The sequence below is a fragment of the Hesperophylax consimilis genome, chromosome 31 (assembly GCF_061612785.1).
Source record: "Hesperophylax consimilis isolate HC1 chromosome 31, BYU_Hcon_1.0, whole genome shotgun sequence".
In the NCBI taxonomy this organism is placed as follows: domain Eukaryota; kingdom Metazoa; phylum Arthropoda; class Insecta; order Trichoptera; family Limnephilidae; genus Hesperophylax; species Hesperophylax consimilis.
In genome coordinates, this window is record NC_142866.1 from 9836901 (window position 1) to 9981079 (window position 144179).

At 33.5% G+C, this 144179-nt stretch overlaps 2 protein-coding genes across 3 annotated transcripts; both read left to right on the top strand.

Moving 5' to 3' along the window:
* The first annotated feature begins 5842 nt into the window (after nt 1-5842).
* LOC149409430 (protein SCAI) lies at nt 5843-80933 on the top strand. Its single transcript, XM_089649759.1, has 9 exons — nt 5843-5958; nt 6152-6332; nt 12491-12673; nt 22673-23026; nt 29145-29383; nt 48050-48241; nt 74535-74777; nt 78502-78672; nt 80035-80933. Exons 2-9 carry the CDS (start codon nt 6235-6237, stop codon nt 80274-80276), a joined length of 1722 nt encoding a protein of 573 aa, XP_089505885.1. The 5' UTR covers nt 5843-5958; nt 6152-6234; the 3' UTR covers nt 80277-80933.
* An 18475-nt stretch (nt 80934-99408) lies between these two features.
* LOC149409431 (uncharacterized) lies at nt 99409-108974 on the top strand. Of its 2 annotated transcripts, XM_089649934.1 has the most exons (4): nt 99409-99562; nt 99885-101460; nt 103635-105762; nt 105931-108974. In XM_089649934.1, exons 2-4 carry the CDS (start codon nt 100070-100072, stop codon nt 108529-108531), a joined length of 6120 nt encoding a protein of 2039 aa, XP_089506060.1. In that variant the 5' UTR covers nt 99409-99562; nt 99885-100069; the 3' UTR covers nt 108532-108974. The 2 variants fall into 2 exon arrangements, with proteins under 2 accessions (XP_089506060.1, XP_089506058.1); XM_089649932.1 differs by having other exon boundaries at nt 99536-101460.
* Nucleotides 108975-144179: the final 35205 nt, after the last annotated feature.

The following is a 144179-nucleotide window of genomic DNA, read 5'->3' on the forward strand; positions in this document are numbered from 1 at the left end:
CTCTCTTCATAATTTGAAATGATGGCCTGTGAAAAATGTGAAAGCCAGAAACATTTGAAAAAAGAGATAAGTTTAAGATACATGTAATATAAAACAAAGATATAGAATATTTTATCAGTCCTCATCACCAGGATATCCTGTGCAGAAGCGAACCAGCTTTTGGATAGAAGGTTTTCAACGACTTTTATAATTCAACTTTAAAGTTTAGGTATCTTCTATGTCGATGTTTATAAAAATACTATTCAGTTAGTAATCGATACAGTGTTGATTACCATCAAATCACTAAGCAGCCCCATTTTTAATTTTCGATATGTGAATGATTCCCGTTAAAAGACGATTCTTGGTATTATAACAACTTAACTGTTTTGCTAGACGACTGATTTGATTTGATCAAAAACCTGAAACCGGTCAAGAATTGGTGTTTAATGTGGGGTCCGGTCAAATTTCAAGGATTTTCAATGGCGTTGGTACCCTTAGAACATTTCTTGGTATATCTAGAAAATTATAGAAAAAATAATATTTTTTGAATTGTGTTTCTTTTTATCCAAATGTAACAAAATGAAATTCACCGATTTTGAACGTTATAGTAGTTATTTTCTTATAAAATTTCTTGGTAACATTTAATTATAAAAGTTCAAAGAAGGACCATTTTGAATTTTATGAATTGGGAAGTGGAAAACATCAAGTTTTATTACATAATTTAATACATATATTTGAATTTATTTTAGTGAATTAATGAATGCAAATCTTGGAAGTGAAAATTAATTCACTTCCCGACATCCGATCGAGCTGAAAATCGACAGATGGACTCGTCAAAATGCATTCTATCAGGGGCAATGCATATATGGCTACAAATAATTCCGTCAACACCAGTTAGAAAACGAAGGTACATTTTCATGAACAGTTAGAAGTCCGATCTATTTAGCATATATTATTATCCACCCAAAAATTAATCTATTTATTTTCGAGTTGATACATATACAGATAATAATTAAAAAAATTGTTATTTAGAAATCTTAGTTACTCCTAAGTTTTTGATGTATACATAAATGTGTTAGTTGATGAAAGTTTTTTTGTGTACATAAATGTGTTAGTTTATGAAAGTTTTTGATGTATACATAAATGTGTTAGTCTATGATAGTTTTTGATGTATACACACAAGTGTTAGTATATGAAAGATTTTGTGTTAATGTGATAGTTTATTAATGTTTTTGATATAAACAGAATGTGTTTTTTTATGAAAGTTTTGTTGTATACATAAATGCAATAATTACCTATTTCATGATGATATACTGATATACATATACTTTATACTATTTTTTTTTTTATTAATCACCTCTCATTGTAATATTTTGTCTATAGATACTTATTTATCTATACTTGTTTGTCTATTGTTAAATTTGTAAATTTTCATTATGAGTTTATCCTGGCGAAGAAACCATTGGTTTATTTATTTATTACACACCCTAGTGGGCTTTTCTTAAAAAAAATACAAGCATTTTATATCAGAGTAAACACTTTAAAATTAATACAATAAAGAATAATGTAAACATAATGGCAAAAATGAATCCTCACGCATATAATTGAATTTAAAAGATTCAACAAAACAAAATAGTAGAAGCGGAGAAGTTATATGGGTACATAGGTCTATTTGTGTCTAGAAGAATAAAAGTGATAGAATATACCTACAACATTTATAATGATTAGTTTCAAAATGAAATATATTACCCAGATCAGAATACTTGTTTCCGAGATTGTGAAGTCTCGGAATCGGAGAATTTAATTTAACAGTCCTGGTGTTATTGAAGTAAAAAGGTAAGAAATGTCGGCATGATTTTTTGGGAACATGGATATTGATACATTGAAGTAATTCGGGACAGTCAATTTTAAAATGTAGTATTCTTTGTAACAGTATTAAATCTGTGCTTATTCTTCTTTCTGAAAGTTTCAATAGAGACATTTTATCCAAGAGGTAATTGTAATTTATGTTTTGTATAGGAATATGCAATTTATAATTTACAAACCTTAGAAACTTCCGTTGAATCTTTTCAATGTTATCTGAATGAATATTGAAAAATGGAGACCATAACGTAGAGTTATACTCAAGTTGGCATCTGAAAGGGGTTTTATATAACATAATAAATGTTCCTAAATTATTGAAATCTTTTGCAGCTCTCAAAACAAAGCCAAGAGTCTTTAGGGCCTTGTTGATAATATTATTAATATGACATACAAAGGTGAGTTTACTGTCGAACATAATACCTAGATCAATATTTTATTAACACAAATTAAATTTTCATCATTTACTGAATATTGAAAAAAAATAGGATTACTTATTGTGGAAAAATGAATGAACTGGGATTTATTTATGTTGCTAATTTGTTGATTGAGCACCATTCAAAAGATATCTCAAGTTAGTTTGAAGTGTAATATAATCATTAATGTGGTTAATCTCTTTATAAAGTTTCATGCCATCGGCAAACAGTAGAACGTTTATATCAGTAAATACATCAACAATGTCGTTTATGAATATTATAAACAAAATGGGCAATTCATTGTAATCACTTGACAATCTGGATCGCTTGTAATTATTATGAGCAATTTTTATATTGTATGTTAAAGTGATCAATTCAGGACTAAACCAGTGGGAAAATTAAAATTTTATACTATCGGAGGGGCATAAAATTTGCAATAGCATCCTTTAGAATATCATAAAATTTATTTACATTGTTATTATGATCTGCGTTTTCCAAAAAGCACCAATCATTTGAATTTGAGTAATCAGAAATTTTAGAAAAATTTGCTTTAAAGAAGTTTTAACATGGTTTAATGAAACATGTCGATCTTTTTTGATTAAATTGTGGTTGTTCACAATATGATTAATTTTATTTAAATCAAATAGTTATATTTAAAATGGAGAAATACATAATTATTGAATGCAAAAAAGACATCTAAATAATTTTTTGAACATCACACCATATTTATGTCGACGATAAAAAAATATCTTATTCAATTCGTGGTTAGGTTAGGTTAGGTTTTGATATTATTTGCTGATCAATCTTTTGCTGACCACAACAGTGCACGAAGAAAAATGTGTATTGCTGATTTATTAAAATCCTGTTAAAAACGGGATTCCCAGCCGTTTCCTATTAACTTTTAGTACATTCATAATATATCGGAAGAGGTATTAGACGTATAAAATTACGAATTGCGAAAACATTAGATTTTTAAAAAACATTCGAGTTTTACTGAAAGTTTATTAGAAAACCTATCAATTCTTTAATTTTATACAAGTAATATTTTTCTGTGTGTCTGTTGAAATGATTATATTTTACGCCTGAAAAAAAAATCCAGTAAGTAAAAAGCCATTTTGTAACCTTAAAAAAACATAAAAATCATTCAAACACCACCACCGAAAAGGCCAGTCAAACGGATTGCAAGATCTTTTGAGCACAGGAGTCAGGTGTTGCTGCTGTTCTTGTACTACTGGTACTTACATTGAAAATGCTCTGATGAACTAATGTTGATAAAATCCCTTCGTCACCGGTGCACAGTCGAGAAACGAACGTGCGACCAACATTTTTACACATGGATCGTTTCCAGGTTCACTCCTTACTTTCCTCAAAAAGACCCTGGACACAGCATCCTCAAAGATGAATAAAAATTATCCTCATAACCTCCTGTGTGGAGTTGGCGTAAAGAAATCAATACCCAGACCTGGCAGCTCTCATACATTAAATGAAAAATCAATCAAATCCGCGACCTCCGGACACAAAGTCTTATTGGTAGAACATAACGTTAAAGCATTTTTTTGTAACACCTGTTGTGTACTTTTGTTAAATCAAATAAACCTATTACAATTCATAACATAATGAAAAGTAATAACAAGTAAGAAAATGTAATACTACCCCACGGAGAAAAATGAGTATGACTTTTTTAAGACTTTTTTTATTATTCATTCTTTTTTTTATTAATTTATTTAACGCCCAGAGGGCTTTTACATGTAGGTGGTAAATTTTAATGACAGTTTTGAAACATGAGAAAGAAATATTAAAAAACAAAAGAACATAAATTAAAAAAATACAGCGATTTGAATGGCTTAGAAAGATATAACTTCTATTTAGGAATAGTGTTTAAATGAGTCTTTTACGTAATCCACAAAATTCGCAAAGTTAATATTAAATATATCGACATCACCTAAGTATTGGTTTCCCATAGTGTGAAACCGTTGTATTGGGGAGTTTGCAATGTAATTGCGCTTATGTGTGTTGCAGTGGAATAGTGTATTTTTTCGTGTTGTTATTGTAGGTATTCGTAAGTTTATGAGTTGCAGAAGTTCGCAACAGTCGAATTTAGAGTAATCAATAATTATATAATAATTACTTATCAAGATACTGTTAAAAATGTGACAGCATGATCATTTAATAATAAAATATTAGTCATTCAGAATATATCTGAACACGTTTTCGACGTAGGTAGCCTTGTTCGACTAAATATAATGGATGAAATGCGAAAATATTGTTATTTTGAAGAACACGTGTTCCGACTTTCTCATAACGTATTCGTGCTTTACTAATAGTTTGTTCTGAAAATGTCAAATTATTCGTTATAAGCGTCTAGTCACGTTCTTAACGGGATAATTAATATTTTAATAAATTAACAATATTTCATATCAATAAGTTTTTTTCGTGAAGATCATTAAATGAAAACAATTCTTTGGAAAAATCGCCATCGCAAACTTTGAGTATCTACATAGATTTATAAACTGAAATAAATTTTTAACTTGCTGAATTCCCGGGAGTTACCCGGGCTTTACACTGAGTTTTTCAAAATTTTATGAAAAACACTTGTGTTTTCACAAGTGTGAAACATTTCATCAAAACTGTAAATTTTATACAAATTTGTAGCCCGCCACGAACTCTATATCACTCTCTCTCTCTCCTTTATAATATATATTAGTAGATGAATTAAAAAAAATTAACTTCACATTCTGTTTCAAGGTTTATTGAAATTTTGAATATCGTATTATTCTCCAATGATTCAATAAATAATTATTTGTATTGCATCACTGTTTATACCACTAAAGCCTACTGGTTTCGCTTATATCTAAGCTTCATTAGAACAGTACATTAAAACGGTTCCATGGCAATTCAGAGCAGTGGCAATAAAACAAGCAACATTTTCCGCTTATTGTGGTGGTAGTAGGAAATTTCCAGATATTGTCAGGTTATTCGTAACTCAGGAATGTTTATCTTTCCTTATAAAAAATTTAGTACAGATAGTGTTTATCAATTTAAGGTTTATTGACGAACTTCTGTAAGTTATTCTTACTTCACAATACTCAGTAAGTTAGTGTTCTCAATACTATCTAAACAATTTTATCTAAAAAACACATACAACAAATCGATTAAATAATCCCCTCTCCCCTCTCGTCTTCCAATCGATTATCTTTCTTTTTAGTTTAAAAATAGTTTTTAAATTACTAAAATTAACATTTATCGTTATCTAAGATGAAACTTAATTTTGGTTATTTCTGTATTTATTCATTATATGGTTGGTCTGTAGCGGCCGGTCTGACGAATAAAATAAAGTAAAAATCTTTGATAAAAAAACAATTAAGTAGATATTGTTCGCAGCGAGAATGAATTAAAGTTGCCACCCTCGGAAAATCGTAGGCATAGACGAAATGTAGCGTAGTACGCTCGGATTGCGGGTAAAAGTGTGTTGGAGGGTGCGTACAGGCGCCGCGCGCCGTAGTGGGGCAGCGGCCGACGCGCGTACAAGGTGGCGCGTGACGTCACCCATTGAACAGCTGCCAGGCGCCGCATCGCTCGGCGAGCATGCGCGCCGCCATGTTGGACGCGTTCTAGCCGAGTCGAGTCGCTGCGCCCCGGAGCGCCCAGAGCCCCTGCAGCCCGCGCCCCGCTGCTGATGGCCCGCCGGGGGAACCTCCGTGCGGTGAGTGCCCCGCCCCGGTCAACTAGCCCATCGACATAACTACCCATCAACATAACAACCATTCGACACCCATACACCCGCTCGCACCCAATCATTCCACTCCCAACCGTCGCCCGACTCGCTCACCACGGCACGGCTGACACCAAACATCGTGACAATCATCTGTCAACTCTAACTGGCGTCCTCTTTTCAGAAGCCTTCGTTGCGGTTCCACTGCAGACCCTCGTCTCGCCGCTGTCGATGACTATGGATGTCACGCGGAGGACGTTTTGCTAAATGATTGATATGGCGGGAATGGAAGAACACGAACGGAAAGTGGTTATCGAATTCTGCCACTTGCTGGAAAAGTCGAAGCAGCTATTTAATGGATTAAGGTAGGACATTTATTATTCCCTAATTAAACAAGAAAATGTCTCATCATTCACTTGAAAAGAACTCAAAATTCTCAATCAAATTTCAAAACTAATATTACTGTTTTTAAAATAAACATCCCTTAAATTATGATTCTTTTAAACGTCAAACGATTGCTTTACTCCCACTATAACGTATCATGTACAAACGACAAAGTACCTGCCAAATGTCAATAATTTCTAAACCGCACTAAGTTTAACACAAGTCTGTAACAATAAAAACTGTAACAACTTAATATTTAACATAATTATAAATTCCTTGTAAAAAGCGTTATCTTATTATTCCAAACAAGTATCCAGTCATACATAAAGGGGTTGAATGTAAATAAACTTGCTAGTTCGGAGGGGGAGTGGAATGATAGCGAGCCTGAGGGTTTATCTGGGTTAATCCGTTCAAACAATGTTATATTGCGCATGGGGTGGGAATAACTCACATAAAAATATATTGTATTTTGTTAATCAGTTATTATCTTTGAAATAGCAACGTTTAAAGTCTTGGTGTATTGTAATATTTGTTGTCACCCTGCTTTAAATTAGTTTCAACACAATTCTTTTTCGAATATATTTTCTTTTAGAAAAATGAATACTCGAGTAAAACTATTTAGGACGGGTTGTTTCGGAGAATTTGAACAATTCATCGAATTTCAACGTTCATTTTCAAGTTCTGTGAAAGATGTTTTCAAGTTCTGTTTTTATTTCAGTTCTGTCAAGCAACTAGCCTATAATGATATTATAACAGAACTTCGATAGAACTTTCACAGAACCCGAAAACGAACCTTGAAATTTGATGAATTGTTCAAATTCTCCGAAACAACCCGTCCTTAGTCTTTTTCGGGCAATCTAACAACGAATTTGTCAAATTATTTTTCGTAGAATAGTTCTTCTAAAGATAGATTTTTACTTTGGGATGAGTAATAAATGAATTAAAGTCAAATTACTTTGTTTACTCTACTTTATTAGATTCTAAATCTACATGTTTCGAGAACAGAGTTCTCTTCAGAATGAGTCATATACTTTCAAAGCTGTATATCTTACGATAAAAAGTGTTAACCAGTTTCCTCGAAATCTCAATGTGTGTGTCAATTTCATAACGCCAAAACTTGATGTTAGAGAGTTTTTAGTAGGATCTTCAAGTTGTACAGATTTGTAGCTTTTTGCATCAAAAGCTATTTCAAATAGAACAATGAAATAATATGGAAGAGAAAATTTAATACGCTCTTTATGTTAATTCAATGTTAGAAAATTTTAATGATGCCAGAGATAATTATTCAAGTGTTAATGCGTTATATATCAGATTTAATTAAATAATAAGACTTTCAGTGGAATTAAGAATATTTATTAATAATGATAATAATACTTGAAGCGAGTAAACAGATTTTCAAATTTGTGTGAGTAGTATTTAGGCAGATTCTAGGCTGAACGTTTCAAATTTCTCCCTTTCTCATACTTTCAGTAACCTCATAAAACAGAACAGTGACAAAAAAATAGATAAAATAATTGATTAGGTTAGGTTAGGTAAAATTAGTTTTCTTTATGTCACTTTTCTTAAATGTTTTGGTATGTTACTGTTCGGTCTTGTTACTATTGTGTTTTGTTATTTTTCTGTTTTGTCATGGAACTCTTTTGAACGGTTCCATGATAACTCAACACAGTGATAATTCAACACACTTTTAAAAAGTGATATAAAGTCATTAGAAGTGATAATTTTTTTTTTAACCTAATCTACTTAAACCAGTCGATAAATTTTTTGTTTCATCATTTTCCATGACTTTATATAACTTTTTAAAGATGTGATGAATTATCATTGTGATGATTTATTCGGTCACCCTTTTGAACAGACGTAATATATATTTATAATGGTATTAGTTTATCATAAGCGCTAAGTAATTTGAGTATCCTCATTCCCAATGAATATATACCCGGTCAGCCTCTTACGCTCGGTTAGCCCCCGGGGATGATACTGTAAAATAGATCCTTAGCGGCCCGCTCAGCCGTGAAATTGTTTTGATGTCACCAAGCGAGCTGATGAGCGGCGCAACACACTCCGCTGCCCTGCAGGCCCAGTGAACCCCGTCTCACGGCTCAGAGACAGACGCCTATTTTTGTTCAACCATCACTAATTTAACGATCGAACACGTGTTCGTTACCACTTCACTGCCACTTTAACGGAGAGATCGAGTTTTGATTCAAAGGAAATTAAGGAAATTTTAAGAGGCAAGGTACGACTACATCACCGCTACGCTACGCCTTCGTAGAACTTTAACTCAATGACAAAAATAATACACAAAAAACAGTGTATTTAGTGATCTTTTAAATCCATTTAATTTTGTTGTTTCCTCAAATACTTTTATTATAATTTGAGAATGCATATTATTATGATTTTTTTGTGTTGAATTATTTAGTTATTTATTCGTCAGCAAAACTTTTTTCAGCTCACAATGTCATATTTGCTAAATCAGACAAAGCTTCATTTAGTTTTTTTTTCCATTTGTCCAAAAAGAAAACTTGTCAAAAAGGAGTGAAAAATTAAAATATTGAGATATATATAGTAGCCCGGAGTGAAAGAGGTCGAAAAAAATTGTCTTCGAATTTCAAAAACCCTATATCATTTAATGTTGCTGTAGATAAATAGCTGTTGAAAAATATTTTTTAATTTTTTTTGACATGATCTTCAGGTGGCGCAGAGGAATTGAAATTTAAAAAAAATGATCGATTCTAGAAATTTTTTAAAAATTTAAAACAAATTTATTATCATATTTAATTTTATTATTTGCATTAAAATATAAGGAACATTAAGAATATATATATATTTTTTAATCATTTCAGCCTTCAGTCGTGTCATATGCGTATGGGGTAGCTCCCTGAATTCCAGAGGAAAAGTGTAATTTTGTTTCGAATTTCGGCATTTCTTTTCTCGATTTTATTCTTGCTCGAATATATCCATCGCGTGCTGTACTTCCGCAAACAGCCAAGCTAGCTTCAGTGACCAGCTTCAAACCTCTCTCCACAGCCTGTGTGTGACGGAAAATTTTCAATCCGGATATTTATATCTTCGCTCATAATTTTGTCCCATAATTCACTGTCACTGTATTTTTTTGTGAATGGTGGCTCGAATATTTTTTCTGTCTTCCAGTTTATCAAATCATAATAATCGTTGGCTTCGAAGTTTAGTTTTGGAGTCAAGAATGTCCTTAATTTTTTCTCCTTTGCATTTTGTCGGGCTTTAAGAATTCTTCTTACTGCTAATTCTTTTATATGCTGCCTTTCGTCTTGTAGCATCGCTAATAAAATATTTTCAGAATGAGCGAAGAAAGAGTTCCGCTCGATTATTCGAAAAACAATTGTTTTCAGCTCTTATTTTAAATAGGAGCATCTTTTTATCATACTAAGGACATGTTTCGGACCATCTTTACATGAAGGTTTTGCTTTTATCGTGAACCATATTGGCGCATAGACTTTTATCACAAACGTAGCAATCTCAACCAGACTATGAGTTGGAAACTTTGTTGATACATATAGTCTCAATATTCTATTTGCACAGGTTAGCCAACGAGAGTGTGCCAGCTTTCCTGGTTGCTTATTAGCCAAATCAGTTTTTACGCTGCCTTATTTTTATTTTTGATCATTGCTTAGAATTTTCACGTCGATATCGGGTAAGACTGTCGTAATTTTATCAAAATAAAACCACAGGGGGGTCTTCACAGTGCTGTAACATCTTGCTTACTCCTGCGAACGTATTGGGACCTGAAGTACTGCCATCCAAAGTATTAAAAAGATGACGCAGTGGTAATTCGTTGGCGTGCAACAAACATATAAACCAGTGTAATGGTCTATTTAAATGTCTTTCAATCAATGCGATTGCTCCATTCTTGAAGCCCGTGTTTACAGCCGTTCCATCGCATCCAATGGCTACAATGGTTGATAAATCTCCGAAGTGCAAATTTAAAAATTCTAAAATTGAATCCTTAATAGAATTAGCGGTTCCAGAAGGAGGCGCGACGTAGCCAATGTACTGAGAATCTGGCTCGGAGAGCAAAACAATATGTTCTTCAGTAATGGTCTCCTGTGGTACTTGTTATCATGTTTTTCCTGCACAATGGTCTTGTCTTTCCGACCATCAAAATATAACTCACTTATTTTACCGTCAGAACTCCCGAAGCTCGAAATCTCCCTTCTTTGCAACTCTTCTCGAACTTTTCGGCACTCGCGTCGTAATTTACTTCTATCTATTACTTTTGAGAAATCTTGTTTAGAAATAAAACCAATATCTTGAAGAACTGCACTGGCGATGGTTGATGCTGATCTGTCGGAGACACCAGTCCTGTCACAGGCAGTGGCAAGATTTTTTAATCGATGCCTCATCTGATTTGTTTGTGATTTTGATGTGGATGACGTGGAGTATGCCGGAAAAAGTGTATAAAAGTCTGGATCTTGATTGCCGTTTGATAATCTTACACTATCATCCGAGGTCTCTGAAGTCTCTGGTGAGGGGCTCAGAGGTTTCTCAACAGTCTGTTTTTGAAGTAATTTATTTTGCCTCATCAGTTGTAATTGCCTACGCTCCAAAGCCTTGGTTTCCACTATATCTTTTGAGCCGATATACATTTTGCGGCTACTTCTCTGATCTTGAAGGAATTCTAGCTCCTTCTTGGGTATTTTCACTAAACATTTACAAAAATCGACACAAATGCACTTGCAAACAGCAATATCAAAGAGTTTTTTTGTTGCATCTTCATAAAATTCAGTTTTCTTTTTAGGTACTCGACATTTCTTTAAGCATTTGTACTTGTGATAATACCGGGTTAGTTTAGTTACAATTTGACGTTCAGTTACAATAGGAATATACGCTTTATTCCACGACGTAATTAGATCAATTGCAATTATTTCACATATATCTTGCACAGAAGGATCTTTTCCATTTGATAACCACTGCAAGTCATTTCTAATCCACAAATAATACTTTATTACATCCGAATAAGTTGGCAACACGTTATCTTTTAATTTTTTCGGGCCACCAAACATAGAACACATTGAATTTTTTCTTGTTTTAGGCATATTACAAAGAAATCACAATCAAGTTTTCGCAGCTGTTCCAACGAACGTGCTAATGTCTGTCAATTACTGATTGACTGCAGCTGTTGTTACGCAAAATAGTGTCAAAGGGTGGGGGGAAGAGGGGTATGTTAGATGGCTAAAACTAAAATACATTTTGTGACGTTTAAGCTGGATTAGATGATGTGCTTGTTTACTAACAAAATCTGAAAAAACACATTTTTTTGTAGAACTTTAGGGTCAGTGCGCCACCTGAAGATGAAGTTGGAATTTGATGATATTTTGTGTACTTTATAGGGTACTACCAAGGCACCCATTGGTAATATAGTAAACACGAAATTTGAAAAAAAGTTTTTTCACTCCGCCCTAATATATAGCCCATATAAAACTTATTGATTTTGTTTCAATTTTTTTTTCAATTGTCCTTACTGTTTTGTGTTGATTTTAAACTAAACTAAGATTTTGTAAATAATTTTATAATTTAAATTTGCTAAGAAGAATTATCCAAATAAAATAGATAGGTAATACAAATGAAGATGGTATGATACGCCACTTTCACAAGTATTCGAAAAATTTCTTAAAATGATAAAATATATTTTTTTAATTAATTCATGAAAAAACTAACTAACTAACTAACCATCACGCCGTTTCCTCGCAGGGGTAGACAGAGAGGACGGACCGCCAAACAACTAGGTCTTGGCACACACTCCTTGCCTCATTCACATTCCTACATCGTCTCATACATTCTCTTCTATTATTCTGACTCTTGACATGGCCCGACTCGAGTATCTGATTCACTTGATCGTGCCATGTCTTCCTCGGGCGTCCTCGACTTCTGCTACCATTCGCATTTGCATCATATATCCTCCTATATTCCTGAATTACCTGCATTTACCCTTCTTTCAATATCTCTGTCAGCCTTCCTATCTCGCGTAAACATACTTCCTAAATACACAAACTCATCCACCTGCTTCAAGTATTCCTCATTCTCAATTATATTGCACACTGTTTTAATTTAATTTTTTTTAAATTCATGATTGTTTATATAAAACCCTATTGTTTGTCTACAGAGACCTGCCCCAGTATGGCCACAAACAATGGCAGGCGTACTTCGGACGGACGTTCGACATCTACACCAAACTGTGGAAGTTTCAGCAGCAGCACCGCGTCGTGCTGGACACCAAGTACGGGCTCAAGCGCTGGCAGATCGGCGAGATCGCCTCCAAGATCGGCCAGCTCTACTATCACTACTAGTGAGTACTAACATTTGCACTGCGATTCACCCTCATCATTGTCCACTTCAAAAACAATTCCCCTTTTTACATTAAAAAATAATATTTTCATCGGGCTCAAACTCAAGGCGAGATCGCCTCCAAGATCGCACACTTTGACTACCAATACTAGTGGGTACTGACATCTGCACTGCGATTCACGCCCACCTTTTCCGTCTTTTGTTCATATCTAAACTACTATCCTATTCACCTAATGAGGTCTTATTTTCATCGGGCTCAAGCGATGGCCGATCACGGAGATGGCCTCCAAGATCGGCCAGTTCCACTACCTCATTTCCCTTCTTTCCCCAAATTTGTCCACTACAAAAACAACTGTTCTATTCACATTGGAACATATTATTTTCTTCTAGTTTAAGGGCTGACAGATCGAGGAAATCGACTCCAAGATACAACTACCTATACTATCACTGCTAGTGTCAAATAACAAGCCTTTGCATTGCGATTCACACCCATATTTTGTACGGCTCCATGACAAAGGAGATCATAAAAGAAAACTGATAGAAAATATTCAAAAGAAAGCATAGGCTAACAAACTTACCTATTAGTATATTGTGTTCTGTTTAGTTTCTGTTCCTTTTAATCCGATTATTCTTATGTACACCTCAAAAACTGCCCTATTCTTATTTAATCATAAGAATATCAGATAATGAGCAAAGATGCATAACGCAAGTTGCGGTACCATTACTTGCAAGCATACACATTTATGCCGGTGTGTTCTGCGAACGACATTCATTCAACAATTTTTTTGAATGGATATAGCTGAAAAGACACCTGTTAAAAATATAAATCATTACGACATTACAAAGTTTAAAAAATCTAAATTATTTATTCCTTCTCTTTTACATTTTTAATTTGACAACATTATAATTTGTCTATAAAGCAACTTTATTGTCTATTATTTGTGGTGTAATATCTAATTCATTTTATCACACCCACTTGCAGTATTATTATTTAGTAGCGTCATAATTATATAATTTCACCAAAAATTGAAAACGTTTATTTGAAGATATTCGTTTACACCTGCCTTTATCCCAATTTATACTATGGCCATTTTCCCCAAAGAAAGTATATTCCACAATCTGAACTGTCAAAAAGAAGTGAACCTGGAACCCTTTGGTATTACAAGAACAAGGTTAACCCAATAAATTCTTAAAAGATTTGCAATATATAGATAGTTATATATTTTTTATTATTATTTTCAGAATTATACTCTATATATCATATGCTTAGGGTTTAAAGGATGAGCACAACTCGGCCAAACTTCCCAAAACACCTTACCTCAGTCAACCACCATAGTAATCATCAATCAAATATACTAATTTGAATGAACTCAAATTTGCTTCAAATTTAAGTTTTCAAAATTGGAACTGATTGGTGGAAGAATAATTCAGACAAGCGATAATATAAGTACCTACCTATAGTATAATATTTTTACAGGAAAATTATTATATTTTTTTATTTAAATTGGTATTATAATATAACATGATATTTCACGGGTCTGCCCCAGAAAAAATAAAAATTGCTTATAATTATTATTAGCAGTTTGCAATGTACATCTCAAATTATTTAAGCAACTGTTGTAGGTATTTACTAATAATAGTAGATATTTGCGTGTTATTACGTCGATGGAGATATTGAAAAAGAAATAAAGTTAGAACAATTGCGAATTAAGTTCTCAGATAAAACTTTTATAAATTCCCTCTTGCCTCCTTCAACCAGGACCCCATGGTCAAATTCCCAACGACATTTTTGGTTAACTTCATTAAAAGGAATGGGTGAATCAGGAGAATACGGAAAACATGAAAGATTGCACAATGAGCCATGTACTGGGTTCTCTATGGTTTCCTAGTCGGCCATGGCGAAATTACACAGTATACCATAGCCAGAATGGAGACAATTACACCTATAAAAAAATTCAACGTCAAATTTTTTTTTATAGTTTCAAATTTTGTATGTTTAAGTATGCGCTAAATAAATTTCATATTTGAATAAAAAAGTTTAGGTTCGGTTATATAAACAAGTTAGGTTAGGTAATATAAAAAGGTAAGGTTAGGTAATATATATAAAGGTTAGGTTAGGTAATATAAAAAATGTTAGGTCGGTTTATATAAAAAAAAATTACGTTAGGTTACATTAAGAACGGTTAGGTTATATAAAAAAGGTTAGGCTAGGTAATATAAAAAAAGAATCAATTAAAAAAATATTCAAAATTATAAAATATAAAAAAGCTTAAATACAAGTAATGCACAATAATTATGTTTACAAACGGACGAAAAATATTTTAATCGTCTTCCCGAAGAAGTAAAATACTTTTAAAAAATATACAATTATCTCTATAAATAGTATAAAATAAAGTTGTTATCCGCGTCTGTCTGTTTGTGCGTTCTTCTAAACTACGGTACGGATTTTGATAGGGTTTTCAATGTCATTTAAAGAGTTTCTTCCGGAAGGTTTATATATTTAATACATGAATATTATATTTTTAGAAAGTAGAGAAAAGTCGATGTTTTATAATCAAGTCGTAAAAACACATTTTCGGGCATTACATTGTTAACGCTGGTTTAACCTTATTAGATACTTCATTGAAATAATGTACTACAGAATTGCATATTTCAAAACTTTACCCCAAACTATTTATGTCCCCGAAATCGTTTTCAAATAATTGAACGCGAATAACATTATTCACAAAATTCAATAAATAACGTCATTAATTCTAATTTTATTTGTATTATATATATTGTACTATCAAATATACCATTATATTTTTTATTATTGAAACAAAATTATAATAAAAAAAAAATAAAAAATTCGCATAGTATTAAGTATACATAAATATGTCCTGGTAATACAAAGTTTAAGGTTCGATTGCCAGTTTACTTTTTTTTTTTCTGTGTCTTGTTCTGTTTCATATTTGGTTTAGATTTATTATACATATTTCTTCTTTAATGATTAAAATAAAAAAATAGTTTTTCGACATGTGTAATTCCAGTAGGTTGATGTAATTCGTCTATGTGTAATTCTGGTAGTGTAATATTGGTACGTGTAATTCTGGTCTGTGTTATTTCGTCGTTTAACTCTCCTAATCAATATTAATATAGCAGTTCCGATGAGGCTTGGTCGCATCCCGGTATATATTTTTCTATTATTTATTTTATTAATGTATTACCTAATTAAAGAATATTTTAAATATATTAATTAAAATATTATCGCTATTTATTTTTATCATTATAATTTTTATAATTTATACCTATCTCCCTTCCAGTGTTTATGGAGTGGGTAAGCTTTTGAGTTATATAATTTGGAGATCATTATCATGAACATTCAAATACAAAACAGATACCCATATACTAATTGCAAATAAAAAAACCAACAAAGAGTAATAAAATGATTAATAAAATGATTAATAAAATGATGATTAATTAACCTAAAATTAATTTGCGTAAAGCGTATTATAAGTTTCATAATATTTTAAAATTTTATGACCATGTGATTAGTATTTAACGCGTGGTTCTCGGACCGGTAATCACTTAGTCCAAATTTGACTTATCTTTGTGGATTAGAAGTAACGCATTTTTTCATAGATTATATTTAATTTCAAAACTAAAAGTTTAATTAATTTCTCAAAATCATGTTTAAACCATACAGATGAATCTCCTTCAACTGAATACATAGATGAGATGAGCAACAGTCTCTAGAGTCTATGGTACTAATAAATATAAATGCGTTGCTTAAAAGTTACATTATAAACATTTTAAGTTTATTTAAAGTGGACAGTGTCTCCCCAAATAATATAATAACATGGTTCTAGTGTCATAAGAATAATTTGCACGGTAATTACTACAACTAGGTAACTCCAAAATCAGCTTCCTTACACAAAGTGATAATTGTGGGCCATATGTACATGGGCGAGGAAATAATGTAAAGAAGTTGATTTCGAAGTTACCTAGATGTGGTAATTACCACAGAAATTGATCATAGTTTAAATATTTTAGTAACAAAGGTAACAAAAATTGCAGTAATATTTTTAAGATTTTTTTTTTCATTCACCATATGTATTATATTGTAAGTATGCGATTATTTCACTTCCACTGAGAGCTCCGTTGCTACCTCTCTTTCAGATACTTGCCTTGATTTTATGAGAGGAAGATGTAACAACGGAGTTTTAAGCGAGATGCTCCTAATAACAAAACATTGTTGCGAAATTAAAAGAAAATTTGCAATTATACAAAAAATGGCGATACACAGATTTATTAAGCGCTGTGTTCGGCGTTAAGAAATGGCGAAAAATCTCATTAATTATCATAAAACTGCGATCGGGGTAATCTCGATCAGTTTACGCCGATTAGTTTACGCCATGCAATCGCAGTTTTATGATAGTTAAAAATCTCATTAATTATCATAAAACTGCAATTGCATGGCGTAAACTAATCGGGGTAATCTCCGTTAGTTTACGCCGATTAGTTTACGCCATGCAATCGCAGTTTTATGATAATTTATGAGATTTTTAATTATCATAAAACTACGAAAGCATGGCGTAAATTAATCGGGGTAATCTTCATTGATTGGGACATATTACAACTGCCGAAAATTATACAATATTGCGTGTTAATGAATTTCACGATTAATATGTGCGTAGGTAAACATATGTCTGCTTTCATTTATTTATGTATCTCACTTTGTAATAAGATAATTTCGAAGGGAAAAATAGCTATCGTTTTAAATAAACAATTTTGTTTTCCGTTAATTAGGAAAAATGATTTCATACTTTAAGTTGTCTAGTCTGATCCAACTCTTTCATTGGTGCTTATGTAACATTCTCTACAAAAGTTATGCGAAACAATGTAATTGTTCATATTAGTTTTCCTTGATGATTCCCCTCCACGCTAATAATATAATGATTCAGTATGCTCACTGCCCCGAGTCATTGAATGGTCTGCCGGATGATGTGGAAAAGTGAAGTTGCGCAGCTAATGTGGTACATGGTGCAGTTCAATCAAATTATAAGGGATGCTTTAAAGTTTAGAGAACCTGAGTTTTGAATTTGTGAAACTCGAATAATTTTTTTCCAAAAAAGGGATGTTTTAAATAAAATAAGTTAAAAGACATATTTTACATTGTAATGAAGAATTCTAATCACGTTTTCATCAATATACACTATCAAATATGAAAAACCATAATTAAAAAAAAAAGTTTTCGTAATACGACATATTAAATTAGATTTATTTTTCAACTTACTAAAACTGCCTTTTTTATTAGGGTCAGTTATTTCATAGGATTTGAATAATTCATAAAATTTTAGTTCTGTGAATGTTCTATTCAGGTACTGTTTTATTTTCGGTGCATCAATTGGACCATATTTATATAGTATTTATACAGTATTGTCGCGACAGAAGACCGTATCGCATCGCTATGTCGTGTAACTCATGTAATATAATTATAAACGAGTGTCTTACGTTCATTCAAAACAAGGCAGACACTCTGGATGAGATTGCAATTACACAATTATGCATCTCTACTTACTCCGAAGAGGAAATAAAGGAGGCGAAAACTATCCTGTTTGAAAAGCTTCCGGATAAACGTACTTTGCGGAAAGGAGATGGCAGAATCAGCCGAGACCTCCAGGACATCCTGAGAGCATTGAAGGAGACCGATACTGATAAGCTACCAGTGTTCGCTGCTAAACAATTGCATAAATTGCCTCCCATCAACTTCGACAGCATAGATGTGTCCAAACTCCTTAAGGAACTCAATGCACTGAAAACGGAAATAACGCATATAAAAACCGAACTAAAAGATTCATCGACCACAAAAAATGAAGACATAAAACAAGAACTGGCACTAATAAGAGAACAAATTGCAAATATTCAGGTACCAAACAAACAAAGTGACTTAACTGGGAATTCGGAAGTAATTATTAACCACTCAATTGTGGGTAAGTCACGATTTTCAGATAGTAAACAAATACCGACGGGCGGCGCATCCTGCTTATCGACTGGTTCTAGTAATACAGTGTCAACCACACACACAAAGACAATGAACGAACACACTACAAATAGTTCAGTGCAGCCGGGAATGAACTTCGCACACGCTTTAAAACAAAATAATAAACAGGTATCGCGTGACCGCGGTCCGCGGCCTCGGCCTCCTGCGGAAGATGAGAAAGGTTTTACATTAGTAACTAGAAAACCCAAACGCAACTTGAGAGGAAAAGCAACCTCAACGACACTGAAGTCGGCAGATTTAATTACGTCAATTTATATTTCACGGTTTACATTGGAAACTACAGAGGACGACGTAAAGACCTACCTTGCAGATAATGGTCTCGAAAATACTAAGATCGAAAAAATTAATCCTTACCGTCCCACGCCATTTAACACCTTTAAACTTTCTGTAAAAGCAACTGAAGGGCCAAAATACCTGGTGGAAGAACTATGGCCGGAAGGAATTGTATTCCGTAAATATATAGAATCGCGTACATCAACCAAAAATCAAAATGACAACCGATAAATTAAGAATTATTTCGATTAACTGCAGATCGGTCCGTAGCTCCGAAAAATTTATTCGCGATCTCTGCGAATCATATGACATTATACTAGTCCAAGAAACGTGGCTACTCCCAACCGAGATTGAATTTTTATCTAATATTCACCCGCATTTCAATACCTTGGGCACCTCTGCCGTCAATATAGCTAACGGTCCCCTACTAGGTCGGCCGTACGGCGGAGTGGGAATAATTTACAAGCAAAACTTACCACAATCCCGATGGACAATTGTCGTATGGCCGGAATCGAGGTGAGTCTAAATACTGAAAATTTAACCATATTCACGATCTATATGCCGACTTGCTTAACTGACAACTTTGTGGAGTTTACCAACTGCCTGGCCTCCTTACAAACGATCATTGATGACAAAGATTATATCAATTCAATTATTATCGGAGACTTCAACGCTAACCCCGACTCACTCTTTGGAATAGAGCTAAAATCTTTTTGTCAAGAATTCGAATACATTTGTGCCGACACCGAAATTTTACCTGAGAATTCTTACACATACGTCAGTGACGCGCATGGTACTACCAGGTGGTTAGACCACTGTCTAGTTACAAAAAATATTTACAAACAAATTATCGATATGAAAATACATTACGATGTTGATTGGACTGACCACCGACCCCTCGAAATAACTTTAAATACGAATGGAATAGTAACATCGGAAGTATTTTCATCTATATTAAGGGATCCAGCATTATGGAATCCGAAAAATATACGTGATATCGGAATTTACAACTCATGTTCGCAAACTTATCTAGCTAAAATCAACCCAAAAAATACATCTCTTGAGGACGGTGGCAACCCTGAACGTGTCAAAATAAAACACCTCTACGGATGTATAGTACAAGCATTACGAGACAGTGCCGCTAGTATATTTAGAAATACTACTACACCAAAATATAAGCAAGTTTGTGGATGGAATGAATTTGTCGCAGACAAATACGAAAAATCAAGACAAGCGATGCTCACCTGGATTGATAATGGGAGACCGCACAATGGTCCCATCGCCGAGGATAGAAGGACAAAGCGTGCCGCCTTCAAAACAGCTCTAAAACAATGCCAAAAGAATTCGACACAACTCCAGATGGATAAAATAGCAGCGAACTTAGATAATCGGGACTTCAAATCATTTTGGAACAAGTCTAATAAAATGTTGAACATGCGTTCCAAAGTTTCGTGCAACATCAACGGAGAAACAAATCCTGAAGTAATTGCCAATATTTTCAAAAAACATTTCGCGACTACTACGCCGACCATCTCCTCAAACGAAACGCATTTGAACGCCTATGATGATATTGACCCCATAGTCACTGCAAACATGGTGAAAACCGCCATTAAAAACATGAAATCCGGAACATCAGCAGGACATGACGGCTTAAGTATCGAACACGTCAAACATGCAGGGGTAGCGATTCTGAAACTACTGGCAACATTGTTTACCGATATCATAAAGAGTGGTTATCTACCCAAAGACATGACAAATACAATCATAATACCGATAGTAAAATCTAAACTGACAGACATAACTTTACAGGAAAATTACAGACCGATATCCATCGCCACAGCGACCGCCAGAATATTTGAACGAGTTCTCTTATACCAAGTCGGACCCCAATTGAAAACGAAAGACAATCAGATGGGTTTCAAAACAGAATGCTCCACGGACTCAGCCATATTCTGCGTAAAACGGACGCTGGAATACTACAGGAAAAGAAAAACAACAACTTACGCATGCTTTTTGGATCTTAGTAAGGCATTCGACAGAGTTTCCCACCCCCTACTATGGAAAAAACTAAAGGAAAGAGGGATACCATGGAAAGTGGTAAAAATTCTCGAATCATGGCATCGTCAACAGGAAAACCTTGTAAAGTGGAAAGATGGATTTTCAGAACCCTATTTCTTGAAAAGCGGGGTCAGACAGGGTGGATGTATGTCCCCAGTACTGTTCAACTTATACATGGACGAATTAACCCACAGGTTATACAATGCTGGAGTGGGCTGCCACATCGGAGGTCTATGTGTTAACAATATGAGCTACGCAGATGATATGGTTCTGATGGCACCGTCAATACGGGGATTAAGAATTCTCCTGAAAATCTGTGAGGAATTTGCTCACGAAACCAACATGATCTATAATGCGAAAAAAACAGCACTGTTGGTCATAAAACACGGGGAAGGCCCAAAAAACATTCCCCCATTCTTTTTGAATGGTGAGATTCTGAAAACAGTAGAAACCACAAAATATCTAGGACATATCATCAACAACAAGTTAACGGATGATGAAGATATTGACAGGCAGAGGCGTGTACTGAGTATAAAATGTAACATGCTCAGTAGAAGATTCCGGCTCTGTAGTCCACGAGTGAAAAGGACGCTCTTCTTAGCCTTTTGCACCACCCTGTACACATGCGAGCTCTGGGCTAATTTCAAGAAAAGAACAATGGAAAGGCTTCGGGTTCAATATAATAACGCTTACCGATTGATGTTCGGACTCCCAAGGCACTGCAGTGCCTCCTCGATGTTAACAGAAGGGCGAGTTCCAGGATTTACAGCTCTGTTAAGAACCAGGATTGCAGGACTGAGGGAAAGGATAAACCATTCCAGAAACACTATTATCATAGAATCGCGTCTGACTTCAGGATCGAGCATTGAAGACCATTGGAGAAAGATACTTGCTCCCACAATCTTAGATCCGTTGGATTCCCGTGCTTCTCTGCTTTAACTTAATTTCATTTTTAATTTTTTTTTTTTAATCTCTTTTTATTTATTTTATTTATGTTACTCTATGTAAATATTATTTGTACTTATCTCATCTATGGGATGTGTGGGATTGCACTAACCTCCCCACATCCTGGAATAAAGAATTTATTATTATTATTATTATATAATAACAAAACTTTAAACGAACTTTTTTCAGAAATTTGACGAATTGTTCAAATTCTATGAATCAATTTTAGTTCTGTGAATGTTCTATTCATGTACTGTTTTATTTTCGGTGCATCAATTGGACCATATTTATATAATAACAAAACTTTAAACGAACTTTTTTCAGAAATTTGACGAATTGTTCAAATTCTGTGAATCAACCCATCCGGATGCAAATGGCGAAGAGATTGAATCATTATCTTTTTAACTGGCAACACATAGCCAGTGGCGTGGATGCTGATGAAACCATAACTTGTCATTATAAAAATAGGATCTTTAAATATATCTTTTACTTATAAGTTATATTCTGACAATCGGTGTTTGTTGATTCAAATGAGCTTGTTTTTCTTAAGTAATAATATTTTTTCACTGGAATTCCTTATTGGACTGCTGAAAATCTTGGGTGAGCAAGTTATCAAGTTCACCCTTGATCGAAACAACACGATTTAAATAGGCGAAAAAGAGAAATATCCTTTTGTTGCAGTCTTAGGACCAGCGAGACCAACTACCTGAACGAGGCGTACTCGTTCTACGCTGCCATACGTGGACGGGCTTACTATTCACGTGCGGCCAAGGAGGATCACTCTGACCTGATGGTCAAGAAGTTGCGCTACTACGCGCGCTTCATCGTTGTGTGTTTGCTGCTCAAGAAGATGAAGCTGGTCAGAGAGCTGGTGGGCGAGCTGGACCGCCAGATCCTCGAGTACTCGACCACGTACGATCCAGAAGACCAAGTGGAGTGGAACGTGGTGCTGGATGAGATCAAGTCATTCATCAAAGCGGAGGCCATGGTGTCGGTGCTGCACGCTGACTCAAACCCGATCGTGCTGTCTCATAGGTAAGTTGCGATTGCAATTATTTTATTTTAGTATTATTTGAGTTCCGTTGATACTTCTCTGTTCAGATACATTTACATGCATTGTTTTGAGAATCAAGTTGTGTTTTGTGAATGAAATGTTCGTATCAGCGGTCTGTCTGATCCTACCGCTGAAAGCTCTTTTGACAACTCCTTCTATGTTTCTGTAATAATTGTCTTTTGTGAGAGAAGGAGAAAAGTTGCTGCTAATCTCAGAATCAGCGATATCCCTTTATGATCCGACCACTGAGAGCTCTCTTTTTGTTAAAAAACTCCTTTTGTTACAAGAGTTACGAGAGCCCGGAGGAACAAAGAGATCTTTTAAATGTCTCGTAGGGCCGAAAAATAATTACTAAAGTCCCACGGTTATGACACGTGTACGGTTATAAGGACCTTATCAAAGAAAAGTCATCGTAGAAATATGCGAGTTTAGATAAAAAATAATCAATATCATTAATTAATTATTTAAATTATAACGTAAGTATTTTATTTATATTATTAAATTTGGTTAAAAAGCTTCTGCTGTCCAATACAATAAAAAAATTATATTCAAACTTGTTACAGAAAAATTCGATTGAGAAAAAAAAAGATTTATGTCAGCTGAGTTTTGAACCAAATATTTAACCAACTTCTCTAACGCAGAAACTCCTTCAATGCATAACATTATGTTCGTGACAGATTCTTGAAAGTTTGTGCACAATAATGAGTTTTGCAGTTTACTTGATATCCATTAATCCATTATAGAAATAACAATACGTATAAAACTGCTAAGTGTTCCATTCTAACTACAGGGAGCAGAAAAAATGAGCTATCATCGGCAGTAAAAAAATATCCACCATATGTATTTTTGTCGTTAACATACACTGTAAGCTGTCTGCTCTCCGATACATTTTTTATGGTTTGTCAGGGTGATTCAGAGAGTCCGTATTAATTTATAGAATATATGGATGTAATAGGGAGGTTTGCACATATTTAAAAGTCCATAATAATTACATGGACACACTATCCAAAGCCGGCAATCATCTGGACAGTAAATATACTTACCTATTCCTCTGGTATTATTGGCAGTTTTCCATGAATTTCGTATAGTTTATTGAAGTGCCACTTTAGTAAAAATTAATGTGCTGTTATAATCACACAGACACTTTTACGACTATCCACCCCCTGAGCTTAAACCTACCTAACCCACCACAGCGTAGTGCGCACTGTTCATATAATAGATAGTGTTAGCGCATCAGATATCTGATGGGGTGGTAACTGCATTAGCCAAAACAAACAATCCACCCACCAGCTCACGTCGTACAAGAAATTTGCATAATTGCAATACACACGTACCGCTATGCATATTTTACTATTTTAATCTGCCTCTATTTTACTATATACTCGCAATGAACCAATGCTACGGGATGCTGTGAAGGGATTTGAGTCATTCAGTTTCCCCACTCGCAGACTTTCCGAGAAGAGATTTCAACATGGAATTCTCGAGATGTCTTGAAAATTCCAAAAAGATTTAAGAGAACGCATTTGATTTTTCGCAAACTTTGGTAAAGCTTACATTTTGTTTCCTGGTTGTACATCAATTTAATTAATTCGTACTACTCATTAATAGGCCGGTACCTACTAACGGACGAACATGAACGCAAAACACTTAGCAACACATGAAATGAATCAACTCAGTCAGAAAAACAAAATAATAAATATGAGATGGCGTAAGAATGTGAATCAACCAAGCAGCGATTTCCAAGATATGTGGAGTTCAACTATCTCTGGGTACAATTCAGAAAACAATATTTCATTGGAATAAACTGCTATCGAAACAATCAATTCAACCAAAAGAAGAACTAGCTAATATATTTAAAACATCATATTAGTTGCTGAAACCGTATACTAACATATATAGTCCCCCTCAGCACAGGATCTCCCAGTGAGGAGGACTTCAATGATCTGTTTTAATTTTATATATATATTTTATTTCATGTGTCATACAAAAATGTACCTAATTATTTAAAAAAGTAACTAAATAAAAAAAAACCAAATGACCTTGTAGGAATATCTGAAACGAAGTACTCCGTCTTAAAATGCAATTATAACAAATATTATATGTTATGAGGCACACGCCATGACACATATTTTATAATGTAATGTAATATCAAAGTAGCAAAGGACGCAACATGCACTGCGGCCTGCATATTATATATGAATAAATAATGGTATAATACTTCGCCCTTTACAAACAACACGGAGAGTTAAGTTTTTTTGTCACAATGACGGAAAAAAGTGATTAAATAGTAATTAACTGCCACGAGCTGTTAACATTTCTGTTCAGGACATTGATTAAGTTGAGACGAAGTGACAGTAGTTGTTCAAATTTGTTCCACGAATTTCGACGATGGAATTGGAAAATTAAGACGGGAGAATCACCAGAAATTGGAAAGGTTATACAAATCGGTATATTAAAGATATATGGTAACTTTAAAAAAAAATAATTCACCATAAATGTAGAAGCAAAATGAAAATGATATTTTCGAGGAACGAGCTTGAACCCCAGACGGAATCAAGACGTACAAAAGAAATGGCCTTCTTGCAAATATTTTTTTATAAATTTAATTTAGATTAAATTTGATAATATTATTATTAAGTTCTGCAAGTGTTTTAGTTTTTTATTATTGTGACAGCTGTTTCGGCTTACAAGGCCATTTTCAAACTGTGGTTAGTCCACATTGAGATGACGTTTTTATACTATTTCAAATGTAAATTTTGAAGGTGCATACATTGATTTATTACTGGTTACACCGATGACATGATCTATTGTTGGTTAAACCAATCTAAATTCAAATTCCAAATTCTAAATAATCAATGGGTCCAAATTCTTGCAAATAATCTTCCTTTTTATTGTGAAAATGTTGTCCACCTCCCAACAGATAAGAATCTTAAACTTGAAAAGTTCTAATTATTTGAAATTTAACTTCTTTTAACACTTTTAAGAAAATTTTATTTTTTATTTTTTATTGGAGGGTGACCAATGAGTACCTTGCTGGAATCAGCATAAACCACAGAAGTTTTTTTTTGATAAGATTCAACTTTCTTTGGTTCAAATTTTTGTGTCTTCCTCATTTGAATGCTAGGTTTTATTTTTAAATAAATAAATGTTATTACAAAAGACTAGATTATCTATTCAAATATATTGATAGTCAGGTCATCCCCACCTTCCCCTTTTTCATCCTGTTCACTTGCCCATTACCTTTAGTCTCACAACATACCCCAATTTGGGAATGCCTTAGTCTCACTGACTCCAAACATTTGGGTTTACATAAAAAAATCTTATGCTTAACTTCATATTGTTCAATTATTCAATCATAAAAAACAAGTGCTCCACATTTTCCGCCCCGTGAACCATTTATTTCGCTACTTTTGGTGACTTATGGGGGTGACTTTGGGCTCATGGGTATGAGGTTTGTCTTGGTTTGGGCGGCGGATGCATTTACCCACCTACTGCGAGGCGGGTCAGCTCAAGAGACTGATTGAGACTGTCTTTTGACCTCACCGACCTCTTGTTTTCACACCACTCGTAAATCTCAACTTAGATCAGTGGGACCATGGCATACTCATTTGATGAACGTTGTGAGGCTGGATGGAATGTGTGAGGGAATGGGAAAGGATTTTAAACCTTGCTTTTGATGCCATTTTTTACCCGGACATTTGGTTATCTGGTTCCCTGTAATTTAATTGATATATTTTTTTTTAAATATTGAAGACAATATTAGTGATTTCTAAACGAAAATATTTGGCAACTATCTTTATGTATGATCGCAAGATTAAAAATGTGCGGTGAAAAAATGAAGACAATGTTGGTAGTTCTTATTCGAAGTATGATACAGTTAAAAGTGACCGAGGGGGATAGGGTCCCATTAGCTCAGTTGGTAGAGCAGTGTCCTGGAAAGACAAGGGTCCTGGGTTCGAGTCCTAGATGTGACCGTATCCTTTTCTGATTTTTCTGTTTCAGATTTTCGTTTAGAAATCACTAATATTGTCTTCAACATTTAAATATTACAATTTGAGGTTTTACTCAATAAAGTTATTCGTATCTACAAAAAAACATACAAATTATTATGGGGCTAGACATAAACCGAATAAACTACTATTCTAGGCCTTAAAGTCTAACAACTTTTTAAAAAATAAATACCAATAATTCTAGGGCATAGAGTCACACAACGTTATCTATAACGAGAAATAAGCAGCATTAGTTAATGTTATTTTTGATGTTTGTTGAAAATGATGTTTGACTTTAAGCCTCGAAACTGAGTAGTCACTTCAAAACCATCGACCTAAAATCAAAATATTTGCGAATTCAACATGTCCGCATTGAAAGCTTTAAAGTAGTTTTTAAAACAATGCCAACCATAGACAAGCATAAATTACTGTAGCAGCATTCTATTCTTATTCAACGACGGTTTAATGAAACAAATGACAATTCTACAAAATAGAGCAATGAGAACCATATTGAAGAAAAATAGATTCACAAAAATTAAGAACATGTTGAAGGAGTTAAATATCTTGTCATTTAAACAAATTATTTACTTTAATACCATATTTTTAATCTACAAGATAATCAATGGCCATACGTCTAGTGAATTCCTAAGAAAAATTGATAAACTACAGAACAAATACACACATGAGACGAGGAAAAGAAATGAATTGAGACTCCCCTTCAGGAAAAAAACACAGAGTCAAAAGTCATTGATGTACGGAGCGTTGAAGATATTTGGAGAGCAACCAGAAGAAATAAAATCAGAAGAAAACATAAAAACATTTAAAATTAAACTACGAAAATATGTTATTGATTCATTTTAAATGTGTCACTATAATTATATGTATATGTATATAAGGATTGTATTAGGACATAGATAACTATGTACCTACTTAAAATACCGCAATAAACAATAAACAAGCCATTTAATCAACTTGCCGCTTGTTGGAGGGGACACAAAAGTGTTGTTCGCAATGTTTTTTCAAGCCGTCAAATGCATACTCGCATAGCAAAACAGAGTTTCCTTTCGTAGTTCTGTACTGTTATCTATCAGAGGGCTTCAAGTTATTTTAATCTTCCCAGAGCAGGAAAACTGAATATACCTTTGTTTCGCATCGATAATAATTTCTTTGTGCCTCTCAGTCTCACTCTCAAGGACGTCGCCATATCATATTTTATTGTAGAGCGAGCCGCACCAATTTGTTCATGCACTCTCCCGTGGGGAGAGCCACGTACTTCCTAAATGTAATGATCAATTTTTCATTTCAGCTCTTACAAGTTACTTAAATGTTCATTTTAAAAAATTAGTGTACATATTATAATATAGATTACTATTTTCCCAGTCCTGCTGGAGTCAAAACTGAAACTTCAAAATAAATCCCACTCCAAGCACAAGTGCCAGTCTCTTTTTTGTTGATGTACAGCGATAGACAATGAAAAATATTTTTATATACCGATTCCTTTCTGTTCTTTTCACAAAAAATGTTAACTTTCATACTAGTAGTTCTCTGAACAAGTTACCTCGAGTGATGTTAATTATTCCGATTTACGAAGGATTTATCCAACACGACTACCATCTTGACAGGATTCAGAGGAAACGGAACACATATACAAATTTACGACCAGAAGAAATAATGCAAAGAGTTGAAACGGAAAATATATTTAGGTTAGATCAGGCCATAAATTATTGTCAAGAAGATTTCATTGTTGGACAATTTCATTATCTTTGAAAAATCTACTTAAATTCCACCCTTTTAAAATTGTAATTCTATTTCCTATCGGAGGTTGGCTATCATGAAAATATTCTTCACCCCCATGTAAATTGGTTACATTATATATTTATTTATTAACGCCCTTTTCGGGGCTTTTACATGAGAATATAAAGAAATATACGTTATTTATTGTACATAACTAAATTGCTTAATTAAAGAACATTTTATATTTGTTTAAACATAAATTGAAGATGTCATTTATAACATTGTAAATGATTTATTATAAAATTTGTTTATTATAACATTATTGTTTATTACGTTCAGTGATTGTCAATTAGGTACATGGTTCGCGTTTTTCCAGGCTAAGCCCCCTGACGACTCCACCCGTGGAGCGCTCGCCCGTGATGTGCCTGACGCTCCAGGAGATAGTGCTCATCGGCAGCTGCGCCGAGCAGGTGAAGTTCTCCGAGCTGACCATGGACATGTTCCGCATGTTGCAGACCCTGGAGCGCGAGCCGCAGGAGGACTACAACCACCTATACGACACGTCGCCTGCTGCCGCGCCCAGCAGGAACTATGCCGGGATGCCGACGTCCAAAGGTAGGTCATTTTATTTTATTTATCATCATTGAGATCGTCTATATTTACGTCACCGCGTATTAATAATAATAATAAAAACATTTATTTGCCAAAAGATAAATTTTTTAACATAAATTCTATTGATAAAAAGGTCACTGCTCAGCTATGCATTCCGGATCTCTCCAGGAATGCAGCTGGTTTTCAGCAGTGCCTCCGATATAATAATATTAATAATATATACACATTCAGGTATAATAATGAACAATTAAATAATATTAACAATATAAAATCAAATCAACACAAACAAATGAAAATAAAAATAGAAATAGTAGGTATACAAATCAGTGCAAATTAATAATATAGTCAACAAAAATTCAAACTAAACAATAATCGCAACCACATGTACCTAAGTATCCCCTTCATTGTAACGATAGCAACCATTCGCAGCAAAGCCTTTTGGAGAAATGCAACGATGTCAATATTCGAATTGACAGTGGTACTTCGTTCCAAAGCTTTGACGAAGAATAGCTATAACTACCCTCAAACACAGTAGTTTTATGTTTGGGGAGAACGAGTAAGTGGTTTCTTTGACGTGTACTATGTGTATGAGAGTCACGGACACAACAATCAGACCACTGCAATCTGTCAAAGAGATAGGCAGGAACCTTTGAATTCATCGAATTGAACATTTGACACAATTGGTGTAATTTCCTTCTGTTTGAAATATTTAGAATCTGAAGCCGATAGAGGTAAGTCGAGATATGATCCCGTCTCGGGACATTATAACAATATCGGACACGTGCATTTTGGACTCGTTGTACTTGTTTTTGGGTTTTTTTCAGTAAAGAGGGACCATATACTGTGTCTCCATAGTCCAATTTTGAGAAAACTAGACTATCAGTAATAATCTTTCTTAATTTTATTGATATATGATCTCTTATATTATACAGCAGACGAAGTCTCGAATAGCACCACTGTGACTTGTTTTTAATATGTTCCTCATACCTCAATTTACCGTCCACCACTATTCAAAGGTTGCGCGCAGATTCAACAAAAGGAATAGTGGTTTCACCTATTTTTACATCATGTCCTCTATTCTTTACACATGATATTTTTTGTTTAGTTCCCATTAACATAGCAACAGTTTTTTTGGGGATTGAGAAGTAGTGCATGCTCTTGTGCCCAAGCGCAAACTCTACGTAGATCACTATTTATCATTTCCACCGCTAGATGAGCGTTACATACTTCAAATGGTAAATATAGTTGTGTATCATCTGCATACATGTGCGACATACAGTGTCTAATAGATTGCATCATGTCAGCGGTATATATGGCAAAAAGCAATGGCCCTAGTATCGATCCCTGTGGTACCCCTCGCGTTATTTTAACATCAGCTGAATATTTTAGAGCCCCATTGATATCCCTGCAGACTGTACGCTGATCTGTCCAAGACCTGTCTGTCTATCTTTGAAATAACTCTGAAACCATTTTATTGCTTCATCATTGAAACCGAAGTATCGTAACTTTGAAACACGCAATGGAATGCTCAGTAAGTCAAATGCTTTAGAGAAATCCAGAAGAACTTATTATGGATACTCATTTGTCGAACTACAACCTCCAATAACAATTACCTTTTTTCAATAACATTATCTACAATAATCTTCAATATTCTCCATCATATTAATGAATACCTAAGATAATCATAGCCATTAAATGTATTAATACAATTAATCCTACGATAATTATCACAATATTTTTGACCATAAAATTATCACTACCCCGTTGTTAACACAACAAGCATCACAATCATTTGTAATTAACACCACAATCATCATCCTATTAATTTACACCACAAGTATCACCTTTCCTAACCCTAGAATGACCACCATCCACTACGTTAAAACATCAAAAATTACTATCCTATTAATTAATACGACAATCCTAATCCTACCGGCTGCGCCAATGTTATTTATGTACGAGTGTAGGGTTTAAGAAGGGCTTAAGTCTTATGTACATATCGGATTTATTCAATACTCGATCTGAAGAAGAAAATGAATGCAGATGAGACCTATATAAACCTTGGACTGTTGCTGTCTCACTCTAAAACTGCTTAAGACAAACTAGCAATTGAATTATCCCTCAACAATCATCACCATCCTATTCATTAACACCATATCTTCGACTACCATAATACGGACATGTGTCTAGTGTGGTAGTCGTAAAGCATGTAAAAAACTGTAAGAAATATATTTTACGAATAAAGGAAAGAAAAATAAATAAATAACTCACGACTTTTGACAGAAACGCGACACAAGACTCTAATAACAGTGGTTTGTTGGAGGCTCACATTTTAATAAATTAAATTAAGATGAGTGATCCCTACGGAGGTAAGTTATATATACTTAAGATTAATAAAAACAGTTCGTTACCATTAAAATATTTTATGTTTTTACGTTTTACAACTATAATATTCGTTGTAAGCACCAGATTTTATTTTTCTTCATGATGAATTAGTATCTTCCCGAGGGACTCCTATAGAAATAACTGCACTTTTAGTAATACGTTCAACAGAAATAATTCAAATAGTTAGTAGAAATAACTCTCTAGACCTGCTAGGGCAAATTCGACAGTCCATTACGTAAGAATTTGCCCCGAATATTGTTTGGTACACAACTTTATTATTTGTGTCTTTAAGATTACTACTTTGTTTGAGAGATTCGCTAGTGCAAATTCAATCGCAATTATGTCTAATACACCGGGCGGCGCTCCGCATAGTTTTGTGCATGACTTCTTCACTTACGTCGTTATGATTCCGACTTTACTTTTTTCTCGTCTTAATCCAACAATCATTACCTTCATATATTATTTGTCACTGCAAAAATCACCGTCCTATTATTTAAGACCCCAATCATCATCTCCCCTTAATCCTGTAATCATCGACATACTCTTGATTAACCCTACATACTTTGCTATCATATTCATTAACACTACAATCATTACAATCTTAATTAAGAAAAATTACTAAGTATTATCATCACAAACATATTAAATGACACCGAACTAATTATGGTGATGTGCCGTCCCCATTGGACGCCATCCTTATAGGAAATTCAGCTTTCCTGCCGGAACAGACCTAATTATCTGTCACGCGTGTAATATTGACCGATCAGGTAATATTGAGGTTTATGGAACACCACCATTCTGAAAATTATAGTAAATTACGCCTAGTAAAATATGAACAAACCAACTCCGCTAAAACACGCAGACTGCATTTTAAAAACTGAAAAAAATCATATCCGGGCTAAAAAAGGGTGATACAAATGGTTCCATGATAAATCAACACAGTGACAATTCAACACACTTTTAAAAAGTGATATAAAGTCATTAGAAACGATGATTTTTTTTAACCTAACCAAACCTAACCTACCCCCAGTTAATAAAGTTTTTTTTTCATCACTTTCCATGACTTTATATAACTTTTTAAAGATGTGATGAATTATCATTGTAATGATTTATCCGGTCACTTTTATATGTATAGTTGAAAGTAATTTTAATTATAAAAAATCATACCCGTAAAAAAAATCGATACAAATACATCGAAGTAAAACAACGGTATTTACGAAGTTGTAACATTACAGAAGACAACACTTTTATATGTATAGTCGAAAGTAATTTTAATTATAAAAAATCATACCCGTAAAAAAAAGGTCGATACAAATACATCGAAGTAAAACAACGTTATTTACGAAGTTATAACTTTACAGAAGACAACAATTTTATATGTACAGTCGAAAGTAATTTTAATTATAAAAAATCATACCCGTAAAAAAGGGTCGATACAAATACATCGAAGTAAAACAACGTTACTACGAAGGTGCAACATTACAGTAGACACTTTTATACGCATGCATAGTCCAAAGTATATTTATTGTTTAACCGTTAGGTATTGAGGCTCCTGAAATGATGTTGGCACTTTTGTATATTATTATTTAATGAGCAGGCAGAATCACAAAAAGTTTAATAGTAATTGAGTATAATATGTAATAATATAATAATAATATCCAAGGTTCATGCACCATGTAGACTTACTTGAGGCAACAAATAGATTTAGCTTGGAAACTAGACGTCATGCAAATCTTGCAATACTTAGTTTTAACATAATCCATAACTACATTGATAGCCCGTTCCTCTTGGAATGCTATGGTTTATACGTGCCCGAAAACTTCAGCCGTAGTCGTCGACACGACTTATTCAAAATACCATACGGCAGAACAGATATTCTAGCACAACATAGCATGACAAGAGGAATGGTGCTATTGAATGAAATCTCAGAAGCACTAGATATATATAATTCTTCTTTAAATAGCCTAAAGTTTTTTTTGTATAATAATTATCTTCATAGGTGTTAAGATTGTCAAATTGAGAATTGTGCAGTAATTGGATAATCTATCTGTTGTGCAATAAATAATAAAAAATAAAAAAATAAAAAAATAAATAATGCAGTATACAGGGTGCCCATAAAATAATATCCCAGTTTCAGTGGTAAATTTTAAGACTTTGCAAGTCAAATGTTGGAGCGGGAAGATTACTTTCTTGATAGTGTGGTGTTCAATGATGAGTCAACTATTCATCTAAGTGGGAAGGTGATTTTTGTAAAAATATTCTACCCCAAAATTGCCATTCTGTTATTTTCCTAAAAAATGTCAAACTAATCTTCCTTGCTCCACATGATACTGTAATAAAATAGATTGACTACTACGAGTTATCAGAAATATGAAATATCTTATCTGAAATATTTTTATCCCATGCTGAAAAGGTTAAGATCACATTTTGTTGATTCACTTGACACCGAGTTCTTAATAATAATAAAACGAATGCGAATTACTTTATAGTTAATATTAAATGAGTTTATTCGCTAAACCCTTTGCCTTCATTTATGTAAAATCCCAGAAACTTTCAAGCTAATCTTTCATTGCTAAACACAAAACTGAGACATAATAAACCATAAAAACTTTACGAATTCAGGTTAAATCCACATCAGTCCAAACCCAGCAGTTGAATAGTTCTCTAGCTTGGCGTACGGTCAGATTAGGCTTTCTATTTCAATGTGGATAGTTTTCACCGAGTGCAAAGAGCGGCTTCTGCTTTTGTAAAACTATGGCCGTTTGGATTTCGACGAAACCAAACTTTTGCTGTGTGTTCATCTGTTAGTTTGCTCTGTCGGTCGTCGGCTGCATGTTTTAATTTGTTGTTGTTTTTGCTATACGCAGCAGTGAGACTTTTTGTAGGACTCGTGATAAAAAAATGATTATGTGGGGAAGCTCATCATATTTGAAAATTAGTAAAATAATAATCAAGAAATAAACACTGAATATATGAATATACCCATATGATCTCCGAAAACTAATGGTACAAGCGAGAAACTAGTGAATCTATATCACATTTGGAGTCAAATACGGTTTAGGATATAAACACTGAATATATGAATATACCTATATGATCTCCGAAAACTAGTGGTACAAGCGGTAAGCTAGTGAATCCATATCACATTTGGAGTCAATTTTTGATTTGAGCTTTCTTTTTCGAATAAATCGAGTCCGAATTTGGAATTTTTGATCATATTTTTTCTTTAAATCAGTCGCTAAGGGTTACTATCAGCTATTTGCTGTCTTTTAAATAGCTAGTCCCGGTAGACCCGGCTCCAAAAGTTTGATTTACTACTGATTTTTAAATTGCCAATTTTCAACTTTTCATCTTCTAAACCTCAAAGGTGCCAATGAATTTGATTTTCTATTCAAGAAAGATTTTTGATCGATTTCACCAAAAGTCAGGATAAATTGAGCTTAGGTATTTCGGGCATTCGAACATACTTCTACTGATGTACCTCTTCAGTGATTTCGTCACAGTTAGAAAAATTGTTCCACGTTGGTCTTCGGTAACTGGAACCGCAGTTGAAAGCCACGAACCATCCATGTATGAACCATCTAGCACTTATACACTCCTGTCAGCTGACCAGGACCAGCACTGAGCCAAACGGCGCCAGGCGCGAGTAAAATATGGCAAATAATGGCCTTGGTATGTGATTATTGTAATCAACAATATTCGGACAATTTGTATTTTTATAAGAGATATCACAATGGTGATTTTTTAGGACTGTTATGTGGTAGTTATTCTCATCGCGTTCGCAATTCGGCGACCGGAGCGGACTGCTCTAATTGTGCCTGAATACGGCTGGCCCTACTAAGGTTATAAATACAATAATTGAATGCCATGTCGGTCAATGGAACAGGTTGAACTTTTGGACAGTTATTTAGGATTTATTAGATGTACAGGGATGAAAGGGACGTATTTTGGTCTCCTCTGACATTTTTTATGTTTTTTTTCATTAAAGGGTCGATGTGGTGGGGTTAGGCGGTAACTCAGCTAAGTGACCAGTGACGAAACAAGAGAAAATTAGAAAAAATAATTGCCTTTTAAAAAAGTAATCTAATAATCACCGGAGACCATAATTTCATTTTTATTTCTTACTCCAAATAATGTCAGGAATCACTGGTTAAAGTAATACCTTAACACAGTTTATAAAAAAGATAAAGTAATTTATTCAACTAACTCCTTTACATAACTAACTGACTAGGCCTTAGATAATACATAAAGATATATTTTTTAATTATTGCAAAAAATTTTACTTTAGTAGATTTGTGTAATATGAATATAAAAACTGATAATTAATATTTTCTTAGTCCTTCTCAACTGGAGATCCTGTGCTGTTCGCCTCATCTAGATTTTTGATGGAGGGTTTTCAGCGACTTCCATGACAATGATTTATTTTTAAATACTAGTCATTTAATTTTTTCTGGTGATTCCTTTAGGCAAGATTTGGTGTACTTAATCTAGTTATCAATTGATTTGCTTTGTATGATACCGGGTTTGAGTTTTTTTTTGCACACATAACACACACACAAACACACCTCTCTCCTTTCCTAATTTACTAACTAACTTAACTTATGTAAAATGTATAATATACCACATATGTATATATGTCAGCGATATGTCATTGGTACCAATTTTATTGTATTAACTTATATAACTTTATAACTTTTGTCGTCGATGTAATTATGTACTGTTTGTTTATGCAATAAAAAAATAATAAAAATAAAAATTTCTACAGCGTAGATCGTCGTATTGATACTGCTTAGTAGACGATGTGGCTGTACTATGACCCATTTGACTCAATTTACACTTGCACCTATGATAAATTTAGCATCCGGCACTGAAGCGTTAACTACTCATGTAGGTTAGGTTAGGTTCCTCATTGTCTTAATCCCGAAATGTATTATTTAGAAGACGGTTGCTACCTTCATTAAATAGTAATAATATAAAAGCATCCTAAATAATAATAATCAGTCCGTCTTTCGCTGCCCATATTAACATAACCCCGTCCAATTGTATTTGATTGCTTCCAGTACATAAACACGGTGCATTACAAATTCTTTTGATTGCGACGATTATTTTAATGCTCAAATCAAGAAGAGTACGCATTCTAATATGCATTTCCAAACAATTTAAATATTTTATTGCCCGCCATTATTTAAGCAACACTTTTTTATAGTACTACCCATCTATATTCAACTATGAAATTATCGATTCACTGATGCTTGACCCCATGGACAGTTGAACCCCCGACAGCTTTTTCCCGGATAGTCGATCCCTCTGCCAGTTGATCCCTCAATTATTTATATTCGCAAGTGCCAGCATCCGTGAATGTCTTGTATACAAAAATTATATATATTTAATAAAGGTGGGAGCAAATTTATGAAAATATTACTCTCCTGCAAAATTACACTTAATTGTAGATAATTAATGATTTCATACAATCAAATCGTCTTGTTCTATTCCATGTTTCGTGTAGATATATTAGTATTATATTCTTATTCAATGATTAATATATATTTATATTTACTTCTTTAATAATTGCAAAATCACTTAATGGCATTATATAAATAAAATAAATAACTTCGTAAACACCGCCATTAAATTAAAAAGGGTTTAATTTCGATCAAATAGTGGTGTTTACAAACTTTTTTTTTATTTTTTTTTTTTCTTTTTTTTAAAAGAAAGAGAAACATTCCCAGGTTACGAATAACCCAACAATGTTTGAAAATCTCCTACTACCACCACAGAAAGCCGAAAATGTTGCTTGTGTTGTGATGGAGGACTTAGCCAGCCGAGGAATCGAACACGCGACGCTCGGGTGAGACCCAAGCGCTATGCCCACTCAACCACTGACCGGTCAATTATTTATTTATATATTATAACTTAAATTTATTAGTACTTTATGATTAAATTTTTGGGGTACTATGCCATTTTGCGCTACCTCTTTCTTTAGCCAAGTTTTCGGACAGCATTACAGTTTCCATCATCACAAATATGCCTTCATGATGCATCTTCTTCTTTAGCCAATGTTTCGAACAGCACTACAGCGTTCAACATCACAAATCTGCCCTGATTATTGACAATGTATCGCTGTCCAAAACGTTAGCTAAAGTAGGTATAGGACATAATACCACAAAAATAAATCACCGTAATACTTTTGGCCGTGAAAATCTGAAATCATATCCAAAATATATATATGTATAACTGTCATTAATGCTGGTATCTTATTTACGATAAGAATATAAATACTCTAATAAACTTAAGAGGATCAATTAACTAAGGGATGAACTGTCGGGGGACGGGTGGTCAACTGACCAGGGGTCGGTCACAAGATAATCATGTCTTTCGTGGCTGAGATATAAGTACATCGCCCACCACCACCTAGATACCAAAAAAAATAAACCCTTTTAATGACATACCTACGAGAGAGAAAGATTTCAGCGTTCTACAACCACCGATTTATAAATGAATAAGGTTAGTAGTTTACCAGAAGGTTTTTGTAGCGAACTTCTCAATGAGCCTCACGGCTTGTTTCGGACTGTCTTTGAACGACATATCGATTACAACGTCTATTTCCACAGCCAGGAGAAGTACAAAGGTAGGCTGAGCATTATCCATTTCACCGTGAACAGTAAGCATAATGCCTGTCGCTGCACCGTGCTCACTGCGTATCCGCCGGTCTACCCGCTGTGGCAGATACAATAGGCTGTCTGGTAACGGAGATGTCAAGCGGGGTGCGCCACAGGTTGTTATGATATTCTCATGGCCCCTTTCGTATCCGCCGCCTCCCCACTCCGCCCCCTCTCGGACGTATTAAAACATCTTACCAATGGCTTGCAGTGACGGTTTTCCGATATATACAATTATTTCGAGCTAAAAGTTTTATGGTTGGAAATATATTTTTTTAAAGATCAATGACCTCCGTTCGGTTTTCACAAGTGGACTAGATTCCTGCTTGAATGGGATATAAATTACGATATGAGTAAGAAAAATACACACAATACGTGGAAATAAAATTTTGGAATAAAAACAACCTGTAAATAATAATGTTTTTTTTTTGCATTACTACAATCTATTTTCAAAAGTAGTTTTTGGCTTAATTTTTTTTTGGTTTGACTGATGGTTGAACCTTCCTACCCAGGAACTGGAATTTGTAATTTCAGAAAAATGCGTTTTATGTTTTCGTGTACGTACGTGATTGCCACCAAACGCATACGATATAACGCATTGTCATCGACAACGAGTCTATCAAACGAGATTCATCTCGATCGGAGGTCTCAAGGTGGATCAATTTCCACTTCCCAGATTTGCGTTAATTCACAAAAACAAAAGTGAAATTCGAATAGATGTATTTAAAATAAATAAAATTAACAAGAGTTGTACTGAAAACAGTAAGTTTTCTCAAACTTCAACTATTATTAGAAACACCATCTAATTGCTAGCTGAAACCGTTGTTAATTTGTTGCAAATGTGGAATTACAAGTTTATCGTTTACAGTTTTGTAGTTTGTTATGAGCATGTACCACGATTTTGATGTTTTTTTTTAAATGCATACAGGAGGCACTGCGGAAAATAATTTCCCTCAGGGCCTATGTCAAATTTGGAGATGCTGTGTAAAAGGGCAGGTACTTTTAAGGAAATGAAGGAGAGGATGTTAATGTAGGAGAAAAGGTATGAGGGGTGGGTAGGAATCTAGATATCCGTAAGTCCATGAGTGAAGGACGTATGAATCCATTCCTCCGGGATAGGTCGATAGAGACCAGCTGGTTAAAGGGTCTCCCCAAACTAAACTCTCCTGATTTGGCCCGCCCCGCAGCTGGTTGGCAGGCGCATCCGCCGCCAAGATCTTAACACACCTCCCTCAATGAACGCGGAACCCCTGCTCACTAAAAGTCACTAAACATAGCAAATGGGTGGCCTATGGCAGAGGTGTCGGTTATACAAAACAAGGTTCCCGGGGTGGCGGTACCCATACCCACCTCCTAAATTGATAGAAATTGTGAACGTTAGTTGATTTTTATTAGTTGCTTCGTCTTTCTTCAAATCAGACAAATCTCATTTTTTAGTATAAACTTAAAGGAGCCTCCAATGTCTGTGATGTCAGTGAAGTTACGGTCGTAAAACCTAAGCGAAAAATCTGCAGTGATTGGCCGCTCACTGTACCTTTGCACAGAATACGTCCAATATACTTGCAGGGACTGTGACTGTGACTGGAATGGAATAACTTCAAAATCTATTTCGATAATATTATTTTGGAATGTTAAAAGAATCTTCCAGAGTTCGGGGGGGGGGGGGAGGTAGAGTGGAAACGAATGTGGGCAAAATAATGTAGAAATTGCATCACTTTTTCTATGTATTGGATCATACGGAACGATAAACGAAATTTGTGATTTTTTTAAATAGGCTTCCTACGGTGTTAAAAATTCAAAACACAATTTCTTCTCTGAATCATTAGGACGGTTTCAAGAATTTTTAAATCAATTAAACATATGTGCGTAAATGCCATCATAGATATAATAGTAGATAAATGCGCGAAGAAAATAATGTGAAAAATATTTAAATAAAATCAATCTAGACACTTCTTAATTAGTTTTGAAAAGAATGCAGGCTTTGTAGGTAGTAGTTAATTTTTCCACAATACAGGAGAATATTTCAATTTTTTTTACATTACTGAAGGAATTAACCATCAGAATGATATTGTGGACAGTGTTTCCGAAGAAACGTAGATTATATTGAACTTCTTGATAGATTGTTCAAACAATTTCGAGCAACAAAATTCTTTCATTTATAGGACGACAAATTATTGTTAATTATAATAAATTATTATGAGCAATAATTATTAGCCTGAAACAAAAATATAAATTGAAAAAATGTTCCGGGAAAAAAAATGCCGCCGACGGAAATTGAACCCGCACCTATTGATTGCCTGTTAGGTGCACGAAACCACTGTGCTACGTCTGCTTGTTTTTAACAGCCAAATAATTCTATAAATTTCATTTAGCAATTTTTTTTCCTTTGTGCTTTGCATAAAATCTTGTCTTGTAAACATATTTTTACCTTTATTAAATATTAATATTTTAAATCAAGTATATAATATATAAGTTGACATTCAAATCGGTGATCACACTTCTATGAGTTTTCTGTTGAATGGTTTGCATTAAATAATAATAATAATAATAATAAATTCTTTATTCCAGGATGTGGGGAGGTTAGTGCAATCCCACACATCCCATAGATGAGATAAGTACAAATAATATTTACATAGAGTAACATAAATAAAATAAATAAAAAGAGATTAAAAAATTAAAAATGAAATTAAGTTAAAGCAGAGAAGCACGGGAATCCAACGGATCTAAGATTGTGGGAGCAAGTATCTTTCTCCAATGGTCTTCAATGCTCGATCCTGAAGTCAGACGCGATTCTATGATAATAGTGTTTCTGGAATGGTTTATCCTTTCCCTCAGTCCTGCAATCCTGGTTCTTAACAGAGCTGTAAATCCTGGAACTAGCCCTTCTGTTAACATCGAGGAGGCACTGCAGTGCCTGGGGAGTCCGAACATCAATCGGTAAGCGTTATTATATTGAACCCGAAGCCTTTCCATTGTTCTTTTCTTGAAATTAGCCCAGAGCTCGCATGTGTACAGGGTGGTGTAAAAGGTTAAGAAGAGCGTCCTTTTCACTGGTGGACTACAGAGCCGGAATCTTCTACTGAGCATGTTACATTTTATACTCAGTACACGCCTCTGCCTGTCAATATCTTCATCATCCGTTAACTTGTTGTTGATGATATGTCCTAGATATTTTGTGGTTTCTACTGTTTTCAGAATCTCACCATTCAAAAAGACTGGGGGAATATTTTTTGGGCCTTCCCCGTGTTTTATGACCAACAGTGCTGTTTTTTTCGCATTATAGATCATGTTGGTTTCGTGAGCAAATTCCTCACAGATTTTCAGGAGAATTCTTAATCCCCGTATTGACGGTGCCATCAGAACCATATCATCTGCGTAGCTCATATTGTTAACACATAGACCTCCGATGTGGCAGCCCACTCCAGCATTGTTTAACCTGTGGGTTAATTCGTCCATGTATAAGTTGAACAGTACTGGGGACATACATCCACCCTGTCTGACCCCGCTTTTCAAGAAATAGGATTCTGAGAATCCATCTTTCCACTTTACAAGGTTTTCCTGTTGATGATGCCATGATTCGAGAATTTTTACCACTTTCCATGGTATCCCTCTTTCCTTGAGTTTTTTCCATAGTAGGGGGTGGGAAACTCTGTCGAGTGCCTTACTAAGATCCAAAAAGCATGCGTAAGTTGTTGTTTTTCTTTTCCTGTAGTATTCCAGCGTCCGTTTTACGCAGAATATGGCTGAGTCCGTGGAGCATTCTGTTTTGAAACCCATCTGATTGTCTTTCGTTTTCAATTGGGGTCCGACTTGGTATAAGAGAACTCGTTCAAATATTCTGGCGGTCGCTGTGGCGATGGATATCGGTCTGTAATTTTCCTGTAAAGTTATGTCTGTCAGTTTAGATTTTACTATCGGTATTATGATTGTATTTGTCATGTCTTTGGGTAGATAACCACTCTTTATGATATCGGTAAACAATGTTGCCAGTAGTTTCAGAATCGCTACCCCTGCATGTTTGACGTGTTCGATACTTAAGCCGTCATGTCCTGCTGATGTTCCGGATTTCATGTTTTTAATGGCGGTTTTCACCATGTTTGCAGTGACTATGGGGTCAATATCATCATAGGCGTTCAAATGCGTTTCGTTTGAGGAGATGGTCGGCGTAGTAGTCGCGAAATGTTTTTTGAAAATATTGGCAATTACTTCAGGATTTGTTTCTCCGTTTATGTTGCACGAAACTTTGGAACGCATGTTCAACATTTTATTAGACTTGTTCCAAAATGATTTGAAGTCCCGATTATCCAAGTCCGCTGCTATTTTATCCATCTGGAGTTGTGTCGAATTCTTTTGGCATTGTTTTAGAGCTGTTTTGAAGGCGGCACGCTTTGTCCTTCTATCCTCGGCGATGGGACCATTGTGCGGTCTCCCATTATCAATCCAGGTGAGCATCGCTTGTCTTGATTTTTCCTATTTGTCTGCGACAAATTCATTCCATCCACAAACTTGCTTATATTTTGGTGTAGTAGTATTTCTAAATATACTAGCGGCACTGTCTCGTAATGCTTGTACTATACATCCGTAGAGGTGTTTTATTTTGGCACGTTCAGGGTTGCCACCGTCCTCAAGAGATGTATTTTTTGGGTTGATTTTAGCTAGATAAGTTTGCGAACATGAGTTGTAAATTCCGATATCACGTATATTTTTCGGATTCCATAATGCTGGATCCCTTAATATAGATGAAAATACTTCCGATGTTACTATTCCATTCGTATTTAAAGTTATTTCGAGGGGTCGGTGGTCAGTCCAATCAACATCGTAATGTATTTTCATATCGATAATTTGTTTGTAAATATTTTTTGTAACTAGACAGTGGTCTAACCACCTGGTAGTACCATGCGCGTCACTGACGTATGTGTAAGAATTCTCAGGTAAAATTTCGGTGTCGGCACAAATGTATTCGAATTCTTGACAAAAAGATTTTAGCTCTATTCCAAAGAGTGAGTCGGGATTAGCGTTGAAGTCTCCGATAATAATTGAATTGATATAATCTTTGTCATCAATGATCGTTTGTAAGGAGGCCAGGCAGTTGGTAAACTCCACAAAGTTGTCAGTTAAGCAAGTCGGCATATAGATCGTGAAGATGGTTAAATTTTCAGTATTTAGACTCACCTCGATTCCGGCCATACGACAATTGTCCATCGGGATTGTGGTAACCCTTAAGTTTTGCTTGTAAATTATTCCCACTCCGCCGTACGGCCGACCTAGTAAAAAAGACCTAGTAATTAAAAATTAAAAATTCAAAAATATATTTATTGCGAAAAAAGAGTACAAAGGGTATAGCTTACAGGTTATATACTATTTCTTCCAGCTAACCCAACACATACACATTATATTACATAACCCAACAATTACACGTTAACAAATTTATGTACTTAAATAAAAAATAAAAAACAGAAGTATTTTATTTATGTAAGATATTCATTTAAGGTGTAGTGAAATTTGTTTAAAAGAAATATTTTAAGTGGTGATTTAAATTTAAATATGTCGGTTATTATAAAAATAAAATTAAGGAATATTAAATTAAAAAGTTATATGAGTAACAGAACACAAAAATTCAAAATTAACAACCATACTAGTAAACCACTGCCGATTACATATGGAGTTCCACAAGGAAGCATACTAGGACCCGTTCTTTTTACTATTTACATAAATGAACTTTGCAGCATGAAAATAGACGGTGAAATAGTTAGCTATGCTGATGACACAGTTTTACTTTTCAAATCTAAGGATTGGAAAATGTATATAACATGGCGAATTTGGGAATCTCGCACGCGAAAACATGGCTAGACTCAAACATACTTACACTTAACATATCAAAGACAAAATTCGCAACATACAGTATAAATAGCACGGGACAACCAAAAAACAACACACACACCATAAAAATACACGAATGTTTAAACACCAACATCTGCGATTGCCCTCCTCTAGAAAAAAACAGAACAAACAAAGTATCTAGGAATCGTAATTGACCATAACCTTAGATGGATACCTCACATCAAACAAATCAAAAATAAACTTCTCAAAACAATACACATTTTCCTAAACATAAGAAACATATATAAAATAAAACAATTAAAAACAATATATTTTGCACTTTGCCAATCAATAATAGAATATGGAATTATTGCTTGGGAGGAGCAACAAACTCGGCTATCAATTACATAGAAACCGCACAGAAAACGATCTTAAAGGTAATACAAAAAAAACGTAGACTGACTGATACAGACCAAATATTCAACAGCTGTGACGTTCTAGATATACGCCAATTATACGTTGAAACACTACTAAACTACATTTTTGAAAAAAAAAAAAAATTAACATACACAAAATAACACTAACAGACCAGTTAGACTAGCGTACAAAGAAAACATAAAAACTCCGACAGTAAATTCAAGCTTTGGACAAAGACACTACCAATACCATGCTATAAAAGCTTTCAACAGTGTAAAATTTGAAATTAAAATTGAGGAAAATAAAAATAATATCACACACAAAATAAAACTACAAAATGGATTAAAGAACAAAAAAGACAATATTACCAAAATGTCATAGCATAAAATAAAAACAAAACCTACACGTAACACATAAAACCAATATAAACACACATCACTCACAAACACACAAGATTATTTTCAACGTATTATTTTTTTAATTTTAAATATATTATTATGTATTTTTAATTTTAAATGTATTTTTTTCTCTTTAAATGTATTATGTAGATTATATTTTCATATTATAAAATGAAGGCCTCAGCACGGGCAAGCCACCCAGTGAGGCCTACATTACTGGAAAACTTAAAATGTAAAAAATATTGTACCAAATAAAAAAAAATAAAAAAAAATAATATTAAACTTTGCACATCAAAGGAAAAAAAGTTTACGAGCTTGTTATTTAGACTTACATTTGAAAGTCATCACAGAAGTGAACAAATTGAATCAACAGGTTGCAATTTACAATCCACGTACATAGTCGTACACATACCCAGCGTACATACTCATGTTGCATTATTTGTCATTTTACAATCTGAACTGATGCAAGTGCAGTAGCAGAACTGCATAAGAATAAATTGAAGAATTTCATTGCACTACAAACTGCAGCCACTTTTGTGCATCGCATTGTTTGACCTGGAATGGAAGATATATAAATCATAAATTGTGCCAAACTTTTGTGTGATTGGCCATTTATAAGATATTATATCCGATCAAATTTAGAAAATGGTTAAACAACTTCGATTGCATTTTATGTGTATTGTACATTGTGTATTTGGTAAAACTAATGTAATTGTAATTTATGTCGAGTGTACTCATCATATTATAAATATTATTCTAAACAATCGGTTGTTCTATGTAAGGACGGGTTGTTTCGGAGTATTTGAACAATTTATCAAATTTCAACGTCCATTTTCAAGTTCTGTGAAGGATTTTTTCAAGTTCTGTTTTTATTTCAGTTTTGTCAAGCAACTAGCCTATAATGATATAATAACAGAACTTGAATTGGACTTTCACAGATCCCAGAAATGAACGTTGAAATTTGATGAATTGTTCAAATACTCTGAAACAACCCGTCCTTAGTCTATGTAGGGTGTCCGGGAGTAAAGCGCACATACTTCGAGTAACTCATTCAACATAATAGAATAAGGAAAAAAATAATTTTTAATACATTATTGAGTAAAACCTCAAATCGTTTGATTTAATTATTGAAGACAATGTATGCTCAGGTAAAACTGTAAGATCACTAGAGAGAACTATATCTTGTGAATACCATAATGTGGTTTCATAATAATTAACGCCTTATACACATTTTGATACACATTTATGTTTTAGTAATGCGTAGGTTTTGCAAATTTTTTGATAACTTATTTTCTATGCTCTATTTCTTTGGAAATACTTATTAATCTCATGTTAGCTGCTTCTTTTTGGATCTAGATTGGTAATCTTTGATTTGTATCTTCCAAATGATAAGTTCGCTGACTCACCAACTGACAAAACTGCCAGTAGATGCTCGCTACATACGTGTAGTGGTACGCCTCTACTTGACTTGAACATTATTCTAAAAGTATCCAAACAAGCTTCTTGGATTTTGTTTTATTTTTTTAATATTTGTTTCTGTAGCAACTGGAATGTTCGAGATTTTTTTATTTTCCACCTAGATAAGCGACAACGTGAACGAAATGGTCTGTACGGTCAGTACAGTACCAGCAATCGCAATATCGAGGTAGAATTATTTTGACGCGCTTCGGGACATTCTCGAACCTTCCTTTCGTAAATCATTTTGTTGTATTTTCTACGTTTATTTATTGTTTTCGGATGTATTATTAAAAACCGCTTCGGCCAAATTTCGTATTTATTTATTAATAAAAAGAATACCGAATATAACTACACACGTAACAATATATTCAATGAATTTGTACAAACCGATTTGCGCAGATTTATCGATCGTGTTATGACAAATCCCGTTTATCTAGTTTGCACAGTCGATCAGCGACAGTTGCATTTTATATTCGATAGATCGTTCGATAGACCATCCTCAACTGCGGACGACATATTTGTCGCGCGAGCTTCTGCAGAGAGCTGACAATCGACTCTGATATCGGTTGGGTGTGGAGACTCTGGGGCCATTCGTTGTGTGCAGTTTGAAATCACTACGATATACCGTTACATGTGTAGCATGCTTTACTGGTACAGACCAATGACCAAATAAAATACCTAAGAGTTCTCTGTTTAGTGATGCGATGGTGATAATTAAATTATTTGTTTTCTCTCTACCTTTATTATTAGGGCACTTCTTTTTCTTATTCTCTATTCAATGGTACAGAAACGCAGTTTAAATTGCGCAGTTCACTGCAATACAGTATTATCTTATCGATTTTTAATCGAATTCAATTTATTTGATGTTTTTGACGTTTTTATGGTGATATGGTGTTATAACAATAGTTTCGACTTCTAGAGCAGAAGAACGGGATGAGGGTGTTATGAAAGAAGACATATTGACTACCAGACGATGTGCTAATGTTTTGTTAAGCCTGAAATTCCAGGCGAAGTCTTCGTCAAATTAGCGAAAGAATCGAGCCAGTGGCGGAACGTTTTTGTTGGTCTCAACGCAGACCAGATTCAGGTTGCTCTACATTATATTATGCATCTAACATCGCCGGTAAATCTGTTATTATAGGTATAGGACCTTAAAACAACTCTGTAAAAATATACGATGCTAGTCCTATCTAAACGATCTTTGGTTAGGATGCAATAGACTAGATTTTGACAGCCGTCGAAGACAAGTAGGTATCGACTGGTACGAACCCGTTCGACCCACTCATTATTCATGTGGAATAACATTTGACGTTTTTTCCTCTAAGTATGTACCTTCGAAGAGACTCATGAATGAGAACGTCGAACGATGTATGTACTTTCGACGGCGATTGCGAGCGGCCTAGATTTGAGATTCGAGCACCTGTACAGTTTTTGTCATACACACGCAAGGATCGCACAAATAAAATGAATGTTTGTAGCATGACGCCTAGGAGTATATAGCATTTGATTTATTTGTACTGTTTGTTTCGCAGCCTACCCCCTGGAGAACGGTGACCGGCCCAGCAAGCGCGACAACCCGCACAAGTACCTATTGTACAAACCCACGCTGAGCCAGGTGCTGGTGTTCATGTCGAGTGGCTTCAAGGAGCTGCCCGTCAACGGCGCGCTGTTGCTGTATATCTCGGCCGACGGCTGCTTTTCGACTACAAAGCACCCCGAAGACAGTGAGTCGCTATTTCCATACTTACCTTAGTGTTATATTTGACGTTTGGTGCTCGTAATGAATCTGAGGGTCAATGTGTCCAGGAGTGAAGGACGTTTGTATTCATCCCTCCCACTTTGGTGCAAGGCAATGAGTTGAGAGAGTCTTGCTGGAGAGGTAAAAATATCTCCCTCAAGCAGTCTCTACAAATCAGTAGGTGGGCTAATGCATCCGCCGCCAAGGCCAAGACAACCCTCACCCTCAACTCTTGATCACGGGAACCCATGTTTTAGTTACCACGAAGTTACCAAACATAGCGAAGCTCTTGGGGTGACAGCAAAGGTGTTGGTTATCCAATAAATAATTCCCGGGCGATCCAAACCCGCCTCCCAAATTAAAAGATAGTTTTTTTTTTCATCATTTTTGGATTGTTGTTCATGGTATCTTGTACATGATTTTATAAATTTAAACGGGTTTAAAGGTTGAATGGATACAATCAGTTTGAATTATTTAAATAAATGAAATAATTAACCAAACACTCTGTATTGAAAATACGATTTTTCCTTTAGACTCACAACATACCCCAATTGGAATGCCTTAGTCTCACTGGCACCAGACTGTTGGGACTCTTGTGCGGTATTCGTATTAAAAAATACACGTTAGACCGATAATCTTCTTCTTCTTTCGTATGGTATATAGAGGGAACATCTAGGTCTGCGAGCCATCCTAGGGCCTGAGGCGTCGCCATGTGAACCTCATCAATCCCGCCGGGGAATGAATGGAGCGGGCATTCGTTGACAATATGACTGATAATAGCTTCGATCTTTGATACTACGGTTTCACTACGAGAGTTAGAATTTTTTTCTGAGTTTTGTGTTCACGTATTTGTGATGGTAACCCAGTCACTTAGCCTGATAAAGTCACTGTTTTTTTTCCGGTGACTTGCCTGAATCGCCCGATAGTATTATTCCAAAGAACCGGGTATAGATTATAATTTGTTTCTGACCCTTTGCAATTATATCTTCTCAATATAATACCATAGAAGAAGTTGCGAGAAAGTTTTAATCAATTTTCTCTCGTTAATAGCACTCGCCGCTGCACTTGAGTCCCCTCTATTCTTTCCAGGAAAGAAAGCCGTGGTGATTGGATTTGCGGTAATTAAATTTTCCACGAACAGATTTCTGTACGGTGAAAGAGAAAAAAATAAAGTTATTTACTTTCGTGATACTTTTCTTTCATCTCGAGGTATAACACAGTATATTGCTGTGAAATAAATTATTGTTACTGAGAAAAGTTTGGTGAAGTAGAATATATATGGCGCGTCTAAGGTCTTGTTTGCACTTTTGACGTTTTAAAAATCAGAATGCAATGGTAGGTGCTCACCATCGCTTACGGATAATTGAACACACACACATAGGTACAATATATTTATTATAAACAAGGTTTGTTTCAAATTTAAATGTTTATGTGTATGTATATATTAATGAATCGAGATTATACAAGAATTATACATTACACCACAAAATATTTTAACAGCGCGGCATAAATTCATCATGCGTACTTAAAATATAAGATTTTCTTTAATGTTACGTAAAAAATCTTGAAATATTATAATTTTGAAAAAACAAATAAAAAAAAAACTAAGGACGGGTTGTTTTGGAGAATTTGAACAATTCATAAAATTTCAACGTTCATTTTCAAGTTCTGTGAAAGATTTTTTCAAGTTCTATTTTTATTTCAGTTTTGTCAAGCAACTAGCCTACAATGATATAATAACAGAACTTGAATAGGACTTTCACAGAACCCTAAAATGATCGTTAAAATTTGATGAATTGTTCAAATTCTTCGAAACAACCCGTCCTAAATATCATAATGCAAGTAGGCACCTTATCGCTTTTCTGAATTTGTTAAAAAAAAAAGGTTCTAATTTTGAAAATGGGTTCCGTGATAACTCAACACAATGACAATTCAACACACCTTTAAAAAAACTCTAACCCTTTATAGGTCATAAGCTAAAAATGGATAGTGTTAAGGTCTATATTTCTTTATGTTTACAAGTTATAATCGCCCTAATGGGTTGTAATCATTCTGAGGTAACGCACAGAGGTTTTGAATCGAACCAACCGCCCCGAAGTTCGCACATGTTGAGTTGTAAATTAACGAAAATCGCGTCCTGGTCAGTTTCTCTATAAAATTATCAAAGCAGTTATTCTCCTGTAACGCAAATAAATAAAAGTAAATTTTTCCTTGCGAACCTGTCTCCTTGTAATGAAAACAAAAAGTTTAAATCATATTTGTCTTTTTACCTAAATGGACACCGGTCAGAAAAATCGAAAATTTAAAAAAGACTAAGCAAAAAAAAAAAGTTTTTTCTGTTCATCAAAATGAATATAGAATGCATAAATAAAATCATTAAGGGCGTATTGTAAAAAAAGTTGTCCTATAAAGGGTTAAAGTATTTAAAGCGATGAAAAAAAATTTACACATTAAACTATTAAAACTAGTTTTTGTTTTATCACTTTTTGAAGATGCGTTGAAATGTCACTATGTTGAGTTGTTTAAGTTTTTTATGAAGTCAGTAGCACAATATTCTTAGTGTTTTTTTACCACTGAAATTTGATAAAAAATAACACAAGTCGTCATTTTGTTTGTTGGCTCAATCCAAACCCTAGCGTAGCCGGGTAGTAAAGTTTGTATTTATTTAATTTATTTTATTTATTTTTTATTATATAAGTACATTTTTGTTTATTTGTTACAATATATGATCAATATTTCAAGAATTAATGAATTAATTAATCAGTACTTTCGACTGACGTAAGTAATTTGTTCGCGACCTTTACGTGGAAGAGTTCTGGCGTCAACAGAAACAAATCATTTTTATTGCGTGACGTTTCAATGACATCTAATTATCAAATTGTCATTATGAAAACCTTTGAAATTGCGTGGAGAGATGGAAGAAATCAAAAGTTAAGAAGAAGAAAAGGTAAGAAAACAGATTTTTGCAGGTAAATCAAGGCATTTTAAATAAAAAATATTACTGATAGCCGCATCCAAAATTATTATGTCACTAGCGCAGACCCGTGAAAAATCACGGGATATTATACAATTAAAATAATTTTCTTTCAAAATATTATTTCACATTTTTAATATGATCTGACAGGTGTATTTTATTTTTAATTTAGCCAACATTTCGACAGCGTTTCAACCGACTTTATTACTTGTCTAAATCCTTCGCACAATGAGTTACAATTTTTAAAATGATACTTAAATTCAAAGCAAATCCGAGTTCTATAGAGACACAACTAGAGTTACACACAAAACCAGAATTAGTATTTTTAAACCACATCCCGATATCCGATCGAGCTGAAACTCTGCAGATAGACTAGTTGTTGATGACAATGCATTCTATTAACTTTTTATGGCAATCACGTACACACACGTGGACATCCGATGACATTACAGCAATTAATATACGAAATAAGTGTCTATCGTACCCATTCGGGTTGACTCCAGTTCCTGGGAAGGAAGGTTTTATCCTAAGTCAAAAAAAAAAATTAATACACATGCTATTCAAAATAAATGTATTATTGTAAACCTTTGTAGGTCAAAGGTATAAATTTATTGTATTCGCTGGCAAATTTCACATCACTGATTTAAATCCTTTTCAACCGGATCGCATAATATAAAGCATTTTGTGTGTATGGATGTTATGATATACCTAGCATAGAGAATTTGAATCAAAGTTTGTAAAGCTGAATATCATTTAGCTGTCACCGACTGAATTATACGGCCGCTGCACAAAGAGACATGATAACTGCACTGACATTACCCATGAGTCAGATTAAGAAGAAAACGGTATAAGACAATTCAGCAATAAATTTTGTAATCTGTTAATTCAACAATAATTTGATAATCTGTTAACTCAGCAATAATTTGACCAATAAATTTCATAATCTGTTAATTCAGCAATAATTTGACCAATAAATTTGATAACCTGTTAATTCAGCAATAATTTGACGAATAAATTTGATAATCTCTTAATTCAGCAATAATTTGAACAATTAATTTGATAATCTGTTAATTTAGCAATAATTTGACCAATAAATTTGATAATCTGTTTAAAAGTGTTTAAATTTTTGCAAAAGTGTGATCAATTTTACCCCTAAGGATCAAATGAGCTTATTTCGGGCAATCAAAGTTCAAAACTATTCTGTCTATATTATCTATCTCAACCATCAAATACACTATACTATTGATAATACCTTCAAAGTTTGACGTTTCCCATACATTCTGATGGCAACACGCTACACTAGCGCCTCGTAGCGGCATGAGTTGAGCGCCTTGGTTTACTCTAAAAATTTTAATGGATTTCATGTGAAATATGTATTTTATTGATAGATTATAAAAATCTGAAAAAAATTAGATCACCCATGAATATAAAAATAATGTATTTAAACAAAAAAATAATGCGGCTATTAACTCTGTCTTTGATGGTTAAAGGTACTAAAATGCTTATATTAGTGTGAGAAATTTTACAATAAAAACTATATGTGAAATTATATTTTGTATTTGTATTGGTTTATTATTTGTGTTTTTTACAATAAACATACAATGTTTACAAGTCATACTGTTTTAATTTATACTACACTTCCATTAAAAGCATTTGCTTGTGGATGGAAGACGAGTATACATTTCCGAAAAATAATATAACTAGGGTACAAAGTAAAAAAATTACAAAATTAAAATCCGTACAAATTATTGTATTTGGAAGGAAGAAAAAATATATATTATCATGGATAAATAGAGAATAGTAGAATAATTTGTGAGATTTTCAAGTGAAACTAGGGGATCAATTTTTTTGTTAACGATTTCCCTAAAATATTTTTTTATATACTTCAATATTTGTTTTTTTGTCATTAATGCTTCTAATTTATTCTGATAATTTATTAAATAAATGTTTTCCTTGATGGGTATAATGGTGCTGAACAAAAGAAGTGTGTAGTTTAGGGCATGCAAATATATATTTAAGTCTGGTTAGATTTTCAGCTATGAATGAGTATTTATCTTTTTCTTTTATAATTTGAATAATTGAATTATTCATAAATAAGTGTTAATGTAGAAACTTTGAATTCCTCGAATACGCGTTCAGGGGGGAAGTCTTTTTTGGTATTATTTTTATTATGACTTTTTGAACAATTTCTATGGGGGTCAGGATAGTTTTGTAAGCTGCTCCCCAACTTATAATGGCATATTGCAGAACAGACTGTACTAATGCTTAATATATTGAGTATAGATTTTTCATTGATAAGAAATTTCCCAATTTTCTTTATTGTATGGCAGATGTGATCTTTCCATTTTAGGTTTTTATCAATGATTATTCCTAGATATGTAATTTTATCCGCTGTTTTCAGATATGAGCATATATGTTGATAGAGGTTAGCGTCGTTTTGTGTGAGAAAATGATTATGTAGGATTATTTGAAAATTTGGAGGTATACTGCTGGTATTTATTTCAAAGGGGATGACATATATTTTTCACTTTTAAACGACAGAAGGTTATCGTCAAAACATATTTTTAGATTATTTATATCTTCTGTGGCTTTTAAATTAATATTTTCCCATGTTTTTTTTTTACATATAAGGACTGTATCATCAGCATAAGAGACAATTTTTCATAATGGTTGAACAAATATGTCATTTACATATAAAATTAAAAGAATCGGTCCCAGAACTGTGCCTTGTGGGATGCCAAAATTTGACGTTTCTTGGTCGCTAGTCGTGTCATTAATTTTAACGTATTGTGGGCGATTTGTTAAATAACTTTCTATCCACTGGGCGGCTTTATCGTTGATGTTATTTGATTTTAGTTTTTTAATAAGCTTTACGTGAGATATACTATCAAAAGCCTTTCTAAGGTCTATAAAGATTCCTGCGCATTTATTACCTTCATCAAGTGCTGAGTATATAAGTGATGTAACATTTGCTGTTGCATCTTGTGTGCTTTTTGTTTTTATGAAGCCGTATTGATTACGGTATAATATTTTATTTTCCTACAGAAAATCTACAAATTGTTTTTTCACAATCCTTTCAAATTTTTTTGCTATATTCGATATTAGAGATATCGGTCTATAATTTGAGACATTTTGTTTGTCACCAGTTATAAAGATAGGCGATATTAGGGTTTTTTTTTTATATATTTATATATATATATATATATATATATATATATATATATATATATATATATATTTTTAAAGAAAGACAAAGATATCCGGCTTAAGAATAACCTGACAATATTTGAAAATCTTCTATAGTAAACGGAAAACGTTGCTTGTGTTGGGATGGAGGACTTTCCGGGGAATTGAACACACGACGCCTGGGTGGGAACTAAACGCGATATCAACTCAGCCACTGACATCTCTCTCTATATATATAGAGCGGTGCCCTGGCAAGGCAAGGGTCCTTGGTTCAAGTCCTAGGTGTAAACATATATTTTTCAGTTTCAAATTTTCGTTTAGGAATCGCAATTATTGTCCTCGATAATTAAATAGAAATTAACAATAAAAAATACTAATAAAATTTGAGGTTTGACTCATTAAGTTATTCCATAAAAATGATAATAGTTTGTCTAGTCTATAGTTAGTAATAAGATAAATCGATGTAGAAATATATATGTTTGAGGTGATTTTGTACAAAAACGGCACTTTACAAATCATTCAAATGTTATTTTTGTTATTATTGGCGCAATACTTTATGCGATTGCCAAGAAATCGTAACATAGAAGTGGCTGAAAAATCTCGTCTAAAACCTAGTCCCTTTCAGCACAGGATCTCCTAAGTGAGAAGGACTTATATATATATTATAGGAAAATTTCTACGTCTTTTTCGTACTTACATTTCATATATCTTCTTAAAATGAAAAAAAAAAGATAAGCTTAGCAACTGCATTCATGATTTACTCAGCATCAACACGAGGTAACAATGCAGTGTGAAACGTGATTAAAAGTTATTGATGTTTAACTGTGTAACTAGGAGAGAAACAACGGGGGGGTTATTTCACTTCAACGCAATCTTCAAAACTTCGGTTGAAGTTCATTGTCGGTCTTCCCATCAATAAACGGCCAAGTTCTTCGTAATGCAGCACCGGGAGGATGCCATTCTATTCGAAAAGGTGTGGCCCAGATGAAGTTGTTAATGAAATTTTATGTTCCGATTGCGAAGTTCTGTGACAATGCACTACATCCGCGTCAACGCTAAACAGCACATTTTGTCAACTTTATTCCATCAGTGAGTGCTAACGGTGAGTGTGGAACTTTTTAGAGTTACTGCAATCATTAAGGCAAGCCTGAAGATTCCCACGAGAGTAAGATGCTTCATTAAAATGAATTAAATGTGTATAAAAGACAGTTCTTAGTTCTCTTGTACTTTATTACGGATTGATAGTTTGCTTGATTTTTTTTTGATTTTCTAGATTCTTAGGACGGGTTGTTTCGGAGAATTTTAACAATTCATAAAATTTCAACGTAAATTTTCGGGTTTTGTGAAAATCCTATTCAAGTTTTGTTATTATATCATTATAGGCTAGTTACTTGACAGAACTGAAATTATAACAGAACTTGATGAAATCTTCCACAGAACTTAAAATTAACTTTGAAATTTGAAGAATTGTTCAAATTCTCCGAAACAACCCGTCCTTATGTTCCATGAAGTGGTGAATCATTTAAATTTAAAATTAATTTTCTTTATACAAATAGAACGGCGTCATGTGTTCCTCACAACTTTTACTTCATATGGGTGTTTAAAATGTTACCTGGCTATTATAGACTTAGAGGCTTTATGTTTTCTCGGTAGGGAATTTTTTTTATCCTAAAAACCCTACTAAAATTGCATGTTTTGGAGCATCTTATTCGTAAGCTTCAGCATCACCAGCAGTTGACAGCGGCTATATACTACATACATGTCTGTTTGTGTTATGTTGGGATCGGGGGGGAGGGATTCAACTGCGTCTTATTGTAGGGAATTTGTCTGCATTCGTCTGTGGGAATATGGGAAATCGCAGAAAATCATATCCAGGAGTAAACGGCCGTCTGTCAACTTGAAACAGAGGCGACGTTCAGTCACATCGGTATATGGTATGTCCTGCATTTTGAGGTGTGTGGGTGTGTAAAATAGTTTGCTATTGCAATAATTTTACTTACTGCTATTTTGTAAATTCAAGAGTTCCAACTTATTTAATAACACCAACATAACTACTAAGTCTGCCTCGAAACAGGAATCCCTAGTGAGGAGGACTGTGAGTTAGATGTGATACTTGTATTAAAATAGTCACAAATAAAAAATAAAACGAAAATAAAATAGAAAAAATGCGGCGGTATATAGTGGGAGACTGCGAACTGCAACTAACCTTTAGCTGTCATGCGTGTCTTATCTTGAGTCAAAATAAAATCAAACAGTAGAGAGAAAAGTCAACGGAGCAAAGTTACAACGACGTGTGATAACCCGATGCCAAACGAAAAAATGAATATAATTATTTTGAAATTTGGCAAAATTTATTTATGCTCATGGCACGACAAATACAGGAAAGAGAGAATCGGTTGGCAGAAGCAGGCGTTGAGGCTGCCAAAGTCGACCTAAGTTTTTCAAAAAAACCTATTTACCAAATTGCACAAAAGGTTTTGCTTCCGTTGATTTACAATTAGTGCACAATGGAGAAGCAACCCCAAAAGATGGTTATTATCATGTATACTTACATACTATTTTTAAGTTAAGGTCAAAGATATTATACTTGTTTCAATAATTTCCGCTATTTTTGGTGACAATTTTGCAGTGGACAAACGTAAAATTGAATCTATAAATTCGTCCTTTCAACTGTTTCGGGTTGTTTACATTGATAATTATCTGACGTGTACTGGCGTTGTTCGAGGACTTCTATATGGTTAGGGGTAAAGTTTTGCGGTTGCGAATTCTAGCGTACCTAGGTGCATTTTTCAGGTGTAAATAATATTATTGTATTGTAAAAGTATTTGTTTCGCTTGACCATAATATGTCTTCCTCTGTTCAACCTTTCACTTTCAAGTCATACATTCTCTTTACACCTCTTCCTTCGTTCATCACTTTTGTCTTATTTTACCACAAATTATTATTTGATTCATGTCTTCCTCGGGCATCCCCAACTTTTTTTATGATTCACTTCATGCACTATCATAAAATCCACGCTGTTACTGTTAAAAAACTGTATTAAGTCGATATTAATTCGACTCCCTATCTCATTCCAGTGCAGAGATAATGCAAGTCTTTCTCAAGTGTCCCCGTCATCTTCTACCATTCTAAACAATCCTGGCACTAAAAGCACAAAATTCGAAAAAAAATTTTCGCCTTCGCCCATTTTAAGTGATATTAACAACAGTTACATTTAATAGATAGATATTAGGACATTCACAGAGAGAGGGTGAGTATATATATTGTTAAAACACGGAACAGGAAGAAGTTAATTAATAATAACAGGCTAAATTTACGCATAATAAGAATGACAGTTGTTTGAATAAATGAAATTTTACGTATTTGTGATGGATATTTCAAATTAAACACTATTATTGACTACATGTCTACAACTGATATTAACTGTTATCTTAGGTACCTAATATAATTAGCTCATAGGAGACTTGCAGTGCTTAAATATGTGTTACAACCGTCAATGTCTATAAGTTGAATCAATATCGTTTAGTTTGTCACAATTAAAGATAGTTATAACAAAGTTGACTTAAATAATAGATTATTACATATTGATTAATTGTACCCGTGTTTATGAATAAAAGGAGGGGAATTGTGCTGTGAGATTAGCAGTCGGTTCAATTAAAAGGTGTTAATTTTACTCCAACTGGTGGTAATTGTTTATCTACAACTGTTACTGTATCTAATAAAGTTTAAAGTTAGATTATATATACAACATCATCAAGAGAGTAAAAATCTATATATAAAGGTAGATTATTACAATATAGCGCCCCTGAGGTGATATCTCACAAAAGCGGCGCTATGCAAATTGTCCAATAAATGAATAAATATAATGTTTACATTTTATTGTGTATACACCGAAGTCAAAAATTAAATATAGATTGCAATTGGGAAAGAAGAAGTGGAAGGAGGGGGGAGGGGTAAGAGTAGGCTGGGTTTATAATAATTAGGAATTACAATATCGTTAGACGGGAAAGACCAGTTGAGTGGGAAAATATTTAAAAGAGAGTTTATAAAAAAATCTTGTTAATTATATCTGCTTTTATATTAATATGTTTCCACATTTCTAAAATTTCAAAATTATTTATAGTGAAGTATTTTAAGACCTGAAAAAAACAAATAGCATATAACCATAAAACAATATATTCATAAGACAAATAGCATTTAATAACGGTTATTCTAATAAATTGATAGTTGAAATACTAAATAAAAAAATTAAACATATTCTCTTCAAACGGTCTTTCTAAAGATAGAAATAAACAATGGCGTAGAATTCTGTTTGTGGATAACGATACTTCTAAAATTATATATAAAACAATCCTGGTACTATTCAACTGGCGTTTTACACTAATAACAATGAAGAAATATATTCTTAATAATAAAGATAGCAAAATTCAAACAGAAAAATCAGGAGTTTAAAAACTCAATTGGGATGATTGTAATTTCTTTTACAAAGGTAGAACCAATAGAAATTTTGAAGTCAGAACTAAAGAATATCGCAGGGCTCTAAATGGAAATAGTGAATCTGAGTTTGCAAATCATCTTTTGAATAATGATCACACTTTCGATAAAAAATGCAGGTCTTAAAATACTTCACTCAGGATATAAAGCACCGCAAATAAATAATTTTGAAATTTTAGAAATTAGAAAACATGTCAATATAAAATCAGTTATAATTAATAAACAAAAAAAATATAAATAATAATGAAAAATGCCATTACAAAGTGATAAGCTTCCAGAAGAAATCTTCTTAGTAAACGCTTGTTAATCGTAAGTAGTCAAATATTGTGAGCTGCATATTTAAATATTCGCGCCATTCATTTGGTTCGTTTCGCCAGAGGTGCGCTCTGTCGGCCATCTATAGCCATGCGTATCGGCCATTGAAGGAACGCGTGATTTTTTTATAAATGTCAAACATAATCACGTAACTGTGGATAATTTTCATTGTAATGTAATTAATCCAATGGATTATGAACTTTCTAAAACATATTTTCTTCGATATTATCCAAAAATTATATGAGCAGAAACGATGCTTTTGAAGAAATCTCGTATTATTATGAGGCGATCCTATTTTAGTATGAAATCGTGTCTTAATTTTCAAGTTAGCGGAATTAAACCGAAACAGACAATTTAAATTTGACCAATCAGAGGGCCTACATCGTCCAGACGCAAGAGTATTAATACTATCAGATGCTCCAGCTAAGTTTCTCTTGCACATCTTCAGCCACAATTCCAAAGGGTTTAATAAATAAATCTAATACGAACTGAACCTTATTAACATACCTAACCTTGATTTTGATCTTCGATTTGATTTTATTTTTTATTTTTTTATGCTTCCGATTTTATTATTATACGAGTATTTTTTATTTTATTTTATTTATTATTTTATTTTATTTTACTTTTATTACTTCATTCGTTAACTTGTTGGTGTGTCTTAAATTATAATAAAATTTAAAAAAAAAAAAACACTTGTTAGGGGGGAGTTAATATAGTCAACTTCTCAGACCGAAAATTTACTCGTAAACAATAAATTGGGGTAGTGATACGCGAAATATTGAAAACGTATTTTTAGGGTACCCCATCGAGTACAAAATATCCAATAACGAGGTAGCTATTGTCTGGTCAAGGTGCCCATGACATGCTCCCTCTATACATGTATCTATTTCTTTCATCGAATAACACATTGTCGCTTACGTAAGACGTTTTGCATTGTTTTTTTCAACCAGCATGCATATTCGTCGATGCGACGGGTGCAGTGTGTACAACCGTATCAAGTTACCGAAAGCTCACCTTCTTATGTAGGCTACGCGCGATTAATAATCCCCGTCTCTTTTTCTATTCCTATGACTAATGTACGCTATGTCGACGGAAATCCCGTAGCAAAGTAAATTATTTTCGTTATTGAATCATTATCTTGGGAAGTGTCCAAGTCTCTCAACCGTATATCTCCGTTCATTAGTTGAAACCAGCCGAATGTTTCCGCTCAAGAAACGCCAAAGTGAAACTCTGGCGGCGGCCAGACTTTTCTATGGCTTCCTTACGCCCATAAAAATGAATTTGTAAGGGTGGAAATATGGAAAATATTATTCCCAAGAATACGACTCGGATTACCGTACACTTGCAAATCTGCACGAACTTATGTTAGATCCGTCTACGTCTACAATGTCAACCACATATAAGTATTATTATTTAGGCACTGCTCGTGTAGGTACAGCACGGAGTCCGGCCGGTCGGCAGTGTATGGTGAATTAAGCGCTTTGTGGGCGACCAAATAGGTTTCGCATTCACTCCGATGAATGTTCCCTTGACTGAATGTTTTCAATAAATTTATTACATATTACCGTGGAAACGGGGTGTATTATGTTGAAAAATTGACTGATGGTGAGACGAAAAACAATTTTATAAAATCAGTATTTTTATGTGATACCACACGAGAGTTTTGACTGTCTGGAACCACGGACAATTTCATACGATTGTGACAAAACATGAAAGAACCTGGATAAATTAACGGTTTCATAATAACTCTACACAGTGACAATTCAACACACTTTTCAAAGTGAAATAAAGTAATTTGAAACCATGAAACATTTAACTTAACCTAACCTACTTAACCCAGTTAATAAAGTTTTTGTTTCATCACTTTCCATGACTATATATAACTTTTTTAAAGATGTGATGAATTATCATTGTGATGATTTATTCGGTCACCGTTTAACTTGATCGTGCCATGTATTCCTTGGGTGTTCTGGACTTCTTCAAACATTCAAAATTTAAAACCAGTGGTATAGCGGTGTTCATTCTAAATAAATATAACAATGTCACTGTCACAGAAATTAAAATGCAATTAGCAAACTGTTTACAACTGAGTGTAAAAGTGAACGACATTATGTACCATATTATTGCCATCTACCGGACGCACGGATCGAATCCCTCAAATTTCATTATAGAAATCGAAAAATTATTACTGAGTCAAAAAAGTACCTTTAATATTATTGTTGGTGACATTAACATTAATATCGGACACTGGGTACAAAGCAAAACGAAAGATGATTATATAAATGTAATGACTTCGCTAAACTATAAATCATATATAAATAATGCAACACGAAATATCAGCGGACAAATCCCTTCCTGTATCGATCACATATGGTGCAACTCAAATAATACTGAAAAAAACATGTCGATATTATGGAAAACCAGCATAACTGACCACTACACCTGTATATTCGTTAATAACATAGACAAAAAAGTACCAACCTCAACAAAACTGACAAAAAAAAACAAGAAAAAAAATATTTAAATATGAAAACTTTAGAAACAAATCTTAAGATGGAAACCTGGGCATCAATAATTGAATCGGAAAATCCAAATACTTGTGCGGAGAGTTTCGAAACTGTTTTCCTAAATCACATAAACCTTTCTACACAAATACTTATTTCTAAAACAAAATCTAAACACAGATTAATAAAACCATGGATAACCCATGGATTAGTGATTTCAATCAGAAATAAGGAAAAATACTATCACCAGTCTAAAAAATTCCCTTACGACGAAAAAATCGCTACTTTCTTCAAGAAATATCGAAACAAACTTACGCTTTTAATTAGACTGACTAAAGAAAAGTATTTTCGTGATAAATTAAAAAATGCTGGTCAAGACAGCAAAGAGTTCTGGAAAATTATCAAAACAATAACCAACAAAAGCACAAAACAAAAATTTCCAAAAGAAGTTACTTATCAAGGAATCAATACTGACACAGAAAAAAAACCCAAAACTTTGTGGTGATATCTTTAACGATTATTTTGTTAATGTCGGTGCTAATCTTGCTAGTAATATTATCCTAGACAAAAAACAAACTCAACAACCAGAGCTAAACCCAACTTTTCAAGAAGGTTTCCACACATTTGCTTCAGTAACTGATAAAGAAGTTGAACACGCTATAATAAGTCTACGAGGATCAGCGAGCCCTGGCTACGACAACATAACTGTAAAAACATTAAAAACTGTTCGTGAGATAATCAGCAAACCAATTGCTCATATAATAAATGTTAGTATGAAGAAGGGCATATTCCCGAACAACTATAAGAAGACTATTGTGACCCCTGTTTTTAAAGCTGGTGACGAAAAAAACACTTTTAACTACCGTCCCATAGCACTCACATCAAATATAGCAAAAATCTATGAAAAAATTGTTAAAAAACAACTCAACAACTATATAAAAGATAAGAAGATAATGAGCCCAAACCAGTTCGGATTTAGGGACAATCTCAGCACACAGGATGCGATTGCTAAATTGACATCAACAATAATGAAAAAAATAGATAATGGAGAAAAGTTTCTTGGAATCTTCATTGATCTCCGCAAAGCATTTTATAGCATATCACACTCAAAACTCACTGAGAAACTAAAACAAATTGGATTGGACGGAATAGTACTATCATGGTTCCAAAGTTACCTAAAAGAGAGATTCCAATATGTCAAAATCAATAATACCCTTAGTGAACCCAAAACCTCATCTTTTGGCATACCGCAAGGAACTGTCATCGGTCCAATCCTTTTTATTATATATGTAAATCAAATTTTCACTCTTCCCATTGTTGGAGATATCATATCTTACGCAGACGACACTGTAGTTATCACAAAAGGAAAATCATGGGAGGAAACAATGAGGATAGCCAATATCAATATAAACATACTCAAAACATGGTTCGACCTAAATTGTCTCTCACTGAATACCGAGAAAACATATTTCATCCCATTCTCTTTGCAGGAAAAAAATTTTGAAAACAATATTACCATTAAAATCCATTCATCACAATGTGAAAATAAAAAAGAATGCGGCAATGTAAATTGTTTACCAATAACATGCAAAAATAGTATAAAGTATCTGGATATCATAGTAGATAGACACTTAAAATGGAACGAACAAGTCCAAAATACGGCAACCAGAGTAAGAAAACTTATTTACTTATTCATTAGATTGAGAAACATCCTTTCATATAATATGATTAAAATTATATATTTTTCTCTTGCCCAATCCATATTACAATATGGTATAATCGGTTGGGGAGGGACTTTCAAAACTAACCTTTCACCTGTAGAAAAGGTTCAGAGGTTAATTTTGAAAGTCATCCTAAGAAAACCATCGATATTTCCAACCACGGAGCTGTTTGACTCGTTTAGGGTTCTTAGCTTAAACAAAATTTTTAAAAAGAATGCACTGTTACAAATTCATAAAGACCATTTCAATTCAACAATTTCTACAAAAACAAGTAACCGATCTAGATCACGTGGTAACTTAGAAATTCCTAAATGTAATACTAGTGCTGGTCAACACCATTATACTTATCAAGGTATAAAATTGTTTAATGCCCTTCCGGATAAAATTAAAACTGAAAAAAATTACAAAACTTTCTAATCACAACTTTTAGATAAACCCAACGGTAATCACAAGTTTTAATTTCATTGGATACATTTTTCAAATAATTGTTTAAATGAACTCATTTGTAATTTTTATTGATTAAATTTTCCTAAATTCACATTATGAATTTAGGAAAATTGATTAATGAATAGTAAAAAAATTTATATATAAACGAAATTTAATATTTAAAAAAAATACATATCCTCTAAAGTTATATTATCCGCTTCCTAATATGTGCTAATATGCGTTTATTGTTGTTGCATTTTATTTTATTAAGTACCCATTTCATACAAGATTGCCAGCTCGGTCTTTGAACAATTTACTACCAGTACTGTACCTACCTACTATTATTTCGTACCTAATAAGTACATTTTTATTTTTATATCTTATTTTTTCTAAGTTTAATAACTATTATATTATTTAAGTTATATTTTTTATTTTTTAATTTGTATTTAAATTTCTCATTTTCTTAATTATATAGTGTTATCAAATCTATCATCCAGTTTTATAGCTATTTTGTTAATTTTTAGCTATATCAACTAGTGAAATTTTACAACCTATAAACCATAATGACTCACAACACTCCCCAACTCAAACACGAGAAATAATTTCTCAATTGAGTTGGGCAATTTTTTGTTAAAAATTTATAATTTTTTCGCAATCAGCCTCGAAATATCTACATTTGTAAATTATTGTAATGTGTTTATATATTCAATAAAAAAAAAAAATCACTTACAAGTCATACATTTTCATCACACCTCTTTCTTAGTTTATCGCGTGTTCCTCATTTTACCACAAGTTCAACCATTCATAATATTGTGCAGAAATAAGAGTCTTCCACGAGAGTCCCTTACTTTGTCTACCATTCCCTAATATAAACCACATTGTTACTTAAAAAAATCTACATTATATCGATTTTTATTCGACTACGTATCTCGTTAGGAGTTTCTCTGGCGTCCACGATTTTTTTACAATTCAAACACTCCGGGCACTAATATGAACAAACCTTTAAATTTTAAAATCTTTACATTATTTTTGAGATAATACGGCACAAGCAAAGAAACATTCATTTTTAAATATGTACATTTATTGGTTTTTTATTTATTTAAAAACTCTTACAAATTTTCTCGTTTATCGTTTCAAAATTAACTATCATTAGTTGCAGTGGATGGGGAACATAGCGGCATTTTTAACATATATTTAGAGACACCCATTCATAGCTTTAATTTTTAAGAAATGTAGCATTGATTATTGAAAAAAATAGCTTTTATAGCTATAATTTTGCGTTTTCATAGCGTTTATAGCTAAATAGGATATCGTCAAAGAATGGGAGTCGGCTAGAGGGGAAAAACATTTAAATTAGCAAAATCACTTGAAACATGTTTATTATATTATTGATTGAAACTCAACATGGCACATGTTTCTACCGTAGAGTGTGTCATGTTCGTTCTACGATCTGTCAATACAAGATTATAGCGACTAAAAAATCTTTTTTATTATATTTAAAAACACCATTTATCGCTTTAATTCGCGAAAATATCGTTAATGCTGTGAATGGGTGTCTCAATATATATATTCAGTATGTCTACATATAAATCAAGGTTTATAGAACACGTATTTAACAACGTTAGCTCATTGAGGGGGTAGAGAGGTGATTGGCTAGAAAATCGTGACATATATAGAAGCCCATTTTCAACTGGGATATTTGAATTTAATGCAATACAAGTGGCTTCAAGTGACTCAGAATGCATTTGCAATGATTTATTTATAATCATCCCAGGAATATTTGCAGTTTTAGTTATGCATCGTGATGCAGAATCGAGGTTATTTATTGACCCCTTGTACATATCGCCTTTAGAGACATTAACATTTTAAAATTTAAAGTCTCATTTAGTAAACTATCGTGAAAAGGATATGACTGGGAAAGTGTTGAGAATAATTGTATTAATACAAAGAGATGAACGTGGTGGTACATAACTCTCAGTATCGCCTTGGTAAAAGACGTGAAAGACCACCATTAGGAATCGAAGCGTTGCTTGAAATTGCTTTAGCCGTGTTTAGTGGCCATATGTGAATAGCCAGATACTTTCCCATCTCCCTCATCCCGTTTACTGCCCCTTCCATACGGAAATATATATATAATTCAAGATTATTATACTGAAATAGTGAAAATTTCAGAATGGAATTCTTATAAAGTATTTTTTAACACCGACTCCATACAGGAGACACCGAGAAAAACATATTCCTCTGGGCCTATATCATCTTTGGGAATGCTGTGTGGCGATTTTTTTGAAAAGATGAGTTTGTGAAAATGGGTCTTGAAGAGACAAGGGATGTAGGAGGAAGGAGACACGATAATCTTTTCACAGGCGCACTGTTGAACTTAAGAAGTAGTCGCAAAAACGACCCGTTCTCGTGAAATAAATAAATAAAACTAACAAAGTCAACCAAACCAATAATGTCAACTTAAATCAAGGGTTTTTTTCCAATATTTTGGGGCTCCAGACCAGAGGTGGCTGCCAAATGCAACAGTTGTTAAAAGTTTGTAATGGCGATGTATTCAAAGTATGTAGTGATGTGTAAAAACCAACATAAGTGCGTGGAAAGATACATTTTGATAAACTTGTTAAATACATTTTGTACGAACCTTGGGTACAAAAATAATTTTCCATATTTGGTGACTTTGCAATCACTGATGGTTTAAAAAACATCGAATCCAATATAAGTTGGATCAATACATAGAATAAATAAAAACATTATAAGTGTCTTCAATACAAATTTGAATGGAGAATAACGTTCCATTCATCCCAATAGCCCAGCGCTCCGTTTCACTTACACTCGCCTGACATTGTAGATCTCCATCTCATTTGAATTACGTATACACAGATTTGCATTGGAAATTTAAACTTCGATCAGGTAAATATTTGGATCACGAAAAACGCAAACAAGTTTATTCTTTATTTAAATTATGAACGATTAGCGAATTAGCTATTTCCAACTGTGCATAATTATGTTTAATAAATTGATCAAATCGAATATATTTGATTTATATTAACATTTCCCCTCGTTTATAATCTTCTTCAATATGATTCGAAGTAACTAATTCCCTCTGTTGTCATTTTGATGTTAATATTTTTTCCCAAAATATTTCGTTATGTATTTATGACACCGTTTATATTTTTACGCATAAAATAAACAAAGATACGAGGTCAACAGAATTTTGTAAGAAAAAACATTATGAAATGTGCGTGTTCATATTATAAGTATAGACTATTAATGAACATTTCATAAGATTATCTGCCAGGAAAAAACACTGTTTGTATGTGACCATGCAACTTAATATTGAATTCACAAAAGTATTTTTTTTAATAAATAAATATAAAAATTATTAAGTTGAGTAAATAGTAAAAAGTAAGGAACTAAATTGGCTAACGGTGAAACAGATGTTGACCTTGAACACGATGATACTTGTACACAAAATAGTAAACAACCTGCTACCCAAATATTTTTCAAAATTGTATACAACAAGGACATACACAAACATAAATCAAGGACGTGCAATGAAATGAGGCTATCAAAAAAGGACAAGGGAAATATTCAGAATAGTATACTATATAAAGGGATGAAATAATATAATGAGCTGCCGGAAAACCTAAAGTATGCCCCAATTGGAAACTTCAAGATGTTGTGTAGGAGACACATCAAGCAAGAAAAAATATGGTATATTTATATGAAACAAATTAATTAGTAATTTGTAAACTTAAATGTACAAATTACTAAAATAAAATTAATACATAAAAAAAATATAGAAAAAACATAATACGGTTCAATTTCCGTCGGCGGCATTTATTTTTACTCGAGAGATATTTTCAATTTGAATGGATATTTCAGGTGACTAATTATTGCTAATAATATTTTTTTTCCTTTGTGCTATTCATTAAAAACGTTGTCGTATAAACATTAGTTTATCATTTAAAAAATAATAATATTTTTAAATGTTTGAAAGAAAAAAAAAAATAATGAGAGTATCCCAGAAAGACAACGAAAAAAACTCGGAACCCTAATTCATTGAAGGTCAAAAGAGAAAATAGCACCCAAACATGCTATAATTTTAATTTAAAAAAAGGTGTGCTAAATTTCTACAGTGGCGACGTCCCCGGCTGTCACGTTAAGCTTAATTTGTTAAAAATGCATTTTAATTACTTATTTAGTATACTTAAATAAGTCATTTAAAAATTTAAATTACATCTTAGTTGATATATTTATTCCTTTTTTGTTTTCGGTGATAGATGTCGATAAGTAAGTACTTCATTTTATCATGATATGACAAAAATCCCACAAAGACCAAGCATGTACGTGGCAGGAGCATGCTTTCCATATATGTATGTATTAATTTATTAACAGAAAAGCTCTGCTTTTAATGCATCGCTATAGTTAGTTAAAAAGAGCTCCAGATTCAATTTTAAAATATAGCATTAGTGTTTACACTTCTAATGCATCCAATAATGAGCAAATCAGCCACACCTCAAACAAAAAGCCCCACGTGGGCGGAACAGGTGGTTGATTGATATTGGATTCCATTATACCGGCGTTATTTTTCAAAGTACTAGTAATTTATTTATTTATTTAAACGCCCATTGGGCTTTTACATACATTGTTATTAGTGTTATTACATTAACTATGTGACATTTAAAAGTTTACGTACATATATAAATAAAATAGTTATTATATCTGTAGTACATAAATGTTTTACAAATAATACAGAATACCATTATGGAGAACAGGTTTTTTTTTTTACTTACTTAGAAAAATAAATGGATTGAAATTAATCAGCATTTATAGGGACTTAAAATCATATTCGAATTGTTATTTAAATTACAATATTAATTTGTAAAGTTAAAACATATATATTAAAGTTAAAAAGTCATAAAAGAAGTCATAAAAGAAAAGAGTGAAAAAACAGAAGCTAAAAAATGGGTTTTTTACTATGGAGTGGAGAAGTCATACATATCAGCAAAGTGTTTATGTAGATTTCGTTTGAGCACTGCTACGGAATCTCTAAATATATCAACAACATTACCAAATTTATTACCAAAATTTTGTATTCGATTTAACGATATGTGCGCATGATAATTAGATTTGAAATTGTTACAGAAAAAGGTGGAATTTTGTCTCGTATTTTTGGAAGGTACAAATAATTTTATTGTGGCAAGAATTTCAGGGCTGTCGATTCTATAATTAATAATTTTATTTAGTAGAACAAGGTCGGAGATAATTCGCCTATCTGATAGCGTAATCAAATTTAGTTGATGCATGAGTTGGATATAATTTATATTTTGGATTGGAATATTTAGTTTAAAGTTAATAAATCTTAAAAATTTGTGTTGTACCCTTTCAATATTGTTGGAATGTACTTTATAAAACGGGGACCAAATAGGCGAATTATACTCTACTTGACTTCTTACTAAAGATGTGTACAGTGTGTTCAAACATTCTAGTGACTTGAAGTCACATGCGGTTCTACATATAAACCCAAGCATTTTTAGGGCTTTATTTGTGATTTCATTTATATGCGGATTGAATGTTAACTGTTCATCAAATATAACACCCAAGTCCCTGATTTGAGTGACAGCTGTCAATTTATTTGTTGTGGTTAATAAAGAAACTCCGTAAAAAGTATTTATTTTAATTTAAATGAATACTTTTACAAATACACCTATTTGAATTTCACTTTTGTTTTCGGTAATACATGAATTTAAAACTTGTAATCGGACATTAACCTACTTACCGACATCCGATCGAGGTGAAACTCAGCAGACAAACTCGTTGCCGATGATAGTGCATTATATCAACGTATATACATATTTTTGGTGACGTATCACATATATACATGCACACTTATACGCATTTCTCTGAAATTGGACGGGATTACAGCCATTAATATTAGAAATAAATGTCAGATCTACCCGATCGGCATTTGACGAGATTGTTAACGCGGTTGACTCCAATGCCTAGGTAGGATGGTTCAATCTTACGTCAAAACATTTTTTTAAAGACCGTTTTAAATGCGGGTTGATTTTTTTTTTATTCTTGCTAATTATTTATTTTGGGATTTGTTTATTATAATATTTTGGATTTCGTACCGACCCGTATGGAAACGGCCTTACTGGTAATCGACAAAACCGAAGTACATATGACGACTCGCGTACCTCGAAGGATTTTAATGGTTTTTACGGGCTTTTAAAAATTCTAACTTTGAACATTATTTTAACTACTTATAAAAACAAATCCCAAATGGGGAATACATAGACGCGCTGGCTTCGGGCAAGTTTAATACGACTTGTGTTTTTTTTTAATATTCTTAATGTGTCCTAGTTCTAGATCAAAGATGCTAGTTACCCTGTACTCATTAATTGGAATCTCTGCAAAACATCCACATCAATCTAAATATTGCAATCTGTCTTTAATTAAAGGGATAATATTTTTTATGCATACTGAATGAATGTTTATGTTTCTAAGTCAAAGGTAAGTTCATTTATCGAACACTTTGGTACGTAATCAAATTAGTAAGTCAAATTGCGTATTCACACTGCCATTCAGTTTACCATAATGGATTAGCGATCACTCGCTTGTTCTATTGGAAAATTCCACTGAAATATAAACCGACAGAAGTAAATAATGTCTCCGTGTAGCTGAAAAAGCTTAAGGCGATGCCATACGTAGTAATGCAAAATCATGTGTTTTTGGTTTGAAAATTTGGTGGCCTAGAAATGTTTCAGACGCTTTAATTAAATACTGCGAGTAGAATACATCTTGGCCTTTGAAATAATCGAGTATTTTTTAGATAAGTCTTTTTATAAGCCCAGAAAAAAATAATGTAAAGGCCTATGAAAACTGCTTTAAAGTTCAAAATCTCCTACTTACGAACCCGTTTTCGGTTATGATTTTATTGTATAATGTGGCAAATTAAGTTATTTATAAAATGATCGAAAAAAAAGTATTTATACATGAACATTCACAAAATAAAATAAAAGGCACTTTTTGTCCATGTTTTTTTCTTGCATAAATCAAAACAGGCGGGAATTTAAACCTTATCGCCATCTACGTAAGGGTTGTTATTGATAGCGGTTCAATTTAAAATATTGCACGACGTAGTGCATCGCCTTAATAATTCTTCCTTATTTCTGCTGAATATATTCAAATAATTTTAGGACGAGTTGTTTCGGAAAATTTGAACAATTCATCAAATTTCAACGCTCATTTTCCAGTTATGCGAAAAAATTTTTCAAGTTCTGTTTTTATTTTAGTTTTGTCAAGCAACTAGCCTATAATGATATAATAACAGAACCTGAATAGGACTTCCACAGAACCCGGAAATGAACGTTGAAATTTGATGAATTGTTCAAATTCTCCGAAACAACCCGCCCTACTTCGAAGTTCACTGAAGCGAAAATCAATTTCATGGCCTGTGATGGGGCCCAGGAGTAGAAAGGTTTTATGTTAAATAGAAAATATCAGTTTTATTTCAAATTGGCATAAAAAACCCAACATTAAATGATTCGTTCTGTGGAAAAACACATTATGGAGCACAGACTAAACAACTCTCGAAATCGTTAAATAATTCAATTTCTCTGTGGAAAAATGTACGTCAAATGATAGTAATTGATTGCATGGTGGGAATTTTCAGTTTTAATGCAGTTTATTGATTACATGAGTGGATTAACTTGAGCCTGGCATATTGTTACATTAGCGGTAGCCCTTGGGAGAGTGCCGATGATACTGCAAAGCCAACAACGAACTTTGTAAACAGCCGAGGAGGAAAATGGATAGCGACCAGTGTATACAACACCGTCCTTTGCAAGTGGGGATTGATCAACAGTGTGCTATAAGGATAATTAATGACGGATGGCACTGCGCTCATTACTCTGATGTACAGAAGTATAGAACTGATAGTACAGAATCGACTGCACTTAAAAACGTCAAAGTAATCAGCAAATGTTATTGTTCAGTTCAGTATTACGTACTTTATACGGGGTTTTTTGTATTATAAAATGGGTATTTATTTTTTATGAGTAATTGATTACCTATATGGAAAATAATGGAAATACGCGAGATTACACTCTTATACGATATTTAAAAAATATTATATGTGATTACCGCAAAGAGTCGCTACTTTCCCCAATAGGGTATTTTCACTATTTCACAAAATAATCGGAAGAAAAAAAATAACTATATTAGCCTGACCCCCATAGAAATTGTTCGAAAATCCATAATACAAATAAATCTAAAAAAACCTCTAGACTTCTCCACTGAACGCATATTCGAAGAATTCAAAGTTCCTACATTTAAACACTTATTTATGAAAAATTCAATTATTGCAATTATTTAAGAAAAAGATAAATACTCATTTATAACTGAAAATCGAACTAGACTTAAATATATATTTACATGCCCTAAACTACACACTTCTTTTGCTTAGCACCATTATACCCACCAAAGAAAACATTACTTTAATAAATTACCAGAAGAAATTGGAAGCATTAATGATAAAAAACAAATATTGAACTTATAAAAAAATATTTTAGGGAAATCGTTAACAAAAAAACTGATTCCCCTAGTTTCACTTGAAAATCTCACAAATTGTCCTACCATACTCTACTTATCCTACATAATATATATATTTTCTTCCTTCCAAATACAATTATTTGAATGGATTTCAATTTTGGTAATTCTTTTTACTTTGTAACCAAGTTATATTATTTTTTCGCAAATTTACACTCCTCTTCCATCCACAAGCAAATGTTTTTTTATTGGAAGTGTAATATAAATTAAATCAGTATGACTTGTAAACATTGTATATTTATTGTAAAAAACACAAATATTAATCAAATAAAAAAAAATTAACACGACATTGTAGCTCAGTCAATGAAGGGAAAAAACACCTAATGTCGGAACTATTTCCCCGGAAGCTGATTTTTCACAGATGGGAGATATTAGCGTATTCCGAAATGCTTTCAAAAATATATTCAAGAGGGGGTGGGGAAGGAAGCACAAGGGGGAAAGTCGGGGACTTTTGTAAAAATACATTTCTAAAGATCTTCTAACATCTGTGAAATATTCGCTTCCGGGGAATTAGTTCCGACACAAAACCTTCATTGATTGGGCTATTGGTAACAGCCGTCTTTCCATACATAGGCGTTTTCTATGTCATATTGACGATTTAGCCAGTTGAGAGCATAATACACGATTTAACGAATTTTGCTCTGCTCCGTCACTCAATATCCAAGTATTGTGTCAAAATTTTCAAAAGTATTTACTCCAGTAGGCTTGGATACTGGACAGGACATGCTTCCATTGTGCATTCTTCCGGACCCAATTTTTTGAGATTTTTTGCCAGTTTTTCGCAGATTAATGATAAAGTTATGCATCATTAGTTCAGACATGGTGTATAAAATATTGCGTGATACCATATCATGGATGATGGCAGGACTGCCATTTCCCTCAATTAGCTTAATCTTATAAACAAAAGGAAAGCAACAAAATTATATAACAGACTCGCCAATGTTTGCCCGTTAATCGTTTTGAGGCCAGCCAGCGTGGCGGCAGTTGTCTGCACCATAGTTACTTAGAAAGTGTCAATAAATAATAGCAAGGAACCACTAACATAATATGTACTTATTGCGTCTTATTGCCTTGACTCATAGCCGCGCGTTTAGCCTCCCGTAGCAGGGATATGATTCCATTTCACGTGAAGCCCCTTGCACCATTAAACTTCTGTAACGAGTAGGTACCGTGTGTGCGTTTGCCAAAGCGCACCTATCTCGATAAATAAGCAATCAGTATTTACAGGTGCTATTGTTTAGTATTGTGCAGTTCGTGGTAAATTCCACTGTTCAAACACAAGGATTTCTATAATATAAAATTAAGTATGTTGCCATTTTTCCGTTTTATTCCTAATTGAATAATTGCAATGCATGTACTCCAAGTAAAGGTTCCAAAATGGACTAATTAATGTGACAACGGTTGCTAATTAATCGATGTGTATCTTCACAACTATGTGGCCGTTTTTAGAGAAATTTTAATTCGAATTTGAGGCCAAAATAAAGAGATTTATTAGTTTATTTGTTTGTGTTTAAAATAACAAAATATATGTCATTGAATAAATCGTTTTTTTAACAATATAAGAGGTTGCTTTGGAAATTATTTATGAGATAATGTTTATTATAAAAAAAAAGTTTTTGCTCTATTTGTATAAATTGTGATAAAAAAGCCATTTTGATGGGCGTAAAGTTAAATTACAAGCGGTTGATTTACTTTGGAACATACATTTTTAGTATATAAATAAAAATTATCCATTTAATAAAACTTTTTTAATTACTTTTTATTGTGTTAACACCGAAGGTAGGAAAAGATTATGTTTTAATAATTACAATTAAATAAAAAGTTGCCTATAAAATCAGGCAATTTTTTAATGTCTTTAATGGCTATCATAATATTGAACATGAATAAATAAAATATTACATGTCTGCAATAGCTATTTTTATACCTGTTGAATAAAAAATAAAAAATCATTTTGCTTGGGTAATGGCCTTCTATATAATTTGGCAAACAAGAACAAATGATGATCTTAACCTTAACATCTGCTAAATTTCTTGACACTTGCAGTGGGCTACGACCTGGGAGGCGTGACGACCAACAGCCGGCGGGAGGTCGATCAGGGCAAGAAGGGCGTACACCTGAAGGAGATGCACTGCCTGCACCCAGGAGACCTGTACCCCTTCACGCGGCGGCCACTCTTTCTCATCGTGGACTCGGATAACTCGTTCGTGTTCCAACACATCCCGAGGTACTTCGGACAACCGATCGTGACGCTGATGTCGCCGCAGGACATACCGCCGGCATTCCAAGGTACGTTAATTTTCTTGAAACCTTAGCTTAGTGCAGTGACTAAAAGTTCACTTGTGCTGAACACATCCAAGGCAGAGGAGATGAAGGCCTCATAACAAACAGGGAAGTAAAGTCTATGACAGACGACACTATATGCATCAAGTGTTTTTGACGTGAAACATCTTTTGGCGTGCCTAGGGGGGTAAAACCAACTCTCGCGTAGCAACTTTCTAGGACGACGCTTTTTGACGGAATGACGCTTCGTTCTGCCAGCCTCGTGATTTGTCGGTTCTTTCACCCGGTCGCCAAAACTCTGTGCGGTATACTTGCTTCTATTCTCAATAAAATTGGAAATGGATCTATTCCAAATGATGATGAGTTTTTATTTTAAAATATATTTCGTTGGGTCATTTTAATAGTAATAAAATCATTATTTTCTTGTCGAAAAAAAATCATTGGCTTACTTTAATTTCAATTTTTTCGATGTTTCACATCTGAATGGCGCCTCGCAATGGCTATTTTCTTTTTAGAAGAGTCCTATTCAGATTATATGTTGTCACACGAAGCTATAATCTTCCTCTCCCCCATCCCCTTAGCATGCGCTAGAGGGGTGTGGGAGAACAAGGAATAAATATTTACATGTATATATTAAAAAAAAAAAAAAAAATTATACGCCCATAGGGCCTTATACTGGGTACATTGAAATGTTTTTAACATTTTGCCGATAACTTTTACATTTTTTTGCATATTTTAACGGAATCTGTAACCTTGACACACAGCTGTGTTCCAGCGAATCTGAGCCGTTTGTCTTAATTATGTTTACTTATTGGTTTTATCAAAAGTGAACAACAAGTGAATAAATTGATGAAATTTGAATATTCCAAAAGTTTTATTACAGACAATTCTGGTTCCACGCTCCTAAAGTATACAATGTACCTACAATGCATCAAAAAATATTATTTCCCTTTCTACTATCAATATTCAAAATTGGATGTTTGAACTGAGACGAGTTTTTTAAAAGTCAATACGAGTTCTTATACTATTTTTTTTTTTTAATATATCTTTCATTATTTTCCATTTTCTTTCAATCATTTATAATATGTCCTTAAATAAGCGTATTTTTCCAGTTGTTCCATGATTAACTTACATCATTATTGATATTACAGTTTTTTTAGGCACAGCTCTTTCGTAGAAATTCTAATTTAAATTTTCATCAAATTGTCGTTCAGTGCCGTATTGTTTTTTTTTTCATTTGAAGAGTCCCCGTTAAACGCTGATTTCAGGCGCGTTTCTTTAAAATTATAATAAGCTGATAAGCTTCAATTTAAGAGGCGGGTTTGGGTATTGCCGCCCCGGGATTCATTTATTTGATAACCAACATTTGGTGATTTAGCAGGGGTGCCGCGTTCATCGAGTGAGATATGTTTATGGATAATGTCGATAACTTGTCATCGTTCCCGAACGCGACTGCAGATCGCTAACAAACAAACAACAGTACAAGTCAAATGAATTAAGACCACTTAGTCGTTGTGAAGTATTGTTTGTCCATTAGTCACCTGCAGTGAAGCTCAGGAACTATGACAATTTACCGACTTTATCGGTAAAATCTTTATCAATCGATCATGCTAGCTACCCTGGAGAGGATGGTTTGGGGAGACCCTTTGCCCTCTCCAACTGGTCTTTCGACCCATCTCCTTGTGTCACAGTGGCAGGGATATATTCATATGTCCGTCACTTAAGGACACACTGATTCCTACCCACCCCTCATACCTTTATCCTTCCCTCTTAAGCACTTCCTCTCCTTACTTTCCTTAAAAAGATCCTCCACACAGTATAGCATCCCCAAAGATGACATAGGCCCTGAGGGAAATTATTTTAGTAACACGATTGTTTTCTTCTTCTACTGATCGAAATTGTTATAAGTTGAAACGTCGTGGAATGGCCATTTGATTTGGCCTTTTTGTATTTTATTTCTTGCGAAACAACTGGGCAAAATTGTTTTTATTTTTATTCTTATATATCTGTATTTTATTTACTCGTGTGTACTTAATATCGTTTTTCAACATGATAAATATATTAAATCATTACTTTTAAATACATGATTTATGGTTTTTCTGCATAAGGTATTGTTCATTATTTACGACTAATATGAAAGAGCAAGAACCTATTAAAGTGGTCGAGATACTCAGACATAGGCACACAAATAAAATGTAAATAAAGTTCATGTCTAAGTACCGGCCAAATAATGTGTTCAATTTGCCTTATTTTCCAAAGAAATATACAAAATTCATTTTAAAACATTATAAATTATGTTCTTAGTTGTAAAACTATAGAGTTTTCCAGGGGGGGTTGGGAGGTGCTGTAGAAAAATTTCGTATCAAAGGGGGCGGAGAGCCAAATAAGTTTGCAAAACTCCATTCTACTTTATAAACTTTTGATGTAGAGAATACAGTACGAGCATCACTTATTTTTTTATAAACAGTATAACATTTACATAATAATCAAATTTATCAAATTTTTATTTAATTATTTATTTTTTATTTTTTAGTTCTTGCTAGAACAATCCTGATGAGTTACAAAAGTCATTGTAGAACGAGAGGAACCTACTTTTATTTCATGCGTCTACTCTGTACTTAACAAGAGATGATAAATAAATAAAAATGAATAAATATTCACGGTGTCCGGAAACTCGTAGTGTAATTTTTTTATTTCCAAAGTCGAAAAAAAATGTGACCTTGCTGGGGTTCCCCGTCCAAAGGTCACATTGTACATGGTTTTGTGTGTGAATTAAAAAAAATGTGACAGAGTTTTTTTGGCTGTTAATTTTGTTTAAGTAAGATTATTTTAATGTGTTCATTTTTTTGTTAGTGTGTTAAAATATTACGATAGGAAAATTATAAAGCAGTATCTAGAAGAAAATATACATAGCAAAAGTTTTAATCTTTGTTAGGTTGCAACATTGTTACAATCTTTGAACTCGGCTATTTTTTAATGGTTTTTGATTGAAGGGGTGTGATATAATTTATATTATTATTTATAAATAATTTTATTGAGAAACATTGTAAATTTCTTTGTCCAAAAGTCATTTTCAAGGATCTTCACAATCTTGTTGAATCTAAATCACTTTTGGATTCGATTTTGTGGTATAAGTTTTTTGATTTTGGCTTTCGTTTTCAAGTAAATCGAACCCGAAGTTGGAATTTACTACACCAAATTTGAAAAATATCGGGGACTTGGAGATTAACATTAGTTTTTTAATGTCTATTGAATTGCATCAAGGCGTACACCCTGCTCTTAAAGTTTTTTAACCCTTTAGTTGCGAAAAAAAAGAGAAGGTAAAAAAAAAAATTGTGTTTGTTTATCTGTTGTAATACGACTTGTTGGACACCGTGTATAAGTTTAAAAAAATACCAGAATCACTTCCGAAAATGCTTCGAATAAGTCATTTTATCGAGTTACACATGGAAAGAATTTACCTATCTAATTATGTGATGGAATTAAACACGTTAAAAACTGAGTGCTAAATCAATTACAAATGTGAAAAAAAAAACGAATGTTAGGTTAGGAAATTATCTCCGTGTCTAATGTGTAATTCTGCCAGTGTGTTGTTTTGGCAGTGATACTGGCACTTAAAACCCACGTCTGTGTAATTTCTTTATGTAACAGCTTTTTTCAACCTTCACAGATTCTGAATATGAATAAAATATTGATGTTAAAGATTAATGTTTAACCACAATATTTCCAGATCAAATCCAGAACGGCTCGCTGTTCACACTGTTCCTGCATTCGCCCTTGACGGCGTTCTGCTACTGCTGCAACCTGACCAACGTGCCCATCCACCACTGGGAGCGCTGCCAGTCCTACATCGACCGGTTCATCACGGAGGCCTCCAGGTTGTTCACGCGCTGCAGAGTTGGTTAGTGCTACCGTTCTCTTCTCTTACCGTGTTCCACCAAAACCTCTTAGACCACAAGGCTGTGCCACTGAATTAAATCAGCCTCCTGACTTTTAGGGGAACCTTCAAAAAATGTATTTTATTTATTTTTTAAGCTAACTAAAACATTTTAAGATGTTTTAATAAATAAGAGTAAATAGATTTTTTTTGTAAAATCCCTTGAAAGTTATGAGGCTGTTTTGAATGAGTGTCTCGGTCTTGTGATCTAGGAGGTTTTGGGTCCACGTTAATACCGTAAATCTTTGGGGATGAAAATGAAAACTTTTTTTCATAAGCGCCCAAATAAATAAATAAAATCTTATCTTTGTGTGACTTACAAAGCGTTCGTATAAACACACCTTTATAATTATTATTTCTTCCCACTCGGTCAGCTGTTTTATTTAAGATTTTAAATGCGGGGTGCTCATTTTGTTATTCGAACACGTGCATTACTCGCAAAGTAAAGCTAGTTTTTATTGCATTTGTTGGTAATCAAAATTGCTTTGTTTAATAAAACTCACAATTGTTTCTTTGATTATCACGATAACCACATTTCAAAGTTTTTGGTATGATTTTTTTGTGGTATGAACACGGTGTACTCATTTTGAAGATTTGGAATCGTGTCTCTTGCGGTATCCGAGACTGAGAAAAAATATTTTCAGTTCCTTCTTGTAATTTGGTCTCAAATCCAAATTTGAGTTTGAAAAATACCGCGTAGCCGTTCTTTGCTTAAGTGTTATACTGGAAAAATATCTTATACTACTGTGACAGTTGTATAGGCGTTCATGTTTCCATTTTAAAATATTATGATGTACATTAAAAGATGATTGAGTTTGTTAGGTTAGGAAAATGGATTGAATTTGAAGATGAATGTATTTTATTTATTTAATCTACCATAAAAAGTAATTGCATGTCACAGTATACAGGCATAATCAAATCTTAGAAATATATATTTTTAAACTGTGGCATTTGATTGTAAAACGATGACGATATAAAAGTAGGAGACATAGCAAATATATTATACGAGTATAATTAGACTTAGGGGAAAACTAATATTGATAGAAAAATATTATAGCCCCCTTGTACCTAACTTTCGTACAGTCAAATAGATTAGCCACATATGTGTATCTATTATTAATCCATCCATAAGTTCTGGAATTGTTAAATTTAAAAAGGATTTTCGAACCAGTAGCTCTCTTAGGTACATGAAATTCAGTGAGGTTATATATAATTCTTCAATCTGGGAGTTATAATAATTTTAATTCTTTCATCAAGTAGTCATAGTTTATGTTTTAAACGGGAATACTGAGTTTAAAATTAATTTAAATATGTATTTCTTTGCAGATGTGGCCTACATGCAGTTCTTCGGTGATGACTTCTTGCGGTTGGTGCTGGTGCGTTACGTGTTCTGCGATGTTGTGCTGCGGTTGCACCGCGGTTTCCGCGGGCGTCAGCAGAGGCCGCGCGCCTCGCCCGCCCTGCCTGAGGCCGAGCTGCTCGCGCACCCCTCTCTGCGCGCGCTCGTGCTCGACCTGGCCGCGCACCTCGACCTTGGCGCGCACTTCTCGCACGAGGCGGCCGAATGACCCCGCCGTTCGCGCGACTCGCGCGACTCCCGCGAATCCCGCGAAGACGTGCCGCACGCCTCAGTCATGGCCTCCCCCTAAATTAGACAAGCGAGACTAAAAACTGGAGACTTCCAGATACACAGTACATGATATATATATTATACAATACATATTATATATACCGCGTTTAAAGCTCATACCGCGAAGTCTCAGGGACTAGAATCCTTAGGGAAGTACATGATATAAAGACACCGCGTTTAGCGAAATTTCGTGGGTGGATTCTTTATAAGCCAAGAACAAATGTTTGTTTTTATTGATCAAAGTTTACTTTTTTACTTGTGGAGATTATGAGTGTCAGTCGTATTAACTAACTCATGTGTGCAAAATATTTTACAAAAAACAGTCATAATTTTTTTTTTTGGAATAAGGTTGGAACAAGTCTTAGATGCGACCGAATATTTTTCTGATTTATCTGTTTCAAATTTTCGTTTAAAAATTACTAATATTGTCTTCAATAATAAAGTAATAATAATTTTCACGAATCACTCCCTGAATTTCGTGGTTTGATCTTGAATTACGGTGTATATGCAATATTTATTCGAAAATACCGCTTTAAACCGATTGCTACGAAGGCGGTAAACCTTTTATTTGTAGCTTTAGGCTGGCCGCATACATACGTTTTCCGTATTCGATTTTCGAATTCGTTTTCCGTATTCGATTTTCGAATTCGTTTTCCGTATTCGGAATTCCGTGAGACTAGCGCAAACGTTCGTTTTTCTTCATTCGGAATGTATAAACGTCAGTACCAGTGCTGCCAACAAGGGCGATATATCGCCATTTAGGCTACTCAGAGCGAGAATCGGCGCCGAAAAAATCTAAAAGGCGACTGGTCGCCAATTAAGCTACTTCAAAAACATCAATTTTAAACATGTCCCGAAATTCTCTAGCCACCCCCCCCCCCCCATGAAATTTATTTATCTGGGGACAAATTTTATATTTTCTTGAAATTCTCTAGCCACCCTCCCCATGAATTTTTTTTTTATTTTCTGGGGACAAATTTTATTTTTTTGAAATTCTCTAGCCCCCCCCCCCCCCACAAAATTTTTATTTTCACGTAAAAACATCAATTTTAAATATGTCCCACCTAACAGCAAATTCGGCTACTTTACGCTACCTTATGTATGAGAAACGGCGATATTAGGCCAAGATCCGTTGGCAACACTGTATTACGAACGGAAAGTTCCGTACTTTTGCGTCGGCACAAACAAACTGTATGCAATAGCTGCGTTCCACATGACGTCATTAGGTTTTTTCCATTCGTTTTCTCCGAACGCGCCGGCTCGCATTCGGAACGTGCGTAAGGAATTTGTTCCGTTCGGAACTAAAACGAACGTATGCGGCAGTTAATGTATTTTCTACTGATTCCGTGCATTCGGATGTCCGAATACGGAAAACGAATTCGGAAATCGAATACGAAAAACGTATGTATGCGGCCAGCCTTACCGTCTTCAGTGCACTATAAATAACGAAAACAAATAAAATTCTACCATCTATCAAATTCAAAATCTCTTCGACTTCCTATTAATCGTAGCTAACTCGAAATATTATATAAAGGAAATAGATAAACCTCAAAAGAGAAAGATAACATAGTTTGGTAGGTGGTTGTATTTTTACAGATATTAGGATATGTAACATGGATGTTTGAATGTTTTCAGATACACGGTATAGTCTGTTACATGGGAGTTTCTTGTGTTACTATAACCGAATAACATGAAAAGGATATTATATAATAACACCTGAAAGACGAAGGGACATGTTTGTTGATAGTCGATTGACATGAGGAGCTAATGAGTTCAAACTGAATGACATTTTGGTATTTCTAGTGGTTACTAAAAAAACATTCCTCTCGGTGAAAATCGCTAACAAAAATGGTAGGTTAATGATTATTATCTGTACATACGAATCTGTACATACGAACGTGTGCGGCAGTTAATGTATTTTCTACTGATTCCGTGCATTCGGATGTCCGAATACGGAAAACGAATTCGGAAATCGAATACGAAAAACGTATGTATGCGGCCAGCCTTACCGTCTTCAGTGCACTATAAATAACGAAAACAAATAAAATTCTACCATCTATCAAATTCAAAATCTCTTCGACTTCCTATTAATCGTAGCTAAGTAAAGTTCTCCTTTTTGTTAAATATGAAATAAATGTGTATATTATTATCGTTAATTCAGCGTAATATTACGGCGCAACTAGCTAATTTCGAAGTAGGTTAAGATAAAATGAATTATACCTATCTTAAGCCGCGTTCTGACCGAAGGAACGTTAAACGCATTATAATATGGCTTTCAATTGATCTCAGACACTTTCTGCCATATTGGTCTCTCTGTCCTGGTCGTGCGCGGCTTTACCGGCACGGAATCTCACTCGGGTCTTGTTCGATACCGATTCTTGCATTATTATCGTTGGATCGATGTTATAATATATTACATTGCATCACTTGAGAGCGCGAGCCAAGCAAATCCACGGGAAATTGCGAAATTCTGGCTCAGTCTCAACGCTCGATAGTCCAGACGGGAGTAGGTGGCCGAGGGCAAATAATTCGGGTGATGTTTGCAAAACGGACTTAAATGAAAACTCTGAACAATTACTTTCAGATTTCATATTTTTTATCGTAGTACAACCTTCATTAATATTTGCAGTTATCGAATTTAATAGCAAACAAGACAGATTTAATTCCCGGCCACTTTCAGAACTTTTACCTACACCTGGAATAAGTTTCGACCATATACACGGTGTCTAGAAACTCGTAGAAGGTACAAACGGAAAACTGGTGAATCCACATCACATTCTTTACCACATAGAGTACCCCAAAAAATCGATCTGAGGATATAAACAATATAACTATTTTTTTACAATATTAACTCTCAGATCGAAGAATTATATCCGACTTAATATTTATGTTCAAAATTGTAAATGGTAGTATAGACAGTCCTGATTTAATTAACCTCATTGAATTTCATATACCCACGAGAGCTACTCGTTCTAAAATTTTGTTTAAATGCAACAATATCAGGACTGAGTATTCCAAACACTCGCTTATACCTAGGTTGCATGAAGTTAGTAATAGATACGCAGATGTGGCAAATCTATTTAACTGCACGCAAGGTAGGTACAAGAGGGCTATGCTATCAAATCTTTTCAATCAATATTAATTTAAATTAATTCTACCTTATTTGCACTATAGAAACTTATGTACTTGTATCTCTTGTTTACTTACTCTCTAATGTCATTTCACAATCAAATGCCACATATATTTGTAATTCTTATTTTTTAAATATTTCTACGTTTTTAACTGTGACATGTTATCATTGTTTATGGTATATTTATACCGTTGATATTAAATAAATAAATATTTACTGCAAATTAAGGGTTTAAAAAAAACTTTTGGAACCTGATCAACGCTTCGAGGCATATGAAAAGACATCAAACATATGATATTTTCGATAGTTGAATTTTTTATTTGAATTTTACCTTAAAAATTCGGAATCAATTTTCTCAAATAAAAAAAATACCACAAATTCCACTCTAATTGTAATGTAAATTCACCAGTTTCCCGCCAGTGGGTATTAAGAGTTTTCTAACACCGTGTATTGATCAACAGTATTATATTGTGTTGCTTAAATCATAAGAAATATTTTAAATACTGGATAAACGGGAACATCGGGATCGGGATGCCAATAGCCATCTGTCACTAAACAAGCAACTCTTGAGGTAGCCTGTAGATCCGCATTCGTGAATCAATTTGTACATTGTTTGTTAATGGCAATGGTAGATATTTTCAGTATCGTCCCGTCAAATAACCGCCATTCAGAATTGAATAGTAGCTTAAAATGATTTTAGCCGTGTTTAGTGATCTAATTGTAATGGCCTGGCAGTTTTCGACATGCTTTCATTCCCTCCAACCTCACAATACACTTACAATATGCGGTGCATTTCTGACTCTTATACAGAATTTTCATAAATTTTAACTAATTGTAATATTGTTTTTAATATCTTGGCACTCCGTGCACTAAATATATCTTGTCCTAAATAATTTTAATGTTAATTCACACCAGAGTGTAATAATATATTATAAATACTGCAAAATTTTATGCGCCGAAGTAAACGCATCTTAATATATTTATAACAATCGTTCTAAATGATGGTAAAATGTTAATTCACTCGAGGTAAAAGGTTCCGTGTTTCGAATACATATAAAAAGCAAATGTGGTGAATCAAAGCCAGGGTCTAGATTGTAGAATTAGTCCTGGGTCGATCATGAATACGCGCTCATTGTAACCTGATCTACAACCATTAATGAGCGATCGGGTTACTTTTCAAAAAAGATTCGGTCGTCAGCTCCCGTGTCCCATGACGGATTCCGGCGTGCGACAATGGATGTGTGAATTTTGTGGACCGGGCATCTCGTTCTCGCGACTGATAAATAGAAATGGTAAATATCTGAAATTCATGAAATCTTAAATAGGCTATCATTTACCTAAAAATCAAACTACCGAATCAAAGATCGGGTAAAGGGTACTCGGTCTCGGGTACGACGGGTGCTTTCGACATCATGGCGGCAGGCATGGCACGTGTGAAAATACTCGATCAAAGATAGGGTACTCTCGATCCGATCACTTCGTCAGTGGGTCGTGTAAAATGATTGATCGACCCAGCTCTACGTAGAATTAACCAACTATATTAATTATACACCAGGAAATTTCCTCAGGGGGGAAATATTATCTCGTCTATTAACTAATAAAAAAAATAACAAACGTTTGACTGTTTTCCTCACAAGCGGTGAAATTCATATAAAAGTACGATAAAATGTATGATTTAATCGATTATTTAAGTACATAGGTTCCAATAGTCAAGTTGGTTATTCAGAAATACAACTTTACCACCGCTGACATTATTAATATACTTCTATCGAGTTTGGTTTTAATTTTAGGGATAACTTATTTAAACTTACAAACCTCTTTGTAATATTTGTAATGGTTGAAGAAGACAATATCAAAACAGCTCCCAATGAAAATATGAAACAGACACAAATAATAAAAATGGTAACAGTCGCAAATGGGGTTTGAATCCAGGGTATCGATTCTCCAATCCAGGCAGCTCCCAATCGTAAAGAGACTCAAGAATAAGAATGTGGAAAGTACATACATTGCACGAAATTCTTATTCTTGAGTCTCTTTGAAGGTACATACTTGTATACGCCAAACGTCAAAAGTTGTTCCACTCAAACAACGAGTGGGTCGAACTATTTAAGTAACATCTTTTTCATATATAAATGTATGATTTACTGACATTTACTGTTGAATTTAATAAGGTCTAGTTAACTCATTTGGTAGAGATGGCGGTCCTGGTAAGACTAAAGGATCTAGGGTGGAGTTTCAGTTGCGACCGTTACCTTTTTATTTTAAGTATTTATGTGTTTCATATTTTCAATGACATTTTGAATGTTATTTAATTCAATTGATTTTTATTTTATTTTGCACGCAGAGTAACTGAAAATGAACAGCTTAGTCAACTAATTATATCACTGGTTTTCAACGAATATAAATTGTGTTATGGTGACATAGTTGTAATCATTGAGTGTATCCTCAATGGTTATAATTCTGATTTTTGGCAATTAGATAAAATGGTTGAAAAAATAATTTATTGTGCAACACTTTTATGAACGTGCTGTAAGGGTGGCTGTTAATCAATGAAATGTTAAAAGTATATAACAACATATTAATTTTTTTAGTTAAGTTACAAAATACAATAGAGGAAAAATTACACAGACGTGATTTTCACGTCTCTATAGTACCTACACTGATTATTCATTACACATTAAATTACACCTACTGGAATTACTAAAATATTAATTAAGCAAACTTAACACCCCGAAATATAAAACTATAAAATTATGTTTTTTTATTTGTAATAAGTAAGTGTAATTATTGTGTAATTTTGTCCTGACACCAGGAAATTGTATAAATTTGTTTTCTACCTTTAATTAATACTGTTCATACGACTTATGAGAATATTTATTAGGTATCTTACTGAAATTCGTGTCTGCCATAAAATATGGGCGTTTTATATGAGCTATGTTTCCAACCTTTATGTAAATAGTCGATCGTCTCTCCTTACATACGAATATACATTTATTAGGGCTCTTAAGAACTAACCTTGCATCTAATCCTACGCGCAAACTGAGTGTTTTGATTATTTTTTGACGTCGTTCTTTGAAGCTAATAATATTGGTATTATGAAAGTATCTAAAAAATTTATTTTTTTATTTTCATTAATTTTGCGCAGTTATAAAAAAATGTATTTTTAGAGACATAAAAACAGTTTTAGAACAACCGTGCTTTCAACATGCAGATGTTAACTTTGTATTATGAATACACAGTTTTTGTCTGCCCTGACAAATTCATGGTTGTGCCGCGTATTCTTGTAGGTAGAGTCATCGCTCAATCTGCAAGGAGAATGTTTATTTTTAAACATTATCGTATATAATGCGTAAATGCGCAATTTAATTTGTTTCTTTGTTTTTTTTTATCTGCTCGTTTTCGCGTACATTCACAAGGAGAACGGCTGGGCGGCCTTTTTCATACGAAAAATAAATTTGGATTTGAGGACAAAGTACCCAACCAAACATTTTTAATCAGAAGGTATAGTAAATATCTAGTACAAATATATACTATTTTATTAATTTGTATTTCCAGAGGCAACTTTGGAAATTATTTGTGAGTACTTGATAATTATTTTTTTTTAAATGCTCTATTTACTAAAAAAAGTGATGAAATGTTAAATGAAAAAAAAAACAAATAATTATAAAAGCATTTTGATGGGCGTAAATTTATATTACACACGACCGATATACATTGGAACACATATTTCACGTACGTAAATTTAAAATTTCTGCCAAAAAAAGGCTTTTATTAAAAAGTTTAATTTTATTTTTAATTATATTAAAAACACAGTAGATAGGGAAATATTATGTTTTTTAAATAGTTACAATTAACTAAAAAAGAAGTGTAACACCGAATGCATTAATGGTCAATGAATCATAATTTAAAACACATATATCCGTACTAGATATACGCTAAAGCGTTGATTAAAAAAAAATGATTTGGTATTTCGAACGCAAATAAAAAAGTTTTGTATGAAAAAGGCCGCATAACCGTTCTTACATACCTACTACAGACACGAACGTGTTTTGACGCCAACATTTTTTAAAATCCGAAATTGATAGAAACTTCTTTATTCATAGCTTTCATACATTTATTACAACCATTTCAACATAAATTTACTACCACTTTTTAAACATATTCACTTTTCAAACATGTACAAAAAATTACATAATATTGAAGATAAGCGCGTACTACAAATTAACGATACTGAATGTAATGCAATGCGGACGTATTATCTACTTTACTTTAATTACACATAGAAATTAAAACATGCTATTACAAATTTAAAATACTTTTAAGAATTCGGTTATAATTTCTAAGACTTTGTGTTTATTTTTCGAAAGTAGTTGACTCTTTTTAAATAAGTTTTTAAAACGTAAGCATTATATTCATAATACATTTTTAATCACTTTCGATATATTTCACATTTATTAAACTCAAAGTCAAAACAAAATCATATTAATATAATGTAATCAAATATTGTAAATAAAATTGTAGCATTAATTTTGTTTCGTTTAAGTTGAGATAGCAAAGTGCAGAGAGAATCATTTTAATTTAATTTTTTTTAATGAATTGAATTAATTTTTAAAGTTCGATATGCTTCCACGTAATTTGTTAGCTATGTTTTGATTAAAGTCTTAATCTTAAGTACATCATCTTAAGTACAGATAACAAACCAAATTTGCCTTGTGCTTAAGTACATGTTTAACCCTTTAATTATTAGGAGACCAAATTTGGCCCCAAACATCATACGAATTTGGGTTCCTAATGCAAGATTTAGGTGAATGAAAAATGACTATTAATAATTTATTAATTATTGGTAGATCCGGTTAAAACAGGATTGCAGGCCTTGCGAATGAATTAAGAGGTTTTCTGATTACGAATGTATTTTAATGATTTGATGAACACGTGTTCATGACAATGCAATTTTTTTTGCATTTATTTATGATATCAAGGCATTTGATTATATATCATGATGAAATGCAAACATATTCGGAATTTCATGAAAACGTGTTCTTACATCATTATAATATATTCGTAATTTACTAAAATAATAATAATCAGAAAACGTCTTAATTCATTCGTAAGAACATCTTCATAAATTAGCAAAAGTCATTTTTCTCCATGTACAAATCTCAGGCACGTCAAGCAAAGTTTAATTGTAATATAAGTTTCAGTTTGAAAAAGTTAAGATAGAAATTTGGTTTTGTAAAATTATAATTCAATGGCTGGAATGGATATATTGAAGTCTCATTCCTGAAGTATGTTGTATCTTCGTAAATGGTAAATATTTTTACCATTTAGGAATATTTAATTATAAGAGTTGTAAATAAAACATTGACATTCTTTACCTATTGTTGACTTGTATTCCAGTATATATATGTAAGGTACTAGTTACTAAGTAAAGTGTTAAGTAAAGTCAGTGGCGGCTCGTGACTTTTGGGTGTACTAGAGTGTTAATATTATAAAAAATGGCATTTCTGATGTTGTTATTGCTGAAAATGATTTTTTATTTTTTTTTTCGAAAATCGATTTTTTGTATGAAGATTTTCAGGAAATTTCAGTATAGCCGTGCGCCGCACGGAATTCCTGAAAATCTTCATACAAAAAATCAATTTTCGAAAAAAAAAAACAAATCATTTTCAGCTACAACAACATCAATTAAGCCATTTTTTGTAATATTAGCACTCTAGTAACCCAAAAGTCACGAGCCGCCACTGAGTAAAGTTAAGATGGAGGTAATGTTGTATTAAATTATAAAAATATGTCGATGCTTATGTTTTTTAAAGTACGTGATATCTGCTATCTCACCACTCATTCCATTTCCTTGCATTAAAATGTTTCAGATTTACATAATTTACTAAGGAGTAAGAAATGTAATTATATTATCGAATCAGTCGTTTAAAGAACTTTAGATATCAATTACAGTAGACACATTCCATCTGTTTAGAGTTTGAGGAAATATATAAGATATTGAACCGAAGTCGGTTGTATAAAGTTTGATGGAATTCAAAAAGATTCTCGGAGTGTGTAAACCCCCGGGATCTTAAACTACTGTGATTTTTATATTAGCGTTTACTCGATCTTGTTGAATTAAATATCTTTAAATAATATATTCGTCACTAGACAAATTTATTTATATAAAATGAATGCATGCTCATATTCTTAATGTACCTACTTACGTAATGAATGACCACACCACTTTCGTAATTAATACATGATGTTTTCATATACACACATCTTATTAATTAATGTTACAAATTAACTGTTAATAATCGCTGAAACTTTGTGAGCTAGTTCACTCAAATTGAGTATTATTTACTTGTTATAAGATCAATATTTCTCTAGAATTATTCACAAAAATATTACATACTATGAAGCAAAATGCAATTATTATTCTTCGAGTAGAGATAATGTTAGGGTTGCTTTTGTGTTTCTACCGCTCAAGTAATGAAATGGATTTTTCATAATATATTTATATACAACTACAGTATATACATTTTACATATACGGATCTGAAAGTATAATTATTTATTCAATTAAGAGAGCTTGGAACGATCATATACGAGAGTGAGACAGCTATTCAATGTTACAGGTATTGGTAGGGAGAAGTTATAACTCCCTCTGTACATGCGTATTATGTCAGTAGATAGTTTGTAATGCACGGAGAAAAATAACTGATGTTGAATATTGCTAATTTATTAAGAATCTCTTCAAATTATTTGTAATCCGGTTAAAAGGCGGGTTTAAAGATCCTTAACGAATGAAATGGCAAGTTTCTTAATAAACGTTTATTAAAATACGAATGTATTATCACGATCTCGTAACGCGTGTTCATAAAAATCATAATATTTCCGCATTTTGTAATTGTATATTATCAAGGTAGGTGCATGAATACTTTTTCCGATATGTGATTACTAAAATTCAGTTTTTAACCGATTTAACAATAGTTTGAAGAGATTTTTTAATAAATTGGCAATACTCATTTTTCTCCGCTTGTGGATAAACTGAACGCAATTGTCGACGGCACAGCTGGCACAGTCAGACTATGAAATTTATTTAATGTTATGCACTGAAGCAACCTACAATAACTGTGAAAAACTGATTTCGATATATTTTTTATACGGTGTTTGAATTGTTTATAAGTAATTTGATGTATAATCACACAGTATCTGTAGCCTCACAATATGCCTTTGTGTATATTACTTTTTCTATCGATGTTCACTTCAGTAGAAACAATATAATAATACTAATATAGGCATTATACGGGGAAGCGAAATCTTTTAATGCAGTTATTAAGAATATAAACCTTGTTATGTACGTACGTTAACGTGGAATGTGATTTGATATAAAATGAACATTATGCCTTATGGTAGACAAATGAGCTGCTCAGCTTCGTGTTAATATTGTTGCAATTCAACGCCACTTCCCAGTAGTTATATTTTATTAGGCAATTATAACACAATATTAGACATTTATGTAATCAAATCGTAGGTTTACGAAATTTTTAATGCACATTGTGTAATAATAATAATTAAACTGTTATATTACATTTCATTTGAATATTCACAAATTAATTCATAGAATCGCATTGTTTATAAAGAATTATTCTTCTGATTGCTTTCTTTATAAATGTATTAAAAATTATAACCACGATGTTATAAATAATCACGCCACGAGCCGTGCATCTGTTGATTCCGTAGTGCTAGTTATTATAACCAACTTTGCAGCGCTATCCGTTCGCTAAATTCTGTGAATTTGTTTATATCAATTAAATTTTATTGAGTAAGCATTCGAGTTCATGTCAAATTATTTGGTAATAGTTACAAATATTATAGTTTCACGTACACGGAACAGAACATAACACACATCAATCAGTTTTTAAATCAGCCACGAAAGACACGAGCAGAGGCAAAACTCTGAAACATAGTATTAGTGCTAGTGGATTAAGATTGAATCACTTGTTTTCCGGATGCATTCATTTGAAAATTGTCCTAATTTTAATATATCTATTTTACGACCTAGTTTTTTATTTGAACGAGATTGAACCTTCCCCTTCAGAGACTGGCTCGACTGTTGTGAATTTAAAAAAAAGTCTTAATTTTTACTGAAGATTGAACCTTTTTCCCCGTGGAGTGCACTCTACACAACTAACGCCTGAGTCAAATCCTAATTGGATTGCACCGACATCTATTTCGTAATGCTGTAATGTTTCAAAAATCGAGTATGCGAGCGTATGTGTGCACGAGTATCACCAAAAGTTGAATGCATTGTCATCAAATCTATACGAGTCTATCTGCCGTATTTCAGCTCGATCGGATGTTTGGAAGTGGGTTAATTTCCACTTCCATTTCATTAATTCATTCAATCAATTTGAAAACCATTTTGAAATTCAAGTAGATGTATTTAAAAAATAATTTAAATTTAAATTAAAACATATTTTAAATCAATCTTAGCCTTTTAGCACGAAACTTAAGTCTAGCTGTCCATGATCACAAACACCAGCTTGTGCTTGTGTTGTGCTGTAATTTAAATTAAATAATAAATAAAAACTGCCTCTAAAATACATAAAAAAGAGTCATAAAATGTAGTAAAAGACGTGAAATATTGATTTAGGGCAGTTTTGGGTTAGAATCGTCAATACGCGTGATGATTTTCTTTCGACTGGTAGCCACCCTATTTATTGCAGCGCGCGTGTGGGAAAATAGCAGTTCGTGAATTAAATATAAATAATGCCTTAAATATAGAGATTAATAACGCCTTTCAATGCGATCGACGGAATATGATATGTGTTGTCATAATTCGCAAAATTAATAAAGAGGCGAATTGAACCTAGAAAAAATTACGCTGATCGTTTAAAAAATTATTTTTGGGGCTTGAATAGGTTATCGATTAATTGCTTTGACCCATTCAAACCTCTCTGTGAATATTTGGGGGAATAAATTACATAAACTTATATTAATTAGGTTATGAACCGTTTTTTCATTAATATTCATATTGCTTTTGATATTATTAGGTATAACATTATGCATTTATATTCTTAATTACTTTTGCGTCGTGAATTTTGAATTTAAATATTATATATAATGATTACCGCTAAGGGTTGTTTTACAGAATTTGAACAATTCGTCAAATTTCAAGGTTGATTTTTAAGTTCTGTTATTATTTAAGTTTTTTTAAGCAACTGCGAATAATGATATAATAATAGAACTTGAATAAAACCTCCACAGAACTTCTAAATCAATATTTACAATTGATTAAAAAAAATCATTGATTTAATTTCAATTCTAAAATAACTATGTACTCATGTTCAGTGTCACGAATATACGGAGAAAATTTGCTGATAAAAAATATTGCTTATTTATTAAATCTCTTCGAATTATTCGCTATCCAGTTAAAAATGGGATTGCAGCACCTTAACGAATGAATTGATAAATTTCTTGATAAACTATTATTAAAATACCTAATGAATTGTCACGATGTCGGAACATGTGTTCATAAAAATCTTAACATTTTTTGCATTTCGCCATTATATACGTTTTCCGATGTTATTACGAATTTAATAAAAGTTTATCAGGAAGCGGCCCACAGTCTCGTTTTTAACCGGATAAGCGATAATTTGAAGCGATTTTTAATAAATCGACGATACTAATTTATCTCCTTGTTATTGATAACAATTTTTATTATTTTTAGCTTTATTTGGGTTTATGCCAAAAAATGCGATTTTTCATTGATATAATAAAGTTTCCCTCGTCTTTGTGGACGCCCAAACTAAAATAATAATTACCAATAGTAAAAACTCCACCCTGCAAAGCAGATTCAGAAAAACTCCGTCTGAGAATCCCATTCTTAAAAGCCGGTGTTGAAATGTTGGCAATGCGGTTTTTTACATCATTCACTCAGTCTTTTTTGAAGAGCTCGTGCTAACAAGCGCGAGAGTTGAAATACCCAATACCTATTATTCGTCAACAAAGTTCTAACCTCGGAGTGAGGATGACGGGACGGATGTAGTGGGCGGTGCTTTATCCGTGGTCCGCTTTGTGACTTGGGAACTTTGATATTAATAAAATTTATATCGCCATCGCTTTGGTAGCAAACCACTTTGACGAATTATTAGAAGTAGGTTAAGATTTAAATCCTGCGAGCGACAAGAAACGTACTTCTCTTTTCACGAAAGCATACGTGACACTTTACAGAAATGGTTAATTTTATAGGATTCCAGGACAAAACAGAACATTGAAGAAAGGTTAAGAAAAATAAACAATAAGTCTAACTTAACCTGTTGAAGGCCGGAGTAAATAAAATGTTGTTGATTTTGTTTTCATACATTTTTTCAAGCATTAAGGCCAAAATCGCATCAAAGATGATTCTAATAAGTATTGTATTAGTATGTTCGAATGTTATCCAGATACCCATCGGCATTCCGCAGGTTAATTCAACCTAACCTAACTTAACATTTTGTCATGTTCTGTTTTTTTCATTTTGTCATTACCGTTTTATGGGCAATCACCAGTATGATTTCTTGGATTAGTTTTAAAATATTATCTTTAATATTAACGTTGACACATTTTCAAAATTATTAAGTCCACTTACCTAATTTTATTGTTTTAGTTAATATTTTTACCTAATTTTAAATGTTTTTTTCATTTTATAAAAAAATGTTATTATTACCACAAATTTTTAGGTGTATTTATTTAACACAATTATTGTCCTACTGGTTATTATCGTGTTCTGTTTATATGGCCCATACATTTAAGTATGTAATTTTAGTTAGGTATTACTTAATATACATCACAAATATTATTATTGAAAGTTTTCATGATTGTAAGATTAATAATTTGTTCATCACAATTTACGTATAACTGAAAAAACACAATTACCGAAAAACATTTCAAGAAAAAACGCATTTTCAAAATCAAAAATATAAATTATGTTTTCTTTGAGGCTTGGTATTAGGTAATTGTTATTTTCATTTAATCACACTTCATTGATTAGTTTTAATAATACTTTTTCGGAACACACTGTAGTTTTTTTCAACTCAATAATTTGAAATGCTTTTCATACTACGAATTAAAGGTTACTTGATCACCCAATAAACATTTTGAATACATGATTTGTAACATTTATTTGGTTATTACAAATGTGAATTGCTTATTTTCCTTCATACGTAAGTTTTTATTTATTTAATTTTCTGTGTTAGATAATGTTTAATATGAAATATATTCAAAATTTCATTCATATGTATCGAAATCATTCAATGTAATAATATATAAAGTGCTAAATAATATAAATATATGCTCACATTTTGTTTCATTTGCACTACAAACCCTCATTCCAATAAACGTATGTAGGTACCTAGGTTCCTTTTTAATGTAAACAAAAGTCCTGGTGAGAATATGGTATCCTTAAATGTGGTTTGTTGTGAGGCTGAAGGAACTAGGGGAGGAACGAGATGTGGAAAAGGAAGGTGGAGATGTATCTGGCTATTAAGATCTGGTCACCAAATACGGTTAAAACCATTTCAAGCAAAGTTTCAATTCTGAATGCTTGTCTTACACCAGGGTGATACTTAGATAATTTTCCACTCTCAAACGTGAAGCAAATATACATTATATATATATATATGTTTTTTTATATTGTAATATAGATCATAGTTACATTAATACATACATATTTTGCAAAATATAATATTTAGGTTCATAATTGGTCATGTATACCTTATCAGAAAAGAGGAGCTCTTGTGCCTGATAAGCGAGCCACGATTCTTACTTAGATTCAATGTTATAATATTATGTTATGTCGTTATGTGTAAAATATAAATATAATATATATATATATATATTTTTTTTTTTTAATATAAGTTTTTTTGGAAAAAAGTTTGATTTTATTTATTTGTTCTTGTTGGTTCGTAATACAGCGCAATTCGGAAGGGAGATTATTATAGTTTTTTATGGCTTGGTAAATATAGTGGTTTTGCATTTGAGTTGTTTTAAAGATTGGCTAAATAAATTGATTTCCATTTCTCATCAGTTTGTAAAATTCTTGATATTCTGTGTTATTTTTTTCTTTACACATTTTTATAATTGAAGTTTGCTTAAATATATCATCAATATTTGGTACTGGAAACAATTTAAAAAGCAATTTTGTTGGGAAAGTAGAGTTTTTTTTAAGTATTACCTTTATAATAATTTTTTGCGAGACTTTTACTGAGTTTAGGTTGTTTTTATAAGATCCTCCCCAACCTATGATTCCGTAAATAAGCAGAGAGTGGACAAGAGCACAATATACATTTTTTAGTATTTTCACATTTAAAATATTTCTTAAACTAACAAATATATATATATATATATACATTTCCTTATTCTCTTATTAAATGATCAATTTGTGATATAATACAAATCAACCAAATAAAATTTACTTGCGCACTCCACGACTTGACCTCCGACCCTGCTCACCTCTTAACCACACTTGTACACGTGTACCCTTAGTCGTATTTTGTGAATGCTATAAAATCGACTTCCATTAAAATAACTTATGATATTCTTCACAGACAATAAACACCCGTAGGTAGAATCTTGTGTGCAAATATATAAATAGCTTGACACGGTCTTACAAAAGTTATGCTATCTCCTTCTGAATTACGGTGAAACGTATGATTTAAACAGTGTTAAAAAGATAGAATACCGCGCTTTCAATTTGTATACAAAATATTACAATTAAACCTTAAAAATTAAACATCAATCTGTGAATTTCGCATTAGAAATATATTTGAAAAGAATCGCAAATTTTTCAATAAATATTTTTTAAATAATACGAATAAGAAGTGAAGTGACAGTAACTTGTTTCGTATTTTTTTTTTTTTTTTTTTATTTATTCGAGACACAAACAGGATATTTATAAAAACATTAATTATGGATTACAAAATAAAGAAAATACAATTATAAATATCCCTTGACTAATGTGTCTGCAGCAATCACATTTGCACATTCACATAATCAAACATGTAAAAAAAATGACAGTATTTATATACAAAACTTCAAACTTAATTACAAAAATTGAAGCACATAATAAGGAGAAAAATTTAAAGAGTACATATTAAAAAAAAATCTAAACCACTAAACAATTTGTTTTTATTTATTTATTTTTCTTTTTATTTTATTTTTTTATTTATTTAAGTACAGAAATCGTGGAGATATTTCTTGAAACAAGTTATATTATTTGAAAAAATATCTACGACAGTGTGTGTTTTAGCAAGATCGTTGTATGATCGAGACATTCTAGACATAGGATTAAAATTAAAATCCAGTGTTATTGGCAAAGATTTCGGTTCAAAATGTGAAATGTATGAACGCTGGTCATTACAGATTACTCAATAAAAACTAAGTGACTTTAAAACGTGACGATTTATAATACTAAAATCATAGAACATTACAGTTTGTCATGAAATACGTTCAAAACCAGCGAATTTATCTGGAATTGAAAGTAATGTGAACCTGCAAGAGAAGCACATTGCATAATGTCAGAGGCTTTAGGTGTTAATTAAGACATACTACGGGCCGCCCTAGGAAAAGCTAGAAGGAGCAACTTCAGAGGATGTACGATGAGAGGCTGTTCTGAATGGACGGAGGCCGCTAAAGGAACGCCCGGAGACACATTATCGTTGACCCCCGACTCGAATAAGACAGAAGAAGATGATATAATATGACTACTTAAATATCTAAAAAATAGTTTACAAATTTCAAAATTATGAAGTTTCAAAACGAAGATTCAAAATTATTCATAAATTATTTTTTATACATTTTTGCAAAGGGTCCATAAATCAATAATGTGAATAAGCTCTATAGATGGTTAATATAATATATGATAATAGATAATAACAGATAATAATATTAAATAATAGATAAAAGAGATAATAATGGAATTTTTTTTCAAAAATACATTAGAATTTTTTTTATAAAATATCTTTGGTAATGTTAGCATAACTCTATCCGTGCTGATGCTCCCATTTAATAGATAGTTGTGTAAAATAAAAGATACTGATAAATAATAGGTAATAATTTAATGAATCTTAAATAATTATAAATAATGATAAATAATATGTAATAATAATAATATGTAACAGTACATAATAAAAGATAATAATAGATAATAACAACGTCTAATTATAGAAATAATATTGAAAAAACCAACAGATTATCCAACACACCTAATTTTGGAAGAATTTAAAGTTTTAAAATTTAATGATCTAGTCCAAAAAAACATAATAACTCAAATAATAAAATAAAACAAAATGCCAGCTTTTTAACTGAAAGTCGTACTCGTCAAAAACATATATTTCCAACACAAAAATGTAACACCACTTTTGCTCAACATCATTACATGTATCTAGGAAAAAAATACTTCAATAGCCTAAACGAAAATATCAGAACAATAGAAAACGATAAACACCCACTAAAAGCAATTAAAGATAAGTTCAATGTAAAAACACCAAAATGATGAAACTATCTTTTTAATTAATTGTAAATTTTAATATTCATAATTACAAACACTAAATATTCTTCATCTTGATACTCACCACTCTTCTAGACACAAGCGCTAGCTTCTATAGAAGAGGAACATTAAAAAAATCAAAAGCAGTGAAAACTAATTGTATTAATTATTTTAGTTAACATTATTGATTATACTATGTAAACTGATTAATTATTTATTTAATAAAGTTTTCCGATTTGTAAATGAAGAACTATAAAATAATAATAATAATTGTATAATGTATAATAGGTTTTAAAATTTTGTAACATCAAATTGGGTTTATTTATTTATTTATTAAGACATACGCAGTACAATAAAATACAATTAAGGATATTTTTTGATATTACCTAGTTGTATTACCTATTACATATGTCCATAAAATATCATTACGTAATTTCGCCTGATATTGTTATAAAAGGAAGAAAGTGTGTGGAGAGAAAACTAAGGGTGGGTTACTAAGAACTAAGAACCTACTGTGGAGAACAAGATTAAATTAGTGTAAAACTTTTTTTTTGTCTTTTACACGCATGTTACGGATGAAAAATATGTACCTGTATAACATTATTTTCTCAATTAAAAGTGCGTAAAGTTTAACTTTGTTAATTTCTGAGAACAAAAATATGTAGCTGTATTACATTAAAAGTGCCTAGTTTAACTTTGTTTACTTATAAGGTCAAAAATATGTACTTTTCTCAATTAAAAGTGCCTAGAGTTTATGTTTGTTTATTTCTACAGAAGAAAAATACATGTTTTTTAAAGTCACTGCGAATTTCTAGTCGGTGACTTTGTCTTTTTTTACAGATTTATTAACATAAATATGTTTGACTGTCATAAATGCTTTGACACCGTTCGGCAAAAACATTTCTGGTATTCTAAGAAAAGTGACGGTAGTTTTTTATTTGTTCGTATTTTATTGGATTCAAAAGAAAAGAGAAAGTTTTTTCTACTATCCTTTTTTCCGTGCGCATAATAAATATAATAAGAGTAAAACATTATTATGATCTTTACGATAATCTGTTAAGTGAATGTTGATAATTTTTAAAATTACAGTTTTATTATTCAAAACTCATGATGAAGTAGCTAGGAATTAATATTGACCAGGCAAACATGCGTGCACTTCAATGTATATATATATATCAATTAATTGGAATGAATGCAAACAATCAACAGTTGGTGAAATAATGTTATTGTTGACCGCGCGGCTAATGCAGCCTAGCTAACCACTGACTGTGACTATAGACTATACATTCACTTACCACTTACCAGTGAGCAGCAGTGAGTGAGTTCCAAAACGGTTTGGTTCCTGTGACGCTGCGCCTGCCCCGAAATAAGCTACTAATGCTCAGCGCTATATTTAGCTCAGTGCCAGCGCAACTCTCCACTGCCGGCCTGTTTTCGCAGTTTGGGGGGGCCGATCCAACGTTTTATTCGCATTTCTTATATTTCTGGACAATTTGTGCCCACTTGTGAACGCAAAAAATGGTCCAACATCTCGTGAGCCACGGTACGTAATGGACCAGGATCAGTCCAATCATAACAAGGTAAAGAGATGCATTCCCGTTGACCTATCCCTCGCTGTGCTTACATGTTTTCGTTCAATGTGCAACTTTGTTCGGCTCTTACACTTATTTGTGAATCGTTAATCTAAATTTAATTTAAGTTTGATTTTCGCGTAAATATTTACGTACAAAAATATGTTTTTAGTATTTCGAAATAGAAATCGTAACTTCAAAATGAATTTTAATTTCATAATCTATATTGTTTGACCGATTTAAGTTCAAGTTGCGGTGTTCGACATATTACACTTATTCGTAAAATTAAAAGTATTTTTCGGTATTATAAAAATGCAATCATCTTTACCAGAGAAACCACAAGAAGCAACAGTGCCGCCGGTGCCGTTAAAAACTTACCAGTGGGAGGACGTAAAGCGGGCCCGCCAGCAAGGAGGCTACCCGTGGACCTACCTGGACAAGGAGCCGCTGCAGGGAGAAGTCATCACGGCGGAGACCGTTCTCCGGGACAGCACACCCTGCCGCTCCGTGCGCTCGATGTCCCGGGAACCATCCCGCGAGCGGTCGGGCGGCCGCTCGCCTGGCCCCACCACGGAAGACGGGTCCATCCGCATCCTCATGCTGGACGCGTCCCCCGGCAGCAGCCGCAAGCTCGGCGAGGGAGAGGAAGACGTGGCACACGTGCCCAACTTCTCCAAGGAGATCTCGCTGGACTCCGAGGAGGACCTGCTCGGGAAGTCCGCCCCGGCCGGGACTCCTCGATCCGTGACGCCTGACCTGCCGCCCAAAGAACCTAAGGTCACGCTGTCTCCAAAGGGAATACTCAAAAGGAAGCATCCACCTAAACCAAAAGTGCCAGCGGAGGACTCACCCAGAAATTCTAAATGTTGTCATCCATTTGTTGAGAAAATCAAGCTTATTGCCGACAAAACATTGCATAAAACTGAAAAAATGTTGCCTAAGAAGGACGCGAGTCATAAGAAAAAAATCTTTCCTTTTACCGATGAACAGGAAATCATACCGTTGGAATGTTCTCCTGGAACCGAAAGGCGAGAAAGACAAAAACTCGCAGAACAGGGAAATAATGAGAGCCCGAGCCCGACTGAAGTCAAGATATCTCTCGTAATGCAACCTGGTGATGTTGGCCCTGTTGTGACTGAAAATTCTCCTGAAATATACGACCTTGATTCATCTCCTTCGAGCAGAAGGAGAAAAGAACATATTTATGAAGATATCGATAAAAATGAACCGATTAACGAAAATTTTAGTGAAAAAGAAATCGGCGAATCGAATGATATCATCATTCAGGATACGGAAATGCCATCAATTATAAATAATGTTGTGGTTACTGAACCACCGCCAGCCTTCATGGACGCTGAACCACAATCCTGCATACCAATGGATGCTGAAGCCCCATCGAGTGGAGCTGTCAATTCTGTACCACCACTAACCACAGATGTAAATATGGATAGTGAACAAAAGTCAAACCTAAGTGTGGAAACTAAATCAGGAGACTCAAATGATCCAAGTCTTTTAATTGATGATCCCATGGACGATGAAGAATCGACATCGGAAAGTATAACTAAAATTAAAGCAATGTATGACATAAGCATGACTCCAGATAAATTAGTGAGAGACGTTTCAAACGAAGCCATTGTTTTGGAAGCAGAAGAGGTATCAGACATTGAAAAAGCAATTGATGAAGATAAGCCGCGTGGTTCTCCAAATATAACTATTACCGAAGTAACTGACGATATATTTGATGATCAACAATTAAAATTGGATACGCAAGATGAAAATATGCAAGAAAATGTCAGCGCTCTGGATAGACGAGTTCATTTCGAAATGTCCGAATCGATAAGCGACCCTAACCATGCGGAGGAAAACCCTCCAGATGACGGGAAGGAAAATGTATGGTCTAAAATGAGGTTAGTTAGCATATTATGTCTAATGTTTATTTTGCCTGTACTTAACCACGTCAGTTTCATAAACACATATGCAATGAAGGATTTATGTATGTCTCAAAGTAAGTGTTCTCATGAAATGCGTTATTGGTTGCGATTTGCTTGTATTATTTATGTTCGAATATTGCAAAGCGCCGCGGTAGTGGTGCGAAACACTATCCAGCGCTTGAAAGATCCCAATAATATCGCTGCCTTCGTAGCCCGAATTAGAACCGTGGCGACATATCGCGGGGGGGGATAGTGTCACGGCACTTGTGGCGGTGCGCGTGGTGAGCGACAGTGGCGCTGGGGTGAGCCATGAGCACCCTGCGGCGCTGGACCTCCGAGGGCGGCACCCCTGCCCGCGGGCCGCTGTACCCCTCGCGCGAAGGCAGCGTTCCCGTGCGCACCTCCCGAGAGGTGCGCTGCGGCTGTCAGTTCTTCCAGAGCGACTCCTACCTACCCGAGCGCCCCAACGTTGGTTCGAGACCCCCTTCGAGGGTTAGCGACGCGATTCGCTTACAAAGGTCAGTTATTAACCCTCTAACCAGCGATCACTTTTATTTGCAGCGTTGCGTGGGTGTGCTATACGTTGGTCACGCTTTGGCAAAGTACAATCGCCCAAACATTTTTTAAAAGTTCTATATAACTCTCTGCTGTGTATTTGCGAATTGAAACGTTTTAGTGTGAATTCGAAACTATGTAAATGCAAGAAAAAAATAATGTTTTAGCGACGAACTCTTTGTATTCCGCGTGCAGGAATAGAACCGGGACACAAGTGGAGAGCGGCGGCCGGTGGCTGCCCGAGCTCGCGCTAAAAGCGTCCCGCCTTACATAACCTGCCGCAGAGACTGTTCTCTGCCGACACTTGTTACTACTCGCACTAACAAACCAGCCCGCTATGTTTTAATCATCTTTATATGTATATTTGTGTTGTTCAAATCAATTCAATGCTGCGTATAAAACCAATCGACATGAATGCGAGAATTCACGAACGTGTTAAAAGGTCTTGCCGTAAATACTTTTTTATTTCAATATAAGTTCTATTAATTGTCTTGGCAAGGTTACAGTGGGTTGGAACGGTTAAATAGACAAGGTTAACTCTCCCAATATAACTGACCTGTTGTTGAGAAAATGTTCAGCTATTTTCATTCGGTATACAAATTCTTCTTCATCTTTTTTCCAATATGAAAGTCCACAATATTAGGTACATCATTATATTTATTGTATGTTTGTATTCGTGTTTTAATAGACTGTTGAAGTTTTAAAAACATGTTTTCATTACGAACGCGAACCCTGGTAAAGCATAAAATCTTACTTACAATTCTAATCATATCTATTTATCATTATGTTAAGATGTTTTTATGAAAACTGTCCATTTTTACCAACATTAATTGAATGAAGGTATTTCATTTCATAAAACCCGCTACATAAAAAATATTTCCTTATAATGAAGCAATATTCACAGTTTAAATATTTAACTGTACATACTATAATAACGTAGCTATGTGTGATTTTAAAGAAATGTGCGTGCGTAATCATTATTTTTATTTACAAATTTTGCAATTTAAATTTGACGAATAAAAATGTTAAAAAATATAACAAATGAAAGTAATTGTTTTTGAAATTTAATGTCGTTATTTAATTTGCTAGTTAATTGTCGAGAACTAAATAGGTACTATAAATAACTAGTACTTTATATAACTTATTTATTCTAAAGACCTGCAAATATTGATCTTTACAATGTGTTTATTATAAAGCGCAGATGGAATATTTGGCAATGATTTATTACAGTGCGATGGTTAATCGGTATTTTCTACTGAATAATATGTCAATATTATGCAGTAGAAATACTACCTACACACAATATTATAATAATATTTTTTTCTTATTTTATCTACCCAAATGAAAAATGTATTTATTAAGATTAAAACTTAGTGTAATTTAGATGTTTATATTACATATACAGTGATTAAATTATTCGCTATAATTTTATTTTTTGTGCCTTAATATCTGTGTGGATTGTGCTCCATTGCCTATATATATATATATATATATATATATATATATATATATATATTTCCAGCAATATGAATTGGATGAATATTTATCCCACTGGAAGAATGTTGTACCTAATCAATTTGTTTGATTTATTTCAGTGATCATGAGTACGAACCTATCGGCAAACCTACGGAGAACGATGTGGGAGAAGCTAGAGGGGGAGGCCAGGGCGAGGTGGCGAGTGGCAGCGGGGAGGAAAGGGGGTGGGTGAGAGAGGCGGACGACGCCTCCAGTACCACCTCCCAAGAGAGACAGTTCCTGAGGGCCGAGGAGGACAACGAGGCCTTCAGCGCCAGTGCTACGGACGGAGAACCTGACACGGAGCATGACGCCATGCTTCTACAGAAAGAAATAGAAGACAGGTTCTTCGTCAATACTCCCACCACCACTGAATCGAGGACGGACTGTGAGATCAGCACAAGTCAGGTGGACTCATCTGCTCTAGAAGACCTGCCACTCAAAAGAGAAAACAGGAAGAAGTCTACTGTTGCCTTGGAAACATCCAAGCTAAAACAGAAAATAAAGAACCAAACAGGAAAAATTAGCACCCAAGCCGGAAAATTGAAAACCAAACTGAAAACCATTAAGAAACCACAGTTTCATATGCCTGAACGCCCAAAGTTTAACATGCCCGAAAGACCAAAATTCAACATGCCAGAAAGGCCGAAATTCAACTTGCCAGAAAGGCCTAAATTCAATTTTCCCGATCGGCCAAAGATAAACTTTCCAGATAAATCAAAATTTCGTCTGCCTGACAGGCCAAAGATAAATTTACCCGACAGACCAAAGTTTAATTTCCCCGACAGACCTAAATTTTCAATGCCCGATAGATCCAAATTTAAACTACCTGACAGGCCGAAATTGAATTTTTCGACGTTTAATCGAAATAAAGACAGTAATCGAAAAACAAAAACAAACGACGAAATAGAAATCTCTACAGAGTCTACGTCCGGTTCTAATAAGAAGCCTATGATTAATTTCGATTTCCGAACATATCCACGATTATTCGGAAAAAATAAAAAAGAAAAACGCGATGGAAAGGAGCGGCCAGGAACTCCACCACCAGGATTTGCTACTGTCCCGAGGATGACCAGAGATCGTCAGCAAGTAGTGGCATCTCAGTGGGATCATGCAAGTTCTAAAACCGACGACGAACCGAGGCAATATGGCGTCCCACTGGATTATTCTTATGAACCTGATTTTGAAACAAAATTAGCTCAAGTTGACAAAGACTACAGAGAGATGCAGGAAGAAAATAAAGAAGAAGAAGACACAGCACACCACGCTAAGATTAGCCATAAAACTCCAAGAGCTGTCATTGATAATCAAGAGCTATGGAACAAACTGGAAAGAACTACTGTTCAAAAGTTAGAACACGGTAGTTCCCTACCACACATACTACCTGGAAACGAAGAAAATGGTGCATATGACGAATCTAGGGTGACTGAAGATGACGAATCGTCTGCTGCATCCACTGGTCAGCACCGAAGAGGTGTTTTAGAAGAAATCGACAAAGATGAATTCTTTTTGCGTCAAAAAGGTATATCCCAAGATAACATTGAAGTAGGAAAGTACTTGAGTGATGAAATAAGAGACGCTTTTAGATCACCGGTCAACGCTTTGAGCCAAATAGATAGTGGAAACAGATACAACCAAGATGAATATATCGATGATCATAACATGGATAGCAGTGAAAACATTGGGTTCTATAAATACAAAGATGATGACGATAATGATGAACATCTTGGATACGATGCGGATTTGAATACCAATGAGACAATGGCTGAAAATGATGACGGTTATTATACCTTTCCGCCAGTGAGGCCTTCTAGAGCTAAGAAACTGAAAGCTTTAGCACAACAAGAATCGGACAAGACTCCTTACGATGCAACTCACGCGGAGAATATAGTTCAACTGCAAAATGTTAATCTTGAAGAAATGTCGACTCCTGAAATTTTCACCGACCCCGTTGCTAAATCATTTGATGCTGAAAATATTCGAAAGCACGTATTCACGAGCTCATTCAAGGAACCAGAAATGCTGGAGAACTTAAACGAATATGAAAATGAAATGGAACAAACAAGAGACGTTCCAATGATTCCTAAAAGAAGGAAAAGGAGCACAAAAGATTTCAATTATTCAGAAAATGGTTCAATTGACAATGAAATGTTTGATCGAGATGATTGGAATGAGCCCATATCAAATGAAGAGAAAAATTCTAATGAGGTAAACAAAACATTTATTAATAAATTAATAAGTTTGTATTATATTTTTTACTTGGGTGCTACTTTTTATCACATTAATGAATCCATTGTTATTTTATTAGTTCATAAATAGGGTTGTGTCAAATTCATTATATTCAAAACGCTAATAATCTATTGTTTTCATCTCCAGATTATCGTCCATCGGACAGAACATATAATTCCATATAGTACAGATAATGAAGAACCTCCAGCACTCCCTCGAAGAAATCGGTCTCGCTCGAGAGGAGGTTCACGAGGAACATCTATTTGCGATGACGACAGAACTTCTCGTGGAGCGGAATCCATTATTCTCGACTCACATACACAGCTCGCACCCGTGGACTTGGATTTCATGGATGATCTTGATGACGGCCCTGGGTATGCAGTAGTGGACAAAAATTCACAGAATAGGAAAATAGAACCTCCACCAAGACCCCCGGCTCCAATGCGACGCCAAAGATCGGCTAAAAGCTTAAGTGGTGAACGACAGTACTTCACCGTACCAAGAGCATTAAAAGAATCGCCTCCTCCGAGAAGACCCTTGAGAAATTACAGTACTCTGGGCCCTTCGAGACCCCCAAGGAAGAAGTCTACGTCTAGCCTTACAACTTCAGAAGTTGATTTTAGACATCATGATTCAAGTACAGATGTAACTCAATACGTTGAAATAGAAGACGAAGATCAGGAAACTCAAAAGGATCTAAAATCTGGTGATGTAATCAGTAAAATGAAGGATCGGCCATTACCTCCACCGCCGAGACCACCAAGAGGACCAAAAAAGAAGAGAGATAAGGAAGATTCTTTTGATAAGAAAGATGATGATGATTTCTTGAATCAGTCTCAAGATGCACATCAGCCACAAGATTTTATTCATTCTCAGGATATGACCAATTCTCCGGCTATCGACCAGATACTGCAATCAATACATTCTCGGGATATGGTTGATTCTCAGAATTCTATTGATTCTGAGGGGTTTGAAGAGAAGATACCACCGGGAGAGGAAAAAGAAACAGATTTCGTAAATGACTCCGATGAAGTGACTAATAAAAATATTGAATCAGATACGCTGATCGAAAATTATTTGATTGCAGATGGATCAGCGGAAAAAGAGAAATTAAGTTCATATGACCAAGAAGAAGTTATAGAAATTGAGGTTTCAACACAAACAGATCCATTGCCAGATGATTTCGATTATGACCTTGGTATGGATGAGCCATTAAATGATCATTTTGATTATATTCCCGATACTATAGCTGATTTCCTGAAAGAGGAAAGAGAAGAGCCAGAAGAAAATTCCATCGATGTAGAAATATTTTCGAGGGGAATACAAAAGTTTAGAGAATCTTCTCGACCAAATTCTCGAGCAAGCAAAACGAGAACACCAATTGATAGACCCAGAACTCCCTTGGGGAGAATGTCTCCTACGGCTATATTAATTGAAAGAAGGGTTTCGAGTCCAACGAGAATAAATGAAAGGAATGTAATAGTAACAGAAGCTTCTTTAACTGTTCAACCAGTCGACGAACCGATAGTTGAGCCAGAACCTACAACCTTCGTTCCTCTCAATCGTATGTATCCAAGTGTCGATTCACCCCCGTACACAAAGAATTGGACAACCCACTTATCACAAACAGTTCCCACAACCGTTCAAGCGATACCCTCGAGGGAGGAAAGTATGTCAACACCGCAACCTTTATGTTTGTCTGATGAAAATATCTTGATGGAAACTGAATCACGAACCCGTCTGCCAAATGACAATGCGGAAATTGATATCTTAAGAACTCGGCGTCTGCAGGTGTCAGACTTGGACGTAGAAAGATTGAATGTGGCTGAATTACAAGCCGGTAAAATACTAGTATCTGAAATTGAAGGTCTATCCTTACAAGTGGCAGATTTAAATTCTAAATCTGGGCACATATTTGTTAGGGGGCTAGAATTAGCCCCCGGTATAATTGAGGAAATATTACAAAAGTTCTCCCAAATGGTTCCTTCTGCTACTGCCACATCACCTGCTGCTCCTGAAGCATCTACTTCAACTTCTGCAACCTCTGCACCTGTCGAATCGCAACAACAAGTTATCGAACATCCACGACCTGACACTAATCAAGAGACGCAAACGGAGGTAGATCAGCAACTGTCTGATCAACCTAGTAATCAAGAAAACGTTTCGCAAATGGATGTTCAAGAAAGAATAGCTGCAGCTGCCGCAAGTGATCCCGTTTTAGCTGAACCACCGCCAGAAAGACCGCCTTTACCACATGTACATCCTTTAGCGTCTTCGATCTATCCTCTGGCGTACTACCCGGAATACTCAATCCCACCAGGATCGTTTTACCGTTTACGAAATCCATCGGAAAGACATCCGGAAGAAGTGTCAGAGCCTGACCTCCCATCAGCTCACACTCGGCGCCGAAAGCATAAAAGGGAACCAGCGCTCTCCAGTTCCGATGAAGAATACAGACCGGTCAACAGACGAGCTCCCCCATCGCGATCAACTGGTGAGCCCTCAGTTTCTGAACTATCCATCCAGTTGTTCCGCGCTTGCCAGAATTCAGTCAGCAGATCTGTGCGGCACATCTTATCCTACATTTCGTCTCACTTTGGAGGCGGGGAGGACAAGAAAGATGTCCAGATGGCGCTCGTCATATTCCTTGTGATGATTGCCGGCTTGATAATGCTAGGCGTGGGAGACGGGCGCACTGTACATCACCATCATTGGGATTTCTTCAATCCACCCAATAACGAGAAATAACCAATCGTTAATTAAATTCACCACTTTACTTCCAATACTTTCATATCAAATATCTGTACTTTTTTCTGATCTATATTCTGTTTTTCTTTTATTACTCTCAAGATCGGCTGAGTCAATACACAGATGAATGCATCTACAACAAAGATTAATTCTTTGAAAACTAATTAGGGTCCTTTGTATTATATGTGTATAATATATTTATTTTGTATTTTTAGAAGTAGGTTAATGTTTTACTATTCGGAATAATTTTACATTTTAATTTACTAAACCACACAATATTTGCATTTGTTTTCATTAAAGGTACTGCCTGTACCTTCAACTAATCCACGCATGCTCTCAAATATTGAAGATGCAACAATTAAATGTATTTATAATCATAGCTATATTTTTGGCATTTGTTACATAGTAAAATAATAAAACCATTTTTATGTATTCAGCAGAAACATGAGATTTTACTTTTTTAGAATTTAAGTTATCCTTGCCACATCAACTTTTCAACGATAGAAATATCTCAGTTTTAATTGACCTAGTACACATTATGATTATTATTAAAACATTACATCACTTTTCAGAACCAGATAGTTGTCGAGAAAATACCCATGGGTTTTCTCAAGTGCTTCTGAAAATAGACGTTATTCATTCTGTTCATTCACATTATAAAAATATGTTGGCTGCTAAAACATCGAAAATCTTTTTTTCTTTGAAGTTCGTTTAGTCCATTTATTATTGATGAACATTACATACCGAATGATGTGATCTATGAGGTTTTGATCCAACCATGCTCATTTTAAACACAAGTTACCCTATTATCTTGGAAAAATCTTTTTTTTTATTACACTTCAAGAGCATCGTTAAATGTGAAAACCGAACAAGAGTCCCTACTGCACCCAACCGCCTGAAGCCAGTAAAATCCTCGAATGGGGCATGTTGTGTGGCTGAAGGGTAAGTGGAGGAGCAGATGAGTCAGGGGAAGGTCGGTAAGTACCTGGTACTATTCATTGTCGACATGTAGATTTTGTATCTATTAATGTGGTGTAAACAAAATAATTTGTTTACATTAAAATAAAGTACTTTCTTTTTACACACCACTACTTAATCATTTTTTTAATTTATTTCATTCATATTTTTTTTTTGCTATTAGTGATATTTAAAGAAAATGTAAGTAAATGTTGGTAACTCCATTAATGGAGGACTTAACGCAGTTGGCGCTAGCAAAAAATTGTCCAAAGAAGCGAGACTAGTGGTTCACAATAGAGTGCTGGTACCTAGTCTGATGTATGACAGTGAGGTATGGAACTGGCAGAAGAAATGAGAATTCTATCTAGGCGTATGGCAATACCATGTATGATCGTGTGAGTATTGTCCTGGGAGATCCAAGGAGATCCGCGGACGTTCTAAGCGAATGAGTAAGAGATAAGAAAGGAAAAATGGTTGTAAAAATATGCCTAAATGGCTTGGGCATGTAGATCAAATGAACAAAGAATTTTTTTTATTTTTTTTTTTTTTTTTTTTTTTTTTTTTTTTTTTATTTCATATATATCCCGTTAAACTACAGTTAAGTAGTTTGTCAAACAGGATTTTTATTACAACTTTTTACAGATTACAACTTAGACCTTAATTTATACAATAACAATAAACTTACACATTAAATCGCCTAATACAAATTATTTCTACCTAGTAGCCACGTTTTCAGCAAATATCTGACTCTATTTGGAAATTCGCATTTCTTAATATTACCAGGTAGCATATTATATATTTTAGGCACATTATACTCAAGGGTTCGCTGTCCGTATTTATTATTATGTTTAGGTACAAGCATGCCTTCATTCTTTGTGAACCTAGTATTGTGCCCATGTTCAACTTTCCTCTTATACTCAGAGTCAGATATGTGCTGAATTAATATTTTATACCACAATAAGGCCTGCACCGGCAAAACTGTTAAATTTTGATACAAAAGTGAAATGTTTCGTCTTTGCGAAAAAATATTTTTTTTAACTAGTAATTTAACGATAGAATTTTGTATTGATTGTGCGTAATTTAAATTTGTTTTGCAAGAATGTCCCCAAGTGGTTATTCCATATCTTAAAGTTGATTCCGCGAGTGACATGTAAATAATTCTTAAGGTATTCACAGGAACGAAACACTTCAATTTGTATATTCTACCCACTATCGCCCGCAGCCGTTTACAAATTTTGTGTATTTGTATGTCCCATTTAAAGTAGCAATCAACAGTCACGCCCAAATAAACATATTCGTTTACTAGCTCAATCGTTTCGCATGAGCAGGGCTGCACAATATTTTGATGGATGCAGGTAAAGTTATGAGAAATTATTTCAGGCATGATGGAAACTTTTGCATGTGGAGATCTTATGTGCATGAGTTTAGTTTTTTTTGTATTTATAATTAATCCTACGTCATGACACCATTTAATCAGAGATATAAAGTCTTCTTGCATATATTTCATCGCAGTATATAATTGTTCATCCGATATGACCAGTGCCGTGTCGTCAGCATATACAAAGTGTTTAACATGTGAGAATAGTTTACTCATTATTGATACAAATATTATATAGAGGGTGGGTCCCAAAATTGACCCCTGCGGGACACCGGCGTACATTTTTTTTTTTTCCACTCAGTTTTTCAAATATTTTTACACAGATATGTCTATTAGATAGATAATTTTTAAATAAATTTAGTAGATTTCCTCTGATTCCTATTGCTTCTAGAATATTTAATAATTTTTGCGGATTAATTGTGTCAAACGCCTTGGAATTATCGATAAATAATACTAAAACATGCATTTTTTTATTTAATTCATTATTTACATAATTCGAGAAATCCTGTAATAATATTTCAGTACTCTTTTTCTTTTGAAAGCCATATTGACTTTTGTCTATAATGGAAAATTTCTGTAAGTATTTGTTTAATTTTAAAGAAATATATTTTTCAAAGATTTTTTCAAGTGCAGGCAAGATACTGATAGGTCGATAGTTTCCTATCTCTGAGTGTACTCCACCTTTGTAAATAGGTCTAATTATAGCACACTTTAGATCATCAGGTATTTCTGCTTGAGTAATAAGTCTATTTACTAAGTGCGTAATAATTGGGGCTAAAATATTTATATGTTTTTTTATGTCGTGCATTCTTATACTATCCATTGCAGCAGATTTTGAGTTTTTAATTTTTTTAACAATATTTGTTATCTCCGTGATAGTTGCTTTAGGTAGGTACATACTGTGAGGTAATTCTACTGTATCAATATTAGATGCTTTAAAATCACACTTGTGCAACATATGACATATAGTATCTGAAAAATAATTCACATATTGGTTAGTTACACTTTCCACTGTCTGATCTTTTATCACATATCGCGAGATGACTTCATCACAATTGCTTTTAGTTTTTCTTCCTAAAATTTTATTTATCTCATCCCACGTTTTTTTAGTATTATTGAAACATGTTTTAAATTTATCTTTAAAAAAATATGATTTTTGTTTAGTAATTAGTTTGTTAACATTATTTCGAAAGGCCTTGTATTCATTTTCGTAATTTTTATTGGTTGGTGAATTCTTCCACCTTCGAAATAGCAAATCTCTTTTTTTAATTTTCTCTAAAATATCAGTAGTTATCCAATTTTTGATCCTGTTTGGTCTTTTATTCGGTTTTTTCAGGAATGATACTGTGCATCTTTCGTATAGGTTAATAAAATTGTTTTTAATTTTTTGATACAGTGTAATACTGTCTTGTTCATCAAGTAAGGAATTCCAATTTATTTTATGTATTTGGCTGTCTATACGTTTTTGGGACAAAACAATAATCTCCTTCGCAATGTTTAAAGGTTCCTTTTGCTCGTCATATTTAATATTAACTGCGACCATGTAATGATCTGCTATAGCAATCTCGCATACGCACGCTGATAACGCGTCCACTTGTTTATGCCCGTTATTGTACCTAACATAAATGTGATCGATGCATGAGCGTGTAACGCGTCCGTCTACAATTGCTTCTCTAGTCACGCCGTCTATACACTTGATTAAGTAATTGCTAGCTAGAATATTTTCATATGAGATTACAGCAGGATCTTGGTAATTCATCAAATTTAGATTAACATCCCCAAAGAACAAAACATTATCGAGAGGATCTATGAAACTTGTCAAAACAGATGTTATTTCCCCAATAAATGATTGTTTGCTAAGATTCGGCGGTCGATATATTGCTAAAATACTAATATTTTCTTTATTTGGAAGAGTAATTACACCGAATACATTTTCAAAATAAAACGATTCTAGTTGTTTTTGTTTGAATACAATATTATTCCGAACATATAGTAGAATGCCCCCACCTGACTTGTTAGTGCGGCAATAGTTATAGCATGTGTAGCCCGGTATCTCATATAAATCAATAAGGTCAGTTTGTATGGAAGTTTCGCATAGCATTAATATGTCTACAAACTCCCAGCAACTATTTAAGTATACATGTAATACATCCCAATATTTACATATTGATCTAATATTAACTTGGATGCAAATTAAATCTCCTATCTCACTTTTACGTTTCATTTTTACCCATTGATTCAAATTGTTTGTTCTTATAAAGTCCACTTCACAGTCATCTTCTATATAATTATTTAAAGCCATAGTCGATGGTTGCCAAGTCCCTGGATAGTGCTGCTTGATAAGCTGGGCATTCCTTGTCTCCCGTCGGGTGGTCCGCGGCCTTACCGAACCTCGTGCATGTTGCACATACCGGCTTGGCTTCAGCGCTTGGGCACGATTCACGTCCGTGTCCTTCCTTGGCGCAGTGAGCGCATCTTGGTTTTTCCTTACAAAATTTGAATGAATGTCCAGTCATCTGGCAATTAGAGCACACAGTAAGCCCTATAAAATCTCGTACACGGCACACCGTCCAATCCACGAATACCCGTTCCTGTTCTACTAACAGATGACGTAGCTTAGCCGGAACCTCATACACTCGATGACAGGTTGAGCCAGATCGAGCGCCAGCCAAATGGCTGAGTCGGCAATTCGAAATCATCTCTCCAGTGTCCATTTGCTCCATGTTTGGAATTCCAGCTAAAGCGCTATTCAGGAAGCTCTCATCGGATAACTCTCTAGGTACATTGAAAAATATTACCTTGGGATGTCTTTTTGCTGGTAGTCGTGCGCTTAAAGTACTTGAATTCGTATTAGTGAGCGCAATTAATAATTTTTGTTGGTCTTCAACACTGGCAGTATGAATCGCTACTCCCTTATTTCGTATGTTTCTCATGCCGGTTACTCGGACACCTAAAGCTGAGGGCTTTAAAGTTTTTCTTACATTTTGTTTTGTTTCCTCGCTGTCTTTAATGCTATCCAGCTTAGGAAAAACGCATATAGTAGGCTTTGTAGGTCCTACTGCTTGTCCTGTACGAGTGATCGGCAATGGAGTCGCATCTTTAGTTTTTATTTTGGTGATGTCCGCAAATGACATGGTCGCCTCAGTAGCTTCAGCGACACGTCGCATCACAGGTCCTAGGTCCGCCTCTAGCTGCTGAATTTTCTCCGCGAGGTGACGGTTGCAGTCCTCAACCGAACGTTTTTCCGCCTGGGCCACTTTCAAACCAGCCTGGGCAGTAGTCAGATCAGCTCTCAGTTTTTCTCTGTCCAATGTAAGTTGTGATACAGCACCAATTACGTAGGTTACGTTTCTGGCAATTTTTAGTTGCTGCTCCTTGCTTACCTTACATTGCTTTTCAGCTAAAGTGTCCTGCAATTCCTCCAGCGCCATCTGGACATCGCTTAGAGCTTCTTTCCCAGATCTAAAGTATTCTTCAGAATTGTCCGAATCCTCGTCCGAAATATCACCTAGTTCTAGCCTGGGACTGCTGCAGCTGGTGCCCGGGATCTCGGCGGCGGCGGTTGTGGGAGAGTGCGGGGGGGCGCCGCCTCTCTTCTTCCTTCGGCGTACGTTATCGTCCGGTTGATCCATAGATGATGGAAGGTAATTCTGGAGTGGTCTTCTCTGCGTTATTGTTCACTTTGTAAACATATAACTATTATCCTCTACTAAGCACTAGTTAATAATATTATAAACTTCACTCGGTACAGCCGCGAAAACAAACGTCAACTGTCAAAAACTACCGCAAACATAAACGTCAAAATTAACACAAAAAAAGGAATCTAAAACTATGCTGAATTGACCGTGCCAGATTTCACTCGATGGGAAATGTTTTTTAACTTCTGGGTGGTCTCTTATTTACTAGATTAGAACTGACTTAAGTACTAAAACACTAACTTAAAGACCGGGTCCTTTGGACCGGGCCGAACTGTCACTTTCAAAAACACTAAACCATATAATTACGTTGATTTTAAGTTTTAATATTATGAAACTGATAAATTGGCGGAAAGCCCTTGACTTTCTACGTCGATTGAGCACTTATTTTCTTAATGAAAAACGCTATTTTGAATTTTAGAGTTGAGAATTGCACGGAGCAAGTGTTATTGTGGCCGGTTTTCGGTTAGATTGAAATGAGTGTAAGGATGATATTTGACACGAATGCGAATGGTAAAAGAAGTCGGACACGCCCGAGGAAGACACATCAAGAGAATCCAGATACTGGCAAGAGTCAGAATAATAGAAGAGCATGTATGAGACGATGTATGAATGTGAATGAGGAAAATAATATGTGCCAAGACTGAGTTGTTTGGTGGTCCGTCCTTTCTGCCTACCCCTGCGCGGAAACAGCGTAATGCTTAATTAGTTAACTAAGATTGGGAGAAATATATTTTGGTGGCTGTCGAGGAGGTGATAAAAATATCCGATTATGAAGAAATTCTTTAATATGTTTGCAAGTGAAAAGCATAAACTATGCGTGATGTAGTTATTTAGGTCATTTGTTTAATTCTCTCACATTTTGGCTGTGCGTTATGCTTTCTGACCGTATATCAAGTTGCATTAGGTAAGACTGAAGACCATGCATAATGTACCTGGAATAATTAAGAAGCATGTATTTATATTTTACCTAACAAGCCTTGTACATATCGCAAGGCACATTCGACTTGCAACATGAAACGAGAGTCTTACGTATAAATATAATAATTGTATATCCTCTCCTCGATGGTCTTGCAAAATAAATTACGTATTTGTTAGTCTGACTCAACTGAGTCATAATATATGTCAGGTGAAAGTGAAGCGAGGGGCCCCGCGAGCCGTCTGCTGTGTAGCACCAATTCTTACGTTTTGTGGTTTGGTCTGATGGCTGACCTACTTAATACTTTTTTAATGAGACTACTTCGGTAGTCTTTTATTGAGGTTTAGTTGAGACACTCTACTTTTTGTACATAGTATCGTTTTTAATCAGGTCCAGTTGAGACACCCTACTTTTATTACATAGTATCATTTTTAATGAGGCCCAGTAGAGACACCCTTCTTTTTTATATAGTATCTTTTTTAATGAGCCCAAATAGGGACACCCTACTTTTATTATATAGTACCGTAATGAGACCGCGTGTGTGTGCCCTATAGACTCAAAAACTACTGTACCGGTATGGCCGAAAATTATGAAGTTTGTTTTTATTAGTGCCAGGAGTGCTTAAAGAGTGGTTTAGATGCTAGAAAAGTCGGTGACGCCCGATGAAAACTCAATGCACTATCTTTGCACTGGATTAAGATACGAAGTCGAATAAAAGTAGGAACAATATAGTACACAGTAGTAAATGAAAGAAAAATTCAGGAACGACATGGAACGATCAAATGAATTAAATAAATACTTGGTAAATGTGTTGTAAGTTGTGGTTCATATAATGAAAGAAGAAATGTGAGTAACGAGAATGTGTGACGTGGAAGCGAATGTTAATATCAGCCAAGGACGCCCGAGAAGGACATGGCACGTTAAAGTGAAACAAATAGGTACTTTACAAAAATAAACTTTACATTGATATATTTTTTGAACTAGAATTCACCCTCCCACCCCATAACGAATGAGATAAGAATAACATAATCTGTAATTATGTTTTTGGGGAATGCTGTAAGGCTTCTTCTTTTAATTGTTTTTATTAACAGTATAAATAACGTAATTTTTTAAAAGCTATTTCAATGCTCTATCTACCTCTTGAAAATTATTTGAGATTTTCATGGCCAAAAGTATTATAGTGATTTATTTTTGGGGTATTATGACATAAAGGGTGTTGCGCTACCTTCTTCTTCTTTCTATAATTCTACAAAAATAAATCTCTCCATACTTCTTATTTTAAATGTCAGAAAGCTGCAAATAATTTTGTTGAACCCAAAATTCTAGACTTCTGTTAGTTTTTTATGCAAAATTCACGATACCAAAGTTCACTTCACCGTTCCAGCTTTTCGTGCTTAATAAGTGCTTAAATAAAGTCTTAATTCAATTAAGTCTTTCTAGTGGTTAGAAATTAACCCTTTCATACCTGAAATAAAACTGGCAGTGGTATAATATATATGAGGTTATGAGTTATTAGAAAATTGTTGGCGTTTTTTTGAGAAGTTATTCAATCGTGTAAAAAAAATATAACGTTTTATTCAACAACAAAAAAAAACAAAAATTAAACGTTCAAAAAATTCCCTTTAAAAAAATGAGAGGTTGAACAACTAAAATCACATTTCAATATATTAAAATTGCTACCACCTAAACTATTATACCAGTAAATGAAAAACGAAAACCGCCATTTTCATTATTTTTATTCACTCTATACAGATTGTCCGGGGTTAAAGTGCCTCAACTTCTTGATTCTACATGATGAGTACGTACGAGTAGGTACGAGTAAAAAAGACAAATAACAATTTTCAAAATTTCAACGATTTAAGGAGAAAAAAAGAAGTTTTTTGTTTGATTGAATGAAATTGAATTGTTTGTACAGAGAACATAATATGTATCTTTGGAAAAATATTTTTGTATTGAAAAAAATGGAATTTCAAAAGGTTATTTATCATATTTACTTCCACCATCATGCAGAATCACCTCCCGATGTTTGTGCTAATTACCCAGTACACCTGTATACTGTATAGGGAGAACAAAATTAAAATTAAATTTAATTTATTTTCAAACGGTACACGATTCAAAAGGGTTAATGTTAATGACATCGTTTTTATAATGAAGATTTTTATTTAATAAGCAGGATTATACTAGTTAACATAGGGAATAGTATCAGCTTTTGCAGACGCAATTTCAAAGCGTGGGCGTAGTATGAAATAATCCATTCTGAGGATGTTCAACTGTAACGATTTAAATTCGTGCCAAGATGATAATACCTACCTACATAAGTTAGCAATACGTTCAAGGTACAGGAAAATCATTTGAAAGATACTTCTTGCTTGTATAGTGATTAGTTATATAAAGGATGGATAAAAAATATGATTATTTATCTTTTTAAATATATCGATTTGAATTTCACTTTGGTTTTCTGTAATGAATGAATGCAATTCTGCTGAATATACCCAAAAGAAAATTGGAAAAAAAAAATCTTTTTTGGGAAGAATTCGCCAAAAACTCTCCGAAAAAACTGAAATCACCATTTATAACTCCATTATTGCTCCACATTTTAATTACTGCTCAACTATCCTTTTTCTGTGTAACGACCGAGAACAAAATAAATTTCAAATTCTCCAAAATAGGGCAATGAGAACAATACTCAGACTAAATAGATATTCAAAAGTAAATAAAATATTAAACGAACTAAATTGGCTAACGGTGAAACAGATGTTGACCTTGAACACGATGATATTTGTACACAAAATAGTAAACAACCTGCTACCCAAATATTTTTCAAATAAAAGTGTATACAACAAGGACATACACAAACATAAAACTAGGACGTGCAATGAAATCAGGCTACCAAAAAAGGACAAGGCGAATACACAGAACAGTATATTCTATAAAGGGATGAAATACTATAACGCGCTGTCGGAAAACCTAAAGACTGCCCCAATTGAAAAATTCAAGATGTTGTGTAGAAGCCACATAAAACAAGAAAAAACATAGAATATTAATATGTAAAAATTAATTAGTCATTTTTAAACTTTAACGTACAAATTACTAAAATAAAATTAATTAAAAAAAAAAAATTCTTGGAAGTGGAAATAAACCCACTTCCCGACACCCGATCAAGCTAGACCTCGGCATATAGACACGTTGTTGATCCATATGCATTCTATCAACTTTTGGTGGCAATCACGTTCACACAGCAGTTAATACTAAATAAATGTCCGTCCTACCCCATCGGAATTTGGTGAGGTTAGTAGAGTTGTAAACTCCAGTTCCTGGGTAAGAAGGTTCAAGCCTCAGTTAAACGATAATAAAAAACTTATTTTTTTATGTTTTAAAAGTCATTAATATTTATTCTACAAATAAAATATAAATAAAATACAAGGGGTAAAACATACAGTTACATCATATTTCTTAAAATTAACCCGGTAAACAATAAGCACAACAACTACAATGATAGAAAGTTATAAAACATAAATATACCAAAATCGGGAGTCTAAATCTAAACGTTTTACTTCTTTGAGGAGGTACTTTGTGTGAAAATTGCTAGCTGATAATAATTATTTTTAATTCATTTATCATATACTTTTGAAAGTAGATATAACTTTGTTGTTATCGATTATAAAAAAATGAAACAATGTGTAGTGTATGGAGTAGTTGTGCCTTTATTGTGGTGTGTGAAGGTATTAACTCAGTAAGTAATACGTGATCTTGTACTGGTATTTATTGGGGAGCTATTTGTAACAAAAGAGACAGTATCTTGGATTGGAATTGGATATTATTTAATGACAGAGTTCCTAAACAATGAGTTTACTGACTCTAGCATAAGGGCAAATTTGGATTTTCTTTTGAAACTTTACTTGGAATAAAGAGACACTATCCTGGCATGCATCGCCTTTTATAGCATCTCGCAAGCATGCTATCTCGCTTGCACTTACACACATTAACACAAACACCATACAATGTTACATCGTTTGAACCACCATGTATATGTAAATACTTTTTTTAAATATATAGACACATTTTTAGTCATACCTACTTTCAAAAGTATAAAATTGGCAAGTACAGCCACAAAAATCTAAAATGTTAAATGTAGAGTTGTTCAAATAAAGTAACATTGTTTAATTCATTTATTATTTATAAAATTATATTAGTTTCTACATATGTAAATATATATGCCATTAAGATAGTAGTTATAGGCCTTAGTCGGAAGTCACTAGATATAAGTGTTAGATGTAAGTCACTAGTTTTTAGTCAGTGGTTCTAGTATTATTATTTAAAAGAAGGCTACAAGCCAAAAATGAGTATATTCTTGGTATACGTTATATTGTAGGTAATAGGCATTTAAATCGCTTGACAAACGGAGTCTAGAAACGTTCGATTTCCAAGCACAAAACTGGTTTTTATTTATTTTGTAAATAATTTTATTAGAAAGCAAAAAAGTTAATCAAGTGAAACTGTCACAGATAATCTTAGCTATAATACTGTATTTTTTTAAGATATTTCCTTTACGCGTTCGTACATTTCTATTGAAAAAATATTTTTTTTCATTTATATTTTTTATTGAGTAATTTATTATTTTATTTGTATTCTACTCAAGCGAAACGATAGGAAAACAATTTATTTAAAACATATTTTTTGGTTTTCACTATGTACAGCAATTTCTTATAAAGATTAATGAAAATAGTGATTTAGCATTAAGCTTCGCCTTAATAAATATATTTGCACTGCGTCCTTGGGGTGATTTTTCACTAAAACGGCGCTATATAAATATATAAATTAGCCAAATATTATTATTATTAAACGTTGCTACCCAGTCAGTATCTTTAGGCATTTGCGGGGTAAAAGGGGACTGTGGGCAGATGTTTCAAACCAGTTCGAAATACTTTTTTAATTTTTAATTGAAATATTTTCAAACGTGTCCTCTTTAAAATGATTTGCCTGTAGATATGGCGGGTTTTATATGTTCCATCCATGTTGGCTCAATACCAACACCGACGATTCTGCAAAGTTACGTACAGGCTTGTTAAGTGATTTATTAATTGTTTATTTTTAGAGCTATACTGGAACGAACTCATATTTTTATAAATATTTTTGATTCTGTTTGGTAAATGTTTTATATTCCAATGATAGGATCGTTGTAGATTTTCAAACTTTTTCATAAAAGATGCATGAACAGAAATACATTGCAAGAGAGTTCTCAGTAACAAGAAGATATAACATTAATAACCTACTAAATAATCTCATTTTTAATAATATTTAGTTCTACGAGCAAAACATATTTCAGTTAATCAGTGAAAGAATTCACCTACTATTATAAACTGAACTATACCAAAAAACTCTATCTTACTTATTTTAAAATTATTTAAAAAAAAAAAAACAAAATTATACTACATGATATATGTTCATAATTAAATTCACATGTAACTTTGTTTTAATATTAATTTTCTTTTAATTAAATTTTACAAAATATGTAAATGAAATCCTCAGCACGGGAGATCCCAGTGAGGATATCACTATATCTATTTGTTACAAAAAAAATATAATAATACACTTATTATTATTATTATTATTCATTGGGTGATGTATATAAAAATAAAAATAAATTATGACATGAGCTTAATGTCCACGTAAATGTACCACATTACTCTTTTTCCGTTAGTTTAAATGGGGCCGAATTTCACAGAATGATACAAAATGATTTAAATGAGGAGAATTTCAAGAAAGACAAAAAATACCTTTAAAGACGAAATTTTGTTACATAATCAATCTTAAAATATCTTCTAAAACTTACTTTTTTGGTTTAACTGAGGATTGAAACTTCCTACAGGAACTAGAGTCGACAAATCTACCAAACTCGCCAAATGCCGGTCGGGTAGAATCATGATGTAAAGTAGCGCTTGTGTACGTGATTACCATATTTTAATATAATGCATTGTATTCAACAACGAGTTTATCTGCCGAGTTTCGGCTCGATCGGATGTTTAGAAGTAGGTTTATTTCCGCTTACAAGATTTGCCTTAATACATTACCGAAAACAAAAGTGGAATTCTAATGCATTTACTCGTGTTTAAAAATAACATCCACGTCTATTCAATCTGAAATGAGGAAATAAAACTTCGTATTTGCATTATTATGAATAGTCCTATTTTCGAAGTCACCCTAAAAGTATCTCGCTAAAATTCAAGCGTAGTCATCCAAAGCTCTCTAGCACATCTGACTCGGAAGTTCCGAAGTAAGTGTGTTTTGTTCGTAGTAAATTAATCGAGACCACTGAACAGAAAGTTCCTCGAAATGTGATCAATACCGATTAGATAGAAAACTGATGTCACCAATTTACACAAGAGCTTTCGGCTCCTAGGCCTCAGACACACTAATGAAATTGTTTATCTGTCCGTAAAAGACTTTCGAAGATTCAAAGATTTGATTTATTTCACAAGAAGTGAACTAATTTTGAGCTTGTTTCGGCACACAGACACGCCAACAGTTACTTTACAAAAGAATTTTTGACTCTAAGACCTCTGAAGTTGATATTCTGATCATTAATCATTATCAGTCTCTCTCAGAATGCCGGCGTGCGCAAGTAAATTTTATTTGATGATTTTTGTGTTATTTCACAATTTATTAATTTAAAATAATGTTTAGTAGCTTGCGGCACGTTCCAGAGTTAAATATACTCTCAGTAATGCCCTGGAGTAAGACCAACATTCGGATTTGAAAGATGCTTAAATGGCTTTAAGCGTGTTTGGTGATCAGATCTGAATAGCCAGGTACTCCCCCACCTTCGTTTTCCCCATCTCCTTCCCTTTCCCACTATCTTCAGCCTCACAACATACCCCAATTGGGGATACCATAGTCTCACTGGTTGCTCCAGACGATTAGGAGCAATCGAGAATCTTCGCATGTTCACATTAAAATAATGTTATGTGTTTTTGATGGTGACCGGATAAATCATCACAATGATAATTCATCACATCTTTAAAAAGTCATGGAAAGTTATGAAACAAAAACTTTATTAACTGGGTTAGGTAGGTTAGGTTAGGTTAGGTTAAAAAAAAAAATTCATCGTTTCTAATGACTTTATATCACTTTTTAAAATTGTGTTGAATTGTCACTGTGTTGAGTTATCATGGAACCGTTTTTGATATTTGTAAATATTTCATCAATTTCACAAGGAAAGGTTGAGATTTCTTCGGTATCACAGACACACCCATAACACACTTCTATAGGGTCATCTGTTCGGTGGTAAGGACTTTCCATGCAATCGGTTGATTAAACCCATCTTGAAGGCGAGCCAACTTCGCTGGGGTCGTAATGGGCGATGGCGCTCTCGGCGGCGGCAATGGACGACTGTGACGCAGACATGTGGCGTATTTTACTTACAAGTAAACACGGTTCAAAAAAGCGTTTTAATAAATTTTAGCTGTTTGAGAAAACAGTGATGAGAGACATCTTTTGGTGCACCAACCGTGGCAAAACGGCGCATTCAGCCAGCCTCGTCACTCGTCTGCTCTTTCCGCCCGGCCGCCAAAACTCTGTGCGGGGAAGACTCATCAAAGAGAAAAGTTTGTTGTCCTGTAGCTAATCTCATAGCAAATAAATTGTTGTTGTTAAATGTATTACACCTAATACATTTATTTTTGTATTTCCCACAACCAATCTGTCAGGACGAAATGACGTAGGCGTGAATTTCATATACCATTATACTGCCAGAAATACACACGGACGGAATTGTACATGAACGAAATTAGACGTGGACAGAATTATACCTACTGGAATTTATTACAGACTAGTTGACGAGTACCCGGCGTTGCTAGGGGTTAAAAGGAGGAGGGAGTAATGTTTTAAGGTTGTGAATGCTACTGTACCTGAAACCTATGTCTATTTTTGAGGTGAAAATAATATTTTTCTAAATAAATGAAAAAGTTTGTATTTCACGTGATCGTGCTATGTCTTCCTGGGCGTCCCCGACTTCTACCATTAAACCATCTCTAAACACTCCTGGCACTAATAACAACGAACTTTGAAATTTTCAGCGATATCGGTCGACTACTTTTCAAGTTTTGCGAGCACAAACGTACGCAAGCCGAATTTTTTTTAAATATTAAGATTAAAACCAGTTGGAATTTATCTCAACCATTTCGAATGCATTTTATAATTTAAGAAGTTGTCTTGCCACAGACCGCCTTCTATGCAGGGTAGTTAAAATTTGTGGTTATATGTATTTTTCGATGAGAAATCTGTAATTTTTTTTTTTTTTTAATCTGGACAAAATCGGGTTTACAAATTACTCATTTAAACTAATAAGTAGTTTATTTGCGGTACGTTCCAGAGACGAATATACTCTCAGTATCTCCCTGGAGTAATTTTCCTTCAACGTTGCTTGAAATGACTTTGGCCGTGTTTGGTGACCAGATCTGGATTGCCAGGTACATCCTCACCTTCCTCTTCCCCATCCCCTTCCTATCCCACTACCTTCAGCCTTCCAACATACCTCAACTGGGGATGCCATAGTCTCAATGGCTCCAGAAGGTTTGGAGTGGTTGGGGGTCTTGTGCGTTTTCACATTAAAAAAGAGATTTATTAATACTTATTTTATGTAAAAACATAAATAAATAAATTACGCAAAAAGTTGATGCAAAACGTAAGTGTATGGCGGTCTATCCTCTCTCCGTACACCTATGAGAAACTTTGAAAAAAAAAATAACACTCAAATTGAAAAATCTTCCGAGAGAAAATAAATGTTGCAGTTTTCTGATTGCCGGTCAACTGATTTACCATTGCGCTAAGTCGCGGCTTATTCCAAAACCGCCAAATAATTCAATATGCAATAGTATTTATCATTTAACAATAATTGCGTATTAGATTTTTCACAAGAAAAACGATTATTATTTTTGTTGGAAAGGCTTTGTCTGTGCTAAATTTCCCACTAGATGGCGTCGAGATATATTATATTATCTAGCAGCTGACTGACAAATACTAGTACATTTTAATTACTAGTATTAATTATTTGGCGGGTTTAGAATAAGCGGCGACGCGATGTGGCGCAATGGTAAATCAGCTGACCGGCGATCAGAAGGCGGCAAATCCAATTCACGAAGATTTTTTCAATCTGTATGTGTGTTTCAGGCTAATCATTATTGTTTGTTTAGTTTTCCGGTTTTTTTAAATTCTGTAAATGTTAATGCATGGGAAATAAGAATCTTTGATGAAAAAATAGGTTTAAAAAAACGATTGACATATTATCAAGACATGTATTTATGACAAAATTGCACTTCTACAAATACATAAAGATTTCTTTAGTAAAAATAATTTACCACAATTGAATATTAGCAAAAGAATAATATCTGTTGGAGGACTAACCGTGCCACTAGCACGAACCACAACAGCACAGCATCACTATATATTCAAGGGTGTAAAATTATTTAATAAATTACCCCTTGATATACGATCGGAAGAAAACTATGAAAAATATTTTAAAAAAATTAAATTAAAATACTCGTGTACCACCTCATAACTTTACTTATTGTTTAGAAATATGTTTTTGCCTTTTCAATTCTTTGAATCATGTATTAACTCACCAATATTTTTATTACATTTATTGTTATTTTTTGTTAAATTACTAATATTTTTAGTTTAATTTAAACAAATGTAAAAATATTTTGCTGTCCTCTCCTAAACACAAGCAGCTGCTTTATTAGGAGAGTGATTGAAATATTGGTGTTTATATTGTCATGTCAAAAAAAAAAATGTAATACTCACTTTTTATGAACCACTATATTATTGATAAATTTGACGCAAACTAGTTTCACCTAAATATACATGATCTTCATCGGGACAGTAAGTACTAGAAAATACTTCTAATTACTACAATAAGTTGTACTACTTACTGTCAAGCACTGGTAAGTAGTACTATAGGGCACTGTCGAGCAGTATCAACTAAAAAATTAATGATATAGATAATATAATATTATTTCAATACGATAATTTGTTTTATTTTATTAATGTACACGACAGACAGGGGTTGGTAAAAAAATTACAAATATAGATGTACTGCAACATGTAAACCATCTTATATTACACATAAAGTAAAGCAACAGTAAAATAACATGGTTTACATGCAACTACAGTTGATTATTTAATAATGAAAATTAGGTAAAAACGAAACAGATTGACGACAAACATTGGTAATTACTAACTAACTTACAAACCATTACGCAGTTTTCCGCAGGGGTAGGAAGAGAGGATACACCGCCACACGAATATGTCTAGGTACACGCTCTGTGCTTCATTCAATACATGTTTCATACTCTTAATTTATTCTGACTATTGACATGGCCTGAAGTTTTGATTCCCTTGATCGTCCAATGTCTGTAATTAATACCTAAGTATTTTTTTTACTAAGTGGGTATTTTAATTAATAAATTATTAAAATCTTCTCCAGAGAGTTTATAAAAAAGGAAATCATATATAAATATCGTTTTTAAAATAATATATTATAGAATATAAACATTCTGTCCTGTAATATAATGAAATGTAAAAAAGACTGTAATAAATAAAAGCTTCACGTAAAATAATTGTGTTATAATTTAGCATTTTATTTTAACATAATACATTTTAAGTATTCATTTTAGAAGCAGTTATAACATAATTCCATTAGATAAATGATTCATTAGCTTCAATCTTAAATAGATAAAGATTGTGTCAATCTGTCAGTAAACTAAAAAATAATTTTAATTATGCTGCGCATGTGTGAGTTATTTTTTATTAAAACCACTTTTTTCCGATTGGATTGGGCCATTGCTCTAGATTTGGATAGACTATACTAACTTGCTGAAACTTTTTCATTATTTATTCTCCAATTATTAAAAAACTTATTTTGGTTGAGCCTTTGTAACTCCGTGTAAATAAATATCTGGAACTCCGGTTCAATAAACTCTAGAATAATTGCTTTATTTTGCGACATACATTTGCCTTAAACCATTCTTAAACTCCTTTCTTTGTTCATTTGGTCGTCGTGCTCAAATCATCTAAGCATCGCTTCTTAATCATACTCAATACCCTTACATTTCTACATACACACGACCATACACGGTTTTACACGCTTACACCACAGAGATCTCATTTCTACAGCATTGAGTGTAGTTCCATTCTTTCTCTGCAAGTTCCATGCATCACTGCCATACATCAGGGTTGGCACCAACACTCTTTTATGGACTGCTAGCTTCTCTTCATGGAACATTTTTTTGTTAGCGCAAACTGCTTCCCAAATATCCAAACTCACCCACATGCTCCAAGTATTCCTCATTCACAACTACAGGATTTTCCAATAAGAGGTGTTATTTTGAATAGCCCGTTATTTCAGTAGATGTTACTTTTGAAGCTGTCATTTTTGACATTTGACAAGTAGAAACTACGCCATTAATAAAAATGGAACGATACACGCTTCAACAACGCATTAAAATTCAATTGAGTGAATCAAATGCAAATCATCTTGAGTGATGGGGCCCATTTCCACCTCGGTGGCTTCGTCAACAAGCAAAATTGTCGCATCTGGGGCTCGGAAAACCCAAGAGTTTTGTTGATTGTTGAAAAGCCTCTCTATCCTCAACGTGTGACTGTTTGGTACGGTTTATGGTCCGGCGGGAGTCATTGGACCTTACTTTTTCGAAAATGAGGCTGGAGCAACAGTCACGGTGAATGGATCGCTATCGAGAGATGATTAATGATTTTTTATGGCCGGAATTGGATGGTATTAATCTGGACAACGTTTATTTTCAACAATACGGCGCTACGTGCCACACAAGCAACGAAACCATTGATCTTTTACGATTGAATATCAACCTCTTATTGGAAAACCCTGTATATTGCACACTGTTTTCGTACTCTCCCAAACTTTCAAACACCATGATTTTAGACTTAAGTACTTACATTCATCAAGGCATTCTTTATTTATTTTTTTATTATAGCGAATATTTAAACATTGTGCATACAAAACATGATTTTTAATATATTTATAGTAAGTTGTATTTCTTAGTCCTCCTCACTAGGGTGACCTGTACTGAGGCGGACTAAAGTTATTCATTTCTGTTTTATTAGTTTTCTATATCTTTTTTAATGTTTTGTTCAGAGTTTTTTCATTAATCTCTTTCAGCCAGATTTTTATTGTTGATTTGTAGTCATTCAAATTTTCTATTTGTTTCATATCAGGGGGAAGGACCTAATATAATATAATATAATATAATATAATATAATATAATATAATATAATATAATATAATATAATATAATATAATATAATATAATATAATATAATATAATATAATATAATATAATATAATATAATATAATATAATATAATATAATATAATATAATATAATATAATATAATATAATATAATATAATATAATATAATATAATATAATATAATATAATATAATATAATATAATATAATATGATTGTATTTGTTACATATCAGTATGGTCTTTATGATTCCTTTTTGAATTGTGTTCAGATTACGTATATACTTAGATACAGCAGATCCCCATCCTATAATTCCAAATTCAATATGAGAATGACATAAAGCGTAATAGATTGATGTCCCTTTTAATTACCATATTTCTTAGACTTTTAAAGAAATATATCAGTTTTGAAAGTTTTTAGATATATTTACAGACCGTAAATCTTCCATATTGTTATAAATCATCATCGCGTCATCAACATACAACAGACAACGTATATATTATATGTATCAAACATTTATTAAATATTCTTTCATTAATGTTAACCTCACATACGCAGTAATTACTCAGATGATAATCGAACTAGTAATTTAGTATCAGGTTTTTTATAACACACTAGTATTATCACGTAATCTTATTGTTGCAGTTATAACCAGGTCGCATTATATCATATGCCACATGACTGATACGCTTCATAATGTATGCACTTATGCTTGACGTGTTGACCTCTTACAATTTACCTGTTAAGCGAACGTTTTTAAAAATATTTATTTTTTTAAATTAATTATTACATTATTTGTGAATGTTATTATAATACAATACTATTCAATATACACACCGATATGTGTAAATTTACATAGATATTAGTGTCTGTTTAATACAGTTCCCGTGAACATTCACCCTTTTTTATCATTAACCCCACACAGGAAGCCATGAGGACAATGATTTCCCTCAAGGCCTGTGACATCGTTGGGGATGCTGTGTGGATGTTTTTTTAAGGAAGGGAAGGAGATCAGTGTGTCTATACTCCCCGCTGCGGGGTCGATGGGTCCAGAGAGACTAGTTGGAGAGATCAAAGGGTCTCTCCAAACCAGTCTCTCCCGATTCACAACGCCAAGCACCCGGTGGGCAGGCGCACTCTGAACACACCTCAACCTATTTGGCCTCCCCTGTCGATGCAGCGCCTCACAGATGTTCACTGAAGGAAAGGGGCATGGGTTCGCTGCTTTGATACGCCACAGAATAGCCGGGACGAATCAGCACTACCAGAGATCGGACAACACTCTTGTCCAGGTTGTTGCCCAGTGGCAGGGAGCGCCTCTACACCAGAGATGGAGAATTTCACTCAAGCCACAATAAAGTCCTAATGTGTTCATTTTTATAATCAATTTATTCATTTTTTATTTATTTCTATATTGATTTTTTATGAATTAACTTAAATGTAAACGTTTATGGTAGGCAGAGCATTGCACACACCGCTCTGTCCAGCTGAAATAAACATTATTATTATTATTATTATAAACCCGGGCACCCCTAGTAAAACACGTGGAAAACCACTTGGGGTGCTCCATGTGTTGCAGAGATGTTGGTTATCCAATAAATGCTTCCCAGGGCGACGGAACCCAAACCCACCTCCTAAATGTTATATTGTTCTATCTCCCATTTAACGTCATTCCTTTAACTTTAATGTCTCTATGAAAAAAATCGCAAGGGATATGACAAATGGATATGACTATGTCGCATGAAATAAACATTCGAATTCACTCTGCACCAAGCACTCAACAACACCACTGTAACTTACTATGTACTAATATTGAAATTAAAACTTCAACCAAATATCTAGGGATCACTATTGACCAATGCCTAAAATGGATACCACATATAACCATTCTCAAAAACAGAGTACGAAAATTAACCTTAATTTTTAGCTGCTTGAGACATATTCTAAATAAAGAACTACTGAGAATGACGTACTTCGCATTCTGTCAATCCATAATCCAATATGGTATAATAGGATGGGGGGGGCGCCTATAAAACTCACACACAACCTCTTTACATTGCGCAAAAACTAATAATTAAAATAATATTAAAGAAATCATTTTTATATTCATCTGAACTCATTTTCAAAGAATTTAAAGTCAGAAAATTAAATACTCTTTTCCTGTATCACGCAACCTTACAAGTTTACAAAGATGATATCCTAAACAAAACCGTACCATTCAAAAACATAGCAAATCTCAGGCAAAAATACATGTTACCAATTCCGATTTGTAAAAAAACTTTGGGTCAGCAAAACTACAAATACTTAGGAACAAATTTCTTCAATAAATTGCCAGAAAATATAAGATCACTAAATGATAGTTTCAAAGAATTCAAAACACAATTAAAAAAATATACTGAAAACCTAAACTAAATTAAAAAAAAAAAAAAAAGAAAAACAAAAACAAAAAATTAAAAAATTAAATAAAAATCTAAGAAACTTAACAAATAATACCTCATCCCATACACACAAGCAATTGCTTTTTATGGGAGAACATTGACAAATAATAAATATTAATCATATCATAATATTATTATATTATTATATTATCATATTACTAGTGAAATATATATATGTATATCACACATTGTAAATTTATTTATTGAATAAATTGAATTTAAAAAAAAAAAAAAAAAAAAAATGTCTCCTGGTTCCGCAATATATCTTTCCAAGTAGTTGAGCCTTGATTCCTTAAGGGCGGGACATTGAAAATTGACACCATGGTTGAATTGGACCCTCTTGAACCAATTTAATTCAGCTGCATTTGTCTCCCGAGGTGGCAGTGTTCCGTTAGTAGTCCTGCAAGTTTCCTCAGCGAGTGCACTGTCCGTATTGTTTAATTGCATAGGTTCTGGTCCAATAAAGCGTGCTATGGATTTCACGAAAATACTAAACCAATCGTTTTTAATATTCCTAAGTTTGCAAAAAGGTGGGTACCTACTTCTTTATTGTGCACATGTTCATTTCAAAATTTCCCGCGGAACTGCACACGGTCCAGTTACACTAAGTTTGAAAAGAAAATGATGGTCTTAATAGAAAAAATTATCGAAATTTAAACAACAACAAAAAATCTGATTTAAAATTTAAGGATGGGTTGTTTCGGAGAATTTGAACAATCCATCAAATTTCAACGTTCATTTTTGGGTTCTGTGAAAGTCCTATTCAAGTTCTGTTATTATATCATTGTAGGCTAGTTGCTTGACAAAACTGAAATAAAAACAGAACTTGAAAAAATCTTTCACAGAACTTGAAAATGAACGTTGAAATTTGATGAATTGTTCAAATTCTCCGAAACAACCCGTCCTAAGTCTTTAATGGCAAATAATTAATAGAATTTATTTTAGTTAAATGTTAACGACATTAACGGTCATTAACATTAGATAATTTATTTTATCTTTTAACAACCGATGACTAACGTGCCCTTTCTGATTCAATTCCATCAAAATCAATTGTGATGAAATAATTAGGTGATATTACATGGATTTTATAGGTTTAATTATCTATCTACCCTTTATGGAAAGACTGGTACTTATCCTGTGGAAAAGAGGCATATTCCAATCAACCAACACAACCTACAACAAATATTTCTCGCTTTACACTAATAATATTCATATTTTTTATGATTTTCATCCGTTTTTTTGTGAAAACCGTTTTTGTGAAAGCCGTTTTTGTGAAAACTCACCACAAGGGCATTGTACAAATAGTTTTATATAAGAATAATAATAACACTAATTTTCAAGGAATGTGGGGAGGTTAGTGCAATCCCACTCATTCCATAAAGTATAAATACATTCATACACAGATACACACAGGGATGCTGGCAGGAACATAATTTAAAAAAAATAAGAATAAAAAGAAAATATATCCATAAGATAATAAATATAAGTAAATAAAACTATTGTTCAATGTTCTTCGATAATCGTCCCTGAAGTCAAATGGGAGTTATTGATCCATTCCATCATTCCTGCCACCCTGGTTCTTATTAGAACTGCAGATCCAGGAACTTGCCCTTCCGTGTAGCAACAACAAAGCCGATATGATAAAGTTGGGTGTATGTGACTTCCCGAGTTGTTCTTTGTTCATTTCCAAATTCTTAGGCTACATAGGCTTAGAAATTAATTCAATTTCACTGGTATTAAAAATAAGTTTGAAATTTCGTTTCTTTATTATTATATGTACAATCTGAAAGTAACTCACTTCTTTGTATTGATTTTAACCATTTCTTTTACTTACTTTTATTGTGTATCTTTACTTTGTATTTGTAATATGAGTATTATATTGATTCAATCTGTTCATAGCTTATCTTTTATAATGCTTACTATAGTGGCAATATGGATTAATTTAATTTATTTTTAAAACAAAAAAATAACAAAAAGAGTAACAAAAAAATTATCTACACATCGTGAGGTTACTGCCAAAAGTAAGTAACAATTGTTTTTGGTTTATGAGTTGGCGATGATTTTAATAATTGTGTTATATTCTATGTCAGGAATAAGTTTGGGTCCCCTTTTACACCTGTAAGTAGGTTTTTAGCTACTGATTTTTTTATAAAACGTTCTTACATCGATTATTTTTTAATTAATATACAAGAAAAATAGTATAAAAACCACTTTAAAAAATAAACATGTTTGTTTAATAAACAACTCTAAATATATGGTTTTTTTAGTAAGATTAACGTTATTTCCCAGACCAGAACCCCGATTTTATAATAAATATAAAATTGAGTTTACTCCGAAACATATGCTTATAAGTTACTAACTTACGATATGCAAAAATAAATGGCAAACATGAATGGGTAAAAGGTAGAATACAAATATGTCCATGAACAATTTATTATTGTTGCCTGTACTCGTTTGAATGGATTAATTGATTTGCACATCTCTTTCATGTAGGTGGAAATTATATGATTATTACAATATGTAAATTTTAATACAATAATGAAATTAAGACTTGTTTAATGTAAAAAACCTTAACCTGTGGAACGCCGAAGTATCTCTTGTGAACATTTGAGCATTCTAATATTATTATTATTAGAATTAGTTGCGATGCAATTTTGACCCTAATGCTTCGAATAATTTATAAAAACAAACTCTGGCTAATAAAACGTTTGGTTCCACTAACATTCTTTTTGTTTTATGCTCCGGCCTTCTACAGATTAAAGGCGTAAAAAAAAAAAAAATTATCCAATTCACAATTTTATTACAAACTCTTTTCATAACCTATCTTTTGCAATCTTACATCAACGATGACTCCATGACAAATGGGTCTTAATTTATGTGTAAAATTAAGACCCATTTGTCATGGAACATTAAGTACGAAAACTAATAAAGATTGTACTAAACTGATACGCAATTAGTCTTAGTACCTTCGTAGTGCTACTTACAACGAAGTTAATATTCATTTCCTGCTGCAAAAGTCTACTTTCAATTGTCCAACACGTGCTGTCACAAAAAGGTTTTTAGACTGTACCTAAATAAATAAGAATAAACGATAAAAACAGCTAGTCGGTAAATCTAACTTCGTTTCTGAATAAGTTAATTATTTTCGCCTTGTTGAGAACGACACAAAACGTTTACCGGAAACTTGGTTCATTTCTTTAGTAAAAACGAATCGGAGGAAGTGGTAATGTAAACGGCGAGATCTTCAATTATTTCCCGATGACATAACTCCTGCATAATGCCAATTATTGTTGCAACCAAATCAGACACACTGGTAATGGTATTCTGGTAGTTGAAATTATTGTTTCAGGTGTTAGAGGGGGCATGGATGTGGAACATGCTAACTGCTTACGTCACGATGGATTTTATCTGCCTACCCGCGTGGGGCCATGCAATAGATCTTTGAATAATGAAATTCTTAACAGAAAGTCTATGTTGTCGTTTTACTGCTATATTTTTAAGTATTACTTAAGATATTAGTCATCAATAATCTATCAGCGGTCCGTTTGATAGATTCCCCAATCTTAACAAACGGACTGCAATCTTTGGAGCACAGGCGTCAGGTAGGTATGCTGTCCTTGTTCTATCGGTATTACAATGGAAGATGCTCTGAGGAACTAGCGTCATTGATCCCTTCGGCACCGGTGCGTAGTCGGGATACACGCCAAACGGCGCCCAACATTTGTACATGGTTGACATTTGTCACATGAGAACGGGTCGCTTCTACGATTCGTTCTTAAGTTCAACAGCTCGGCTGTGGAACGAACTGCCGGCCTCTGTGTTTCCTCCCTCCTACAACATGGGACTCTTCAAGACCCATGTTCACTCCTTCCTCTCCACAAAAAGACCCTCCACACATAGATGACATAGGCCCTGAGGGAAATTATTTTCTTCAGGGCCTCCTGTGTGAAGTTAATATTTAAAAAAATCAAGTGACAAATGTTGATTCTGAGAAATGCGAGCGTATATTCATCACCAAAGTTGATAGAATACATAATCATCTACAACGACTCTATATGTCGAGTTTCAGCATGACGTCATCAAGTGACAAATGTTGATTCTGAGATAATCGACTTTAACGTTTCAGCTACCTTTAATCAGTTATATCCAAGCTAAAAAAATAACAGAGTCGATTTTGGTATGCACTTCTTCATCTATAACAATTAATTTTATGTAGGAATAATATTTTTTTTTTTCAAATATATGATTTGAATTTTACTTTGGTGTACGGGAATTAATTAACTCAAATCTTGTAAGCAGAAATTTACCCACTTCTCTACATCCGATCGTGCTTAAACTCGACAGATAGAGTCATTGTCGATGATAATTTATTCTATCAACTTTGGTGATGAATATACGCATGCACTTCTGTGATATTGGATGCCATTACAGCAGTTAATATCCCAAATAAATGTCGGTCCGACGCGATAAAAGAAACTTTATTTCTTCGGGTTGATTTTAATTCATGCAAGTATTTATATATAATAAATAAAATGTAGCACTTTAGTAGCAGTGAATTTTTGCAATCTTCATATAAAAACGAATGATTTATTTTTTGTCATGCAAGAAATCCCAGTTTTTCAGGCGTAATTTTGAGGTTCTTTAGGTGCGTTTTCATACTCTATCCCATTATTAAAAGTCATTAAAAGATTTATTATTGTATTAACTAAATTGGTATTTATTTCTAAAACAACATTGATATTTAGATTAAAAAGTCATCAGATATTGATGATTTATTTTTACAACTAATTTGCGGAAATATTCAGGTACTTACGGACTAGTCGATGCTCAATTCAGCCAAAAACAACGTGTTATTAGACAAAATAAGAATATTGTTATCTTAGTTTTAAGGTGATGCCAGACGTAGTAATGCAAAATCATGTGTTTTTGTTTTGAAAATTTGGTCGCCTAGAAATGTTTCAGATGATTTAATTAAATACTGGGAGTAGAATACATCTTCACCTTTGAAATGATCGAGCATTTTTTATATAAGTCTTTTTATAAGCCCAGAAAAAAATAATGTATAGGCCTATGAAAACTGCTTTAAAGTTCAAAATCTCCTACTTACGAACCCATTTTCGGTTATGATTTTATTGTATAATGTGGCAAATTAAGTTATTTTAAAATTTATAAAATTCACAAAATAAAATAAAAGGCACTTTTTGACCATGTTTTTTTCTTGCATAAATCAAAACAAGCGGATGGTGTTAAGCGGGAATTTAAACCTTATCGCCATCTTTGTAAGGGTTGTTATTGATAGCGGCTCAATTTAAAATATTACAGGACGTAGTGCATCGCCTTAATAAAAATGTCACTTAATGACTGTCGGTAAACCGAAGAAGAGTATGATTTATACCTGAAGAAGTAAAAACTCACGAAAATCATCAAGCGTCAAAAAAAAACTTAAACAAAATTTTCAATTTAGATTTTCATCAAAAAGACCCTTGTACCTCAAATGTTATAAATATAATAAATAATGTTAAAAATATTTAAATATCTTATTTTAACTCAAAGCCATCTTTATGTAAACTGAACGTGATCAGTTTTATTTCAAACTGACACCACACATCTATGGATTTAAAAAATACACATCTTCAAAGGGCTTAATATCATTTTTACTTTTTTTGTTGCCAAATGAATACAATTACGAAAGAAATCTTAATCACGCTGTGACAAAATTGTATGACTTTTATGTTGTTTTAATCTAGTTATTACTAAATACAGTAATGGTACTAAAAAACCAGGTCATCATTTTTGTGCACTTTTCAACGAGGACGTTCCTTAATTTCCATTTTTTAAACTTTGTTTTAAAATGTAAGAAGATAATTTGTTTTGTTTTGCACAGCAATATAAATTTCACGCTAACCCTATGGTAAACGCGCCTCTATGGCAATGGAGTCCTGCTTTATTAGTTATGTAGCTTTGTGTTGAAAAACATGTATTGAAATAGTAAAATAAAAAAATACAGGTTCAAACAAGAAATACACTATTCGACGTATAAACCTCTCACAAACATTAGCGTTTGTAGGCGGATATCTTTCAGAACTGGAAATGTATCAATAAGCAGGCCAAAACACTTCCAGTGTAATTTAAACCATTGGAAATACGGCTTCCGTGGTCAGGGGCAAAGGATATTGAGTAGCACTCCGAGGGTTGCGGGTTCAAATCCCAGTGTGAGCAGGTTAATTTTATTTTAAAAAACTTACATTGTCTTACAATTAATTAATGAATATAATATATAAAAGTAAGTATACAATGTGCATGTCACTAGAACTCAGAAACGGGTCCCGGTACGATCAAGAGTTTTATGGTGTGGTAGCCCTCTATCCCCCATCCATGAAGAAATTTCCCATTTTTACCTGAAGGGCGTACTTTTGAAAATGTAAGGGCTGGATGTTTCGCCCTGTAGAAATTTCTAGAACAAACGAGAGTATTCGAGAGCATTCCACAACATACCAGAACATCCCGGAACATTCTGATATGTTTTTGGATGTTCGAGAATAGTCTGGAACGTTCACTACTAAAAACGTGATTACAGGCCGTTTCCTGATAAACTTTTAGCGAATTGGTAATGGTGACAGTACCTTGGTATCTCTAAATAGTATAAATCAAAGTGATAATCAGAAAGGTTTTTATATATATAAAATATGTAATAATAATAATACGTAATTTTTGCGGCAAGTTTCAGAATGGAAGATACTCTTAGTACCCTCCTGATGGAAAACCACCATTCAGAATTGAAAAGTTGCCTAAATGGCTAAGCGTCATTTACGATCATATTCGAAAAGCCCGGTAACTCCCTACCTTCCTCTTCCCCACCCCCTTCCAACTGTCTTCCGTCTCACAACATACCCAATAGGGGTTGCTATAGCATCACTAGTTCCAGACGTTTGGGAGTAGTTAAGATTCTTGTGCGGTATTAACATAAGAAAAGCACAACGCGAATATTAAATAAACAAAACATGATTTTAACACACGTGGATTTCCGCTAACGCAATATTGTACTAATCGCGATTCTTAAGCAACACGTGGAAATGTACAATAGGAGCACTTGATAGATGATTGCGAGAAAGGTTTAACACACAAATAAGGTGATCGTGTTAGGGCTTACCAACAATGAGTGTCGTAAAAAGATCAGCTCCAAAAAGTAGTGTTATATAATAAGTAAGTTTGGCAATTAGCTGGGCCGGTTCGTTGGTTGGTTGGTTGGTTGGTTGGTTGGTTGCTTTGCTGGTCGGGTTCCATACTTCCTGGTGATTGCACACTCCCTACCGCTGGGCCGGTACTGGCGCGGTGTGTTGCTGCGTTTCCTCGGGTGTCCCAACCGCGGGTGGGGACTCGCTGGCAAACTTACTTATACCGCTGTCAAAAAATTCCACGCCACAGTTGATTGTCCGGTGCACTTACAGCGGTCTACTTTTGTTGAACCACGTGGCTTTATTACAACGGTTTTAAGGTTTTCTGACAGTGGCGGAAAATTTGAGCTGAGCACCCGCGTGACAACCGCGTGTACCACCCTCAAAAAAAATCCAAGTTCAGTGTTTGAAGGCGTGCGTTTTGTTATTTTAAAAGGTATTGTTGAGTTTTTTTTATTTCATGTTTTCTTATTTTTAGTTTGCGTTACTAAAAATGTGATAAATGAGTAAAAATATTCACCAGCGGGTGAATTAATAAACTTGTTTAAAACATATCATTGTTTTGCGCCTTTGACTATTATTTTTTCTTCACGGAGAAAAAAAAACTCTTCAAATTATTTTTAATACGGTTAAAAACGGGATATCTGGTATGCTGAAATATAGGGATTATTATGAACACTTGTTCCGGCATTGTGATATCGCGTTAGTATTTTACTAAAAGTTTATTAGGAAACCTATCCATTCATTCGTTAAGGGCCTGCAATCCCGTTTTTAATCGGATTATGAATAATTTGAAGAGTTTTTTAATATCATCAGTAAGTTTTCTCCGTGTATCCTTGATATTTTATTATACCTAACGCGGACACAATAAATATTTGGCGTCAAGTGAAAATCCTCCCTTGTAAGATAAGGTTTCCTTTACTTTCTTATTATTTCAACCTATTACCTTATCTTTAATCAATTTGTTTTAGCTTATTTATTTATTTATTTATATATACGTCTAAAAAGGCTTTTACATAGAAGTGATACATGATGCAGTGTATAAGAGAATATCTGTATTATACAGGAGATAATATCAGTAAATAGATGTAATCCATTGTAAAGAAGGTACAAAATACACAATTGTAAAATTATTATTACAAGTATAATGAGAAAATATTATAAATAATAAAAATTTAAAAAAATACTAAATATTATTAAAATGTAAGAGTAACATATAGTAAAAAAGTAATTACAACAAAACTTCATATAAGACAAAACATTAAAAGTAATTTACCAAAGCTACTCTAATTTGTAGGATTCGACAAAGTGTTGGTATAGAATATGTTTAATTCTATAAATCTTATCTGTTTAAATGGCACAACTTTAAGGTTCTGGTAGTATAAAGGATTTTAATGGTTTAAAATGCTTTGTTTGAGCCAATGAAAACGATCACAAACCTTTTAAGTTAAGTAAATACAAAAATATTTAACCAAAACCTACAAAAGAAATGTTTTTACTTCGTGTCGAAAATTGATTAAGTTCATTCTATCAACAGTGACGTATGTAATCACATTCATCTATTAACTTCACTGGAAGTAAAAGTGTGAGTAGGTTATCTCTAATAGAGCGTGGGAGCCGGCAAAATTAATTTTTTGCACACTCTAACAAGACGCCTATTGTTGCAAGTGAACTTGTTCCTATACAAGTCATAAATTAACTTATAATGGATTAATAATCACCAAAACACTACGCTACTTTGTGCAATATCCATTATTTCATTAACTCATTCTCATTAGGTTAGTCTTTTTCGCTGCTTTCATAACCTATTCATGCGTAGTAATTATGAAATTTTTTTGAGTCTGTATCTGAGATTAGTTTTTGAACAATTTCAGTTATTATTGTAGTAAATTTTTTGGTTATTATGCCGTGTTGTCCTTCTTATTTAGCCAACGTTTCTGACAACTGTCAAGCTATCCGAAACGTTATATCTGATTGAAATATTTGATTTAAGTTTTGTATACCTATGCATACTTAATTTATATGTGAATTGTGAATTTTTACTAATAATAATTTAAGCAAATAGCATAAAAAATTATATCATAATTTATAAAATGCCTTGGAACTTTCAAATATTCCCGAAATAATTTATCTGTCCAATGCGATCTTTCACGGTATTGTTGTACTTATGACTTACTGACAACAGAATTCAATGTTTTACTTTCTCTTGGTTACTTACGAAACTGGACCTTAGCTATTTTTGTTGACTTTATCAGAAAAAGGGATAGCACGTTTAATGACTTTAAGTATAAGATAGAAATTTAACGTGTTGCACACAGAAAAAATGAGAATTGCTAATTTATTAAGAATCTCTTCAAACTATTCATAATCCGGTGAAAAACTGGATTGCAGACCCTTAACGAATTAATTGACAGGTTTACTGATAAACTTTTAGTAACATACGAATGTATTATCACAATCTCAAAAACACGTGTTCATAAATTTTTTATTTTGATCTTAATATTATCAAGGCAAAATCAGGTGCATGAACACGTATTCCGATATATTAGGAATTTACTAAAAGTTTATAAGGAAATGGCCGGCTAACCCGTTTTAAACCGCATTGCTAATAATTTGAAAAGATTCTTAATAAATTTGCAATACTCATTTTTCTTCAAGCAGCTGAAAATAAGTACAGTGAAATTGTGGCGACACGTTTATAATTAATGTACGAAATATAATATCATCAATTACCTTCTCAATAGTCAGTTATATGGATTATGTTTAAGTCCTAATTTAAAACACTTTGCAGCTAATTAAAATTTATAACTTACTCATGGTTTATATGTAGTTATATAGGTTTTTATACATTGCACTTGACTCACTTTTTTTAAGGCTCTTCTCTCACGAATCAGAAATAAATCAACAACGTTTTTTATTCTCACCGGTGTTATGTAAAAGTATGTTAGAAGCATTCCGATTATTTTTCATCGCCATATTCAGGGATAAACTTGAAACTGGTAAATGAGTTGTTGGGAATATTGGTATTCAATAAGGACGTGGTGGTAGTTCCACGAACAGTCCAAAACGTGTACAAAACAGAATGTTTATAGTTTTCTTGTATTTTAAATAAAATCCAAAATTTTCACTGTAATCATAAAATTTCTAAGTGGGTATCTACCTAATTAGTTATTAAATAAGACGATTTATTTGAAAAAATAATCCATACTAAACCATCAACATTACTTGTTTTTGCAAATTGAACCTACCGGGTTACCAGATAATGTGTTTATATAATTATATTATATTAGCTATCATAAGTATTTTACCCGGAATAGCTACTCACCAACATAACAAACAAATTCACATATAGATGAATTGCCTAATGGTCCGGTTAAAACAAGACTTCATTATGCTCAGTCATCTATATATTAAAACATACCAAGTCAATCAAGGCATCAAAAGATTATCACAGAAAATTAATTATTGCTTTATTTAGTTCATTTAATTTTTATGTTGAAATGCTTTGTCTTTGAGGATTTTCCATTGGTTATTACCGAATTGAATATAAAGTTTTTAACTGCTCAACTAATCGGTTTATAGTCCGTCAGATTCAATTCCAATCGTTTCATAAGTAGGTACAAACTGTTATTGGCATTTCGTTAATTGGTCTGGGAAGATGTCAGCCACAGCTTGCAGAAACAACTTATGCAGTAGCATTTCGTTCCGAGTGAATTACTCTGTAAGTGTACGGTGTAACCGACAATGTCCACGTAATTGGAAAATGCTTCCTGATTATTAAAAATATCTTGGAAAGTTTTTACAAGCCTATGTTATGACATTTCTTAAACATTGTGAATATTTGATTTAACCAAATAAATTGTACGAATACACGTTGGTTCTCTTATTACATCCCTATTAATTTTTAAGTAGGTAGGTACTGTTACTTAAAAATACAGCTTATTTGTATCTAAAATTTGCAATTAACCTGTTTTGAGCAGGAGACGGGATTTATAAGTCACTGAGCGTAGCGAACGCAACCAGTTGTCATATCAGGTGTCTGTAGATTTCTTTGTTAGTGGCCTTGTTGGATTTGATTCATCAGAGTTCACATAATCGTAGTTCTTGGTCAAATCGGAATAATCAATATCATGGTACATAGTGGAGAATCTTTGAAATTGTCATTTCTTTGGCCAAATTCTAAAATTTATTATATGATTTTTTTTTTAAATATTACTTAAAATATGTATGGTGTATAATTAAGTAGGAAGGTATTCAAGTACCTACTTACAAATCTTACCATTTGAGAGGAAAATTTAATTTTTGATTTATTAATAAAGGCAAAATTAGAAACATTCTATTGTATTTACTTCATGACTACTCTATCTTTTACTTAATTGCTTGAAAGTTTCAAATTAGTAGTACTCCTGTCTTATATTTTGGTTGCTGTCCATTTAAGTCTATTGATTCATTGTGTTTACCCTGAGTCATTTCAGAGCTAGACATAAATAAATTATATAGGAAGCAATCTAACGTTAATTCTTCATGGAATGGTAATTGATTTACGGGTGAAAAGTTGTAAATTAGTTTTAATTATGAATCGATCTAATTTAATCGCGTCCTACTTCTAGTGGATGATTACTCCACGCCGAAAGGAGGTCACAGTATCCGATGTTATTATATAACGTATTTTTCTGACATAACAGATCTGCAGCGGTCGGTTCGTTCACCTCTCTACACAGCCTGTGCCACTTCGGTGAGTTAAAGTTGGTTCTTAAAGCTTTGTGGCGAGTTGCGTAATTCTCTTTGGGCCACATGACATAATGCCCGGGGCGAGTGTTGCAAGCATTAATGGCTATTATAGTAAACGCCAAAGTGATCTTTGCCGAGCGCCGTGCGTACCACTTTCTCTTCCATTATGGCGTATTATGTGGAAGACTCAGCTGCCAAACAGCATGTTCCGTTTCTAGGCCACACTTTGTTCCGTGCCACCTTTACTTTGATAAATGTGTACGCGTAAAAAAACTTGCATATGACGTGTTCATAGGCTTCTTCATGCCATAACAATGTAAAATAATATAATGTATTGCGATGTTATATTTGCCAACCTATTTTTGCATATTGACAATTTTTTTGATTTTTTATTAGGTACCTGGAGATAAATTACTGATATTGAATAAAAATATCTTCAAATAATAAAAACGGGACTGCAGGCACTTGACGAATGAGTTGTTAAGTTTTCTAATAAACTTTTAGTCAAATACGTACGTATTATTGTTTAAACACATGGTCATAAAAATTATCATAAATAAATAAATAAATAAATAAATAAAAATTATAATATTTTCGAATTTCGTCATTAAGGCAAATGCAGGTGCATGAACACTAATTCCAAATTTTTTTTTTATAAAAGACAAACCTTCCCGGGTTACGAATAACCTTACAATATTTGAAAATCTCCTACTACCACCACAGTAAGCTGAAAATGTTGCTTGTGTTGTGATGGAGGACTTACGCGATGTTAACTCGGCCACCGACCGGTCTAATATAGTAGGAATTTACAAAAAGTTTATCAGGAAACGACCTGCAATCCCGTTGTTAACCGGATTACCAGTAACTTGAAGAGATTTGTAATAATTTAGCAATATTCCGTGTACCTATGAATTACACATTTTTTAACATTTCAGAAAAATCTGTTAATAATATACAGATGGTTTGTGAAATGTCTTCAATAATAAATCGCTACCGCGAGACCTTCCTCAATATCTACATTCTTGTATTATTTCATCATATTTTTATATATTTTCAGTACCTTGCGAGTATTTATAAAAACCGCAAAAAAAAATTTATGTCCGAATATGCTAAAAATGCGATAACCTATTTACATCACAATTATATTCAGCGTGAAACATTTCCATTGCAAAACAATTCTAATAAAAATATTACAAAATACAATATGAATATCCTCAACGGAACCGAAATCAGTTTCCTATTTACATACGTACCCAATATACGTAATAATAACAATACCGAAATATTGTGCAAGATACAGCCAGTCAGTGGTTCTTACATAAAGCAGGAGTAGGTCAATGTCAGGCGATTGCTTTCCTCTTTCCTCCTTTCGAGATCGACCGGCCGTACTCTCTTTCTCTCGAGGTGAGTAGCGAACAGACCCCGCCATTACCATTAGCTGCCGCGGTAATTGCCCGGGTATCTTACAGGCCGCACAGATAATAACGTATTATTTCGTTTCGTCACTTCTTCGCAGTGATATTATTTCACCACTTATGATTTATCACGTAATGATGGGCAAAAGTTATTTTTAATGATTTATTACTGTTATTATGATAGTAGTTTTGAATCTTTTGTAATATGTTTTTTCTTAAAGAAAATATTGATTGATATGATGTTTTTTAAACATTTTTAGTAAGTGATTTCTCTGTATGTTTGTAATATACTATACAGGGTGGTGTATCGGCACGCACCCGACAAACTTTAACCAGCTATTCCTTAGCACATTTGGAGTAAAAAATGTTATGAGCACTTTGCTGTCCGGTAACATTTTTTAATAAAAAATGTATTATTCATATTTTCACCACATTTAACCACTGTTTTATCCTTTGTCAAAGTTTTGAAAACCCGTCTGGCAATATTTTGTTCGAGTTTCGTTGAATAATTTACGTACGTACCTACGTTGGCGCGCTTTTACAATCACAACGAAATGGCACGGCACCATTCGTCTCATTTTTAACTATTATTATTTGAGCGAGGACACTTTTTGACACACTTGCTAATAAGAGCTGTTGAACACGAGAAACAAGGCA

Bases quoted from the DNA above. Each gene is read 5' to 3' on its own strand.
- LOC149409431 (XM_089649932.1), top strand. From the start codon at position 99,866: ATGCAATCATCTTTACCAGAGAAACCACAAGAAGCAACAGTGCCGCCG. The intron at 101,461-103,634 runs GTTAGTTAGCAT...GATTTATTTCAG, and splicing joins AATGTATGGTCTAAAATGAG to TGATCATGAGTACGAACCTA. The intron at 105,763-105,930 runs GTAAACAAAACA...TTTCATCTCCAG, and splicing joins AAGAGAAAAATTCTAATGAG to ATTATCGTCCATCGGACAGA.
- LOC149409430 (XM_089649759.1), top strand. From the start codon at position 6,235: ATGATTGATATGGCGGGAATGGAAGAACACGAACGGAAAGTGGTTATC. The intron at 12,674-22,672 runs GTGAGTACTAAC...CTTTTGTTGCAG, and splicing joins CAGCTCTACTATCACTACTA to TCTTAGGACCAGCGAGACCA. The intron at 48,242-74,534 runs GTGAGTCGCTAT...TGACACTTGCAG, and splicing joins TACAAAGCACCCCGAAGACA to TGGGCTACGACCTGGGAGGC.